This window comes from Mixophyes fleayi, chromosome 11 (genome assembly GCF_038048845.1).
Source record: "Mixophyes fleayi isolate aMixFle1 chromosome 11, aMixFle1.hap1, whole genome shotgun sequence".
In the NCBI taxonomy this organism is placed as follows: Eukaryota; Metazoa; Chordata; class Amphibia; order Anura; family Limnodynastidae; genus Mixophyes; species Mixophyes fleayi.
The window spans coordinates 53,168,501-53,312,679 of NC_134412.1; the positions used below are offsets into that span (position 1 = coordinate 53,168,501).

Genomic DNA, 144,179 nt, shown 5'->3' on the forward strand with positions numbered 1-144,179 from the left:
AACGGAGTACCCGGAGGAAACCCACTCAAACACGGGGAGAACATACAAACTCCACACAGATAAGATCATGGTCGGGAATTGAACTCATGACTCCAGCGATGTGAGGCAGAAGTGCTAACCAGTTAGCCACTGAGCTGCCCCTTATTTCAATGTAGTCTAGAAACCCCTTCAATAAATATATCTCTGTTGTAAACTCCCCACTTTTGGCCTCTGTGGATGCCAGGGAATAAATGAGCTGCACATGAGCATAACTCCCCCGTCCACTGGCCCAGTTAAACCTAATCCTGATTTGTTTGCACAGTACAATCTACCCCCTTACTAGATTAGGCTACCTAACCAAAACTCCACCAGGATTGGTGCACTATTTAAACTGCTTATTTGAATTTATAACAGGAGTGGAGACAGGCTTTAGGTCTATTTAAAGAGCACATGCTTCTGCACATCTCTTATCTGGACAGATCTTACTGCTCTTGTTGGGCTGATCAGTGGATGATGCTTGGTAATTAGCTCATGGAAGTCTGCGTGGACTTTGCCAATCACCAAAAGCAGGAGAATATTGATCTTGAATCCTACCTTGCGGGCAGAGGAATGAACAATGTGGACCGATAAATGAGACAGATCTCCACGAAAGACTGTGACTATAGCCCCTTTAGGGTAGGGCTGAGAAGAAGGTCTTGTGCTTTGAACTCCTTGGTTGTTGACATATATATTGTATTCCTGTGTAATTTGTATAAGCTTCTGATACGTGAAAGGTTCTGTGTGAAAATATTTTTAATTAGAGTCTTAGAAGTAATAGTTATTGAGGAGAAGCATTTGTTTCATAATAATATTATTATAGATAATACAGAGACGATTTAACCAAGATTTTTAATCAGTTTTATTTTTCAAAGAGTTAAATAAAGTTATTGAATTGAGAAAACAAACAAGTAATGTTATGTGTCAATGCAGCTGTGTAATATTCAAAATGATAAAAGAGATAGGACAGTAGATAGTTTCAATTTGCAAACAATGCCCCATTTGTATTTACTCTGCCAAGTTCATAAAAGTTACTCCATACATTATTTTAGAAAATACATAATTTTCCTTCTTAATCCATTTGTATCCAGAAGATATGCATTTGTAAACTAAATATTTCCAGTGGCATAAACTTGGCTTGTCATAGTAAACCTAAGATACATGGCAGCCATATACTTCCCTGATCTGTTTACTCTCTGTCACCATTGTAAAGAGAGGAAAAGGGTCATGCTGTAATGACCTGTGACCATCCACAATTGAATTACAGTGTCAAGACGGCTCAGTAATCCCTATTAAAATTGCCTGGTCTGAATACATGCGTAGTTATGAAAACAGAGCATGCAGCAAGAACAATTTAGTTGATAGAATTATCAGGTTAGGACAATAGGACCAAGTAGAATAGGAGGAATGACTACACACTAAGAAATACAGTAACACACAGATTGATTAAAAAAATAAAAGTACGCAAATATAATGAGGTTAACACTAGGTGGGCAAATTAGAGAAAACAGATGGATCAGTCAGAATGAAAGTTAACTGAGGGGAGACGTAAATAGATTTAGAGTTAATAAGGTAAATAGAATAGGGTTTATACCCATAAAGTAATAATTAATATGGGCAGTGTGAAAACAGTCCAAGTGAATGAGGTGCAGATGGCAGAGTTAGACAGCTGGGATCCATAGCGGTGCAACAACTGCATAATAACTCCATTACTCCATCCAAAGCCCAGCTGTGGAGAAAACACAGTATGGTGTAAGAGTTAGTACCAAAATCTTATTGGTGGATTATGGTATGAGAAGAGTCAATGCAGGTTACAGTAGACAATCAATGAAATAATGCTATATTCAGGGCTGTATTTATCATATAAGTCAACTAGGCACATGCATCGAACAGCAATGTTGAGTGGGTATCATATAACTGATTTTATTTTAGTTGTGATTAGTTTTCATTTGTTTCCACTTTGGTCTTCACCAAACATTTTGTTTTCAGTAGAATGAATGAAGGATGGATGAAATGACCACTTCCTATGATTCAGAGTGCCTTAAAATGAGATTATACATAAAAAATAATGAGATATTTTAACATTCACGAGTATGCGTATACAAATTCACATCTCCTAACAGATAATCAACAATGAATGTACCCTTACTGTTGACCTACATTACACCCATTGTTTTCTGTAATCTACCATCTACATACTTTTATTCCTTCTTTGTTCTTCATTTTGGCTAATCATACCCACACGCAATGTAATGTTTTTATAACCTAACCACTGAACAATGAATCAATGTGTAATTTAGCCAGAAATATAAAATGTGAAATTGCACAGATCCAGTTGTTCAGATGCTAAGTTTATCACACAGACTAGGACTGGTCAGATTGGTAACCAATTTGCCCCTCACACATAGCACATAGCTCTCTTTTGTGTTTGGGTGATGATCGTACACACATAGGAATAGTGTTCACCTGCCAACTGCATTTGTGGCAAGAAATGGTTGATAGCTGCTTGGATTTTAAATCATTGGTGTTTAATGGAGCCCCAACACGCTTAGGTCAAAATCAGCCAAATTGTGAAAAAGAAATCGGCAAGTGAGGTGCCAGCTTTGACAAAGGGGAACTTCTTCCAAGTCATACTGATGACTTCACAAACTCTCCAGTGGCCTTCTCTGATTTTTTGGTTTCCCTGTTCAAATCCAATTGGACCTTGATTGCATAGAAAGATTGCTGAGGTGAAAGCACAACCAACCTAATCAATTGCACACGTGTTATCAGCTATTCTGTAGTAACAAAGTAGTACAAATCTATCACCTCTGAAAGCTCTTACTTATATTTAAAATTACAGGGCCTGATTCATTAAGGAAATTAAAGCAAATACAAACAGTAAGTTTGCACTTTGGCAAAACCATGTTGCATTGGAGGGGGAGGTAAATTTAAAATGTGGGGACAGATTTACAGTTGGAGTAGGATATGTCCTAGATCAACTTTACATTTCAGTGTACAAATAAGTTAATACATATTTGTGTGCTAGATGAAAAAACATCCAATATTTAACTTATGTGCAAAATAATAAACTAATTTGCACTGCTTGGATTGTATCAGGTTTTGTCCATTAAAAAACTTGCTCCACTTTCCTTAATGACTCAAGCTCACTGAGTGCAATGTGCGTTTGTCTAAAAATGCACATGAACCAGGTGTATGTATGCCCGAATTCAACAAGAAGCAGATGTGAAGATATGTGTGATGATGAATACGGGTGCAGGTCTGCTCTGCTCTACTAGACAAGACACTGCAGGATACGTCCAATACATATGTGGAAAATAAAATCACAAAAGAACGATAAAAAACCCAAAACTATTCAATTAATGTCACCTGTTAATAATATAGGCATTAATGATAAAACATTAAAAAAAAATTAAAAAAGTTTTTTTTTTTTTTATTAAATACATTTATTAGTATGTTTTGAATGTCTGCTATACATAAAATAATTTTTTTTCAGTTGCTCCTGATTGTAAACACATGTAATAACATGAATACACAATCATTATCACTAGTAATCTAGACTAGACTTGTAGCTGGAGCAAGAGATATGGCTGAAAAACAAGTACCTGAGAGATGCTCAGAGCTTGAATTGGACGCTGCTGCATGTGCTTGAGATTGGTACGCCCTTACTGTACATTGACTATGGGCAAATGCTCCTTCCCTGCCCTGTTCCCTCCCTGAAATCATAGGCTGTAGTAAGTTTCCTTTGCGCTAGAAGATGAAATTACCGTGGCTGCATTCTGTGACGTATGGGCATGAGCAGAGTGATTTTGCGGCTTGTATTCACAAAATCACTGTTTAAGTTCTTAATGAATCAGACTCATTGATTGCCTAAATTGCAAGTTGCAGGAGGTTGTGAATGTGTTCATTCTGTGACGTTCATTAGACTAAAGGTGCCCAAACCTGTGCAACTCGCTGTTCACAAGAAGAATAATCCTATGTGTACTTGTCCCATTATGTAAATGTAATCGCTACTGCTGCCAATTATCGGACTAAAGAAAAATTACAACTGTTTAATGTGAACACATTAAATAACCAAAACCCAAGGAACAGAAAGTATTCTAATAATTTCTCTGAACTATTCAGTTTGTCTGAGGTGTTTATAGTAATGTGGTTATGCTCAAGTGTATGGGCAAGATAACTGATGTTACTGGATATACAGGAACAATTCTAAAGTTATGATCATTCTGTTTATTTATTAAAGTAACATAATGATATAAATATAAGGTAATGATACAAAATGCAGTAAATTACACTGAGTTCTGCTGGGTTAAACAATCTTGCTAACTGTTAAACATGGCTGACGAGCAGCAGATCTGTAAGAAATTTTGCCATACACTGGAAGGGCCAAATTGTAATGAACATTTATCCAAATACTACTATATTCAGTTCACATTGATCTGTTGGAAATTTGATTTCCTCTTATTTGGGATTGTAATGGTAAATTCATTGGATTTCCATTTAAATTTGCAAAATCTTATAATGTAATCTTACAGTTACTTTTTCAGTGTTGTGAGCAGTATTTGTAGTGTCAGGACAGGAATGAAAGGGCATGATTCCAGAACTCCACAGTTGTCATTGACAATAAGGGGGGGTCAAACGATGGCAGATCGCACAACTGTCAGCCTTACCATAATATTTATAAACATCATGTTGTGACATGACATGGAAATATAAAAATTCAAAAGCAACCACAATTTTGTTTCATTAGTTAGTAGTTGTTTTTACTGGAATATCTGGTACAAAAAAAGTTGAGTATGTTGGCTTAGCTCGTGCTAGCTATGTCCCTTTCAGGTTGTGTTCATTCCCTTATGTACACAGTTCACAGTTTAAATTATGTGGTTGGAACAGTATCTGTATACTAAACCAGAGCAATACCTATCTGAACGGAAGGAATAATAAGGAAGCCCAGAGTTTTTATAGAAAAACTGATACTAGATCTATGGCCTTATAAGTCAATGGTGCTCGTTCTTCTCAAAATCAATGGCAGTAGTATATTATCCCAGCCATTAAGAAAGAGTTATCCACCTGTCTACTTATTGTATTTTGTTTTCAAATTTTCATCCAATGTGAAAATAAGCTGTCATCAGGTTTACATTACTCATCCACTGACCCAACCATACTAAGTGTAACAGGTTGGGAATGTCACCAGCTTACAAATGTGAATTTTATTTTCTATTCATTAAAACTGTTCTGCAGCAGGTCTCATGGCCAAGACATAGGTTAGTAGCACTAAAACAGACTTCCGAGGTAATGGATTCAAACTAACTGGCTGACTTTGAAGGTTCAGTCTGCATGAAAAGAGAAAAACCAAACAATCCAGCAAGCATAGAGCTACTCCACCCAAGGGTCTTACCTGTACTTCATATTCCCCTCCTCCACCTGGTTTGCCTTCACCTTCAACATCATACTATAGAGAAACAAATATATCTACAGTTAGAAAAAACACAGAACACCGTGGAGGTCATTTATAATATGCACAAGATGCACATAGCAAACAATTTTGGTCTGAAAAGTTTTCATGCCTATCTAGACTGCTTAGTGCATTACTTTCCTTTCTTTGGAGACATCTCAGCAACTATATCAGTCCCCAGGTTTGTTGCAGGCGGACAAAAATAATTCTGTTTTACTCACATTGGAACATTGGCACCATTGGTGGAACTAGTGTCTGCAGCAACTACAAAACAAGATCTAATTTTCTACAAGGGTTTGCAAAGCAAGATGCAGTCCACATTTACAGAGAAGTACCCTCTGTCAACCCAACTGTTACTATTGGCCAGTGCATACTTTGCAAATCTGACAACTTGGCTCACAAACCAATATGCTTTTGCAGAAAACTACTTCAGGTGACTGCACAAATAGAGGCACTCAAAGCCACTAGTGTATTTTGCACAGAAACTAGAGATGCTCACTGACCCCCGTGTTTTGGTTTTGGATCTGGATTACCGTCGTGTTTTGGTTTTGGTTTTGGTCTTGCCAAACCGTCATTGCGTGTTTTGGTTTTGGTTTTGGTTTTGTTTTGCCATTTTGTTTAAAAATCAATGTTTTTGGGCCTAAAATAACCAAATTTAGTGCTCCACCTGTTTCTTGGATAAGTAATGTAATTGTAAAGCTAATAAATTATCCAAAAAAACTGTTTAATTCCTGGTAGGCCTTCATTAATTCGACACACAAACCAGATTGTCTTCCTCTCAATCTATGAATATTGGCAATGCAGCCATCGTCTTTGGATGTATATTACACCCTACACTTATACTTAAATATGTAAAGAAATGGACAAAGGCAGTTTGATTTCTGTCTCTCTAGGCCCCCCTCCACTTGTATAAAATACCAAAAAATTCAGCCATTATAGACTGTGCCATATTAATTGAAATGGAGAAAGCCAGTTTGGTTTCTGTCTCTCTAGGCCCCCCTCCACTTGTATAAAATACCCAAAAATTCAGCCGTTATAGACTGTACAATATTAAGAGAAATGGACAAAGACAGTTTGGGATAACTCTGTGTATGACACCCTACCCTTAAGGAGAAATTGCCCAAACAGCAGCCTTTCAAGACGGTACGTGGTATGGAAATGACCCAAGTCCTTTTCCTCTTTGGGGGTAGATTGCACTCTACACTTCAATAGAAAGTTTTAAAAAGATGTTATCGTTGTCATCTGGAGCTTCAGCCTCACCCTCATCAGTGTGTACGTCATCATCACAGACTATCAATTCATCGCCGCTTGAATCTGCCATTAGAGAACAGTCAGTGCTTGGATGTCTTGGATGGTGAAGGCCTTCCTCGTGGAAGATGTAGTTCATTTTTATAAACATCATTTTCTCCACATTTTTGGGAAGTAACCTTCTACGGCGATCACTGACTAAGTTCTCTGCTGTGCTGAACACTCGTTCAGAGTACACACTGGAGGGTGGGCAGCATAAGTATTGCAAAGCAAGTTTGTACATGGGTTTCCAAATTCCCTGCTTTTCTTCCTAGTAAGGAAAGGGACTGTCTGACATTCCCATATCAATTACCTCTTGAAAATAATCCTCCACCATCCTTTGCATGTTAATACTCATATTGGATGGAGTTATGGGCAAGGTCACACCTTTTTTAGACAAATCCTTAAAACCAGCCCAGATGTTAAACTGTTCTGGTCTGCCCTCTGTGTCTTCCCTGCTTCTTTTTTGAAAATTCAATTTTTTACGAGCAGCAGCTGCTTGAGAAACTGAAGGAGGACACGTCGGCAAGCCAACGCCCAGTTCAGTGGACAACTTGCTGAACAATAGCTCCTTGCAAAAGTTCACATCTCGTTTATTTTGAAGCAAAGACTCAATGTAGGTCTTAAACCTTGGATCAAGCACTATGGCCAAAACGTACTGATCCGAGTTCAAGATCTTAATAACTCAAGGATCATAGTGAAGCGAATTAAGTACTTGATCGACATGGCCAACATACTTTGCGGAATTGCTTGCTTTCATCTCCTCCTTCAGTTTCTCAAGCTGATTTTCCAATCGTCTAATTAAAGGAATAACTTGGCTCAAACTAGCACAATTTGCACTCACTTCACAGGTCACAACTTCAAATGGTTTCAGCACCTTGCACAGCACTGAAAGGATTCCCCACTGTGCAAGAGTGAAATACATGCCCCCTCCTTTTCTAATGTCATGGCTTGTGCAATACGCTTGGATGGCTTTGCGCTTTTCCTCCATCCTCTGCAGCATGTACAGGGTGGAATTCCACCTAGTTACCACCTCTTGCTTAAGTTGGTGGCAGGGCAAGTTAAACTGTTCTTGGAGCTGCTGAAATCTCCTACATGCTGTGGCAGAATGCCTGAAATGGCCTAAAATCTTACGGGCCACCGAAAGCATCTCCTGCACCTCACGTTTATTCTTAGGAAGCTCTGCGCCACCAAGTTGATGGTGTGAGCAAACCAGAGTATGTGCTGGAAATCACCCAGCTGTAATGCTCGCACTATATTGTTGGCGTTCTCAGAAATGACATATCCTGGGGAGAGTCCAAGTGGTATAAGCCATGTATCAGTCACATCTCTTTGCGTAACAAATTGTCAGCTGTATGCCTGTTAGTGAAGCCAGTAATACAAAGAGTGGCCTGCCTGTGAAAAAATGTTGCTTAGTGGTGTACATGCTGCTGCTGTTCCTGCTGGTGAAGGTGAATGACCAACCCAGTGGGCTGTCACAGTCATATAGTCTTTGGTTTGACCACTTATACTTGTCCACATATCTGTGGTTAAGTTGACAGTGGGCAGAATGGCATTTTTCAGCGCAATCTCTACATTTGTACACACTTTTTGGTAGAGTTGTGGAATAGCTTTACGGGAAAAATGTTGTCGCAATGGAATTCTGCAAAGCGGACACAAAACCTCAATTAACTGTGAAAAACCAGCTGCGTTTATTGTGGATATTGGATGCAGATCTAACACTAACATGCCAGCCATGGCGTCTGTGATTCGCTTGGCGACTGGGTGACTGCTGTCATATTTGCTTCCCCTAGCAAATGATTATTTCACAGTTAATTGTTGAAATGTAGGACTGCTCCTTTTCTTGGCCTTCCTCTGGGCTGACGATTCACCCCCAGCAGCAGCAACAGCAGCAGCAGTGGGACTAACGCTTTCTTCAGAGGAATCAATAATAGTGCAGGAGTCATCCAGCCTTAATAAGTGGGATGTAGGGCTAACTCCGAGCGCTACTGAGGATATTGATGAGGATGGTGTGGTGGGTGTATTTTGTAGCCGTCGGGATGTTGGTGAGCGGAGGGTCCTAGCTGATGATGGAGTGCTTGTAATTTTTTTGGAAGAACTTTCAGCTTTTCCCAACACTTTGCCATGAACTCTCGTCGAATGGCGTAACATAGACGAGCTTCCAAGATGGTTAAGGTCCCTCCCTCGACTGACTGTGGCTTGACATACACTGCAAATGGCTATACAGTTGTTGTCTGGATTAGGGTAGAAATAATTCCACACATAAGAAGTGGATTTTTTGTTTTTATGGCCTGGCATGACAATGGTTTTTTTCTTGTCACGTGCCAGAACTGCTGCCACTGGTGCAGGATTGACACAAACAACCTCATCCTCATCAACATCCTCATTAGCGCCCTCGTCGCCTACACAAATCTCCCCCTCATCCTCTTCTATTTCCAAAGTGGCATCCTCAATTTGTGTATCACCGGCTACACTCGGGCTGTTCAGGGCCAGGCACACATCAGCAGAACTGCTGAAAGGACCCCTCTTTATGGGTACACTAACAGAATGCTCACGATTAGACATCCCACTGTTGGATTGGCTCTCCACAAGGATTGGTGTCATTTGTGATTCAGAGCAAACATTATCCTCTACTGCCATACTGTTATCTTGCAGCTCGGCTTTGACGCGTAACAGTAGTTGTGCACCACTTGTAGGCTCGGTAACATTTTTTGATCTGCCACTAATAGACGAAGGTGAATGCCTCATTCTCTCTTTGCCACTGCGTGTGTAGAATGCCATGTTGGCAATTTTTTTTTAATCGGCACTTAACTTTTCCTCAATTACACTTCTTTTTCGCTTCAACACGGTAAACTTTTTTTTGGTGTGTGTTTTTTTGACTGATTTCAAAAGACTGTGTAGTTTGACATCGCCTTTCCCAGATGACGTACTGGGAACACTACCATCAGGACTGGTGACAGAACCCGGTTGCTGATTCTGCTCATATGTGGACTGCTTTGAATCCATTATGAGCCCAAAGCACTTGTAGTGCTACAAATTGTTTTAGATACTGCTGACAAACAGGACTTTTGACAGCCAGAAATATTAATGCAAAAGAATGGGGGACACCCCAAAAGCACTTGGGAGTGCTAAATATTATTTTTTGAGACTGCTGACAAACAGGACTTTTGACAGCCAGAAATATTAATGCAAAAGAATGGGGGACACCCCAAAAGCACTTGGAGTGCCAGAAACCCTCCTCTATCCTCATCTCACTGCTGTAACAACTGGTATTAAGATTACAATGGTATTGCATACAAACAATAATGTGTCCAAATACTGATCTGTCCCTGCACTGATCTAGCCAGTGTGACCTAACCCTGCTCTCTCCCTCTGTCAAATGGCGATGGATTGCTGTGGAGGCGGGTATTTATGCTTTTCAAATCTCACGAGAACCGAGCTCAGAAATACGAATACGTCACGATGACATTTTGCCTCGATTTAGAATCCGAATGGGCGGGAGAGTACCGAGCGTGCTCGGCTTGGTACTCGGATAGGCTAAATTCGGATGAATTCGGATCTCGGGGAACCGAGCCAGCCCATCTCTAACAGAAACCCAGTAGTTTTGCATGTCATAAATGACCTCTAGTGAATTTTGCACAATCAAAGGACACGTGGTCACCATCTAAGGTTAGAGGAGAGGAAATTTCACAACCAGCAAAGGAAGGGGTTCTTTACAGTAAGGGCAGTCAAGATATGGAATTCATTGCCAGGGAAGGTTGTGATGGCAGATTCAATAGATATGTTTAAGAAAGGGTTAAACAAATTTTTAGCGGAAAGGTGTATCCAGGGATACGACCATTAATTAAAATGTAGGATATTAGTGGAAATAGGGTAAAAATAGGACTGCAATATTGAGTCTGGGGGGATTTTCACAATTGAAACAGATTGGCGGTTGCTTACTCTGGATCGATTTCAAATATAAGTGCATGATCGCAGGAGATCCAAAATAGGTTGAACTTGATGGACTGGTGTCTTTTTTCAACCTCAACAACTATGTTACTATGTTAAATGCAGTAAAATAAATGAGTCAACATTATCACTGATCATTAAATCACTATTACTGCACATTTAATATATCAATTTTTTTATGTCATCATCATTGTTTATTTCTAAGACACCTCAAAACTATGCAGCGCCAGACAGAGTTACAAATCATCCAAAATACAATCCCATGAGAGCTTGCAGTCTAGAGTGGGCAATGTTGAGACTAGTGGGGCGTGAGACTAGCTGGTAGATCAAGGAGAGGAAGTAGTACCAGGTGGGGGTAGTATAGGCTATACTGAAGAGGTTGGTTTTGCGAGAGCGCATGAAAGATTGAATGTTGGGAGATGATCAGGTGGGGTAGAGGGTAGAGGTGTAGGTCAGAGGCAGATCAAAGAGTGCAAGAGGGAATTTATCTTATAATAAAGTCAGATATGTATGAAGGGGTAGGAGTTAGTGAGGGCTTTGAAGGTAAGGGTAACTAACTTGAATTGAATTTTGGAGGAAATGAGGATTCTCAGAGTGATGCAGAGGCGAGAGAGGAAAATCAGTCTTTCCACTACATTTAGGAGAATTGTAGAGGTAAAAGATGAGGAGAAGACCAGTTAGTAGGAGGTTGGAGTAGTCAAAGGTTGGCAAAGCCATGAGGGAAGCAGGAGTATGTGGTGAGAGAAGGCAGAGAATTGAGTTTATGGTGGCAATAGGTGACTGGTGTTGGCTAACTGGATGGATATAAGGGATCAAAAGCAGCTTTTCTTGGTGAGAGAGGTCGATATTATAAGAAGACTGGATGTTTGTAATGGAGGAAGTCTGTGTCAGAGAGAGGTTTACTTCATTTGCAATTGGTGATACGAATATCCACTCTGTTTTGTAGTTGGAGAAATGTATTTATAGCATAATAGTATAATTTACCATTATTATGCTTGTCTCTTTTACTGTTTTGTGCCTTAATGTGCACCATGTATAGGATCTGCACGGATTTGCATAGATTATGCATAGGTTGTAATATGAAATTGGATTGAAGGTAATTTTATCACGTAGTATAATGAATTTTTGAGTTTTTTGGTGCACAGGACACAGATAGGCAAAGCGACCTGTTTGAGGTTACAAGGTGTTGACACTGGGAGTGGCAAGTCTCCTAATTTAATATTTATAACCTTGGCACTCTTAGCAGCTGGGGTACTCATTCTTTCTCATAACTCTCATATTGTGATTAGCTCAGGTATTTGTGGTGACAAAGGTCTTATTGCTTTTCCGTGTGCACACTTGTGGACATTGGGCCCATTATCAGTATGTGGCGATAAGGCTGGCTTTTTATCTCCGCATACGTGGCAATGAAAAAAAACACTCAGACCCGCAATATTCAGTTGCCTCTGCGATACTGGCCCAGAGTAGTAAGGGTTAACTTAACTGCTTTGTTGAGACTGTTTGAGAGGACATGCATATACAGAACCTAGTAGAATTGAAAGCTCAGACTTGGCTTTCAGTTCCACTAACAAAAATAATGATAAAGAATAATTGTAAAATATATACATAAAAAATAAAAATATTCAAAAAGTATTTACTATAGAAAAATTGCTTTATTCAAAATATCATGTACCGCCCAATGCTTGCCATATCAGTTGCAGAATCCGGCAATTCTATAGTTTGTGGTGACCACTTGATGTATATGGTGAAACCTTATTGCCGGTGAAAAAGGTTTTTCATCCTTTTATAAATATGTCCCTGTTTGTGTGCACCTTGATGGATTCACATCGAAAATTCAACTATATGCCATGACTAGAACACAACTAGAAATTAAGCCTGTTTGCAACTTGCAAGCATTGTGGGAGAGAGTGGAGAAGTTGGGAGGGAATGAGATTGACGGGACCAGTTGAAGAGAAAGAGGAGTGTGAAGACCTTGTCTTCAGTAACAGAAGAGAAAGAATTGAGGTTAGGTAGGTGAGTAGGAGGGAAGAGGGGTCTATTAATACATTACAGTGCCATCTCCCAACAATATACTATATTTAATCACAGTTAAAGAACAGAACACCCTGCTACTCACACTCATGCACAACACCCAATTTTTTGCACGCTTAATAAAGATGTCACTGACTGCAGTTGACAAAATTTGCTTTGAGTGCAAAAGCAAAAACACTTTAGATTTTAGAAGAATGACATATATTGTTTTTTGTGGGTTGCTACTACACTGCTGCTCACGCTCAAACATAACACCTATATTTTTGCACGGTTAATAAAGAGGTCACTGAGACTGCCCCCACTAAATTTAAAATTACTTAGACTAGAGAAGAGAAAATATTTTAAAATAAATAATTGTTTTTGGAGGATGCTGTAAAGAGGTCATAAAAATTGACCCTCACAAGATTTCTTCTTTCATTAGATAAACTGTGAATTTTTAAATTAAATACATCTAATTGTTTTTTGGGGTGTGCTGCACATGGTCATACAGCAACAGCATCCTGTTTTTCCCCACTAAATAGAATTAGAAAGAAATAATAGTTCAGAATGATGTCCCACTAAATAGAAATACTAGTTCAGAATGATGTCTATATATAGTACTATGTAATATACTATACTATACATATACAGAGTAGTCAGTACTCTATCTAAACGCTCTGACAAATTGACATTCGATAGCTATAAGCAATGTCCCCCCAGTAATTCCAAAACAATATTAATTATAGTCAATTTAATAATATTATTAATGTCAATTATTATTATAAAGATTCATTCAATCAGTATTAAAAGACTAGAACTACCAAATATAACATATTTTAATTCAATAACCACAACCTCTGCTCCTACTCTATTGACTCTCCTCAGTCAGAAAACCCACCGTTCCTAAATTGATGACTTACCTTTTCAAACATGGCTTTGTATTTCTTGTAGGCATCATAATTGACTTTGACCCACTTTTGGGCTAATTTGAATGCAATTTCCTGTGCTTTGGTAGACTGTGTCTGGGCCAACCCTGCAAGTGGCAAAACAGGTGTTAAATATGTTATGTGGCCCTTACTGTAAATTTTAATATTAGAGTTCAGAGAGGAATTCCGTATCCATATAGAGCTCAGGCCTCTGAGATGACTTTTCAAATACTTATAACTTTAAGTAGGGCATATCTCCCAACAGTCGTTATTTAGAAGGGACAGTCAAGTTGATTTGACTGTTTGTCCTAACTCCCAGAAAGTTGGGAGTATGTCTGACTGGTGTGTATGGCATTTTACAGGTGACTTTAGGGGGGAGTTGGGAGCAACCTAGCAAATGCTAGACATACCACCAAGGGATGTGGAACACCTTTTTATGTTTACACTGCCTTTTACGGCTGTGCAAAGCTTGGAGGTATAGTAGAGGATACATTATTTTTAGAATATAAAGTAATTAAAGACACACACACACACAGACACACACACACACACACACACACACACACACACACACACACACATATACACACATAAATGCTTAACAAAATTGCAAGTACAGAAATGCCTTGAGAATTAAGTTGAGGGATACCATGTCATGACTACAGATGGGTTATGTTTAAGAATTGTTGTGTAGTATTATTATTATTATTATTATTAATTTTTATTTATAGGGCGCCACTAGGTGTTCGCGGCGCCGTACAGGGACAGACAAGATTACAATACGAGGTGAGACAGCACAGAATAGTAAACAATAATCACAGTAACTCAGTGAGCTCAAGGCACAGCTAGAGGGGAGGGAAGAGGGGAAGGTCAGCCAGCAACGGCACTTAGGAGGGAGGGCACAGATGAGAGGGAGACCCCCAGGGGGAAGAGAAGGGAAGAGGGTCCTCGAGGAGGAAGGCAGGGTAGCTGGCGAGCAGAGTTAAAAGTGGTGAAGACAGGAGGAGAGAAAGCCCTGCTCAAAGGAGCATACAATCTAAGGGGAGGGGTGGACTGACAGAGAACACAGGGGAGAGATGGAGGATAGGGATAGGGGAAGGGGAATGGAGGGGAAGAGTCAGAAGAAAAGGTAGGAAGTTAAGTGGGAGACTGGAAGGCTTTAAGAAAAAGGTGGGTTTTTAAACACCGTTTGAAACTGGACAGATTGGGGGAAGTTCTGATGGAGGGAGGGAGTTTGTTCCAGTGGAGGGGGGCTGCGCGGGCGAAGCCTTGGATATGCGCGTGGGAGGAGGTGATCAGGGGGGAAGAGAGGCGACGGTCATTGGCCGATCGGAGAGGGCGGGATGGAGCATGAATAGAGAGGAGGGAGGAGATGTAGGGTGCAGTGGAGTTGGCGAGGGCCTTGTATGTGAGAGTGAGGAGCTTGAACAGGATTCTGTAGGGTAGGGGGAGCCAGTGAAGGGATTGGTAGAGGGGGGAGACAGAAGAGGAGCGGCGAGAGAGGAAAATAAGCCTAGCGGCAGCATTAATTACATATCGAAGGGGAGCGAGGTAGGACCAAAGTATGGGAGTCCAAAGGTGGACCATGGGCCAGAACAGCGTCAGGAACGGAGTTGGAGCAGCAAATGGAAGCCAGAGGCGTGGAGGCCGGAGAGCACGTGGAGCCGGATCAGCACTTGGAAGAGACGTGGAGGCCAGAGGAACACGTGGAGCCAGATGGAAGAGACGTGGAGCCGGAGCATCACCTGGAAGCAGGAGCCGGAGGAACACGTGGGGCCGGATTGGTGCTTAGAAGATACGTGGAGGCCGGAGGTCAGAGAGCTGGAGCGTCACCTGGAAGCAGGAGCCAGAGGAACACGTGGAGCCAGGGCATCACCTGCAGCAGGAGCCGGAGGAACACGTGGAGCGGCACTTGGAAGTGTGTTGGCCGGAGGTAGATGACTTCAGACGGAACGAGGAGCAGCGGTCGGCGTCGGGGACAGAGGGGCTGGAACGGTTCCAGGCAAGTAGGAAACAGCAGACCCCATTAGAGTTAAGACCAGGAGTAGGGCACGGCCAGGTGTGGAAGGCAGAAGTTTCCTGGGTGGAGCGGAGAATACCCGGGTGGAAGTCGGGTAGGGCCCCAAGCCACAGCCTAGAGTGGGGGAGGCAGCTGGAGAGGGGTGGACAACTTCGCGGGTAGCATTTGCCATAGGCGCCAGAGTAGCAGCCGGCGTCAAAGAGGCATCACCGGGGGTGAAAAGCGGGGCCCAGAGGAGGATCCAGCAGGGCTCCAACGGAGAGCAGGTGAGACACGTCTGTATCTAAGTCAATGGGCTAGATTTACTAAGCTGCGGGTTTGAAAAAGTGGGGATGTTGCCTATAGCAACCAATCAGATTCTAGCTATCATTTTGTAGAAGGTACTAAATGAATGAAAGCTAGAATCTGATTGGTTGCTATAGGCAACATCCCCACTTTTTCAAACCCGCAGCTTAGTAAATCTAGCCCAATGTGTTTATTTTAATTGAAATAATGCTATCTCTTTTCCTCTACTTGCTCTTGGAGGTGATTCTTGTGAATCCTGGCCTCAGAAATTGAGACTGTGCTGTCCAGAGAAAGACAAGAGGCTGTACAGAGGTGAGAGAATTGGCACAGCTGACAGGCTCTTCTGTCACTCCAGCATCTGAGAATGAGTGGTGGGAGCTGTGCCCTTTAATCACCTTGAATCATGTGAGCCTGGCAAGTAAGCCAGAGAACCTCAGTGCAGGGGTGTGAATAGCAAACTTTTGGAAGGGTCCACAAGTACTACCAAGGGGGGATAAAAGGGTGGGGTGAGGCTGGAGACCTAAATGAGGTTGTGTGCAGAAATATGGAGAACCAGGGAAGGATGGGGAGATTAAGTGAGAAACAGTCGTTTTAAACTATTTTTCTTAGATCTGTTAAACTAGAACATGTGGCTATAAAATCACAAAACACAAATAAAATATTTTTACAAAAGAGAAGTATGTTATGAGCATATTGAGAATGATTTTAATGCTGCAGCAGTCAATATATTTAAAATACTGTACACACTATGAAAAATAATGACAGTCATATACTGGCAAACAAACACACTAGCAAAGAAGACAGAACCTGTCAGGCATATAGAGACATTAAGACATTAATGTGTCATTAGCACACACCACCCACTCTTTTTGTACAACTTCACCAGGACCCTCTACTACTGAAACTATATATAGAACTGCAGGAAAAGTTATATAATCATTAAAAAAATAACCAACTGACTGAGCTGAACTGCAGTGTCTAGCTGACTGAGTGGCCATTTATTAACCTATAATCAATGATCGAAGTGGAAATTTATTTATGGAAAATGAAATGGAAATTAGGGATGTGCACCGGCCACTTTTGGTGTCTCGTGTTTTGTGTTTTGGATTCGGATTTGCTTGAGGTTTTGGGTTTGGATTTGTTTTGCAAAACACCTGACGAAAGGTTTTGGTTCGGATTTAAGGTTTTGGATTCGGATTTATTTTGAAAAAAACATAAAAAGTGTTAAAATCAAGTTTTTTGGTTTATTTTCACTCCTACGCTATTATTAACCTCAATAACATTCAATAACAATCATTTCCACTAATTCCCAGTCTATTCTGAACACCTCACACTTCACAATATTGTTTTTAGTCCAAAACGTTTCACCGAGGTACCGGGGCCACAATACCTCCGCCTTCAAATGGTCTGAATTCCACTGCACAGCTGCCTGCTCCTGCAGCATATACAGGGTGTAGTTCGAGCGTGTCAATACCTCTTGTTTTTGACGATGACAGGTCATTTTCATTAATTTATGATTTGGCAGCAACAGTCAACGTTGTTTAATATCTGATATGCCTCTATCTGGACTGCATAGTGGAGTGGCCCGGGAACCCAATTTGGTACCGGGGCCACAATACCTCCTCCAACTTTCAAGTGTAGTGTTTATAATTTATAAAAACTACAGTAGTTATAGCACGTCAATAACTCTTGTTTTAGACGACCATGGTACAGAGCATTCATCATTGAGATCCCATCAAGTATGTGAAAGACAGACAGCGTCGAAGTGTTATTTGTTGACTTTGTTAACCAAAAAATTGTCCCTGTTGCAAATATTCGTGCAATGAAGAGTGACTTTTTCATTTCCAGGCATGACGATGGGCTTTTTCATCCCCTGGACATCAGCTGTTTGCCCCCCTGGTGCCTCATTTACAATAACCACATCACCATCCTCATCATCAAGTTCCTCCACAGCGCCAGCTACATCAATATCCTCCTCCCGGTGTACAACATTGACACCTTGATTATCCAAATCTGGATCTACACTGTGGGTGATCCTTCCAACATATGCAGAGGGTTTGCTGCAAATGCTGGATGGAGTCACCTCTTCCCGTACAGTGATGGGAAGGTCAGGCTTCACAACCACCAACACCCTTGGACTCGCCTTGGGGATTTGTGATGTCATCTGTTTAGAAGGCAGAGTTCTTTGCTGTTTTGTTGTTGTTGCTGACAGCATAACTCTCTTAAATTTTTTGTAGGGGGGGGAGGAGGAGGGCTTAGATCCTTGGGTGAAGCTGGACCACTAGTCATGAACACGGGCCAGGGCCTAAGCCGTTCCTTGCCACTACGTGTCGTAAATGGCATATTGCCAACTTTACGTTTCTCCTCAGATGATTTTAAGTTTCTCTTTTAGCTATTTTTTGAGAACTTGGGCTTTTTGGATTTTACATACCCTGTACTAGGAGATTGGGCATCGGGCTTGCCAGACGACGTTGATGGCATTTTCATCGTCTATGTCATGACTAGTGGCAGCAGCTTCAGCATTAGGAGGAAGTGGGTCTTGGTCTTTCCCTACTTTATCCTCCAAATTTTTGTTTTCCATTATATGTAGCACAAGAGAGCGTACCCCTAAGCCACACACACTCGGCAAAGCCTTTAAAAATTATATGCGGCACAGGAGAGTACCACTAGACTTATACTGCTGAATCAGTGAACTTTGTAATATAGCAGTACCACTGGACTTATACTGCTGAATCAGTGAACTTTGTAATATAGCAGTACCAATGGATTTATACTGCAGAATCAGTGAACTTTGTAATATAGCAGTACCACTGGACTTATACTGCTGAATCAGTGAACTTTGTAATATAGCAGTACCACTGGAATTATACTGCTGAATCAGTGAACTTTGTAATATAGCAGTACCAATGGACTTATACTGCAGAATCAGTGAACTTTGTAATATTGCAGTACCACTGGACTTATACTGCTGAATCAGTGATCTTTGTAATATTGCAGTACCACTGGACTTATACTGCTGAATCAGTGAACTTTGTAATATAGCAGTACCAATGGACTTATACTGCAGAATCAGTGAACTTTGTAATATTGCAGTACCACTGGACTTATACTGCTGAATCAGTGAACTTTGTAATATAGCAGTACCACTGGACTTATACTGCTGAATCAGTGAACTTTGTAATATTGCAGTACCAATGGACTTATACTGCAGAATCAGTGAACTTTGTAATATTGCAGTACCAATGGACTTATACTGCAGGATTGTTTTTGGATATTTTTTTTTAATTTCTTTTTTTTATAATTATTATTATTTATTTTTTTTTATAACTTTTTTTTAAATTTTTTATAATTTGGGAATAATGGGGAAATAACAATGCCCTTAGAAGGACAGAGCACAGGACACAGCACCACTGGACTGAACAGGACACAGCACAGGACCCAGCAGCACCACTGAACTCAGAAGGACAGAGCACAGGACACAGCACCACTGGACTGAGCAGATCACGGCACAGCACAGCACAGCACAGAACTGAACAGCACAGCACAGCACAGCACAGCACGAGATATAGCAGGACAGAGGACCACCTAACACAACCTCCCTCTACCCTGATCAATGCCCGGGTGAAGATGGTGGCGGCTAGCGGGGAATTTATAGAATACGAGTATCGCGAGATCCGACAGCGGGATTATGACTCAGAGCCTCGGTTTTAGTTTTGTAATTGGCGGGAATACCTGGATCTCTCTCGGATCCGGCTCGGATCGGCAATGTTCGGGTGGGCTCGAATTTCAGATATCCGAGCCCGCTCATCTCTAACGGAAATGTAAAGGAATTTAATAGTTTTCCAATTACAGCAGTGGGAGAAGTGGCGATATAGCATACCACCGTATACACCCATATTTCGACCACTGCCTATAATGCAGTTTCCAGGGCATTAAAGCACAGAAATAGTAACAAGGCTATATATTAATCGAGGACCACAGCAGATGATATCTCTGATATCTGCTGCATTTCCAGCCTCTTAAATCACAAATCTAGTCCTTATAGGTGACTATGGGAACTGTTATTTTTCCCTAATTATCAAGCTCCAAGCTTGATCCTGGCAGGGGCGGATTGGCCATAGGCCTTACTGGGAATTTTCCTAGTAGGCCATTGGACTAATGAGGCTGCCTGAACGCCGCCACATGTATTTTTTACTTTCTGTGCATTTTTTTATTTGACTCCCCGCACAGGGGGATGGTGGTGGGTGGCAGTGGGATCTGGAGGGGTCCGCTTCTGCTATCTTATTGATCCTGAAAGGGGCTGTCCCGGCAGTGACACTGTCCTGGCAACGAGCAGTGGCTGCAGAGGATCTTGTGTGACTCACTTCGGTTCCACCCAGACGGATGTCTCCTGCATCATGGATATGAGTGTCACAGACACGGGTACATTTTTAAACAAATTAAATTTATACAATACAAGAATGCAACACACCATACCTACCCCCACATATCTCTCGATGAATCAGTCCCCCTTACAACAGGAATCTCACCTATTATGCTACACAGTGAGAAACTGCTACATAATCACCCACACTTATAGTAATGTAATAACTCCTTTGAGCATCAGATTACCTTTATTTTGCCTACCAGTAAGTTCCCTGCAAATAATTGATAGTTAGATTCCATTATTTTTCAGCCAACCACCACCTGTCCAATCCATACAAATGTCAACACTGCATTTAGGTGATGTATTACAGGATCTTATCAACCCTGTAGAGGTGTGATATGCAATTCACACAAAAATTTGGTTAGCATGAATGGTATTGACTGTCGTTGATATATTTTATTTTGGTGTTTTATTTTGGTGTTTCCCAAATTAATTTTATTAGTTAATGTAAAGCACCCAAATTATTTTATCAAGCATTTTTGTCATCTGAAGTGAAAGTTCGCTGAATGACACATGATCACTGTATCTGGATTGCAAATCTCCTGGCTTCTCTTTCTGCAAATACCCTAAGCTCATACATTGCTGAGAAAACTGTGCTCCTTCTGGGGATAGTGCTATGCTAGTTGGGGTATAAGTAGACTGAGAATAGAATTTCTTTTAATTCAAATTAATGCGAGACTCATCTTTTTTTTTTCCCGCAGCTCCTCTTCTGCCTCCCCTCTCTGCGTTGCCCTACATTGGCTCTCCTTCCCCTACAGAATCCTTATTAAACTGCTTACCCTGACCTACAATGCCCTCTCCCACTGCCTCATACTCTCCAACCTCCTCTCCATTCACACTCCATCCTGTTCCCTGCGTTCGGTCAATGACCGTCGCCTTTCCTCCACTCTGATCACCTCATCCCATTCCAGAATCCAAGATTTCTCCCGGGCTATCCCCCTCCACTGGAAGGACCTCCCATACTCCATCCGATTGTCCTCTAATTCGTGCACCTTCAAACGAGCACTTAAAACTCATCTGTTCCTCAACACATACCACCCTTACTCCTGATCTCCTCCCCTCTCATCCCCTGTCCCGGGACTTGCTCCTCTTTTCTCTGACTCCTCAATGTGGCTCCTGTCTGTTTCCCTTCCCTTTAGGATTTAAGCTCTTACGAGCAGGGCCCTCTTCCCTCCTGTCTCTCTGCCTTTTCTTCTCCTCCAACTACAATATGCTAGCTATGTTTGGAGCTATTAAAGTACTGGTATTTTTGTTCACTGTTCTGTATAGTTTTACCCTGTATGGTCCACTGTCTGTTTTCTGTACGGTGCTGCGGAAATTTTGTGGCGCCCTATAAATAAAGATGAATAATAATAATAATAATAATAATAATATTAATAATAATAATAATAATGTCCAGCAGAAAGTTTGTCTCGTGGTATTAGAGCCAAGGGCATTATTTATAAAGGAACGTTGCTTTTTTTCTTTAAGTGGCAGATTTTCTGTGATTTTTCCAGTGGTATCTAAAATGGCAATTTTATTAAAGAAAAAACCTCTATATATGTAAATAGCTGTGAAATATGTTTATCCAGTTCTATCACTAAATGAGGGCTTGTCAAATGTTTCCAGCAAAACAAAAAGGTTGAACTATGCACATAAGCAGGTATGGTTATGCAAAATACACCCATTGGACTACATACTATCATAAATGACAATTCTAAATGTCTGTCTTTTAAAATCAGGTGATGATATATTAAACAGCCAAAATGTCCAATTTGATATACTAGCCCAGTACTCATTACACTATGGCCTGTGGCAGTAAGAGTGTTAATAAAGTAGTTTATAAATGTGAAACATTTTACTGCCTTTTAGTGTGTGTTTGTTTTATCAAATTAATGTGCAAGATTTAAAATAACCACTATTGCAATATATGATGAGAAGAATATTTCCATAACTCCCAATTATACCTTCTAGTTGTGTTTATTTTTTCTCATACTATCTATAGCAACTATTCAGATGTTTGGATGTAGTGCACTTTTTCCCCTTATATCAGTATAAATGGCCCAGATTGTCAAGGCTGTCCACCACTGAAAATATTTAATTTTATTAACAATTTTATAAAATATGCTTGATTTAAAAATAAATAAATAAATACATAAAGTTAATGACACATTATTATGCTGAATTTGGACTGAAAGTAGAAGGGGGCTCAGGGATTATCAGTAAGGGGTTGCTGTGATATTTCTGCAGTACTGTAGTTTGAAAAGATAGGTCTGATTTTTAATTACCTCTATTTTTTTCTTACTGATGTTGAAAATGTAATTGAGTATTTTACTGACTGCCAGTGCATAGTTTAATGGTTGGTATGTCTGTCCACTCTGCACAATATGTGTTGATGAGGGACAGGGCACCACTGTGTAGAGCACAGACACAGCTGTGATAGAAGAGGATGGTATATATTTATACTCAGCATTACTTTGTAATGCAGCATGATCATTAAGGTATATAAATAACTGGCATTTTGAGGCATTTTTAATGCAATTATGTCCATGTGCAAGCATAGCATCACTGATCCCAGCGAGGAGGATTGGTCGTAGGCCTTAGCGGGAAAATTCCCACCTACTTTTGTGTTGACCCCTTCCTCGCTGATTTGGACACGCTCACATGAGGCCTCTCAAAACATTTTTACAGGGCCACTTTAAGTTTCCAATCTGCCCCTGGATCCTGGTAGCTAATGCCATCTGAAGATAGTATTAGCCATTATAACCTATGTGGAGAGCTTCGTAGGAGAGGTATTTTCGCCTCCCTCCCCAGTAGGCTTTATGCGCTCCCCATCGCAAATTCTGCCTGACCATAGAAACCTGTATGTAAAGTGATCATAATTGTGATACTTTACTATAGAATTTTCGCTGGGACAGGCTATTATCGGAGCACCTGTCCCAGCTAATCAATTTGAAAAAATTGTCACGTTAATACATTTCTTATCATTGCGATAAGTAATGAAAAATAACGTAAACAATTTTAGTTTGGCCATAATTAGACCCCTGAGTATCATGGAAGACATGGCACCGAAGACATGATTTAAGTGTAAATACAGAGTAATCGATATTAATAGAAATATGTAAACGTAAAACACTGCATTGAATGTGAACATTATCTATGCTATTAATCTCAATTGTATATCCATTTATTTACTTCTCTACTTATTTCTCTGGTTGTCCTCACCTTCAATCACCATGTGTTGTAAAGGTGGCCAGCCATTTGGAAAATCCCACTGCTGCCCTGAGTGATTGAGAGAGGTTGGAATTCCATTCTTATAGGATAATGCTTTGCTTTCCTGCAACAGTCACAATGGTAATTAGATTTTAATTTGGACAGAAAAATAAAGGGTAATCATTCCATTACCACTTAGAAAGAGTTAAACATTGTACTGTAGACATGCTACTATGCAGTATACTGGTATCATACATAACAATATGTATCAAAACACTTCTAGTGATAAAGATCCGGCCATCTCAAAATATAAATATATATATATATATATATATATATATATATATATATATATATATATATATATATATACTGTATATGTCCAGACTACATGAGACGGCACCTCAGAAATTATAAATGACTAATCCAAGAACAAGTTGGTGTGAATTTTTTACAACAATTTATTATTGGATTAGCCATTTATAATTCCTGGAATGCCGCCTCACACAGAGTCTGGATTTTTTTAACTTTCTACAAGATAAGATAGCAAATAGGTTGTTTATTTGAACTACTTTTTAGCGAGTGCCAGGATTTTTCTGTATATATATATATATATATATATATACACAATCAGCATGATATGGAATCATAACCTAATGAAAACAGTCAACGTTACAATGACTGTTCATGTGCTGCTCACTTTTTGCAGCTCATTAATATTGTACATTTTTCTATGTTTATTACAGCAATTTTGCGTTTTTTTGGTTTTTTTTTTTTACTATAGTTGTTATAAGTGTAATCCAAAGAGTTGTATAATATGTATTATGATAGCTCTTAAAACAGGAAGATTTCAGTTTCAAAATTAAGGGTACACACTAAGATTAACAATAAATAACACAGTGATATTAATACAAGAGAAGTAATGGACCTCTAAATAGGAGACTGCTTTGTCTACAACCCCTGTGTCAGTGTAGCATGAAGCCCAAAGTGGAGCCAAGTTGCTGGGATAGAAGTTTGGATTCCGGCTGTTGTCACCCATATAAAAGTCCAACCAGACCCCTAGTTCCTTGTCCCAGAGAACAGCCTGCACAGCATCAAGTCGTTGCTTGAGAGCAGATGAAAATTTAGATGCCTCCTCTGGCATATCTATAGCAAGTGACAGAATAACAGAGAATGAAGGAAGAGGTTATATAACATAGAAAATATTAATATATAAAATATTTGAAGAAGTTCTTATATTTACTAGGTACAGCATACATGACTTTCATTTGCCTCCGTCTGCAGACAATTTGTATGTACAGACATGTAGAAATATACTGTTCTAAAATGCTTGAGCGTGCAATCCTTTATATCCAATAATGTCAACTTGCTTTTTAAATTTCAAATCATTCCTTTAGAGCAGGGGGGTCCAACCTTTTAGGTTCCCTGGGCCACATTGGAAGACGACGAGCTGGTTTGGGCCGCACATAAAATACACTAACACTAACGATAGCTGATCATCGAAAAAACCATAGAAAACATAGTTAACATATTAAACTTACTTGGAAATGAAGTTATTAAGAGTTAGGAAACCTGTTGCAGAATCATGATTAAAGCAGTAGTCCCATTACCAGCTACAATTTAACTTACCTGCATCTGTCCCTTAGTGGGGTTTGGGGAATTAAATGCCAAAAACTTTTTTTTCCTCTCTTTCTGCACCCATGAATCATTTTTTTTATTGACCAGTTTGAAATGGTCACCGATATAGGTAGCATCAGGAGGACTAATAGAAATCTACAGAGATTTAAAGATAGGGTGGTGGGAAAAATGGCTCATGGAGCAGCCTCCGATGAGGGTAACAGTGGGTGATATTTTCACCCTACTCAGCACTGCACATTTAAAATGGTTTAAAATATTAAAAATACAATCATCTGGGGTTGAGGTCAGGTCTCTGTGTGGGTCAGTCAAGTTCTTCAACACCGAACTCATGAAACCATGTCTTTGAAGTCCTTGCTTTGTGCACTGGGGCACAGTAATGTTGGAATAGAAAAGAGCCTTCCCCAAACTGTTGCCACAAAGTTTGAAGCATAGCATTGTCCAAAATGACTTGGTATGCTGAAGCAGTAAGATTGCCCTTCACTGGAGAGAAGGGGCCTATTCTAAACCCTGAAAAACAGCCTCATACCATTATCCCTCCTCCACCAAACTTCACAGTTGGCATAATGCAGTTAGACAGGTAACGTTCTCCCGGCATCTGCCAAACCCTGACTCACCCATTTGACTGACAAGCAGAGAAGCGTGATTCATCACTCCACAGAACACGTTTCCTCTGCTCCACAGGCTCTGTGATTTTATGTGGTCTTCCACTTTGTGGCAGAGTTGCTTTTGTTCCTAAATGCTTCCAATTTTTAATACCACTTATAGTTGACCATGGAATATCCAGCAGGGTGTAAATTTAATGAACCGTCTTATTGCAAAGGTGGCATCTTATCACAGCACCACGCTTGAAGTCACTGAGCTCTTCAGAATGACCCATTTTGTATCACAAATGTTTGCAAATGGAGAGGTGCTTGATTTTATACACCTCTGGCAACGGGTCTGATTGAAACACCTCAATTCAAAAATTATCAGTTGTGACCAAATACTTTTGCCCATATAGTGTATAGGTTGTGTTGTGTTATCTGAGAAGCCTTTGTGGATACATGGGGGTCTCCCAAGCCATCCCCTGGTAAGACAAGCTACCTACATTAGTATGCACAGTAAGCAGCACAGAAGACTAGGGTGGAAGCACTGCGCCATCAAGAGTGGAAGTGAGTAATGTGAACACAGCATATCTGCAATACCCCACTCAGGGAATTATTAACCTTTATATCATGCTAACAAATTATGTAGTGCTCTACAGAGAATGGTTTAATATTTACGTTAGTTTAATAACTAAACTGCCATAGTGGAACTTTTTGGACTGTTGGGTAAAACATCACTAGTTTAGAAGGTGTCTCACCTAGTTCAGTGTAGAATTTGGCCATTGTTCTCTCCACACGGCACAAAATAGAATTAAGGTCCACCGGAATCACAAAGTTGGTTTTGGTGTCCAGTAGAGTGCCCGTAGACCCATAGAACCAGCGTGAGGAAAAATCCCAACCAGACTCAGCAGCAGCTTTGATCTCTGAATAGAAAGACTGCTTTGCTTCTAAATAGAAAAATACTTATTATAGTACATTGGAATGAAAGCAAAGACAGTCTTAATAATGTGAAAAGACCAACCTAAATTAAATGGGTCATACCTGCTGTGAGGTTTTCAGCAAGCTCATAATCATCAGAATAAGACTCAGGCCTGTAATTGACACCAAACAATACATGTTATTTATTACAGCTAATTGCTAATCATGTTGTTGTTTTTTTTTTAAAATCTTAATTTCAAATGGATAGTAAAATATAATGATATAATGTAAATACAATGACCTAGCTTAAGAGTTTTTATTGGAATAATAAATATAGCTACATCAGAGTCCCACAGTCTGGAAACAACAATGTCTCAGGTTATAATATGAAAGCTGGCCTAGTAGCTATGTGGCTCCAAAGTGCTATACCCCCCAAAAAATCACATCAAAATGGGATGGACCTTTTTCAGATATTTCAATAAATCTACCCATATGTGGCCAAATTGGAAATTAAAAATGTCATTCAGCAATTAGTCAATATGTACCCAACTTGAGAGTATTGACCTTCAGTTAATAGAGATCAGGGAAGTGGTGAGTCTGAGGAGAGCGGGAAAGTGGGGGTGGGTGGATGAGAATCTGTGCAGAGTGGGGAAGTGATGGTGGGGAGGTTGGGGGTTGTCTTAATGGCAATGATTTATTTCTCAAGTCCCTAAACTGTTGTCCGCTCAAAACTGAGAAAAATTTTGGGGACCAACTCTGCTTGGGACTTTAGGCAATAAGAGAGGATGGCAATTTCTAACTCTAAAATCTCCCCCACCATTTTTTTAATGCAGTCTTGGGCCATTGAAGTTCATCTGTAAGAGATTTGTCGAATGGGCTTGGAGGCCCCAGACAAGACATGATGCTTGACTATGGGTAGCACGGTGGCTTAGTGGTTAGCACTTCTGCCTCACAGCATTAGGGTCATGAGTTCGATTCCCAACCTTGGCCTTATCTGTGTGGAGTTTGAATGTGCTCCCCATGTTTTTGTGGGTTTCTTCTGGGCACTCTGGTTTCCTCCCACACTCCAAAAACATACTTGTAGGTTAATAGGCAGCTAGAAAATTGACCTTAGTCTCACTCTGTGTATGTTAGGGAATGTAGACTGTAAGCTCCAATGGGGCAGGGACTAATGTGAGTAAGTTCTCTGTACAGCTTTGCAGAATTAGTATAAAGAGCTGGTGATGATGATGACTTGATGAGTTTTTCTCAGTTTACAGGTAAATAAAATTTGTTGGGCTTTAAGTACTGCCAATAGTTGGGCTTTTTGATGGGACTCCAGTTGCTCCCCTATTTGTGACTTGACTATCTCTTGCTCCTTTTAAACACTAGAGAGCATACTGTGGGGATAGCAACCCCACTCTTATGGAAAGCTATAAGCATATTAATGAAGTAGGTATGGGTCTTCTTATGAATCAAAATATTCTCCATGGTACTGGATTACCGTGTTCATGCAGTTTTGAGTTTGTTGCTGTAGCTGGAAACCAGCTGGGGACCAGAACAAATACATTTTGCCTTATATCTAGCTCCCTTCCTTTTGTACAGCAGTCATAACTTCATTTTGGCCTATGCTGCATCGCCTGGAGGTAGACCAATAGTATTAAGATCTACAGCTTGAAGAATCTCACTAGGAAACCACACCTTGCTAAAGATGTCCTTCAGGGCTTGGGCATGATGTACCACATCTGGGACAGACAGGGCTAAAGATTCTGAGTACTAAGTTGCAAAACCTACCAACAACAAAATATATTATTTCCTGTCTTGCTAGACTTCAGTAGAGACCCAACCATATCCATGACCACCCATTGAAATGGTTCCTTGAATATAGGCATGAGTTATAGTGGGACTCTAGTGTCCACACCCCCATTTTTTAACATGCCTTGCATGATTCCTAAACCTCATATGTTATGTCTGGGCACAATACGTTTTGCAAATGGTGAACACTTGCCTTCTAAATACCCATATGTCTTGCAAAATCAATCTTATTTTTCAGCACTAAGGGCTAGATTTACTAAGCTGCGGGTTTGAAAAAGTGGGGATGTTGCCTATAGCAACCAATCAGATTCTAGGTTTCATTTATTTAGAACCTTCTACCAAATGACAGCTAGAATCTGATTGGTTGCTATAGGCAACATCCCCACTTTTTCAAACCCGCAGCTTAGTAAATCTAGCCCTAAGAGTTGTTCCTGATGTGCCTGAAGTACTAACAAATGTCTTCTGGCCAGTTTGGGGTTTTGTTGGGTCAGGAAGAGTGCAATTTAACATAGATAAGTTATCCAGCATCCTGAGACCACATAATGGAGACATAGGTGTTATGAGTTCTGCTTCTCCATAGGGGATTAGAACATGGAAAACATCTGGGGGTAAATGTATGAACATGCGGGTTCTTCAACACCTGCATGTTCAGCGTGTTCGGCGATTAAATTTCAAGCGGCGCTGCATTGTAAAGGGAGACTTCCCTTTACAATGCAGCGCCGCTTGAAATTTAATCGCCGAACACGCTGAACACGCGGGTGTTGAAGAACCCGCATGTTCATACATTTACCCCCTGCTTTCTTAGGATAGTTACTCAGTGGCAATAGGTAAATGACCCTGATGTCAAATACAAACCAGTGAATAGATAGAGCAAATGAGTATGGAGTTGTTGGGACCAATGAGTTCACTCACCATACCTATTTACATGATTTTGCTAGCGTTAAAAAAAAACACTTAATAATACTGCAACTCCATGGCCTCAGTCCTGATGCCTGTATGCACCTTCTCTTCCTTTCCCATAAGTATGGTAACAATCAGGAATTCCCTGTATCCCACCTCATCTTTGCATTGGCTATTGAGCCCCTGGCCTCTAAGATTAGATTAAATCTAGACATTATCAGAATAAAGGTGGCCTCTAGCAACAATCCCCAGCAACAAACTCTTTGTGGACGATATCCTCCTCACTATAAAAAATCCCCCAATCTCTTTCCCAAATTTATTCAATGAAATCCAATACTTTTGGCCCTGTCAAACTTTTAGATAAACATGACAAGAAGAAAAAACAGCTCTTGGAACTTAATTTTCCCTTTAGTTGGCACTTTAATCAAATTATATACCTACAAGTTAGGCTTACTAAGAAAGTAGAAAATGTCTACCAAACTAATTACCCTCCCCTCTACAACTGGACTAAAAATGATCTGGCCTCACCTCAAAAAAGATGAAAATTCTTTTAAGACTATTCTATATTTTCCATACTTTGTCCATCAGAATCCCCCCATGTTGTGTACTGGATGATGGACCAGAGTGCAGGGCAGCCTGGGCTGTGAGCTGTTAGAATAGAGTGGTTTGAATCTTTGCAGGGAGGTGAGATGGGCCCTGTGGCACTGGTGGTATATAGCTATACCACTTTCTATGTCCCAGGATGGCAACAGGGAAAATATACCATGTTTGTATGCAATATTTATGTTTGCTTTAATTATCTGCATATGTACAGCAAAGCATGTTGGTTTCTTTGCAGTATATTAACCTATGGCCTCCAACATAGTCTCCAGCTAAGAGGTCAAATTATAATGAGACAGAATAATTAGAGTTAAGATAATTGCTGAACTTTGACAAACAGTATTACCAGTAAGGGAATGATGAGCATTCCCATGGATTTCTCAAATATGAAATCTGCTTTCAATATTGTCTCCATATACAGCTCCTATAGAACTATGCTCATATACAGCTCCTAGAGAACTAAGCTGCTCCAAAGTAGACATTTTACTAGAGAGTGAATTGATGAGTGCTAGACAATAAGGGAGAGTGGCACATTGTCACAACCACGAGGATGAAGATGGTGACACCTACCAGTAGTTGGCGCTACTGAGTACTGAGGCTCAGAGTCTAATACGCCTCTGGTTTTTACCAGGGACCCCTGGAAGGAAGTATGGACTCCGCTGCGAGAGGCTTGCAGGTCGCGGCCCTCAGTATCATTTAGCTGGAGAGGTGTCCAATGAGGTAGCGGTGATGGAGCACCAGAAAACTGGATGCAGCAATGCACAGACGGAGGGTAGTCAGCAGAACCAGGTCAAAACCAATTAGACAATCACAGCCAAAATCAGAAGCAGGAGAATGGTCAGGAAGCTGAGTCAGAACCAGAAAATCACTCTAAGACAGAATCAGGAGCCAAAGGAGAAGTCAGGTACAAGCCGGAGTCAGAATCCAAATGAGCAAGAGCTAAACAGGAACAAACACTGGAGCAAGGCTGACCATTTTCCTGCTTCTGATTTTGGCTGTGATTGTCTAATTGGATAAAATTGGATAAAATAATTGGATAAAATAGACAAACCAGACCTGGTTAAACTGATTGATTACTATTTTGGTAGCAATACCATTATTAACTGATGGTTAACTGCCTGGCTTATGTCAATTACTTATGTTTATGTCCAATAAAAACTAACTTGGCCTTCTCTAACACTCTCCAATTAAACCATTAGTTTCAGCAAACAATAACTTTTGAACAAATAAATCAGGAGAGCACACAATCTGTTTTTTGGGTCCTCTAATTGTTAGATATGAAATTCCTTCTAGTAGGAACCAAACCTTGATTTATTCAGCAGCAAGGGGTCTGGGAATTTAGTTTTAAAAATGTATAAATTATTTCATGCAGCAAATAGCCAATTTAATGAAACATCTTAAACCTGGGGACTAACTCTGTCCAGTCCAATTCATTAATGCGGAAAAGACCTTTCCTATGCTGCGCTATTGAGAAGGTCTAAACAGCTTCTGTCTTCCCTCAATGCGAGCTGAAAGGCAAACCCTACCCATTCACTAAATGGGGAAGAGATCAAAATACAGGGTGTCCAAAATGTGAACAACCAATTCAACTATTTTCTCACTAATTAAAAAGATCAGTATATTAACAAATAATGTGATTTACATTTGATTTATCAGGTTATTGTAGTGTGTTGTGGTGTGTATATATATATATATATATATATATATATATATATATATATATATAAACTTTTTATTGTTTCAAATATATTTATTAATGTTGTGATATTAAAGTAACAATTAACCTGTAACAAACCTATTATAGCATATTGAATAAGTCAGCTTTACAACAGTAGGCGCTAGTTTAGAAAGAAATGCCTCACCTTGGTCCTCCTACTGGTACATAATAGCGATTCAGTGTATAGCTCTTCCCATCCAGTGTCACTGATGCACTCCGATTTTGCATCCAGAAATCATACTCTTTCGCCAGGAGGTGGATGTTATCCCTATGCAAGGCGATACAAGAATGTAAGCTATTCATGCTTAACCTTGCAGAATCATATTTTATTATTTAATACCAGCAATTTGTTCTGTCGGAAGTAGTACCTGAGAAACGTTAAGTTCTTTTGATTGGTCATGTAGCTATCCATCATTAAAGTAAGGAATGGTGGCTGACTTCGGCGCAGGTAATATATTCTGCCCCCATTGGGGATTATTCCATACCTGTGTGATAAAAATTAACGTAAAGGAAAAAAAAAATCTCCCTTAAATGTATTTCTTCTATTCCTTCTCTAAATCCTCTTAACACAAAATTGCTATATTCTGTCCATTTATTACTTACCACATGCTTACCAACCTACTTTTATTTGACCCAAATACCCCTGTTCCTTTTTTTTTTAATACAAATATATTTATTACATTTTTAAACAGTACAAAAATAAAGAAAAGTAAACAAAACAAAACCTAGTTCCAATATACATTTGAAGCCACACTTGATAAATATGCATGTAAAAAGTAGAATATAACAAGCAATGCAACGTAGACTACTATCCACAGATCATTAATGTGATGCATAAATCACTTATATCCCTCTACTTCAATCAGGGCCGGATTAACCCGAGGTCTAACTGGGCTATAGCCCAGGGGCCTCGGGCATCCAGGGGGCCCTTCAAACTCCTCAGCAGCATTATTGATCGGTCGGGGGCGGGGGCGCCCCCGGCCCGATCGATGCTGCTGAGTACTGTCAGTGCAGTCCTCTGTCCCGGCGCGCTGTAGTCTACTTACTGAGGATATCTCGCGAGAGTTCATGAACTCTCGCGAGATCTCCTCAGTAAGGAGCTTACAGCGCGCCGGGACGGAGGACTGCACTGACAGGTAAGCGCTTGGGGGGGTCCTCGCGGGGGGTGGGTGGCGGCGGACGGCTCACATTGGGGGCCTCGCGGGGAATGGAGGGCCCCTTAGCCCAGGGGCCTCCATTCCCTTAATCCGGCCCTGACTTCAATTGTCCCCTTCGCCACAGGGGAAGGTAGGTAACCATAAGAAAGTTGCAGAGTAAGTGCCTCTAGTCGGCAACAACTAGGAGCTAGGCATTTAATTGGTGGAAGTGTGAGGAAGATAACGAGTAAATAGACTCTCAGCCAGGATCGAAATCAGCAGCCAGGGACTGCTCCGCATATCTTGACTTTGCCCTTTTGCCCCATATCTTATAGTATCTTGTCATAGCATTTTGGAATTGATACGTAAACCTTTCATGTCCCACAGCCTCGTTAACCAAGGCCACCCAGCTATCAAATTCAGGTCCCTCCTGAGCCATCCACGTTCTACCAATAATGACCTTGGCCAAGGCCAGTAGATTCCGAACATATCTGGTCTTGCTCCTCCTCCTCCAAAATCCTATCAACCCCCAGACCAAACAGACATGTCTTAGGATATTGCAGTGAAACCCCAACACCAGTATCTTGTATGTCCGACACCACCAGTGACCAAAAATTCCTGACTACAAGACAGCTCCATAACAAGTGCCAGAAGATAGCAGGGCCACCCCCACATTTCGGGCAATCGGCATCCAATCTGGCACCCATCTGGAGCAGCCTATGTGGAGAGTAGTATACCCTGTGCAGGAGATATAGCTGAATTTGTCTATAACGGATACAGGAGGTAGCTCCTCTGGCACTGTCCAACATAGAGCTCCAATTCTCATCAGTAACAGGGCCCAGATCCATCTCCCAGCTCAAGTGTGATCCCTCTGAATCGTCAGTAGTAAGAAGGGAGAGGACGTTAGCATATGGATATAGCTTTAGTGGAACCCACCTGCCGAAGAAGCAAGCAGAGGGGGCCTGATCTAAAGATAAGGGGGGTACTGCCAAACTGTGCCAGTAATGCATGCCGGAGCTGGAGGTAGGTATAAAAGAGGCAGTTCGGTATGGAGAAGTCCATCTGTAGCTGAGCAAAAGATTTAAGGGTACCATTAAGATATACCTGTTCTAAGGAGACAACCCCTGCGACTCGCCACTGGGGGAACTGCTGACATCCATCAGGGTGGAAACTTCCTGTAGATTGAGCAGGGAAGCTCTTTGCCTCACAAGATTACCAAATCTTGTGATACTTAGAGCTCCTCGGCTTGCTCTGCAGGCTGTGTCCTGTCCAAGAACCAGGAGCAGCTATCAGCTTCCTTCCCCTAACTAGAGCTGGATTAAGGCTTGGGGGCCCAGAGTATTTAAGACAGCAGGGCTCCTTTTATGTAACATGGTGATCATTTTAGGCAAATTTTAGACAAATACACAGGCATTACTGTGTGTACTACTGTTAGATGCACATAGATCTGCCTTTATGTTGTGAAGCGGAACATACCTCCCAACTGTCCTTGCAGTCGGATCAAATCCTGACTAAGTGAGACAGTCACCCAAATTCAGGACTGTCCCACCAGATTCAGGACAGTTGGAAGACTGTCCTGATCTCTCCTACCTGTCTTGTCACTTTCACCACATGTGGCAGATGGTTTCTTTAGCTCAGTCTTGATCCTGGAATGTTGGATGCCCTATTTTGAAAAAAAAAAATGGGTACATGAGATTTAGGAAACTCCAACCAGCCCCGGTGTTAAATCAATAGCACTCACATTTTATAATTAGGCCTCCCTCCATTCCCAACAATAATAATATTCACATTTAATAAGTAGACATTTTCCCTCCAATCAGCCCCAACATTAAATTAACAGTATACTCATTTAATCAAAACCTATTTTCCTCCCTCCAAACAGTTCCAGCAACAAATTAAATAGCATTTATGTTTAATAAATATAACCGTTTTCCACAACCATCCCTGGTCTTAAATAATTCATATTCACATTTAATAAATAGCCCTCCTCCCCAAAATCAGCACCATATTCAATTAATAGCCCCAAACCACCCTAGCATTAAATTAAAGGTTCCGTCACCTTACCTTAAATAATTAGCCCCACCTACACTCCACCATTAAATAGCCTACCTCCCACACTATATTAAGATCCTCCCTTCCCTCACATATTATATTAACATACTGCACCCAGACACACATACACACACTATATTAAAATACTGCGGCCACATACATACATACATACATACATACACACACACACACACACACACACACACACACACACACACACACACACACACACACACACATTCACTATAGCATCAGAACCATGGCACTCTTGTGTATAATAATCCAACCCCTCATCCCCATCTCAGAAGAATTTACAAATATAGAAAATGTAAATCTCTGAGTACCCTTCAATGGCAAAAGGATTTTAGGTGCAGTGTAGTATATTGTGTCACTGTATTGCCGATATACTGGATGAGTGACAGATTATAGCCAAGCATGTCTTGAGGCTGCACAATATTTATCACAAGGCACAGCCCACATTCAGCAGTAGTATATAGTATGTCAAGCCCTGGGACACCTGTGATAATGATATCAATAAGTCCCTCTACATGGGGTACAATCTGTACTGAGACCAAATTATATTCAAGATTTATTCATACAACATACAATACATCAGATATAAAAACCATAAAAATATCACTGAGTAGAGACATGAGACATCACTAGATGATACGTGAGGTAGTTGAACTGTCTAATACAGGAAAAAATGTATATCTCCCATCTCATAGAATATTATAGAGGGGAGCAAATTCCTGCAAAATCTATATAGTAACAACAAGAGGGATAAATCCCTGGACATGTGGAGATGTCTTCATAAGGAATAAATGATAAAGGTATATATAGAACCAGAGGATAATTTAAAATGGATGTAGTACTCAAAAAACGAATACATGCATGATTCAAAAAATAAAAAATGAAAAATAATATAATATAAATTAAAATACAAAAAATATAAAAAATTGTGCAGATAGTCACTGTTACGTTCTTATTCACACTATGCGATAATGCTTGAGAAAAATGATGATATGTCCAAATGTTTATATGCAGAGAAAAATTTCACCTATATATAGGCAACAACTGTCATCTAGAGCTCCTTAATATCAAATGTCCACTTATTGAACTGGTAGTCCATATGGTTAATAATTGAATGAGACCACATATATCAATCTTATCTCCTCCTGAACACTTCAGAGAGTGAGTAACAGTAGGGCATACCCGGCTTCAATCTACGATCTGCAGCGTAACTAGAGTGCTGATACGTGGTTCCGTCTCATCTTGTGAAATTTAGAAGGTGAAGCAAGATGGAGCTTACCCGAAATGGATCTATGATCTGGGGAGTGCGCTAAGTGCTGAGACGTTCTTCCGTCTATACGTGTAGAGGTATACGCCCCTTGGTTGCCCGGGAACCGATACTTGATGATATTTGGTCCACTCTATTGCGGCATGTGTTAAAGTGGGGGATAAAATGCTCTCCTTTGCCTTGAAAGTCTTATACTCTTCACACAGCACTGTGTTTCCAGGATACGGAGTAAATTCCTGCTGACGCGTTTCGTCCTATACAACTAGGACTTTCTCAAAGCTGGTGATCCCACACTTCTGGCTCCTATTTAAGGGATATATGGGCGTAGTTACCCTCACGGAAATTGATGTCTTAAAGTGAACTGTTCCATTATTTCTAAGACGGAGCAAGATGACATCAATTAGTGAATGTTCCAAATTGCAATTTTGTATATTTCTATAATAAGCACTATTCGATCAGACAACTCTGCCTACTTTTATGTATCAATCTATATCCTCTTTTGATGCATATAGTTGGTCCTTCTACTATGATAATTGACTATAATGCTACATACAACTACATATAGTCGCTCATAATAGATTTCGAGAAATAAGTTAGTGCATAATACAAAAAAGATGAAGCCCAGGTTAGATTTCCCCTACAGGGGCATAACCCATAGGTCTCCTACTCTTATGATTTGTATAACAGATAGGTCACTGTGCATTACCCTCATCATAATGCTATAGTGGTGCATTTGATGTATATTTCTCTAATAGACACTTTTCCATATGCACAACTCTAGTCGCTTCTGTATATCAGTCTGAGCCCTCTTTTTTTGTGTATAGAGTTGGTCGTTCTACTGTGATAGTTGGCCATATCACTACACCTAACTCCATACAATGGCCCCTAATGGATCGCAAAAATAAAATAATATAATAATACACAATATAAAACCTAGAAGATAAATACCATATTGAACACAACACGGCCCGTAGGTTTGTTACTACTGTACTACTATAGACCCATAGGTCTGTTGCTATTATAATTCTTGTAATATATCGGTCACTATGAATAAACTTCATCATGATGCTATAGTAGTACAATCATATATTGAGTAATTCCCTCTTAAAGAAAGTAACTGTTTCAATCACAGAAGTCCAATGCTTCATTTAAACCTCTCGGGGAAAGGGTCCCTAATTTAGAGATCCAAGAAGATTCGCATTGGCACAATCTCCGGAATCTGCCCCCTTTTCTTACAGTCAACAGTACATGTTCTAGACCCGTGATTTTAAGGCATTCTGGATTTTTTCTATGAACTTCCAAATAATGTCTCGACACACTATGTGTCAAGAGGCCATTGAGAATGTTACGCCTATGCTCACGGAATCTTACTTTGAGGGACCTAGTAGTCCGGCCCACGTACTGAAGGTGGCATCCACACTCCAGCATGTATACAATATATGAGGTGTCGCAGTTGACAAAATGTTCAATGGGAAATTTTTCTCCACAAGAGTTTGACCTCACCTTCATAGTTTTGTTCATAATGTGGCCACAAGTTAAACATCTTAATTTTGCACACCTGTAACACCCCTTTGGTCTGTCAGGAAGCCATGTAGCATCTTTTTCACACTTTTCTTGTTTTAACGTGCTTGGAGCTAGTATTCTCTTTAGATCTACATTTTTTCTAAAAATCACCTTGGGCATATCGTCCAAAACATTTTTTAATATATTATCTTCCTTTAGGATGTTAAAATTCCTCCTAACAGCATTGCCAATTTGTCTAGACTTGGCATTATATACAGAAATGAAGGCTGGGTTGTTTTTGTTACATTTATTTCTCTTTTTGCCTTCACCTGAGGATTCCAGTAAAAGGCTCCTATTTAGAGTGGAGGCATGAGAAACAGCTTCCTTGAGTAAGTTCTCAGGGTTCCCCCTCTTGTTAAAATTGTCTATACAATTGTCTGCCGCAATAGAGTGGACCAAATATCATCAAGTATCGGTTCCCGGGCAACCAAGGGGCGTATACCTCTACACGTATAGACGGAAGAACGTCTCAGCGCTTAGCGCACTCCCCGGATCATAGATTCATTTCGGGTAAGCTCCATCTTGCTTCACCTTCTGAATTTAACAGGATGAGACGGAACCACGTATCACCACTTTAGTTACGCTCCAGATCGTAGATTGAAGCCGGGTATGCCCTACTATTACTTACTCTCTGAAGTGTTCAGGAGGAGATAAGATCGATATATGTGGTCTCATTCAATTATTAACCATATGGACTACCAGTTCAATAAGTGGACATATGATATAAAGGAGCTCTAGATGACAGTTGTTGCCTATATATAGGTGAAATTTTTCTCTGCATATAAACATTTGGACATATCATCATTTTTCTCAAGCATTATCGCATAGTGTGAATAAGAACGTAACAGTGACTATCTGCACAATTTTTTATATTTTTTGTATTTTAATTTATATTATTTTTCATTTTTTATTTTTTGAATCATGCATGTATTCGTTTTTTGAGTACTACAACCATTTTAAATCATCCTCTGGTTCTATATATACCTTTATCATTTATTCCTTATGAAGACATCTCCACATGTCCAGGGATTTATCCCTCTTTTTGTTACTATATAGATTTTGCAGGAATTTGCTCCCCTCTATAATATTCCGTGAATTGGGAGATATACATTTTTTCCTGTATTAGACAGTTCAACTAACTCTCGTATCATCTAGTGATGTCTCATGTCTCTACTCAGTGATATTTTTATGGTTTTTATATCTGATGTATTGTATGTTGTATGAATAAATCTTGAATGTAATTTGGTCTCAGTACAGATTGTACACCGTGTAGAAGGACTTATTGTTATCATTATCACAGGTATCCCAGCGCTTGACATACTATATACATTTTTGATTCAACGGTCTGGTGAACCGTGTTTTAGCTGCAGGGTCACCTATACATTATGATCTTTTACTCTTGCAAATAGTTCTATCGACTGTTAGCGCCGGGGTGATCCCCCAGGGGATTGTTTGTTTTATTACTCAGCAGCAGTAGTTCACTTAAGGAAGCTCTTCCAACTATAAGTATGAAGAAGCCATAGACATTGAAAAGGGACAGTCAGGGAGGCATAAAAGTATGAGCAATGTTGTCCAACTCACAGCCCTCAGAGACAGACAGTCCCTGCAGCCACTGTATGCATCTTGAATAATTAGTCAATGAGACAGCAGGCAGTGGAACACAGCAGCAGGAGGCAGCGGTCCTCTCTCACGCAGCTTGTCACTCAGTGACAAGCTGTGTGAGAGAGGAGAATGCTGGGTCCCGGCGCCGGGCGGATTGGTAAGTTTTTGTGTTCTTTTTTTTATCTATGGCTGGCGCGGCAGAGGGGGCAGAGTGAGAGGGATCATGACAGCATGGCAGAGGAGGGGGACAGCGTGGCAGAGGAGGGGGACAGCGGGGCAGAGGGACTTGGGGCATCATGAGAGAGGGCAGAGGGACTGGGGGCAGCGTGAGAGAGGGCAGAGGGACTGGGGGCAGTGTGAGAGAGGGCAGAGGGACTGGAGGCAGCGTGAGAGAGGGCAGAGGGACTGGGGGCAGCATGAGAGAGGGCAGAGGGACTGGGGGCAGCCTGAGAGAAGGCAGAGGGACCGGGGGCAGCGTGAAAGAGGGCAGAGGGACTGGGGGCAGCATGAGAGAGGGCAGAGGGACTGGGGGCAGCGTGAGAGGGCAGAGGGACTGGGGGCAGGGTGAGAGGGCAGAGGGACTGGGGGCAGCGTGAGAGAGGGCAGAGGGACTGGGGCAGCATGAGAGAGGGCAGAGGGACTGGGGGCAGCGTGAGAGAGGACAGAGGGACTGGGGGCAGCGTGAGAGAAGGCAGAGGGACTGGGGGCAGCGAGAGAGAAGGCAGATGGACTGGGGGCAGCCTGAGAGAAGGCAGAGGGACTGGGGCAGCCTGAGAGAGGGCAGAGGGACTGGGGACAGCATGAGAGGGCAGAGGGACTGGGGGCAGCGTGAGAGGGCAGAGGGACTGGGGGCAGCGTAAGAGAGGGCAGAGAGACTGGGGGCAGTGTAAGAGAGGGCAGAGGGACTGGGGGCAGCGTGAGAGAGGGCAGAGGGACTTGGGCAGCGTAAGAGAGGCCAGAGGGACTGGGGGCAGTGTGAGAGAGGGCAGAGGGACTGGGGGCAGCGTGAGAGAGGGCAGAGGGACTGGGGGCAGCGTGAGAGAAGGCAGAGGGCCTGGGGGCAGCGTGAGAGAGGGGAGAGGGACTGGGGCAGCATGAGAGAGGGCAGAGGGACTGGGGGCAGCGTGAGAGGGCAGAGGGACTGGGGGCAGCAGGAGAGGGTGCAGAGGGACTGGATGCAGATGTGGGAGAGTGTCTGGATGCAGAGGGGGCAGAGTGTCTGGATGCAGAGGGGGCATTTTTGCATACCACTAAATAAGTATTTCTGTCCTGACCTAAATATTTATTACAAATTTTTGATCCAACTACTTCTAAAACAGGACTGCTCAGTAATTATTTCGGAGGGGTGCCTTGAAAAAATTATGGAGACTCTAAGGGTGCCGCGAACTGCAAAAGTTTGGAAATCACTGGTTTAAGCCATCAGAAATGACTGTTCTCATTAAAAATATCATCTTCGCTTCTTGTTGTAGTAATATCTGTTTCAAGTCTCCTCTGATTCCAAGGTTGATTTTTTAACATACCAAAAGCTGTTAAATATTTATGGTCATTGTTGTGTACTTTTAAAAAACGTCATGCTACTGTAGTTAAGGTTTTCATCTTCTTGGTATCTTGTACAGGATTCCGTATATATTGCCAAAGTGCTCCAATAGTCGATGTTTGAACGGTCTGGTTGTCATACCAATATAGCAAAATTCGCAAGGACAGGATAAGCAATAAATGACACCTGATTTGTCACAGTTGATAAAATTCTTGATACTGTGCCTTTTCCCATATTTGTCCACGAATTGATTTGTTTTGATTGTATTTTTGCATGTCTTGCATTTTCCGCAAGGATAAAAGCCAGTTAAATTTGTTCTAATTATTGACTCTTGAGTTTTCTTCTGAAAGGGACTATGCACAAATAGATCACGCAAATTTTGGGATCTTCTCCAGCTAGTTGATATTTTTTCTCCTATTATCTCCTGGAGATCTGGATCTAATTTTAGAATGTAGCTATGTTTTTGAAGAATGGACTGCCATTGGTTATTAAAAGTGCTAATAAACCTAACCGTCTCTTATTCTATTATTTGAGTGCTACAATCACCCAATAGTGTGTCAAGACACAGGACAGATTTAGTATCTGTACCTCCCATTACAAGAGTCCCGCTTGTAATCTTAAGCTTGTGTCCAATGTTGAGTATGATCTCTCTGTCATTTCTGCTATTCTAACATACTTACCTTATCGTAGAACTATATTGTAATCTTCCTACTCCTCACAAACATATTATCCGATTAGAAAGTTTGCCGTTATTTATTATTAAGTCGGACTAATATTGAGTGGTGTTTACCTCATATTGCCATAACTATTGGCATAGTTATATAGAACCAATAGAAAATTGAGAGTGTAACTTTATCCCTTCGCAATTGGCGAACAATGCCATCAATCATACTGGTGCCTAGTTAATTGGCGATAAATTCTTGATGTCACATATGGAAGCTCCACACTAATGGTATTTAATACCTTTCAAATCAGTCCCTCGTTTGCCACGACTAAGCACACATAGCGAAATGCGCGTCGGCGTTCCGCTGATTGAATGTGCTGCCTTGCTTTATCACAGGGAAAATTTTGAATTTGCCATTGCTCCATTAGACCCAAGATAGTAGGAGCACTAGTTAGGTAGTTAGCAAGACACGCTTTATTACTACTAGAGCAATACCTTGTGCTACTTCAGATTAGCCACAAGCACAGTTATACACTGTGCTATTAGCAGTAGCTATAACGCTAATAATTCCTTTTGTACAAAAACTGGTTACTCTTGATGTAGCATTACAATATTTTCATTAAATACTTGCCTTCTCCAAATCAAATGCTAATAATATTAGATACTAGGCTATTAATTCAATCAGCGGATTTTAAAACACACATTTGTTTTTATAGGTTCATGGTTTTGTTTTATTTTGCTTTCTGCATTAAATAAAAGTTACGTTTTAATATATCTCTACTCCCTCCTATATTAAGATGCAACAATAGAGTATTGTGCACCTTCAACATTCTTTTGTTTTTTCTTGCACCTGTATTTTATCCTTGTCAGTATTTACACTGTCAGGATTTTCGTGTCAGTATAATTTCCATCTGTATTTTCCCCATTGGAAATTAATACTCAACCATTCGAGATGAGGTTTGAAATATATGAAAGAGTAATATTGTCGAGGGCATTGTAGGTTAGGGTGAGTAATTTAATTTGGATTGTGGATACTCTGGGGAGCTAGTGTAAGGGTTTGGTGAAGTTGACATGGCACAGAATTTAGTATGGTTTGAAATGGGGATACATGTGTGAGGAATGCTAGATTACCGTAGTTGTACAGGAGATGATCACTGAATGCATAAGTGCATAATTAATATGTTTTGCTTGACACACAATAGATATCTCAGGGGATGTAACAGTAATGGGACCTGGTGGTAAGGAAGGGACAATGCAATACTTCTCCATGTTTCTCCAATCTCTGCACCAGCACCCACTCTGCCCTTCTGAGTATGCGCAGATGGCGACGCTTGTACTGTGAAATCCCACTTGGGCTGTCAGAAAGCAGAGCAGAGCCATTGGAGGTGGTGGAGATACATCACCAGGCCCCCCAAAAATGTTTGCAATAGGGCCCAGCGATGGTCGGTTATACTCCTGCCCACAATTTTACCTTTCCTTGCTCCCCATCTTGCCCATCCTCTGCTCTTGACACTATGGCGTTCTCTTTCCCTTTACCACTCTTTGTTTAATCTTTTTTTTTTTTCGATTGTCTCTCACCACTTCACCAAGTACAGAAAGTTTTCTATCATTCCTCTGGCTGTGTCGCTCATCCCTGAGAGAAGAAGTCCATTAATAACCCAGTATGAATCCCTAAGAGCAAAAAAGAAATTGAAATAATCAGATCTTATAACCAAGTGCTGGAACATATAGGTGAAAACATTTGAGGCAGTTCAGGACCCTAGAATTTTGACCCACAATTGCTCACATGCAATTGCTGGTCAAAGTCATGTGTGAACTGTTTGATTAAAATGTGACAGATGGTGCAATAAGGGACTGACTATACTTGCTCAGTTTCCCATGACTGTAGCAAGACATTGCTGCAATCACTTGCTTTTGGAGATAGCAACACATAAAGATGGTCCTACAGAGGAAGGATGTCACATTTCCAAAGTCATTGCATGCAATTTGGACTTACTGTTGTTCTTGGGTAGAAATCACCCATATAATCATGCAGAGTATGGCACAGTGATGAAGGAGGGGGGGCAGCATGGCACAGTGATGAAGGAGAGGGGGGAGCAGCATGGCGCAGTGATGAAGGAGAAGGGGGAGCAGCATGACACAGTGATGAAGGAGAGGGGGGAGCAGAATGGCACAGTGATGAAGGAGAGGGGGAGCAGCATGGCACAGTGATGAAGGAAAAGGGGCTGAGCAGCATGGCTCAGTGATGAAGGAGAGGGGAAGCATCGCACAGTGATGAAGGGGAAGGGGGAGCAGTATGGCACAGGGATGAAGGGTAGGGGGGAACAGCATGGCACAGTGATGAAGGAGAGGGGGAGCAGCATGGCACAGTGATGAAGGAGAGGGGGGAGCAGCATGGCACAGTGATGAAGGAGGGTGGGGAGCAGCATGGCACAGCGATGAAGGAGAGGGGGCAGCATGGCACAGTGATGAAGGAGAGGGGGCAGCATGGCACAGTGAAGAAGGGGGACAGCATGGCACAGTGATGAAGGGGAGGGAGGTGAGCAGCATGGCACAGTGATGAAGGAGAGAGGGGGCAGCATGGCACAGTGATAAAGGAGAGGGGGGCAGCATGTCACAGTGATGAAGGAGGGGGGGCATCATGACACAGCGATGAAGGAAAGGGAGGGCAGCATGGCACAGTGATAAAGGAGAGGGGGGTGAGCAGCATGGCACAGTGATAAAGAAGAGAGGGGGCAGCATGGCACAGTGATGAAGGAGAGGGGAGCAGCATGTCACAGTGATGAAGGATAGGGGGGAGCAGAATGGCACAGTGATGAAGGAGACAGGGGTGAGCAGCATGGCACAGTGATGAAGGAGAGAGGGGGCAGCATGGCACAGTGATGAAGGAGAGAGGGGGGAGCAGCATGGCACAGTGATGAAGGGGAGGGGGGAGCAGCATGGCACAGTGATGAAGGGGAGGGGCAAGCATGGCACAGTGATGAAGGAGAGGGGGGAGCAGTATGGCAAAGTGATGAAGGAGGGGGGGCAGCATGGCACAGTGATGAAGGAGAGGGGGTGCAGCATGGCACAGTGATGAAGGAGAGGGGGTGCAGCATGGCACAGTGATGAAGGAGAGGGGGTGCAGCATGGCACAGTGATGAAGGCAAGAGGGGGCAGCATGGCACAGTGATGAAGGAGAGGGGGGCAGCATGTCACAGTGATGAAGGAGAGGGGGGGCAGCATGTTACAGTGATGAAGGAGAGGGGGGTGAGCAGCATGGCACAGTGATGAAGGAGAGGGGGGGGTGAGCAGCATGGCATAGTGATGAAGGAGAGGGGAGGCAGAATGGCACAGTGAGGAAGGAGAGGGGGCAGCATGGCACAGTGATAAAGGAGAGGGGGGCAGCATGGCACAGTGATGAAGGAGAGAGGGGGGAGCAGAATGGCACAGTGATGAAGGAGAGGGGGGGTGAGCAGCATGGCATAGTGATGAAGGAGAGGGGGGCAGCATGGCACAGTGATAAAGGAGAGGGGGGCAGCAAGGCTCAGCGATGAAGGAGAGTCGGGAGCAGCAGTGCACAGTGATGAAGGAAAGTGGAGGGGGGGAGCAGCATGGCACAGTGATGAAAAAGATTTTATATATATATATATATATATATATATATATATATATATGTATACCTACATGCATGTGAGTGACAGTGTTATTTCTTTTGTTAATTACCATAAATCCTGATTATCCACTAGGCTGACTAGGCCTATGCTTCGGAGGGGGTGCAAGACATTTAGGTGTGCAAAATTCATTTATTTTAAAAAATACGAGAATAGTTGTACTCCAAGGTGAAAATAAAGTTTGAAAAATAGTAAGGTTTTAATATTGATGTATTCCAATTGTAAAGACTGAAGTCTATAAGTTATCCTTGGGCAAGCGCTTAAGGATAAGTGAGTAGGAGAGCAAGGATGGCGTCAGGAGTGACAGCCCTCTTCATCTTCACATCTTCACCCTCAGGACCACTCGTTCATGCCTCCATTCTGCTATACAGTTCTGATTTCAATGAAAACTAAATGAGTGACGATTGCCCATTTAAAAAGACAAATGGAGCTGAATTTAGACAACACAGGAGCATAAACATTGGTGGGATTTGGGGGGTGAAGGAAACTAGATGCTAAAATTAAGGATGAGTTCATATTTACAAACTGCTTACAAACCTGTCATGGACGGTGAAGGGGCCAGCTTGAACCCTTAAACAAGCCCTGCCAGTGCACAACATTATTCTACTCAGGTCCCAATCTTTATACTTCAGTGAGTATAAACAATGTCACATTAGCTCCTAGCAAGCAAAGTAATTTATCTTCCGAGTAATATATAATATATTCTGATAAAGAACACACTGTGGTTGATATTTTCAGACATTTACATGTCTTATCTTATAGAGTATTTATATGTCATTAGAATATTTTTACATAAACAATGCTGATTTTAACCCACCAGTAGTAAAACTCTCGGAATCGACCTCCTGGTACTATAATAGGATTTGGAACATAGATTTGTGAGTAACGATCTGGTTGCTCCCTTACGTCTTCATTGATCTGCAAGATAAATGCAGTAGATTAATTCATATAAGATAAACTAATAGCATTCTTATTTGTCACCATTCAACACATTATTAAAAATGTTACCTTCCTCCCCAAAGACTTCCACAGGTCATTAAGATCCATAGCCCATTTACGCAGGTCTGAATCAGCGATGTGAGACAATAATTCAGGACTGCGAGGGAGACAGACACAATTTTGATGGTTGATTTGATAGTGAAGTACAGTAATGCATTCAGGGACATGTTTGGACAGTTTTGTCCTCTATGTAATAAAGAATACCTTTTCAACAGCAGATAATTTATATTTTAAATATTTAAAACCACATTAACAGCACAACATTCAAATCAGAATCACATGGAAGTGAGATTCTCTGGTGTCCATCAGTTACCAATACTTGCTCTAGAGTGTAATATAACATAATTCATGTAGCACACATACCATACCATATCAAAATGTACTTGCTTAATGATTTTGTGATAAAGCAATCTACATGTTTCCTTGTAGCAAACATGCTTTTAGGGGCACACTTAGGTTTGTGACCACTAGAAGATCCTGTACTAACTTTAACATCTGCCTGAGCCTCGCCAGATTCTTTGTGAAACTTTAACTGGGATTGCCATAAGTAAATTGAATTTCTGTTGTGTAAAGATTAGAGATGGTCACTGACCCCCGTGTTTTGGTTTTGGATTCGGTTTTGGATCTGGATTACCGTTGTGTTTTGGTTTTGGTTTTGGTTTTGCAAAACCGCCATTGCGTGTTTTGGTTTTGGTTTTGGTTTTGTTTGGTTTTGTTTTGCTATTTTGTTGGAAAATACATGTTTTTGTGCCTAAAATAACCCAATTTAGTGCTCCAACTGTTTTAGAGATAAGTAATCTAATTGTTGAGGTAATAAATCATCCAAAAAAACTGTTTAATTCTTCGTTGGTAGGCCTTCGTTTATTCTACACACAAAACAGATTGTCTTCCTCTCCATCTATGCATATTGGCAATGCAGCCATCGTCTTTGAATCTATATTACACCCTACACTTATAGTTAAATATGTAAAGAAATGGAAAAAGACAGTTTGCTTTCTGTCTCTATAGGCCCCCTCCACTTTTTTAAAAAAACAAAAAATTCAGCCATTATAGACTGTACAATATTAATTGACATGGAGAAAGCCAGTTTGGTTTCTGTCTCTCTAGGCCCCCCTCCACTTGTATAAAATACCAAGAAATCCAGCCGTTATAGACTGTACAATATTAATTGACATGGAGAAAGCCAGTTTGGAAGTGGCATCCTCAATTTGGGTATCACCGGCTACACTCGGGCTATTAAGGCACACATCAGCAGAATGCTCACGATTAGACATCCCACTGTTGGATGGACTCTCCACAGGGATTGTTGTCATTTGTGAATCAGAGCAAATATTCTCCTGTAATGCCTCACTGTTATCTTGCAGCTCGGCTTTGACGCGTAACAGTAGTTGTGCACCAATTGTAGGCTGGGTAACTTTTTGGGATCTGCCACTAATAGCCAAAGGTGAAGGCCTCATTCTCTCTTTGCCACTGCGTGTGTAGAATGGCATGCTTGCAATTTTTTTTTTATCGTCACTTAACTTTTGCTCAGTTACACTTCTTTTTCGCTTCAATACAGTAAATTTTTTTTTGGTTTTTGTTTTTTGCACTAATTTGAAAACACTCTGTTGTTTGACATCGCCTTGGCCAGATGACGTACTGGGAACACTAACATCAGGACTGGTGACAGAACCTGGTTGCTCATTCAGATCATATGTGGACTGCTTTGAATGCATTCTGAGCGCAAACCACTGGGGAGTGCTAAAAATTATTTAGTAGATTCTGCTGACAGTTATGACTTTTGACAGCCAGAAATATTAATGCACAATTAGGGAGGACACCCCAAAAGCACTGAGGAGTGCTAAAAATTATTTAGTAGATACTGCTGACAGATATGACTTTTGACAGCCAGAAATATTAATGCACAATTAGGGAGGACACCCCAAAAGCACTGAGGAGTGCTACAAATTATTTAGTAGATACTGCTGACAGATATGACTTTTGACAGCCAGAAATATTAATGCACAATTAGGGAGGACACCCCAAAAGCACTGAGGAGTGCTACAAATTATTTAGTAGATACTGCTGACAGATATGACTTTTGACAGCCAGAAATATTAATGCACAATTAGGGAGGACACCCCAAAAGCACTGAAGAGTGCTAAAAATTATTTAGTAGATACTGCTGACAGATATGACTTTTGACAGCCAGAAATATTTATGCACAATTATGGGGGACACCCCAAAAGCGCTGGGGAGTGCCAAATATGAAGAAAAAATAATAAACCACTATCCTCCTCTCTGCACTAGCGATTTTGGTTAGAGCAATTGCAAGAACAATATTGTATTCTCTGTCCCTGCTCTAATTAGCCTATGACTACACCCTGCTCTCTCCCTCTGTCAAATGGCGATGGATTGCTGTGGAGGCGTGTATTTATAAAGTTGAAGTATCGCGAGAACCGAGCCCCGAGATCCGACGACGTCACAATGACGTTCGGCCTCGATTTGGATTCGGAATGGGCGGGAGAGTACCGAGCTGCTCAGCTCGGTACTCGGATACCCAAAGTTCGGGTGGGTTCGGTTCTCGGAGAACCGGACCCGCCCATCTCTAGTAAAGATTAACTTTTATCAAGTCTAGCCTGTCTATGGCAGATTAGTAAAAGCCCAGTTTTCGTTAGAAATATGGCACATCGAATGTATATTGGCAGTTAAAGTTATGAGTGGACACACTGGTTGCATGTTCATCACTAGAAAGGCATGGATAAGTTACTTTATTGACCTCCTTTATTATGTACTGTACGTTTAAGAATAAAATGATGCCTGATTATATATATATATATATATATATATATATATATATATATCTCAACTCCTATGTATATGCAACTAGATATATTGGTGGGACTCGCTTAGTCAATACTGGAATGAATTCTGCAGAATATTACAAAAACAAGTGAACTCAGGCATCATTTATCAGCTTGAGATTTAGGTTAAAGGTGAATTGAGAAACTTTGTTTTACTGTATACCTTTCATGCCAGTCTGGGGGATCCCACTGTGACAGTTCTATTCCAGGATGATGAAAAGAAGTGTTGACAAACTCAATTATTTTTTCCACAGCCACTATTCCCTTAGGAGGACTTAAAACCAAGCCTTTAAACTTCTTTATTATCCGGGCTGTAGAGAGAAAATGTATGAAGTTTATTATATAGATATTCCTACATTATGGCAAATGATTACATTTAAATACATCTATATAAGATATTCCACAATCTGACTGAACATTTAACATACATTATTCTATATAAATAGATGTTCTATTTAGCAAGCAAAATGAAATTGTTTTTTTTCATTAAAAAAAAAATTGCTCCTGTGTTCCTGAGTCGTCCTTTCTGTTCCTCTGCCTAATATTAATTTTGATAAAATGGAAAAGTCCCAGAGTACAAAAGACAAAACTGAACTGCTTTTACTGTGTGAAACAGCATTAAAATCTTCATATAATTTGTTATATAATGTAAATCACACACATAACAAGAGCATACTTGCTAACTGTCCCGGAATGTCCGGGAGACTCCCGCATTTTGCGAGTGTCTCCCGGGCGAGTGTGGCAATCTCCCGGAACTGCCCATTTCACTAGGAAGTGCCCCACTTCCTAGTGAAGTGGGCAGAATTAGCTCCCAAACGCCGCGATTTTGGACGTCATGACGCAACACGCGTCATTTGACAGCGGGGGGCGGGTCCAAAATGATGAGCATTTTGGAGCCCCGTAACGCCCACCTCCCATGACAGGCTCCCGGATACCAACTATTCAAAGTTGGTAAGTATGAACAAGAGCTGATGATCCTGTTTTTATACATGTTTTTATACATGCTCCATTAAAAAACAACCCGCGCAATTTGATTTTTATTATATTTACAATGAAGATTGTAACCAACCATGATGACATGCTGAGACTTGTTGTTCTTTAACAGCTGGAGGGCCAGAGTTTGCCTTCTTTCGTTAAATAACCAATGTTTATATTAAATAACCAATGTTTACATTTCATTAAAGTATTATTTTGAAGGCAGATTACGCCAACAATAAAGTCTTAGAAATGACTTGTCATCTTTGTACCATTTAAAACAAAAGAAGAAAAAAAAAGAGAAACTAGTATAAAAGTACACTTAAAATGAGTAATTAATCAGCAATAAATAAATTAGCAATGCACTACACAAAGAAGTCGCAAGTTATTAGTTTTGTGGAAGCCTGATAACAAAGAAAACTACTGCTGCTGATTGCATACTGTTCGCTGATATTCCCATAGGCTGATGGGACTCAAGCACAATCTGTTTGGGGAGTGACAGTATCATTCGACTTTACCTTGTCATCCAAATAAGATGTATGTAATTCCTTTGCATTGATAAATGGTATTTTCTTATTTATTAAAAGTATTTTATGAAAATAACTACACTTATCGAATTACTACATTACTCAGTTAGAGTTGTATACATTTGCACACCAAGGGCCTGATTCTTCAAGGCATGCATTCTGAGCGCAACCTGTGTTCAGTATTATACGCACGTATCTAGGGTTTGCTACTCCTGAATTCATCAAAGAACGGTTGTCAAGATATGTAGCTAGATGAATTTGGTAGCAAAGCCTTTATGTAATGTAGAAATTGGCGTGGCGTACCACTGCATTTGACTGCAGATGTGTGTCGTTACCGACTACACGGCTCATGTACAGTAGAGTACACTCGGCATTTGTATTGCCTGCTTGTTATAAATAGGATGCTTGAGCTTACGTTGCAGGGGAGCACTTAGGAGCTGACTTTGCATCGTCTGCCAGGGTATTGGTTTTATTTTAATCCTGCAAATGTATTATAGATGAAAGACCTTCATGTAGGTGACCAATAAACATGGTCAATGTTTGTGTGTATAATTTATGGCATTAAAAGTGATGTTTACACTTGTGTCTGTGTTTTATTTACATGTTTAGTTGGGACACTACAGGTCCCAGCTTGGGCTTGCAGCTATGGAGTATGCTTGTGCTTGTATTATAAAAAAGTAGTGAAAAAAAAAAAGGAGAATTAAATCCCTGCTATGGCTCCAGGAGAAAGTGGATTTAATCATACATTTGTCCCACCCACCTGGTGTCAGTGTAAGACGTGATTGACGGAGACATTTGCAGGGTGGTGTGTCAGTCATTTGAGGAGGATTTGGCATTAGCTCAAGAATATGGGGTTGCCGCTTTGCTGGCATAACTCAATGTGGAATCGGTTTTCCATCTCCTTCCCCTACTCCCGATTCATTTCAATATTGGGGTTTTAAGTTGAGTGACATTTTTTTCAGTGGATCACTGATCACCCATGGGGTGTGCAGTGTCATGTGGTTACAGGTTTCCCATGGCCAATGTGGCTGAATTGTGGGGCATGCTGGATTTTTTTGCTTACCTGGACGGTGAGTGGTGCGCTACACCTTGGCACCTTAAATGACTTAAGGAGTGGCTCACAAAGAAAACGGCTTATTTTAGTGTTGTTCCAATAAATGTGGCTGTTGATTTGTGGGGGATTGTTTGCGTGACAAGAGTCTTATTTTATGGTGCGATCATTTGGGGTTGTCCAGGCCATTAATACAGAGGGTCCCCTCCCCAACTTCGCTTCCATTGCTTAGACATGTGGTTCTTGTTACGAGCCGCGGCGGTGCCCAGCCGCCGCGACTCACTCACCTGCGTCCCGGCCGTCGCTATGGCGACCGGGACGTCACTTCCTCTCATGTCCCGGCTGTTGCCGGGGCAACGACTAGACGCTCCAGCGCTGCGTCCCGGCATTGAGAAGCCGGGCGCATGCGCTCTACAGAATTACTAGCCTGCGGGTTAATGAAGTTAGGGGGCTGGTTTCTATCTGAGCCAGGCCCTGATTGGCTGTCTCAAGTATTTAAGGCAATGAGGTCTGCCACCTCATTGCCGGTTATAGCTTCTGTGTTCCAGTCTGCTGACCTGCTAGTTCCTGTCCTGCATCCTGCTATCTCTATTTGACTCCCCGTGTATGACCCTTGGCTTTGATTTGGACCTTGCTCGTGTTTCCTGTGACCCTGATCTTTGGCCTGTTTACCCGTTCTGATATTTACCTGTGACCCCTGACCTCAGCTTGTTCATCGATACCGTTGTCTGCTGCCGGCCCTTGACCTCTGCGTGGACCTGACTCCTCTGGCCTGGGTTCTCCCCAGCTGGTACGCACTTCACGACCCTCTGTCAGTCTGCGGCCCAGTCTGTCCCCACCATCAGGGGCTCCAGTGAACACCTGACTGGCGGAGTAGATTCCGGGTTGTGTTGTGCCGGCTGGAGGGGATCCTAACAGTTCTCAAATGTTTGTATCTTAATATTGTTTTTAATGCTGGACATATCCCTGGAGCTTTTAATATGTTGTTGATGCTCTGTCGCGTTTTGATTGGGTCAAGTTCCGTGCTGTTGCGCCAGCAGCTAATATTGTGAGTGTATCCTGCCCCGCTTATGTTTTCGCAGATTATCAAGCTAGTATAGAAGATCTGGTTGGTCATACGGTGGCCCCGTCAATTATATAGAAGTATAGGTGGGCAACTCTTTCTTTTTACAGTTGCAGAGTGCTGAGGGTGTCACTAGTATATTTTGGTCTTTAAAGCTTTATAAGGCTGGGCCAGGCTTATTCCTGTGATAGCAGACAAGAGGCAGACTATTGTTGGGGATTTTTGGTTTGAATGATAGGGAATGTTGATGCTGTCGTGGTTGAGATGTTCGAGGTATGTTTCTTTAGTTTGGCTTTCTCTTTGGCCTTTTTCAGTGCTTTCCGGGTTAGCAAGTTGGTGATGTCTTCTAGGCTTTCTTGTTGTATGGGCCTGCTTTACAAACATGCTATTGTTCACCGTGAGACTCACAGGTCAAACACTAATAAGCTTGGCAAAGGGCGTTGGATCACTTTGCCCGGTTAGTTTGGAGGAGGTTTATTTGGTCAAGCGTCCGTCCCTTGTTTGTAATTGGTTGTGACATGGTGATGGATCTTTGTTGACTAAGTTTCAGTTCAGGGCAGTTTTTCAGACATGTTTGCTTAAACTGAGTTTGGACTTGGCTGGCTATGGCACTGAATCATTTAGGTTCGGTGCCACTATGGTTCCGGCCAAAGAAGATTTTTCTGTTCAATCCATCAAGGCATTGGGTAGCTAAAAGTCTGGGTGTTATCTGACATATGGGAGTTTACATGAAACGTGTTACTGTTAGCTTCCTTCCCTGGAGGGGCAGACCTATGATATGCCTTGTTTTCAAGGGGGCAGAGAGGGATTTGCCTAATTTTTCCTCTAATTTGGAGTCTTTCTTGGCTTTTGACTCGAAAAAGGTTTTTACTGTTTTACCTCCATATGGGCCATCCGGTGAGTCCTTGACTAAGCCTGCTATGTTTACATATTCATTTAATGCATTTGGTTGTTTCTTATGTTTTGCCTTTCCTCCATGTTTCTAGCGGAGGATATGGAGACACATAGTCACTCCGGTAAGGTCTGTTGTAAGGTGATCCTGGCCTTTGGTAAATTTCTGATGGGAATAGGGGGTTCAGTGGTGGCCAATGAAATAGGCCCATGAAGATCAGTGGTTCTCAGCGGGCCTCAGGGCTGTTTCAGGCATTTTTCTTAAATTTTCTGGGTTTTTTTCAAAAAGAAGGGACATGACTCACTTATTTGGGCAACTCGTGATCGTCTGGGAGGTTCTGACCAACCCCAACATTGTTTTGCTTTCAGGTGTCCCTCCCCTTCCTGCTCCTCGACTTTACTTGTAGTAGTAGTGATGTTATTTAACTGTGCTGTGTGGCTGCTAACAGAGCATGGAAGTGCAGCTCAAAGCATGCAGAGCAGATACAGTCAGCAGGAGAAGTCTGGCCTAGTGATGAGGTACGTTTGTGTGTAGTGTTAGTAGAGGGGGTTGGGTACATATTAACGATAATGACAATTCCGACAGCTTTTACTCCTACAAAAGAAAAACAAATTCTCCCAAAAACAAATACAATAAAAAGAGACTTACGTGAAAACCGAAGTTCCAGATTTCTGATGCAAGCGGGCATGCTGACAGGCAATGATTTCGAAGACACAGGTCTCCGGCACTTTAATTGACGTCAGCGCGACTTAATTTAAAGCGGCAATGTCTGGAGGCCGCAGATTAAGTGTTTAAGTGTTTAAGTGTTTAAGTCTTTGAACATTTAACCTGTGCAGTGTGGGGACAGTGTTGGCATTGGTGTAATGTGGATAGAGGAGGTGGCATAAGTGCAGTGTGGAGTCAAGACTGGAATTAATGCAGTGTGTGGTTAGGGCTGGCATTGGTGCAGTGTGGAGACAAGGCTGGCATTCATGTAGTATGGGGACAAGGCCGGCGTTGGTGCAGTGTGGGTAGAGGAAATGGCAATGGCACAAAGTGGGGACAGAGCTGGAATTGCTGTAGTGTTTGTAGTGGGCTGCCATTGGTTGAGTTTGGGGACAAAGCTGGCATTGTTGCAGTGTGGGGACCGGGCTGGGATTGGGGTAATATAGGTAGAGTCAGTGGCATTGGAGTAGCGTGTGGACAAGGCTGGCATTGGTGCAGGGTGAGGTTGGTACTGCCAACGGCTGTAATGTGAAAAATTTGTGAGGTTTTGCAGATTGCTGTACTGTGGAGGGGCTGGGTGGTAATACTGAAATATGAATGGACTAGGTGGTATTGCTGATTTCAGTAATGTGACTCAGTTCATTCGTATTGCTGATTGCTGTAATGAGGATTGGTTAAGTGGAATTGCTATAATGTGGGGTAGTATAGCATTAATGTGTGGACAATATAGCCAATTGCTGTAATGTGGACAATGTGGGGTATTACTGTAATGTGAGGAAAATGGATCTCTGTAATGTAGGGGTATTTCTGTAATGTGAGGGTTATGGCTGATTGCTGTAATGTGTGTGTGGGTTATTGATGTAGTATGTGTGTGTGTGTGTGTGTGTGTGTGTGGGACGGGGGGTTATGTAATGGGGGTGCTAATAATGTAATGTTGGAGGTTATTAAGGTTATTATTGATGTAATAATGTAATGTTTGGGGTCAACAAGAGAAATATTTGCTAAATATGAATGTTACTGATTTGATGATCCGGGCTCGCGACAGTGTGACGCAGCGACGTGATGACGTCATCGGGCATCGGTGTGCTGCCGTCTGTTTAAGACACCTGCGCCGGCGCCCACATGGTCAGTTGGCGGCAGTGATCAAGAGGAGAGGACAGCGTGGGACCGCAGCAGAAGACAGAAGAGAAGCCGGCAGCGGAGACAGAGAACCCTTGTCAGGGCTAAGAGCTACTCTCTGTCTCCTGAAGACTCGACGGTGACAAGAAGAGGAGAAAAGATCCGGTGGCAGCTCCTGGAGGACGGCGGCAGAAAGAAGAGGACCTACGCTGAGGAAACGAGAAGTCTCTCTGGACCAGGTAAGGCCCCCTGGGCACGACCTCTCCCGGGCCCGCTCCTGCACTCTTCCAAAATATCTTTCCTGCCCCTTGGCTTTCACAATGGGCACAAGGCCCTAGAGGCTCCCCAGGTACTAGGCTTGAGCACCAGTTAGGGTGGGCATGGTAGACTACTCTTGGGCATTAGGCTCGTAGCCAGGAAGAGGGTGTAGCCCCACAACCAGGGCAGAAGGCCCTTAACTAGTTAGTGTTGGGCACTAGCCACGTAGTCAGGGAGGGGGTGTAGCCCCACAACCAGGGCACAAGGCCCTTAGCTAGCTAGTGTTGGGCACAAGGCCCATAGATAGGAAGGGGGCACAGCCTTGTCACCCATGGTACAAGGCCCATAGATAGTTGTACCAGGCCCTAGGCCCCATAGTGAGGACATGGCGCAGCCCGGAATACAGGGCACAAGGCCCTTAGGTAGTTGGCGCTGGGCATTAGGCCCCATAATCAAGAAGGGACGTGGCCCCAGAGTACAGGTCACAAGGCCCTTAGGTAGGGTCAAGTGCACACTGAGATTCACGATGAGTTGGGACTAAGCTTTTGTCACCTAGGGTGCTAGCCCGAAATGCCTCCCAGTTAAGCAGCAGGCTCTGTGCAGGGTAGGAGGATTTACTATACATTGTTGTACTGTATTGTTGTGCGCATACGTGGGATGTGGCGTGTGGGAGGGGGTGTTTCCTCTCCAGGAGCAAGAAGTCAACGTCCCATTGGAGGTCGTCTCTGGTGCCCAGTCCATTCTCTGGCCACACTTGAAGTCTGGAAGGGGCAAAGGAGAACGAACAAAGCACCATGCCACAGGAAAAGCCACACGGTAGTCTTCCCACCCGGTAAGTCCCCGGCTACCAGTAAGGTTCCAGAGATAGTGATTGGACTCCTCGTTGGTATTGCAGCATAGCCCTTTTGACTTCCAGGGGTGCTACTGATGGTTTCAGGTGGGAATCGCCAGACCCGGCGATTCTTTGCTGGCAAGTGTAGCCCTGTCACCTAAACTGCTTGGTGGCCCTCACTACTGGTGAGTAGAGCATTTGGTCGAGAACATTCTCTGTCCCAAATACTTGCATCCCCCGTGCCCAGGCCAGAGTAAGACAGAGTGACGGCAGGTGGAATCGATTCAACCATTAGTTATTTCACGCTCTGACAACGTCCTCCACTTCATCCCTGCTTTCACACTGCAACAGCTGGCAGTGGCCAATCACATATCTCCTTTTAATGCAGGGTGGTGTTGGATTGAAGCCACATGACAAACATATCTGTTGCACGGTTTCCCTCCTGCACGTGAGTGGAGTCACAGTGTGGCCAGAAGCAATAGCAGCTTCTGTAAGACTATTATTTTGCTGTGTAAGTATTCACCAATACCAGTTGTTATTAGATAATGTCTTATACTGTATAAATAAGCAATACTCTGACACAACCAAATTAGTTATTTACAATAAAACATTCTCACTACAAGAAAGTGTCTGTTGTAGGCTTAATGTAGCAAAGTCACAATATAGTGTCTTGTAAGATTAATAGACAAGGAGGCCATTGATAACTAGTGCAAAGTCTCTGTACAGAACTTGATAGTGATTTATGGTATGCAATATATGCAAAGAAAAAACAACATACCTGGCCCAGATGCACAGGTAGTCATACAAGCAAAAATCAGGATTGCAGGTCAATGTCAGATACACAGGTAAACATCTGAGCAGTTGTGAAAGTTCAAAGCTACAGCTCCAACTAATTACCAAAGCATTCATTTATCTACCAATCTCAATACATAAATGCCAGGACAGTTGCTTAAAAGTTTCATTTAGTTTTCATTTTCTCACTTTCCTCTTTTTTTTTGTTCTTTTTTTTAGCTTCTGTATATATTTATATCAACTGTTATAGGCATAGTTGTCACTGACTGGTCTTCCAATCGGAAGACAATGTGAATCATGGTTGGGTGCTACGACTATAAGTCTTTGATACAGTATGTTGTGTGAAACATACCTTTTGTGTTTGGAGGTTCACCCTGCTCTGTCAGTTTCCACTAACATAAGGAGTGGTATTGGGGGATAATTATTGAGATTTAGGTGGTGAATGTGGTGTGTGTGTGTGAGTCATTGTTCACTGTTGCCCTCTTGAGGATTCCATCTTTACCAGATGGTATCTCATTGTATTACAATGAGATCCAGATTACCTTTTACTGCAAGATGCATTTTGCACTCTGAACATGCAAAAACGCATATATAAATGTGTATGTTGAGTCATACGTATTTCCAGATATGGCTAACTCCAAATCACAGTATTTCTGCACCAGGCTTCCATTAGACTTACAAATGTGTATACTTATTCCTAAGGATAGTGCAAGGATGCAGCTTGACAGGGTTATTAGTAAATGCAGAACTCAAATCTGGTGATAGTCAGCATATCGATGCTGACGACTCTGACAAGACTTACCCTGACATGAGGACTCTGAAGGGCTCCTTCCCGACCATCAGCGATGGCGACTCCTCTTCAAAGGAACTTCACCTAATCACGATCAAGTAAGAAGCCGGCTCCACTTGATGATGTCATATTGCTGTTGTTAAGGGGGTAATTTAAGTATGAACCCATGTACAATGTAGAAAGCTTTCTAAACTACATTGTACATGGGTGCATACTTACATTATTCCCTTAACAACAGCGATAAAACCGTTGCCATGATGAATGACGTCATCAATTGGATCCGGCTTCTTACTTGATCGTGATTGGGTGAAGTCACTTTGAAGAGGAGTCGTCATTGCTGATGGTCGGGAAGGAGCTCTTCGGAGTCCTCATGTCGGGGTAAGTCTTGTTGGGGTACTCGGCATCGATATGCTGTACCCCACCCCTCAAATCACCCTACATGTACACAGTATAAGAATGTAATTAAGTGTCATGTACACAAGAGAGAAAAGTGTCTTGACAGTGTTACTAATAAATGTGAAAGTCAAATTTTACATATAAAATATAATGAAATACAAATACCTCGACATCTTTTTTTTAACAATTTAAATTTAGATGGTAATCTTGTTGCCTAAATTGAAATGACAAATAAGTAAACTGAATAGAATGCACAATTTGATATATTATAGCTGCAATGCTACTATAACTTCCACTCCTAGAAAAAACAAACAAAATTTAAATTCCCATTAAAAGCACCTAACCGCACACTATGAAGCAATTATCAAAGTTAGACTATGAAGGATCAAGATTTTATTTTCCATATGGACTACTCAAGAAACAAGGAAATATTATATTTTATATATTTATATATAAAATGTGGTGAACAAGAGCTTTGGGGCATCCTTTTCTTAATTAAACTTTATTTGAAATTGTGTAAATGTGTTTTGTTTTGTTTTTTTACTCGTTTGGTATAATTACCTATTTGACTGGGACTACTTTAGTGGCATACTTGGCACTTCAGTGATCCCTATTGTGCTAATTAACCTGGCTCCCACAACAAAGTAGGGTCTTCAAAGAGCCCCTGCATCCTACAGAGCAAGGCTGTCAGCCTCTGGGTATGTGGCAAACTGTTTTTCGGACACCCCCACTAACCCAGCACTGACCAGCCCGAGGCTGGTTTTCACTAAGGGGATCCGATGCTCATGGTCTCTTGATAGTAAGAGTGAAATATTGGGGTAAATTGAGGATTTGAAGGGCTACCTATTTTTTTTATTACATGGCAATGAGCATGCAGAATGATGTAGCAAAAGTGAACTTTGAAGAAGCTATCGCTGGAACTTTGCACCTCTGTAAAATGACCTATTCCAACACAAAAATCAGAAAAGAAAACTATCGGCAAAAAAGATAATTATATGGAAGCTGTCACACGTTGGACCCGCGCACCGAACACCTGGGGTCCAGTGCACTCACCTACCCACGCTCCCTGAGCATCCTGCCGACTCCGTAGCACGGCCGCTCCCTCTGACACCGCTAGTTTGCTTTCCAGGATTGCGCATGTGCAGACCCAACTGTTATCACCTCCTCCTCCCATTTATTGGGAGACTAATTATCCCTCAGGATATTTAAGGCACCTGTTGCACAGGAAAGATGCATGTTCTTTGAGTCAGCTCTCCTCAGTGCTCAGACGTGGCTCCCACTGCCCTCCTGCTCCTTGGATCGCAGATTATCGCTCCTGTCTCTAGCAACTCTGACGCTAACGACAGTGGTCTCTGTACCTGCCGCAGATTATAACTCCTGCCTCCAGCACCTCTGCCGCTAAGCACAGAGGTCTCTATATCTGCCGCAGACGACCGCTATTGTTTCCAGCCATTCTGCAGCTGTTCTTAGTGGGATCCTTACCTTCCGCAGAATATCTCTTTTGCCTTCCAGTGCTCCTAATCTCCAGCAGCCACTTCATACCTTCGGGCCTTCTCCTGTCTCAGTTGGATCATCACCTACTCCCAGTCTCTGGTTTCTCTCAATTGGTCACGCCTTGCACTCACTCAGAGCACCGCAACCTGCTGGGCAGAGGCCACAAAGTCCATACCTCCTTGCAGGGGTCCCTGGAGAAGACCATCTGCCTCGTTAGATTGAGTAGCGCTCAAGGATCTGATCATTATAGTGAATCTGACAGAAGCATTGTAAATATGTGCGTCATGATTATAGCCTAATCAAGATAATTATGAAAACAATATGTAAATATTGTCTTGATCTCTCTAAAAATGTGAAGTTACTTTAGACAAAATAGTTTTAGCAAACCACTGTGTGTAAGCAAATAAGGGGTTAATGAATATTGCTAAATGAGACACACACATTTCAGGCGCATGCTTTCTATCACCCTACCTTTCTTATTTACTCAGATACCCATAACATTCACAGAAGAGCAATCAACCCCTTTTTATTGCCCAGTTAAGAGTTCAAAGGACTCAAAGTCATGTACCCAAAGGAGTCAAAAATCATAAGTAATCTATAGGTATGGTATAGCTAGGATTCAATATAATCAAATTTTTCCAATGTATATGAGCAGAAAATGATACTATGTTTAGTGTTAGTAATGCATATATCTTCTATGTTCCAGAAAGGTGTTTAGAATCCATTACTAGAACAGTATAGCGATAATTAAGTGGTAAAACAGATTAGCATACCAGCACACCTCTTTCAATGACGTCACATAGAGAATGTAATGGGATAATTTGAAAATTCTCAGTTTTCTATTGAGAAATTGTCCTCCTTACAGCATTTCTCTAGGTGAAAAATGACTTAAAAAAAGTGTATGGTTGTGTTTCTCCTGTTTCTGTGTTTTATTTCTGTTCTGCATTCATTTTCTGTTTGTCAAGTTGTTCTAACTAATTTTGTTTAATAAACACTCTTACTTTTTCTCATATTAAATCCCATTTAATATAATTCTGTCTTTCTGTTCTTAAGGAATTCATGTTCCAGATTGGCTTGGATTTTATAATGCTACTTTTATGCAGAAACTGTTTGGTTAACTGTAACTCTGGTTCACGTAGGGCTTGATTGTATTTGGGATAAGTCAGGGAGTAAGTTAAGATTACCTAAGAGTGCTGGCCACTGAACTAAATCTTAGTGGTGGCAGGACTTTGTGCTTAATAGTGATTGTGATTTGGGGGGATTTTAGACATTTGAAGACAGAAAAGGTACTTTTGAACTGATTAGCCCTTTCATACCCACATGTCTCACATGTCCTGCTGGGTCATGACAATGTGAAAAAGAGAGGCACACTGATTAAATGTAGTGACTTAATAACCATGACCATTGGGTATCCCAGTATAATTTCCTTGTGACCTGATAATAGTCAACTTGTCTCCCTATGTCCCAAGCACAACAATTTAATTTTAATTAGCTATATACAACTTTTTTTGTACAGTGAAGTGTAAATTTGAATGCACAATATATGAAACAATATTATCATAAGCTAGAATATTAAAGTGGAACTAACCTGGTGTATCCTTGAGACTCATGTCAACAAAATGTTTATCATCATCAAAAATCTTGGCCAACTGGACATGATGAAGGATATCTCCTGTGCAATAGATCTGACTGAGATTGAGGGCAATAGTATAAAAAATGTTGGCGAATGCAAGAATGCAAAGATGAACAAAGAGCAGTTGTAAGGAAAAAAGAGTAATCAAAGTATTGTGGTTATGGAAAATAACCATGAGTGAACAAAAATGAAAAGGTAATGGGGAGGTTCAGATTTATATCAAAATGAAGTTAGTGAAATAAATGAAGAGAAACCAACAAAGCAGCATTGTGATCATTGATTGAAGTTTAAAGGTTGTTAGAAACAGATTAAAAAAATTTGAGGGAAGATTGCCATAATTATCGCCCATTTTGTGGGTAGAGTGAGATAATAGCAAACACAGGCAGAGTGAAAGAGTAATGCATATCCATCAGCAGGTTGCAAAAGATGTGCATCATAAAAGAATTAGCAAAAGGGAATGAGAAAAAGAAACAAAATTAAAAATGTAATGCCATTTTTGTATATAATCAATGATTAAAACATTAATACATCATCATCACCATTTATTTATATAGCGCCACTGATTCCGCAGCGCTGTACAGAGAACTCATTCACATCAGTCCCTGCCCCATTGGAGCTTACAGTCTAAATTCCCTAATATACATGCACAGACAGAGAAAGATTAGGGTCAATTTTGATAGCAGACAATTAACCTACTAGTATGTTTTTGGATTCAATAGTATTACTCTGTTGTACAGGTAGCAGAGGCATTCATACAACTCATTCTGTGTCTATTTTGGAATCTTAGTGTTAAAAAGCCTTAAAATGCTTATTCAGTAAAATGACTGTAACTATAGCAGACTAAATACTTCAGCTATCAATGACTCAAGAGTACGACTTCACGCATTTCCCAGTTTTCCAAAAGAAGACTGGCCCAGGAAATCTTCAGAATATTTATACATTTAAATATAAATTTAAAAGTCATAATCATGGGCAGCTGGATTAACAGCTATAGTGGGAATATGTTTCTTTATTCTGTATTCTGTATATTTAGCACCAAAATGAAAGCAGTAAGTGGCTTTATGGCCTGAACAAACTTCATGTTAAAGGGGTGTTTTAATTTAACAAGAATAATAGTGGATACTAATGAAGACAAATATTAAAATAAATGGAAAACAGTAAAATATGTTAGACTGTCATCTCAATAAAATTACTAGTATAATGTTACAAACTGTCACACCCATACCTTAATTTAGGGTGTGTATGTACACATGGTGGATAAACCAGATTCTGAATCCTTATTATAATACTTAGTCAAACTATCCCCATGCCAAGAGAGGACATGTACAGTTACCTCCCAATCATTTGGAAATCTAAGCAGTGATGACATTTAAAATTAATCTTGTTTTTCACTGGCTAGATCTGCATATTCAATGACTTTTCATTTTAAGGGAGGATGTAGCATATAGCGGAATTTTGAGATCTTCACTATTTCACTGTCCTGAAGGAAGGATTACAAAAGAAAATTAAGCACCAAATAAAGGAAAATGTTTACATTGTCCTGCAACTTTTCAAAAGAAATAGAAAATAATAAGCTATAGTCCCTACAACAGGGTTCCTGTTAATATGATTAGTTCTAACCATTCCAATATACTTGGTACAATGGGACAACTAGCATATACTGTTCAAAACACATGTACAATTTGGCTCAAATTCTTGGAAAACGTTATTACATTTTATATGTTAAAGCACAGCACCTCACAATCAATTCCTGCCAAACCACAAGTCAGATGGTTAGTTGTATTGAATAATATATAAAAATAAAGTGTATATTAAAACAAAAAGGGGTAGGTATACTGTAGAGTCTACCCATTTGCTTCCCAGTTGCATGTCTTTCAAAATGTAAAACAGCTTCAACTTTAAAATATTATTTAGATTAGTTTGTCTCAATTAAACCAAAATATAAATCATTAAGTTGGACTAAGCAATTATCATATTGATATGATCTAGGGCATAGTTTCCTCAACAATTTAAATGACATCAATATGTCAGGTTTACACCATGAAAACATTTAAGGGTATATTTACAAAACTACAGGTTTGAAAAAGTGGAGATGTTGCCTATAGCAACCAATCAGATTCTAGCTTTCATTTATTTAGTGCATTCTATAAAGTGACAGCTAGAATCTGATTGGTTGCTATAGGCAACATCTCCACTTTTTCAAACTCGCAGTTTAGTACATATACCACTTAGTCCCTCCCTACCAGTGCACTGGGACAGACTGAATAATGGACTTCTATGAAACTAAAAATATTTTTAAGATGAGTGCCAAAGATATGTTACACTGTATTTTTAATCTGCTCCATTTGTTTGATTTGTGCTATATACCTTATAAAATTATGAAGTGTATATTAGCATTATTGTTGCTGCTTGTAAAGAGTTATATTTACCAGGCAACTTAAACAAGCTGATATTTGAGGATCACATTTCGTTCCATCCCTTCATCTATTGTTTCTAACCACAAAGCCAGCTTTTTGTAGTAGTATTTGAAAACTGGCTTAAAGAGTGTAAATGTTAAATAAAACTCAAAGTTTTAAATAAAACTGCAGTTAATATTTTGTTTTAAAGTGACAAAAACAACTGTTTTTGTGATCTCACATCTTACGCTATTTTCAAGGACATTTGATCATGTTGTATTATATATACCTGTAATTTTAGCCTATATATTGATGTATGTAACACATTTTAAAAGTTCTCTTCAGCATGCTCTCATAGCAAATGTCTTCAATGTGAATAACCAATATATTGAGAAGTTTTTGATAGCCAGTAATTTGAAATGTAACATCTTTAGTTAACAATCTTCAAATGTATATACTTCCTAGGTTTTTCATATATGTAATATACAAACTCCCTCTGGAATTTTGAAAAGAGCTTACCTATCACATGGAGGTGGTAAATCTTCAGCAAGACCACAATTCTGTAAGACACAGAATACCACAGAGAATGTCACCCACCAATCTTTCCACTCCATGGTATTTCTCAGAAAGTAAAATAAACCAAGTCCTTGCTCAAAGGTCCATAGAGGAAAAAAGCATGAGAGATAAAGGTGAATGAGTAATTAATAGTCTGCCTCCTGGCATTCTCCTGTCTCTCTTCTCCCTCCTACGCCCATGTGACTTGTCACTTTAACTCTTTACATCTGTATCAACATTGGACCTAAGTTGTTATCCTGATCTTAGTACAAAGTCTTGAACATTCTCTGTAAACAAATTGTAATGTTTATGGAATGGAAAAAATCCAAAGTACATAATACTGAATTAAAATATTTTTTTTGATCTCTTGATTTTTTTTATGCCTATTTTCATTATCAAAAATTGAATTTGGGTCATAGTATCTCAACTCTCTCCTCATGTACTCCCAACAGGTCATAGTTTGTGGATTTTCCTGATTAAGACCATGTAATATATTTACTTAAACCAGTCAATTAATTTAAATTGTACTATTCCCTCACCTGTGTCCCCTTTCTTTTGCACAAGACAGCCCTGATACAAACAGGCTTCTACAATGAAGGGCCCAATGTGCAAGAGTGACCAAGTTCCTTTGCATGACTGTTTCAGTCAGGTGATATAATAACATTTACAAATCCCTGGCCAGCTTGGTGACTATTATTATTGTGGACTGAAGTTGTTGCATGATGCAGTTGGGACAGACATGATGAAAATCTGATCATCAGGTCCCCTTTAAACTACAAACCACCTATGTGGGGGTCATCAGAAAACACCAAAGGGGCTAGATACAAATCACCATTGCAATGCATGTAATGCAGTTGATTAATCCCATCGTATTCATGTTTTTTAAATGCAGAGTGCAAGCTAGGGTGTAGAGAAAACATTAAAAAATAGGGGAATCCTACAGTCCTCGATTAGATCAAGAGTCCCTTCAGAAATGTAGTTTAGAGAAACCTACCTTTGTAAAACACTGATCAGAGGTCAGGTACCCCATGCAGCGAAGTCTAAAAAGAATAAGGCTCTATGTAGAAAATGTATTTAAATTATTTCACTTCTCAAATGGTAGATTCGTAAGAGTGCAAAATTTTCTCCCATTCATCAATGGAGGAAAGTTTGCATTCCTTATAGCATAAGCTTGCTACAGAGATGGATTATGCTGATAGAGTAGCATATTTGTTTTTTTACATCGGGGGGACATAAGAGGGACACTAAAGATGTCACAATACCCAGGGCACATGGCCCATCCCATAGTGCGTAGATGGCATGGCAGTTTGCTATAGATTCAAGTACCCGAAAAGCAAATAGTCAGGTAGTGCCTTTCTTTTGCTAAATATTTTAAATCACATGAAACCCACTGTTATGGGTCTTGCATTGATAGACATTCAAGGGTATATTTACTAACCTGCGGGTTTGAAAAAGTGGAGATGTTGCCTATAGCAACCTATCAGATTCTAGTTATAATTTTTATAATTTTGTAGAATTTGCTACATAAATGATAGCTAGAATCTGATTAGTTGCTACAGGCAACATCTCCACGTTTTCAAACCCGCAGTTTAGTAAATCTAGCCCTCAGAAAGGGTTACATTGAACCATAATGGTATATTAGGAAGAATCAATCCCACATCAAATGTGCTGAGTTTACAAGTAGTATCCAAGATCTATTTACAGCCTGTGCATTATGCAATACTCAAGAGGAAATACAAATTCTAAAAAGAGTTTAATGTTGCTCACTGATTTGTTTTCAATCAGCAACAAAACACATACACAAGTTGTTATGTCAAGGAATACAAGTGCAAATCAGGGAAAGCCAGACAACTTTTAGTTGGAGTTAGGGAGGCTGTAGAGTTAATCTATTAATTTCAGTCAACTAGAACCCCACATGATGGAATTAAGCTAGTGATTTAAGGAGAGGAGGTAGATATGTGATAAGCAAACAGTGATGTTGCCAAATAAACATTACTCACTCATATTCATCTTTAGTCAAACAACAAAAATATGTTTAATCACTTGATGACTGGAGGGGGTTCACTTTTTGGGATGAATCAGTTTACCCTCCTTGCCATCACTGAAACCTGGCTCTCCTCCTCTGACACCGCTTCACCTGTTACTCTTTCCTATGGGGGAGTTTCCTTCACTCGCACCATCAGGCCTGGCGATCATCCTAGTGGCGGCATGGATATTGTCCTTTTCCCCGCTTGCAACTTTCGTGTCACCCCTCCTGAGCGTTCCATTATGTTTTGTTCCTTTGAGTTCCACTCCATCCTTCTCTTTTACACTATCCCTCTTTGTGGTGCTGTCATTTACCATCTTCCTGGTCCCACCTTCCAATTCCTTGATTAATTTGCAGGCTGGATTCCCCACTACCTCTCATGTAACCTCCCATCCATCAACCTGGGCGACTTTAACATCCCCATAGATAACCTCTCTGGGCTCCATCAAAGTTCTTGGTCTCGCTTACTATTTTTGTCTTTCACAGTACATCTCTTTCCCCAACCATTGTTTTAGCCACTCCCTTGACCTTGTCTACTCCCACCTTTGATCTCCTTCTGACCTCTCAGTATCTCCTTTCTTTCTGACCATCATCTCCTCTCCTTCATCCTCTCCTCATCGCCCAATCCTCTCCCCTCACCTAAACAAACCCAGCGCAACCTTGACTCCGGTAATGCCACCATCTTTTCCTTATCCCTTGATACACTCCTTTCCCCCTTAACCAAAATGAGCTGTACCGACCTGGAGTTTTGATTACTAGATTGATTACTAAATTACTAGTATGTGGAGATAAATCTAACTGATTTATGTCCATACAGTACATGTTGAATTGTAGCTCAAAATCCCAAATTTTGATCACTGTAAACCTTTTCACCACATAGAAGGATCAGTAAACCTTCAAACAAACCTTTATTTGTCAAAGGCCCCATTACAAAATCTATGCCCCTAACCCTATCCCACCATTGTGCAAGACGTGAAAGAGAAGCCCTGCTCAGGGAACATTGCAGTGCCACAGTATCATAGGTCCTATCTTTGGCTGCACAGCCAAATTTAAAAATGCCCACTTGCCTGACCAGGTTTTGAGTTCTCTCTCCTTTTCCAATCTTTAAATCAAAAGGGGGGACAGCAGGGTTCATTACCATTGCATTTCAGTACCCCAGTTGTGGAGTCCTCTAGTATTTAATATCAGCCACACTCTATTATTATCATTTATTTATATATTACACAAGTTAAACTGTGCATAATACTCATGCATTTTTTTGTCAAATAATGTCAGTATACCAAATTTCAGGTCATTCGGATGAGCCCTTTCTGAGAAAATAGTTTTTTCCACAGACACACACACACTAACACACGCCGCTACAGATTCAAGGGCGGATCTAGAAAATGTTTGTTCCCCGGGAGGATGTTAGGGTGGGGCGATTTAGGCCCCGCCCCCTTTCTGACTTCTGAGGCTGCCGGGGGCTGCACAGTATGTGCAGGTCCGCTTGGCAGTGACAGGCAGGGACAGTGTGCTGCCCGGCTGCTCTGATTGTGTTTAAAACACAATCAGAGCAGCCGGGCAGCACAATGTCACTGCCAAACGGACCTGCACATACTGTGCAGCCCCCCGCAGCAAACCCCTGCTAGGGGGGGCCGATTGCCCCGATCACACCCCCCTGGATCCGCCACTGTACACAAATGTGTTCATGAGGTAAACTTACCTCACGAAAATGAGTTTGACCCCTCAACTCGTCAATAATGTCAGTATACCAAATTTCAGCCCTTTTTGAGGTTTTTTTTCCACACACACTAAGAATTTAGTAGGTCAGTTAACCCGTGCATGATACTCATGCATTCTAGTCAAATCAAGCTACTTAAGGTGTTAAAAACTCCCCACTGTCACCCCCGGCAACCACCAACCACTCCCAACTGTCACTTCTCCTTCAAGAAATATATAGGTCAATGTATAACTCTGCCCAGCAGGTGGCGCTGCAGCTTGGCTTTTTTTTTTTCACACACACACACAGATAGACTAACACACGCCACTAGACATTTATATTATAGATTGTGCTGTACAGAGAATACTCGTCATTCACATTAGACCCTGTCTCATTGGAGCTTACATTTAAGTTGACTAACACACAAGCAAACACACACTAGAGTCCATTTTTTGGAGTGTGGGAGGAAACCAGAGCACCTGGAAGAAACCTACGTAAACACAGGGTGAATATATAAACTCCACAGTGCTTTGAGGCAGCAATGGTAACCACTGTTCCTCCTTACTGCCTATAATGCTAAACAAGGTTTATTCAGCATGATGCTATCATTATATACTCTTTACGCTATCTCTGATGAGAGGAGGGGCATGTTTACTTGTGGCATTCCATATGTTGACTTGTGGATTTACATATAAGGAATACTTCCATACTTTGGAATACCATACCTAAGATGTACTACATTTACACAATAACTCTGTCTTTCCACACACCTCCCCTGGCATGCCCCTCCTCACTAAATTGTTTGCTGTGTTCCTAAAGATATATGTAGGAATATACTTGATCATATCAGTATTTATTACTAAATTACAAAACCACAGTAGTAATTTATATTTTCCATTCCGGTTTTTGGAACTTTCTGGATATAGGGTTTTCAGTTCCAGACAAAGGATCATACACCTGTATCTATTCATTATATTTTTTGACTCTTAATATATTTATTATTTTATATTATATATTAATCTAGTTTATATCTATTTGTGTAGCACTTATTGACCTAACATAAACACTGTCATTTTATGGTGTTTTAAGTACATATATGTCAGCATAGTGCCTGCATAAAATTAGGCACTCTTGATACTGGGATGCAGGCTTAAGTGGTTTGATCAAATTGTGAACTAATACCATACTAGTACCATACTCACAGTAGAGTGTGTGGAATGGGGACTTCGCTGATGCGATTCGTCGTGAATCACATCATTTTGGGCATTGTCCAACATGACGAAATGACATGATCACATCATTTCATCGTATGAAGGGGCCAAAGTGACGCGATTCTGGGTGCAACGCCCCCTCTGCACCTGCAATTCACCTCTCCTATAGGGTCTCCGGGTGGGGAAAAATACAAAGTAGACAAGTATGACTAATACCTCATGTTATCACTGTTAACACAGTTATACAGTGTTAAGGACAAGCGCTGACAACAACTGTATTTTTGTTTTGTACACATATAGGGAATTTATATTACCATGCAGCAGGTACCATGTATAATATGGGTTAACCTAATGCGTACTTATTTCTTCTCTGTTTTTATAACATATTTATCCTGTAACTTATCTAGAATTTCAAATTGGGTCGGGTAAGTCTTTTACCCCTAATCAGGTTGATGGTTATTGTGCCTTGGATCACTGTCAGTTTGACAGCTGTTTTCTTGCGCATAGTCCTCCTTTTTCAAATATTTTATCATGCTACAGATGGAGTAGATTTCAGTGCACTAAACCACAGTGTAGATCAGGCATGTCAAACTCAAAACCCCAATTGGGCCAAATAATCAAAGTCTATGATTGTATGAGCCTCAAGAAAAAGAAAATCTCTCATATGCAATTTTGCAAGGTTTATTATTAAGAAAAAGCAAAAAAAAAGTTTAATGTTTTCTTATTCGACACTGCGCCCTCCATGCTGCTTTTACTCCCCTTCAACTGTCTCCCCTGTTTCACACGGTACCCTTCATGTTGCTTTTTCTCCCCTTCACCTGTCTCCCGTTTCACGCTGTGGTCTTCATGCTGCTTTTGCTTCCCTTCACCTGTCTCCTGTTTCACACTGTGCACTGCCCTCCATGCTGCTTTTGCTTACCTTCACTTACCTATCTATTGCCTTCTTTCTTCTCTTCCGTTTGCTTTTCTGCTGCTTTCTTCTCTTCTTCTCCTCTCTGTGAGCTCCTCAATGCAAATGTCGGGCATGTCACACCCAACATTCACTATGAAGGGAGGAGAGGAGGAGGGCGTCGGATACCGCCGCTGCAGATCTTTCTTTTTTTTCTGGGCCCAGGCAGGGCTGTAAAAAATATGCGTTTGGGCCGTTTGGAGGTGAGTGCATCTGATTTTAACTGCATTTTAATAGTGTTTAAAGCATATAGGTCAGTGTAGGACCTGCATATAATGAGGTACCCTTGACGTGGGATGCAGGCTTAAGTCTTTTGATCAAAATATGACCTAATACCTCATGTTTTCATTTTGCTAGACACACACAGATATGCAGTTTAAAGGATAAGCGCTGACAACTTTCTTTCTGTTTTGTATACATATATGGGCATTTATATTGCCACGCGATTTCCGAAGCCCCGCCCCATACACGCCCATCTCCACCATGCAGCTCCCGGATGAAACTTATTGAATGTCGGCAAGTATGATATACAGGTGTAAGACATGTGTGACAAAGTAAAAGTGTAAACTAAGATTTAACTTACATGCTTTGAAAGTGTCTTTTCCACAGCAACAGCAGAGCTGACAGGGTATGTATGTCAAATCCCATGATTAGGCGAAACGTACGTCGGGCTGTACGTCACGCTAAGTGATGTCAGACCCGGAAGTGGGGGGGACTGCTCGTGGTGTATCGCCGCTACCAAGTAAGAGGATATAGCAGGTGTAGCTAAAGATAATATGGGACATTAACAAAATAAATGGTTGTCTATATGTTAGAGTGAATGCGTGCCCCAACTTGCAAGATTGCTACCCAGATTATGCTACAAATATAAGTATATCATCAAGGAATAATAGTCATCAGAGCTACTGCTCTCAAGTGACAAATTAGGGATAATAAGCGCTTATACTTACTGCTAATTTGGGACTATTCCTGTGTGATAATTAAAACAACATTAAGTTTATCAGTATCAACCTGTTTAAATACAGGAAGACAGACTTTTATTATTTATCCTGATACCAACAGAGAGGGAGCAGAATAACCACTATCCCTGTCATAATCATATGAACAGTGGGAAGACTGAGCATCTTGTGAGCACGCACATCTATGTTAACAATAAAAATATAAAGCAATAAATAAAAATGAATAGTTTTGAGACATGCTATATACAGGCCCAGCGCTTCAATTAGGCAACCATATGCAGTTTCCTAGGACCTGCAGGATGCCACTGACTAGATTTTCTAATCTAGTCAGCGGTTTGGGTCAGATATGTAGCGGCGGCGTGGCGCCAGCTGTTTTGTAGCGTCCGGCAATGCATCTTCATCTGCCGCCACACTTGCACATGATCACTGACTGACTGTCAGTAAACATGTGATCTCTTTGTGGGGCCTCCGCCCAGTGTGCCGGTCAATGTTCTCACACAGTCTGTCAGTGACAGACAGTGTATAAAGATATTTCCCGATGCCCTCTCCCCTTCCAGCATGCACCGCTCCACCCCCCTCATCTCTGTGAAGAATCCGAGGAGCATTTGGGCAGCCATTTGAGAGGAGACAGGAAGTTTGAAGACCCCCTGGATCTGCTGACCAGTCTTCAGGAGAAAAAATAGTGAGTCAATACAATAGAATTAGTACATTGTTTTTATTTTTTTAAAAATGAGGGTGCCCAAAGCCCAATCCAGGAAGTGGGGAGGTAAAAAATAAATACGTGGGGAGGGGGGGGGGTGATTATTATTTGGCACCTCATGCTCTATATTTGACTTGCAAAGTATGATTGAGAAAAATTACTATTTTTTGGCACCTCACGCTCTATATTTGACTGGCAAACTATTGGGGAGAAAAATTAAAAAAAATTTTGTCACCTCATGCTCTATATTTTACTGACAAACTATGCGCCCAGGCCCAGATCAAATCAAGGTGTCGGCAATAGGAGTAGAGTGCTGGGTCTCTACTTAAGCCCGTCACCTTGGACACACCCCTTCCTTCCCCTACAGATTATTGCACTCCAGCAATTGTTGCGCTTTCTCCACTAGACTCAAGCAGTGTGGACAGATCGTTGCTGAAGAAGGGGTGTGACTGACAGGTGATCTGAACAAAAGCAGGTAAGGCCGTTACACTAATAATAAATGCAGAATTCCTATTCATTAATTTTCAAAAAGGAATTAAGTGTGTAAGAACCTCGCAGGAGGGTATGGGGGTATCTCCAGATTGTGTTTTATATATACAGTGTATTTAATGATTCCTTACATACACATATAACATCCTTTTAGGTAATTGAACCTGCGAGATACAGTATTACATGTTAATGTAGGAAGCCCACTATTACAGAAAGATTCCAATTAAAAGGGTGGTTTTGTCACAATGATAATAATAATATAGATAACTTTTTGTATTGTTATTTAATTCCATAATATTGGTTAAAAATTACCTACTACGGGCCAGACTGCTACTCCATATTATATTAGCTATTGGTTAAATAGAATCAGTACCTCCCCAGGGTCTATATTTAATTCACATATACTTTTCCTACTTTTCACATATACCAATGTATTAATGAGTGCTTTTTAAGATTACCAATAAAGACAAGTTTTAATCAACACTTTTTGGATAAGGGACAGGGGTGCTTCACTGTTTAACTCCTGTTCTTCTCCTCCAAAGGAGTGGAACAAGCACACACATATATATATATATATATATATATATATATATATATATATATATATATATATATACAACAAAACAAATGGGAGGGGGCGCCACATAGTATAATACTGTATTTAAAGGCTAATACAGAATGGTGTACCACAAGCCAGAATATCAATCAATCATGTGGATATAGATAGAGGGCAGGGCCATCTTAACAACATTATGGGCCCCCAGGCAAAGCAGTGCACCGGGGCCCCTAGATATAGATATAGATATATAGATGTATACAGATACAGATATAAATATAGATATATAGAGATAGATATAGATAGATGTACTTCCTCAGTGACCCTTGTAGGTTTTTTTGCAGGTTTTTTTCTTTTGCAGGATTATTTATTCTCATTAAGAGCCATGCCTATGGGGCCCCCTTGCCCGTGGGGCCCCCGGGCAGCTGCCCATCGTGCCCAATGGAAAAGATGGCCCTGATAGAGGGTAATCATATGATACACAGTATATACAGGTGAATCAGTTAGAAAGTAATAGATAGCACTCTGGAACACCAACACCTCTCAAGTATATAGTGTGCGTATCAGATAGTAAAACTTTAAAAGTTTGGAGCAATGGAGCTCTTCTCTTTGTGTGCAACCTGTATAACACAGTACAATATGACTGCAGATTTAGAAGACCAAGCCTGCCAGCCCTATTATTTTTATTTTAGCAATGGAGCAATGGAGCTCTCCTCTTTGTGTGTTACCTATATAACACAGTACAACGTAACTGCAGATTTAGGAGACTAAGCCTGCCAGCCTTATTATTTCTACATCAGCAATGACATATAGCAATGGAGCAATGGAGCTTTCCTCATTGTGCGTTACCTATATAACACAGTACAATGTGACTGCAGATTTAGAAGACCAAGCCTGCCAGACCTATTATTTCTATTTCAGTAATTATAATTAGTAATGGAGCAGTGGAGCTCTCCCCTTTGTGTGTTACCTATATAACACAGTACAATGTGACTGTAGACGTAATATCAAATATTCAAGTAAGGGAGCACTTGGGAAACAGTGATCCTAATATGGTCTCATTTGAAATTAGTTTCCAGAAGCAACAGTATAAGGGATCAACTAGGACTTTAAACTTTAGAAAGGCAAATTTTAATATGCTAAAGGAGTCTATAAAGAGCATAGATTGGGACAAAGCCTTTGAAGGAAAAAATACGGAAGAAAAGTGGGCAGTCTTTAAAATGTTGTTGGAAACATACACGTATAAGTTCATTCCTATGGAAATAAATGTAAAAGAATTAAGTCTAAACCAATGTGGCTAAATAAAAAGGTAAGGGAAGAAATGCAAAGGAAGAAGTGTGCATTTAAATTGTTTAAGTCTGAAGGGTCAGAGGAGTCCTTCTGTAGGTACAAGGAATGTAATAAAACATGCAAAAAGGAAATTAGATTGGCTAAATTAGAAAATGAAAGGCACGTTGCAAAAGAAAGTAAGACAAACCCCAAAAAGTTTTTTAAGTATATAAATGGCAAAAGGATTAAAAAAGATAATATAGGACCCCTAAGAAGTGAGATGGGTGAATTGATAAATGATACTAAGGAAAAAGCAGAGGTATTAAACACTTTCTTTTCTTCACTATTTACCAGAGAGGAACAAATGGTAGAAGTAATACATAAAAATGGAAATGAAACCATGCCATTAATTAATACTTGGTTGTCAAAGGAAGAAGTCCAAAGGCGACTGAAGAAAATTAAGATAAATAAAGCTCCAGGTCCAGATGGCATACATCGAAGGGTCCTTATGAAGTTAAATTCGGAAATAGCTAGACCACTATTCTTAATTTTCGTAGATTCAATCTCAGGCTCAGTACCAAGGGATTGGTGAATAGCAGATGTGGTGCCGTTGTTTAAAAAGGGGACAAGATCACAACCAGGGAATTATAGACCTGTAAGCCTGACATCAATAGTGGGGAAACTACTGGAAGGTATTTTAAGGGATAGTATTCAGGATTACTTGGTACGCCATAAAATTATTAGTGGGAATCAACATGGATTTGTGAGGGATAGGTCATGTCAAACTAATCTAATTAGTTTCTATGATGAAGTTAGTGGAAACTTAGACCAAGGCAGCACAGTAGATGTGGTCTACTTAGATTTTGCAAAGGCCTTTGATACAGTGCCACACAAGAGGTTGGTTTACAAAATTAGGGAACTGGGTCTAGGAATCAACATTTGTACTTGGATCGAAAACTGGTTAGAGAATAGGGAACAGAGAGTTGTGATAAATGGAACATTTTCTAATTGGTCAAAAGTCTTAAGTGGAGTACCTCAAGGTTCCGTGCTGGGGCCACTCCTTTTTAATATATTCATTAATGACCTTGGTGATGGTTTAGAGAGTAAAGTTTCTATTTTTGCAGAGGATACTAAACTCTGTAAGGTAATAAAATCAGAGCAAGATGTAGCTTCTCTACAGAGGGACTTAAATAAACTGGAGGATTGGGCGGCCAAATGGAATATGAGGTTTAACACAGCTAAATGTAAGGTTATGCATTCAGGGATCAAAAACAAGAACGCAATCTATAAATTAAATGGAATTAATTTAGGAGAATCTATAATGGGAAAGGATTTGGGAGTGCTCGTAGACAGTAGACTTAGCAATAGTGCTCAATGTCAAGCAGCAGTTGCAAGGGCAAACAAAGTATTGGCATGCATAAAAAGGGGCATAGATGCAAGGGAAGACAGTGTAATTTTGCCACTGTATAAATCGTTGGTAAGAACTCATCTTGAATATGCAGTACAGTTCTGGGCACCATTCTATAAAAAAGATAATTTGGAACTAGAAGGGCGACAAAATTGATAAAGGGTATGGAGTCATTATGTTATGAGGAAAGGTTAGCCAGTTTAGGCATCTTTACTTTAGAAAAGAGACGTCTAAGGGGAGATATGATTACTATGTACAAATACATTAGGGGTCAATACAGAGAACGTTCATGGGAACTTTTTACCCCAAGGACTATACACAGGACACGTGTTCACCCCCTAAGGTTAGAGGTTAGAGGAGAGGAAATTTCACAACCAGCAAAGGAAGGGGTTCTTTACAGTAAGGGCAGTCAAGATATGGAATTCATTGACAGGAAAGGTTGTGATGGCAGATTCAATAGATATGTTTAAGAAAGGGTTAGACAAATTTTTAGTGGAAAGGTGTATCCAGGGATACGACCGTTAATTAAAATGTAGGATAGTAGTGGATATAGGGTAAAAATAGGACTGCAATATTGAGTCTGGCGGGATTTTCACAATTGAAACAAATTGGCGGTTGCTTACTCTGGATGAACTTCAAATATAAGTGCAGGATCGCAGGAGATCCAAAATAGGTTGAACTTGATGACTGGTGTCTTTTTCAACTTCATCAACTATGTTACTATGTTACTATGTATTAAGAAGACCAAGCCTGCCAGCCCTATATTTTCTATTTCAGAAATGACAATTGCCAATGAAGCAATGGAGCTCTCCTCTTTGTCTTTTACTATATAACAAGGTAAAGGCCAAACATGAACAGGTAAATTTGGAAGTTCTTCTCTTTGTGTGTTTCCTATATAACACAATACAGTGGACTGCAGCTTTAGAAGACCAAGCCTGCCAGCCCTATTATTTCTTTTTCAGCAATGACAATTAGCAATGGACCAATAGAGCTCTCCACTTTGTGTGTTACCTATATAACATGGTACAATGTAACTGCATATTAAGAAGACCAAGCCTGCCAGCCCTATTATTTCTATTTCAGCAATGACAATTGGCAATGGAGCAATGGAGCTCTTATCTATGTGTGTTACCTAGATAACACAGTACAATGTGATTGCAGATTTAGAAGACAAAGCCTGCCAGCCCTATTATTTCTATTTAAGCAATGACAATTAGCAATGGCGCAATGAAGATCTTCTCTTTGTTTGTTAGCTATACAACACAGTACAATGTGACTGCAGATTTAGAATACCAAGCCTGCCAGCCCTATTATTTCTATTTCCTCAGTTACAATTAGCAATGGAGCAGTGAAGCTCTCCTCTTTGTGTGTTACCTATATAACACAGTACAACGTAACTGCAGATTTAGAAGACCAAGCCTGCCAGCCCTTTTATTTCTATTTCAGCAATGACAATTAGCAATGGAGCAATGAAGCTCTCCTCTATGTGTGTTACCTATTAACACAGTACAATGTGACTGCAGATATAGAAGACCAAGCCTGCCAATCCTATTATTTTTATTTCAGCAATGACTTTTAGCAATCGAGCAATGGAGCTCCCCTCTTTGTGTGTTACCTATTAACACAGTACAATGTGACTGCAGATATAGAAGACCAAGCCTGCCAGCCCAATCATTTCTATTTCAGCAATGACAATTAGCAATGGAGCAATGGAGCGCTTCTCTTTGTTTGTTACCTATTTAACACAGTACAATGTGACTGCAGATTTAGAAGACCAAGCCTTCCAGCCCAATTATTTCTATTTCCTCAATGACAATTAGCAATTAGGCAATGGAGCCCTCCTGAATGTTACTGGAGACTTTGAAGAACACTGCTACCCGTCCTCTTTCTTTTTTGCCTATGACGCCACCCAACTGCACTAGAGAATGCCAAGAACTGTGCTACCTTTTCTGTGTCCCATTGTGAAATGGCGCTGGATCGCCATTGGGGGCGGTACTTATAGATTCGGCTCGGTACTTGGATCTGCTAAGTTCAGGTATGTTTGGTTCTCGGGGAACCGAGCATCAGCATCTCTAATTTATATGTTGCTTTACATGCTCGCTCAAATGCTATTTCTGTTCCTTATACTTTATATTCTAAGCTCCTTTGCACAGGATTCTCATTCCTATTATCTGTAAAAGTTATATAATTGTTATAGTTCCCTGTATGTTGTAGATTTTGGCACTTTGTAATTCATTTAAAGTAAGTTAGAACAATTATATTACTTATTAGTGAGCACAATATCTAATAATGTGTATATTAGGTATCCTTATAAACGTAACAACTCATAGGGGGGTATTCAATTGTTTCTTTTAACGCGCTAAAACAAAAAAAAACGAGCACTCGAAAAAAACTTCATATTATACGGTAATTTTGCGCGCGTAAACAGTTAACACGGTACTTACTCGCTGCCAGCGGGCTGAATTTCAGCTCGCTGCTCAGGGAGCTGCGAGATGAAATTTAGCGAGTAATTACCGTATTAACGGTAATATTTTTAGAGCGCTCGTTTTTTTTTGTTTTAGCGCGTTAAAAGAAACAATTGAATACCCCCCATAGAACAAATTTAGCACTATATGTTGGAGGTTATGTGAACTGCATAAAGGTAACAATGAGCCAAAGGCATATGTGTCAGTGGAGCAGTTCAAAATCTGAGATTTTACAATTATTTTATTGGCAATGGGCCTGATTCTGAGTTGGGCTCAAATTGGGTGTAATTTACACACAAAAAAGACGCAAACAAAAATTAGTATGTATGCCCTACACATCTTAAGCTCTGTAGGAATCAGAATATACATAACATTTTTGATACATATATTAAGGTGTGGTTTCCTTAACAGGACTGTGATGCCCCTTGTGTGGTGTAAGGGGAAGAGGTGCAAAGTCATGATTGCTCTAGTTCATGTTCAGTGTTGAAAGGAAGAAAAGAGGATTCATGTTAAGAGCAATGTGCTTAGAGGGTAAATGACATTTGTGAGAATCGGAATCTTAAAACGCTAAGAAAGATTTATGTGTGATTTATCAGAGAGAACCCAGGCACTCCAGTACCCGGGATCACCCCGCATTGTGAAGAGACTGTTATATAAGTAGATGCAAGATGGGTGTTGAAGAATAACTCTGTTACCCAAAAAACACAGAAAGAGAGAAGTAAAAGAGCAACAACATTATAAAGCTAGTAAGTGTTAGCTCCTGTTGCAAGCATAATTAATAGCTCCTGATGAGGATGGGTGGGAATTGATTATGCATCAATAATTAATAATCAATAAGTGCTCAAGTGATTCATGTTCAAATGCCTTATGTAATATGAAATTAAGAGAATATGTATAGAGACTGAGGGGCTTATGCAGAGTTGTATGTATGCTTTTTTTTCTTGTGTAAAATATGTATTTTGGTCCTGCGCATGCGGACAACAAATGCGTAAGCAGAATGTATAGTCAATACATCTTACAGTGTAGCACATTTACAGTGGCTATAAAATACTAATTTTGTAGCCACTGTACAACTAGTGATGTTTAAAGAGATAGACTAGGGGAGTGAAGGGGCATGCAAGCACAGCCCAAGTACAATAAGAGCATGTTCACCTAAGTGCAACAGAGTTGGACTGAACACAGACACTTATGTGCCTGTCAAGCGGTGTATCATTTGCACCTGCTAGAAGGCAGGTGCAAATGATATGCACTGATTTTAATGATGGTCAGCAGAATTACTTAGACACTTCTAATTGGCTGCATTATGATTGCTGATTACTCTCTACAGCTGATTGCGCTTAATTAATTTGTGGCTATAGCAGGTGTGTCTGTTTGCATTTTTGACTTTTCAACTTCTCAGACATCGTGGAACAAGCTGTCGAAGTCAGCAAATTGGATAAAGTCATTTCAATTAAAGTCTAGCAAACTTGGTTGTCTTTGTCTGAAAAGATGCGTACGGTATGCTACGACGTACAAGGGCACGCTACGGCGTGAAAGGGCGTACGCATCCACTACACGTGGCAGCAACAGTAATCGGTCTTTTACCATACATTCGCACAAACACGCATACTTATAAAATAGTACACATTAATGGTAGTTGCAACACATAGGGCTAGATTTACTATCAGGCGTGATGCATGGCGGCTTCAAACCGCCATGCATCGCGGCGGTTTTCCGGCGTGTTTGCATTGCAAACAGCCGGATTTACTAATGGGCGCATTTCAGCTTCAATTTGAAGCCGCCGGCGATGTAACGGCGGGATGTAATGCTCAAAGCCGCCGGCGGCTTTGAATAGAACATGGCGCTTTTGCTTTAAATGACGGCGCTTTTGTGTAAAGGCGGTTTTTTTGAAAATTACACCTGTCTCCTGGCCTGTTACTATTGGCTATTTTCAAACTCAGGAGATTTGACATCACAAGCCCTATATAAACCACTGGCCTGACACTTTTTTCTCTGATAGGGTTTAGAGGAGTTTTGTGAGAGGAGTTTGGAGGATAGTGGTTTGCTGAGAGTTGGTGTTTGGTGGATTGGTGGAGCGATATCTGATTGAAGTGTGAGTAGTCCTGTGGTTTTTTCCTGTTTTGTACATTTATTTTCTCATTTATTTTCTGTCTTGTATTTTTTGTATTTGACTTGTCCTCTGTCTGTGTTACTTGTGTGTGACTGTGTGGAGAGTGTGTCTGTAGGTAGTGTAGTTTGTTCTTTGTGTTTGTAAGTCCTTCAGTGTTTTGTGTTTTTCTGTCTTCTGGGTAAAAATGTCCAGAGATAGGAGGGGAGAACAGGCTGAGGAGAGGGAGATGGAGGTTGAGGGATCAGAGGAGGGAGAGGGAGAGGTTGAGGAGACAGGACAGGGCAGGAAGACCAAGACAGGGAGGAATGTGCGCTTCTCACATGATGAGAATTGTGTGTTGGTGCACAACATCATTCCCTGCTACGAGGTCATCCTAGGGAACCTGGCAGCCCGGACTCCTCTAAGGCGGCGTCACCAACTGTGGGGGAGAGTCTGTGAGGCCGTGAACGCGGTGGGCCCACTGAAGCGGACAGTGGCACACTGCCGCAAGCGCTTCTCTGATATTAAGAGGAGGCTTAAAGAGAAGATGGCCCAGGAAAGGAGGTCGACAAGGCGCACGGGTGGTGGCCCCCCACTTCGTATGGAGTACACCACGTACGAGGAGGAGCTGCGCCAGATAATGCCGGCTGAAATTGTAGAGGGCATAAATGTGCAGGACACCGATTCGCCCTCTTTTGGCCAAGTAGTTGGTGAGTTATTTGGTTTTTTTACCCTAACAGTATTTTAAATGTTTTTTTCTTTTTAAAACTGCTTTTTTCTTTTTAAAACTGCTTTTTTCTTTTTAAAACTGCTTTTTTCTTTTTAAAACTCCTTTTTTCTTTTTAAAACTGCTTTTCTCTTTTTAAAACTGCTTTTTTCTTTTTAAAACTCCTTTTTTCTTTTTAAAACTGCTTTTTTCTTTTTAAAACTCCTTTTTTCTTTTTAAAACTGCTTTTTTCTTTTTAAAACTCCTTTTTTCTTTTTAAAACTCCTTTTTTCTTTTTAAAACTGCTTTTTTCTTTTTAAAACTCCTTTTTTCTTTTTAAAACTGCTTTTTTCTTTTTAAAACTCCTTTTTTCTTTTTAAAACTGCTTTTTTCTTTTTAAAACTCCTTTTTTCTTTTTAAAACTGCTTTTTTCTTTTTAAAACTGCTTTTTTCTTTTTAAAACTCCTTTTTTCTTTTTAAAACTGCTTTTTTCTTTTTAAAACTCCTTTTTTCTTTTTAAAACTGCTTTTCTCTTTTTAAAACCTCTTATCTCTGTGCAAACGTTTTTTCTTATTTGTTTTTTTTTTTTTGATTGTTTTTCAAAGTGTATTTTTGACTCTAATAGTTTGTAAAGGTTTTTTTTTTCTCATAGCAAAAAAAAAAAATTGCAAACACATTTGTGCAATAAACAGTATATTTGGAAATTGTTTTTTATGGAAATACATTGTATGCTTTTTCTAATACATCCAGATTCGCCAGGACCGCAGTTCAGTCCCAGTGCCAGACCTACACCTCCACCTTCAGCGAGAGATTCGGGCACAGACGAGCAAGCAGGTGCGTGATTTCTGTTTAGGATAGAAATAATGGAGTTAATTGATTTTCTGTGCAAATGTTGCTGTCAATTTTTTTTAATTTTTTTTTTAATTGTTTGCAATGAGAAGTTTGGGCTACATTTTACTAAACTGATATGTTGCCTATAGTAACCCATCAGAATATACCTTTACTTTATTTATTGCATTCAACAAAATGACAGCTAAAATCTGATTGGTTGCTATAGGCAACATCTCCACTTTTTATAGCATGTAGTTTAGTCAAAATAACCCAGCATGTACTACACAGTCCAAATGATAATGGGTATTAAAAGGATAATAAGTGCATCCGTAAGCAGGTAGCATAGGACTAGAAATCAGGAATGCAAACATTGTGAAAGAATCTGTAGTTGCTAAAGAATATTCTTTCCTATCCAGTGTTCAGAATGCAATATACAAACTTATTATATACTATATACTTACCGTCATTTTTCATACACAGGGCCCTCTTCATACCAGCCACCTCAGGCGGAGTCATTGGAAATGTCCCCTGAGCCAGAGGATCAAACGACCATCACCCTGGTAACAGTGGATGCCCCTGTGTCTGGCCTCCAGGAAGTTTCACCTGGCCCTGCTGAACCATCACACCACCAACCTGCACCTGAAACTATGGACCCAGCCAGAGAAATGGCGCTGTCTATTGGCGCATTCCAGCAGCAACAGACATTGTTCATGGACAGGCAAACTGGGCACATGTCACAAATTGCGGCCCAGTTGAGGCGAATACACCGCTCCACGAGCCAAATCCCTGCTGCAATAAACCGGCTGGCAAGCGCTTTGGAGCAGACAAATGTGCAGCTGGCCCAAATGTCTGGGTCTGTGGACGCCATGCATTCCTCCATTCGCGAGGGGAATGCCAATGTTATCCGGCTGGCAGGCCAACTCCAGCAGGAACTGATTGCCCGCTTGCCGGCCCCTTTTTCATCGGCCTCCACCAGTGCCGCTAGTACTCCTACCACATCTCTACAGAGTACTCCTCCAAGGAGAGGTGCTCGCACCAGGGGTGGGCGAGGGAGGGGAGAGAGTGCCACCAAGCATAGTGATATGCCTGCAAAAAGGCAACGCTAGCACAATGTTTCTTATTGATTAATGTTTTGTCAAGTTTCTATAACCATTATACGTAATTATTTATTGTGTTCTGCAATAAATGCAGTTAAATTTCTATTGTGTCAGTCTTTCTTTTCTGCACATTAAACAAGAGTATACTGATTTTTTAACAACTATGCACTAATTTCACTTAAACATTGACCTCTGACTGTCACATTCCAGGGATGTTCATATTTACCACATGAGGAGTACACACTATCCTGTTTTTAAAGGTTCCAATTTACAAAACATTTAAAATAAAATACTAAAATTGCACTCACATAAAACACATTTTGTAGCAAAAAATGTTTTTCATACTATGTACTTACACGTAAAGTAGTTTGTAATTAGACGGTCTCTAATCTCCCTTCCGCCCTCTGTGCTCTGCACATCACCAGATGTGACACGTACCCCTTCTTCTTCACTGTCTACTGCAATAATCGGTGGGGTAAGTTGATGTAAAGCCAGGTTATGCAGCAGACAGCAAGCCAGGACAATCTCAGATACCTTTTCAGGTGCATACATAAGCACCCCACCAGATTTATCAAGGCACCTGAACCTGGTTTTCAAGAGTCCAAACGTACGTTCTATGATACCTCTAGTGGTTATGTGTGCCTCATTGTATTGGTGCTGTGCAGGAGTCTGAGGATGCAGCAGAGGAGTCATGAGCCAGGAGCGACACCCATATCCTGAATCTCCTGCAATAAAAGTAAAATGTTAGCTCCCATTTACTTTGAGCATGTTGTACAGCAGTTAGCATATGTGAGTCCATTTGAGCAAGGATAAGGGATATATAAAACATGCAAAGTACATACCCAAAAGCCATCCCTCCGGCATTTCACCACTTTCAAATTTGGCATAAAGGGTAGACTGTCTCAGGATAAAGGCATCATGACATGACCCAGGATAGCCTGCAACAACACTCAATATACGCTGGTTAGCATCGCAGACAACCTGCACATTCAGGGAGTGGTAATGATGGCGATTAACAAAAACCTCTGCCCTGTGGTGAGGTGGTCTCAGAGCAATATGAGTGCAATCTATTGCACCCATTACATTAGGGATACCTGCGACCCTATAGAAAGCTCCCTTGAGCTCATGCCACTGTGACTCCTGGCTGGGGAAGCTGATATAGCTAGGGCACACTCTTTTAAGGGCACCTAAAACCTGTCCAAAATGCCTTGAAAATGTCGGCTGCGTTATGCCAATCACTCTGGAGGACACAGATTGAAAGGAACCTGTTGCCAAAAAGTGAACTGCACACAGTAGTTTGTGTAGTCCTGACACTGCATTAGAGCGGCTGGTTGTAGGCTCCAAATCATCCTTCACTTGCTCATACAGTGCCATGAGGTTAGTACGATTGAGGCGAAACATTTGTACTACCTCCACATCAGCCAAAGACTCCAGATTCAAACGCACTGAAAATGCACGTGGAGTGCGGGGTCTTTGCAGGCTCCGCGGAACAGATGCCAACTGCTGTTCATCCTCCTCCTCCTGGCGCCTTTCTGCCTCCATCAGGTAAAAAGCTGCAAACATACACTGGCAAGAATGCACCACATTACCTGCAAAAGCCATTCTCCAACAAACCCACACCTGCCAAATAATGAGGGGCCCTTTTTGTAAGCATCATGATTAACTGCTGGGCAATAGACGGTGATTGTCTGTGATTGCTTCAGGCAGAAAAAACATTTTTCACATGTGGATTGCATTAGCATTAAAATAAGGGTTAACTGTCTGCGGCCTCTAGGAAAAAGGCTGCAGAAGAGATAGCTTGCTTGGAGCGCAGGTTAGCCTCTCTTCTTCCCCAACATCAGTCTCTTCATGACCCTGCTCTACTCACTCAGATTACTTCACTGAAGGGCCAACTTAACACTCTTCTCTCCCGTAGGGCTGCTATTACTATGCAGAAACTACAGCAAAGGTACTATGACAAATCAGACAAAGCAGATTCTGTGTTAGCCAGAAAGCTTCGTAAGAAGATGGCTCTTGGCCACATTGATAAAATTTACGACCCACAAAGGAGCAGAACTACATATGACCCTAAGGAGATAGTCCAGACGTTTCAAGATTTTTATTTCTCCCTCTATAATTTAACCCCCCCACCCACCCCTCTAAGAGCCCATACGGTGCCGTCTCTGGACGAATACCTAGCCGCCACTCCCCTCCCTAAGCTCACTCCACCTCACATAGAATCCCTGAATGAAGATATCACCCTGACCGAGGTTTTGGCCGCTATTAAATCCCTGAAACCCTCTTCAGCTCCAGGTCCTGACGGTTTTACCCCGCAATACTATAAAAATTTCGCTGCAGTACTAGGCCCCCACCTGACATCTTTTTTTAACGAGATCCTGGATGGTGCCACGTTTGATGCAGCCACAACCAGAGCGAATATTATTGTCATCCCAAAGCCTGGGAAGGACCCAACTCTCTGCTCTAGCTATAGACCAATTTCCCTCCTTAATGTGGACCTTAAAATTTACGCAAAAATTCTGGCCTCTAGATTGAATCCCCTCCTCCCTTCCCTCATCCACCCCGACCAGGTGGGATTTATCCCGGGACGTCAAGCCCCGGACAATACTAGGAGAACAATTGACCTGATACACACAATTCACAGGGGTAAGCTCCCCTCCCTCCTTATGTCATTAGATGCTGAGAAAGCGTTCGACCGCATCTCCTGGTCGTTTATGGTTGGGGTACTGGGAGCGATGGGTTTCTCTGGCAAATTTATGACGGCCATCTCAGCCTTGTACCGTTCTCCGTCGGCCACAGTCGCTGCAAATGGTCTATCCTCGGTCCCCTTCACTATTTCCAATGGCACTCGGCAGGGCTGTCCCCTTTCTCCGCTCATTTTTGCCCTTATCATAGAACCCTTAGCAGCTAGGATCCGGGCTAACCAGCAAATCCTAGGCATCCCGGTGGGTAGCTCTTCCCATAAAATAGCATTATACGCGGATGACGTCCTGTTAACAATTGCTAATCCAATTTCCTCTGTCCCTCCTCTTGTAGACGAATTAATGCTTTACGGCCACTTTTTAGGATATAAAGTTAACGCGGACAAGACAGAAGTCCTAGACTTTTATGTCTCCTCAGCTGACAAGGTGTCTTTAGAAAGCTCCTTCCCGTTCAACTGGCGCCCTCAAAAACTCAAGTATCTTGGAGTTTATCTAACTAAACAACCTCATCAGCTTTTTCAGGCCAACTTCCCCCACACTCTTGCTCAAGTTAAGCTAGACCTAGTTTCATGGTCGCAACTATACATCTCCTGGATAGGTCGTATTAATGCGGTCAAGATGAACATACTCCCTAGACTCCTCTACCTTTTTCAAACCCTCCCCATCCGAGTCCCCCCCTACGTTTTTAAATTTCTCCATTTCCATGTATCTAAATTCATTTGGGCGGGTAAGCGTCCCCGAGTCCGTTTCAAGCTTCTACAGAGAGCCCCGCGGGGAGGGGGACTGGGAATTCCTGATTTTCGACGCTATTATCTCTCCGCTCAGCTTGCTCAATGCGTTCTGTGGTGTAGCTTGTCTCCCTCCAGGGTCTGGGTCGAGATTGAGGCTGAAAGTCTGGGTATGCTATCCCCATCCACTCTCCTATGGCTTCCACGGGCTCGTCGACCAAAACGTGTCTCACTTTATCCGGTCATTACACATTCCCTAGCGGTCTGGGATTCATGCTCCCAAAAATTTGGCCTTTCCCCCCATCCTTCTCCCCTAGTTCCTTTGTTTAACTCCTCAGACTTCGCTCCAGGCCTTACCCCTAAAGCATTCTCCTCGTGGACCTCACAAGGGGTCCGTTTCTTAAACGATCTCACCTCCACAGCTGTGTTCCCCTCGTTTTCTGACATCCAATCGCAAATAAATATTCCCACTAAATTATTTTACCAATTCCTTCAGCTCCGCCACTTTCACCATACTGTCAAATCTCGCCTCTCCTCCCGCCCCCTCACCCCATTCGAACGTCTATGTCTCCGTCAGTCTTCCACGAAAGGCCTTATTTCAACATTATATTATGAACTTGCCCCACCTTCCTCAAATACTAGAGTATCGCACGAACTGGCCTGGGAACATGATCTGGGTGAAGTTCTTTTGAGTGAAGAATGGTCGGAGATATATGAGAATGCTGCCTCCAGCTCAATCTGCGTTAAAATAAAAGAGAATGCCTATAAGGTATTGTACCGCTGGTACTACGTTCCCTCCCGGATACATAAATTCCTCCCAGACTCTTCTGATCGCTGTTGGCGTGGGTGCTCCCATGAGGGTAACTTTATCCATATATGGTGGACTTGTCCCAAACTCTCAAACTTCTGGGCCGAGATCAATCACCTGATCCAATCGATTATTCAGGTAACGATTCCATTTGAGCCTAAATTTTTCCTCTTGCCCCTGGGAGCGCCAGCGGCAACTCGGCATGAGAATAAGTTAGCTAGGCATATCTTATCGGCAGCTACCTGCCAAATAGCAGCAGACTGGAGGCAGCAAACTCCCCCTTCGCTTCAAGCTGCTATCAATAGAGTCTGGCAGGTCCACCGCCTAGAATATATGACCAGCATTATCAATAGGACATCAAGATCGTTCACTAAGGTATGGAGTCCATGGCTCTCATTTTTTCAGATCTATCCCCCTTTCACTTGACTCTTCCTTTACACATGTCCGTCCTCCTCCTATAAACCCCTCTCTTTCTCTTTTCCTCTCTCTTTCCATTCCTGTTCTCTACTGTACTAGTCTCTCCTTTTCTCCTTCTGCGTCATGCCACTCTCTGTTGAGGCATTTCGCCCCCTCCCTTATTTTCTTAAAAATCCTTGGTCAACTGTCACACACGCATATTGTGGCACTGATTATTTATATCTTAATACTGATTTTATGCTTTGTTACCTGTGATGTGCTTCTATTGCTTGTTTTTTTTTGTTTTTTCTTACTGACAGTGCATGTCGGTTCTGTTTGTTACTTGACCATTCAAAAATAAAAATTATAAAAAAAAAAAAAAAAATAAGGGTTAACTATGTAATGCAACAATTCCCATCCTAGTTTCTTTGAGGCAACAGTATTCTAGTGGTTTTTTGGAAAGTACAAAACAACTAGAAAAGGAAAGGTGAAATGAGATTTTACTATGCAATCATACTGGGTGAAAAAATAATGGAAAAAAAACAAAACAGTAGCCTGAAATTTCATGACACTTTGCCCATTTTCTATACACAGTCCTAATGGAGCAATCATTGGACATGAAATAGGCCTTTCTCTTATGGTCTGATTGGCAAAATACCTGAAACAGCACACTGTTTGAACCATCACGCCGCTCACAAGCAGCGCTTTCATTTTGGTCTTTTGAATGGCGGTTTTCCGGCGGCTTTATAAACCCCCTAATAGTAAATCCGGCTGTTTGTATGTTGAACATTGTTGAAACCGTCATGGCGATGTATACAGAGGCGGGTTTGGAAACATCATTTTTGCCCGTTTGGACGGCGGGTTTAGCCTTAGTAAATCCGGCGATGGCTAAACCGCCGCCAAATCCGCCGAAAGTCGGCGGATTTACAAACACGCCTGATAGTAAATCTAGCCCATAGTCAGTTATGTCAAAATATAGTAGTATTTATATGTTATATCAGAGTTACATGCATATTAGTGAAATACACGGAATGGGTTAAAGGAATAACATCATGAGTGGTATCATAATGAACCTTATTACATATTCTACTGTTTGGTTCACTCTGCAAGGGAATCGCAGAGTGCATACGCAAGTTATGAATGATAGGGAATTATGAACTACTTAAGACTAAGGAATCCTGGCGGGAAGAGCAGAGCATACCCCCTGCAGAGATAACCCCCCCTTTGGATTCCTTAGGATGAACCAGCCAATGATTGACGACCCCTTGGACATTCCTGAGACCTGGACCAATAGATGATCCAGAGGGCAGACATCTTGTCCCCAGACTTCAGGATTGAATGACTGCACTGGATCCAGAGCGCCTGCGATAAGTAACGGCTGTATTTACTATTACTTCGCTTGAGCATATATATTCTATTATTTGCGAATAAATCTCTGTGCTTTGGAAACACAACTCGAGGTTCGACAATCGTTATTGGTTAGCGACAATACGCACATAACAATTTGGGTGCTCGTGAGCTTTGGAGGTTTCGTTGCCGATGATACGCAAGACCAACGGATTTCGGTTCCTCAACAAAGGGTGGAGACGCGTCATAAACGGGTAAGAACTCATGGTGTTCAAAACCTGAATTTTACTCTGTGTTGCGAAACCGAATGTCCGTTTTGCATTATCTAGGGCACGCTAACTAGAACCTAGGGACAAAAGAGAAAATTGTTTCTTTTTTCTGTCATTGTGCGTTTTAACTGTATTGCATTGCTTAGCGTATGTGTATTTCCTGCTGTGCGTACGCGAACTTCCGGTAGACTTGCCACGTGGTTAAACAATCGTTTTGATAGTTATTGTACATGTATAGTATAATTACTTGTGAAAGCCTCTGAGATATTATTACTGTTGTTGGGAACTTTTGATTTTCTGCGCAGAAAAGGTGTATAGTGTGTGATGTTGTAACGTAGATACACTGTTTTATTGTGGATTGTGCTCAGTTGGTGTCTGACGAGGCGGATTGCCCAACTGAAGGACGGTATACAGGGCAGGTATACCGAATGCGAAAACCGGGTTTTCGCAAAGCGCTACCAATAGATCGCAAGGTTTGCTAATAATTAGTATTGGTAGGCAGTGCGATCCGATCGCACCGTTAGTGCGAATTGGTGAAGCAGCTAGGAGGAATTATACTGGAAAGGCAGGTTGATTGTATTAACTTGCGCTCCCAGCGATAATAAACTCAGCAGATTTTTGTGGTTGAGCCAGGGCATCGAGGAGCTGATAGCCCTTGGGGCCCACAGTGATATTTCTGTATTAGGGATCCTCGCCAGGGGCGAGAAAAGCGAGTGAACGCGGCTAAAGGAAATACGTTCACCGAGCATTATAGATCTCTAGCGGTGAGTATAGCAACAGAGTTGAAATTATTAGGTGGAAAGAACAGAGCATTGCGGTGTGTCTGTATTTCACATTTGGCCGGAAGGAACAGAGCATTGCGGTGTGTCTGTATTCCGGGTAGAAGGTATATTGTTCAACATGGGTGCTAAGCATACGCTAGAGATGGTCAGTGTACTGCCTAAGGAAGGCCCTATTGGTTCAGCGAAGTTTCTTATGTGTAAGAAATATGGTGCATACGCAACTGTGTATTGTGACACGTGGGTCAAGATGACCAAAACTTGTGATAGGCCTTTCCCAACAATAGGAAGTTTTAATGCAGAGGTACTAAATACCGTAAAAGATAAAGTATGGTTGATTGCCTCAACGAAAGTGAGGAATAAACATAATGATTGTTTAAAATTGTGGCAAATGGAAAGTAACACGTGGCAGAGCAGCGAATGCAAACCGGAAGTAGGCGTGACGAAAAGCGCGCGCAAGGCGGATGTAACCGTTGCAAAGCGTGGCGAACTCAGCGCAAGCGCGCCCCCGCCACCTTATGTGGCGGGAGGGGTAAGTACAGCCGTAGTTAAAACTGAAAATAGAAAAATTGCTAAATTGTATCCTGTTTTAAATCAGTTTAAATCAAGTGTATCTGAAAGTGAAGATGAACCCACTGTGATTTCGGCCATTGCCCATGCCGTTAGTGTACTAGAGGCTCAGCGCAAGTATGAGAAAATGGCTGAGATAGGTGAGAGTAGCGTGATCACTAGGAGTGAAAGCATTCTAAATCTAGGACCAGTAAATCCTGTAGTGTCTCCTGAAGTCAGTGTACCAGAGGGTGTGTTCCCGGTCCGCACAATATCAGTTCCCAATGGGAAACCGGATAAGGATGGTGTAGTTCCTTTAAGAAATGTTACAATGCATTGTCCCTGGACTAGATCAGAATTACGTTCCATTATGACTGCATTCCCAGATCCTAGAAAAGAGTTAGCTAAATGTCAGAAATTTGTTAAAGACTTAGGAAATGCTCATGAACCAACCAGTAAGGATTGGCGGGTAGTGTTGAGGGCGTGTCTTCCTCCCAATACTAACATACAAAAATTTATTGAAGATTGTTTGTTGGAGGAAGATGACACCTTGACTGATGAGATTAACCAACGGAATATAGAACAAATTGTCAAACACTTAGCCATCTATTTTCCAGTAGTAGTAAATTGGAGTAAGATTTTCACCATTAAACAAAAGGATAGTGAAACTGCCTCAGATTACTTTGCTAGAGCTATAACAGCGATCACACGATTCACTGGGATATCCAACATAAGTGAGGATCCACATCACAGAGAGGTAGCTGCAGGAGTAATGATGGACGGCCTTAGAGAAAATTTAAAGACGAGGGTACAAACCACATTACCTAATTGGAGAGGCGTCACGGTAGACTCTCTCAGGGAGTCTGCTGTGGAGCATGACAAGAACCTTTTTAGAAAAAGGGAAGAGAAAAGTGATAGGTTAATGACGGTAAGTATACAGGCTCTAGAAGGGGTGCATACACGACCACCAGCATACAACCCATATAACAGGAAACCTAAAGTGATCAGGTGTTTCAACTGTAACGAGGAAGGACATTACGCTAGAGAGTGTAAAAAGGAAAGACTCAATACACAGAAAGGTGGGTCACATAGATATCCTCCAAGGAGGGATTCACATAGACTAGAAGACTCACATCTACCCGCGCATATTACGGCTGCAAATGCTGCACGGGAAATCAATAGTCAGCGGTAGGGGTCAAGTCATACCTGTAGTCTACAGCCAGTGAGGTTAACTGAGAGTCAGAGTGAAGAACCAACAATGATAGTTGACATAGCTGGTAGGAAACAAACTTTTCTTGTAGATACAGGGGCGGCCCGATCTGTGATAACCTCTCCTTTCAACCTACAGGTGACCAGTAAAACCATTCCAGCTATGGGTGTAACGGGAAAAGTGTTACATTATCCTCTAACTAAACCCGCTGAAGTTACTATCGGGCCTCTGCATACTAAGCATTCGTTTCTCTTGGCTGCAGCAGCTCCTACTAACTTGCTAGGGAGAGACTTGTTATGTAAAATGGGATGTGTCATATACTGTACTTCTGATGGTGTGTTCTTAGATATGCCGGAGAAGGTCGCACATGAGGTACAGGATATATTGGACACCCCTCAAAGGTTAATGTTACACTCTCCTGTTATAGAACAAAGTCCATCTCAAGTAAAGGGGATGTTGCTGGGAATACCAGGTTCCCTATGGACCAGAGATGGACAGGACACTGGACTGATAGCAAACGTAGCCCCTGTCATGGTCAATCTAAAAAGTGGTAGGATAGCTCCAAAAATCCCACAGTATCCATTAAAACCGGAGGTGGAACTAGGGGTATATCCTGTTATTGAGAGGCTGTTACAACAAAGGATTTTAATTCGTACAGCCAGTACAGCAAATAGTCCCATTTTCCCTGTGAAGAAGAGTGGGGGGAGGGGCTATAGATTAGTCCAGGACTTAAGGGGAATTAACAAAGTTGTTGAGAGCCAATTCCCCGTAGTGCCGAATCCAGCTGTCATCCTCATGCAGATTCCACCGTCTGCCAGTCATTTTACTGTCATTGATCTATGTTCTACTTTCTTTTCAGTCTCTCTTCACCCTGACTGCCAATACCTTTTTGCATTCTCCTACAGGGCAGTGCAATACACATGGACCAGACTACCCCAGGGGTTCATTGACAGCCCCAGTATTTTCTCCCAAGCCTTACATGACTGTATGCAATCCTTTCAACCCCACAATGGGTCTGTTCTAATTCAATATGTGGACGATTTGTTGTTGTGCTCTGATTCTTTTATGTCATGTTTGCATGATACTAAATTGTTGCTTCATCTTTCACAAACAGGGCACAAGGTGGCAAAGGATAAATTACATCCATGTCAGACTAAGGTCAAATACTTAGGACACTGCCTAACTAAGGGGCTAAGACACCTGACAACCGACAGAATTGAGGCCATACAACACATGACCCTGCCGCAGAGCCAGAAGCAGATTCGTACTTTCTTGGGTATGTGTGGATACTGTAGGTCCTGGATCCCAGGTTTTTCTATTCTGCCATTACCATTGCAGGAGCTAGTCTCTTCCTCAAAACCAGAGCGTGTTGTACACACAGAAGAGTCAGAGCAAGCGTTCTTTAACCTTAAAGATAGTCTGACAAGAGCACCTGCATTGGGAATACCTGATTATGAAAAGCCTTTTGAGCTTTTTTGTACAGAAGCTGATGGCTGTGCAGCAGATGTCCTCGCACAGAAACATGGTGACGCTAGCAGACCGGTAGCATACTACAGTGCACAATTAGACAATGTGGCAAGGTCACTCCCAACATGTTTTAGAAGTGTAGCAGCAACGGCCCTTTTAGTAAGTAAGAGCGAAGATGTAGTAAGAGGTCATAATTCAACCATCTATACACCCCATGCTGTATCAGCTCTGTTAAATTCAGCCCAAACCAGACATGTTTCTTCAGCTAGATTCACAAAATGGGAACTAGCCCTGATGGCACCCTCAAACATCACCATCAAACGATGTAACACCTTAAATCCAGCTACATACCTTCCGTATGTGTCTCAAGAGACACAAAGGGTGGGAGGTGAGGAGACCCTGGTTGATGATGAGTTAGGCAAGAATACTGACACGCATGACTGTATGGAACACCTGAATCAGACCTTTACTGCAAGGCCCGACATACGTGACACCCCCTTAGAAAATGTAGATTTTACATTTTATACAGACGGAAGTTGCCATAGACAGACAGAGACATGAGAGCTATGTACTGGTTACGCTGTTGTAGATGACCAGGATGTGGTAGAAGCTGAACCCCTTGGCCCACCTCACTCAGCCCAGGTGGCGGAACTAGTAGCACTAAGGAGAGCGTGTGAATTGCCAGAGGGTAAATCAACCAATATATATATACTGACTCTAGGTACGCCTTCGGGGTAGTGCACGATTTTGGGGCCCTTTGGCGTCTTAGAAACTTTACGACAGCAGCAGGTACACCAGTAGCACACTCACAACACATAAAAGGACTTCTGACAGCGATACAGTTACCCAGAACAGTAGCCGTCATAAAGTGCAAAGCCCATACCTTTGAAGAAGACCCAGTGTCATTGGGCAACAACAGGGCAGACGAAGCTGCTAAATGGGCAGCAGGGCAACCTATGACTGTATCGACCGAGACTATGATGGTTTTTCAGACATTAGACACGCAGAAATTAATTGAAATGCAAGATTTGTGTTCCCTGCAGGAGAAGGCGGTCTGGAAGGCGAAGGGATGTGGTCAAGAGTCCTCAGGACTCTGGAGGGATGGACAAGGTAAGCCTGTAGCTCCCCGAACATACTATCCAAGCCTGGCTGAAGCAGCACACGGCCTGACTCACCTGGGTAAAGAAGGTATGTGCAAACTGGTGAGAGCATACTGGTGTGCTCCCGGATTTTCCTCTCAAGCTGGTAAGAAAGCAATGTCATGTCTTACTTGTTTGAGGAAAAATGTTGGGAAAACTATTCCAACTGAGCCATCCCACATCCCTCCTACAGACGGACCTTTTCAGGTAATACAAATTAACTATATCCAATTACCACCGTGCAGGAATCTAAAGTATGTGTTAGTGTGTATTGATGTGTTTTCCGGTTGGGTAGAAGCATATCCGGCAGCCACTAATACTGATGTGTTCACTGCAAAGAAAATTGTACAAGACTTTGTGTGTAGGTTCGGTATCCCTAGAATCATTGAAAGTGATAGGGGTACCCATTTTACTGGTGATATCTTCCAAAATATGTGTAAACTCATGGGAATCAGTAGTAGACTTCACACCCCTTACCGACCACAAGCCAGTGGTAAGGTGGAGAGAGTAAACGGTACTATAAGAACAAGCTAGGTAAGATAATGGCTGAAACTGGGTTGGCATGGCCTGAGGCTTTGCCGTTGGTCCTCCACAGCATTCGAACCACTCCTAGACCTCCTCTTAATCTGTCCCCCTTTGAGATACTGTTCGGACGACAACCTCATTTGATCGTGAGTCCACAAGACGACTTGAAGTGTAATAATGAAGTGACTGTACAATATCTTATAAGAATGAGTAGACAGCTAAAACAACAACAACAAAAACTAAAAATGCTGTCACCTGGTATGCCAGAAACGAACTGTCATGATGTTGAACCTGGAGACTATGTTATGATCCGCAATTTCTTACGTTAAGGTTGTTTAACAGACCGTTGGGAAGGCCCGTACCAAGTGCTGCTGACCAGTACTACATCACTGAAGGTTGCAGAAAGAGACATTTGGGTCCATTCCACCCACTGCAGGAGAGTCCATAATCCGGAGAACGTGCAAGACAAGAGCCTGTTCCCGGAGACCTAAAGCCTGCAGTTGAGACACCTGAACCAGAGACGTTGCCTCAGAACTATCTTTCCAGCGATGGAGTGGCGGTTTTTGTTTTTCTTTTGTTCCAGGATTTTCCTTGTTTTTACTTTTTCTAGGACATTCTATTTTTGTGAAGGAGGATGGAGGACGGAGGAGAGTTCTGGGAGTGATACGGATGAAATGGAGGCCGAAGAAAAGTTAATAGGATATCCTGAGCAGCCCATTATCAAACTTGGTCCAGGGGTTATGAAAAGGTCTGCTAGCTCAGGAACTCGGAGGCAGTGTGAGGGGCTATTGTCTGATGAGTATTGTATCTGCAAGTTCTGCAACTCCCTAGTTGAAGAGAGATGCATCCAACGATGCCAGTCCCCCAGTACTCTGAATATAGGCGGGCATCCTTTGGAGGATTATCACTCCCTGGTGGGTAAGGTGCTAAACCAAACCGAGTGTTGGGTGTGCTCTCACGTGCCTCAAGGGCAGCATAACATAGGACTAGTGCCATTCCCTCTAAACATATCCGAAGTACTCGAATTAAGGGGTGGGAGGCCCATAGAAGTGAGGTACAATAACACTAGGTCCCCTAGTCTGACGCTTCGACAATACTCCATAGGCAGATCTTTGCTGTGCCTAAACATATCTCATGCAAAGCGCCTGGAGAATTGGGAGGCTGACCTATCAGATCAGACAATGGCTCGCCACACTCATTTTAGAGAGAGACTCACAAGGTCACTACTAGGCAGGAATGTTGATGGAAGTCACAAGTTAGGGCGTATAACCAAACATAAGAAGGTATCCATTGGAAAAGTCTCTACAGATAAATGTGAAAATGTCATTAATGCCGACACGTGTCTAGAGCAGATGGAGACACTAGGCATGGGTAGTTTTATCAAAACTCTGTGTGATATAATTAATGGGCATACTGTTCCTTATGTTCTCCCTGATGATGTGTATTTTGTTTGTGGAAGGAAAGCTTATTCCTGGGTGACTCCGAGTTCCAAGGGCTTGTGTTTCCTAGCTAAACTGGTTCCTGAAATCATGACTATTACTCATGAAGAAATGGTAGATATTCACAAGACTACATCACCACCATACATACACACACAGTATGAACACCGTGGCAAGAGAAATATGATTCCCCATAGCTACAAAATTGATTAGTGAAACTGCTGGTTTCCAAGTTATGGTTGCTCTAGATCTCACCAGGACCGCTCGGGGAACATTAAACTTTAAATATATCCAAGACCTAGCTAAATTAATAGATAATATCACCGAGATGTATGATGACACTTTCAGGTATACTGGAAGGGAGCTACAAGCGTACAAAAAGGAGTTGGTGCAACATAGACTGGTACTAAATTATCTCACCTCTATTACTGGTGGGTACTGTGTGACACTGGCCACCCAGTTCGGTGTCAAATGTTGCACGTACATTACTAATAATACTGATGACCCTAAAGAGGTTATAGACCGGAAGATGGATGAAATTTTGCAGCTGAAATGGGAATTTCGAAAGAGCCATAATTCTTCGTTATATGAGGTCGGGGAAAAGGTGGCGGGTTGGTTCTCATGGTTGAACCCAGCAAAATGGTTCTCCGGTCTGGGGGAGTGGGTACAGGAAATGATTGCGAGTGTAGGTAAGCTCCTTCTCCTTATACTGGGTGTCATCTTAGCAATTGGTTTAGTTGTCAAATGTGTTCCTACTGTGTTGAAGTGTGGAAAACGGTCTCATGGGAGTAACACTGAGAAAGAGACTGAAAGGGTGGTACCAGATACTGAGATCATGGTCTGTGAAGAAGTATTGTATAATCCTGAACTTGAAACGGTGATTGGGTGATAGTTTATTACACTATCAAAGGGTGGAACTGTCGAAGTCAGCAAATTGGATAAAGTCATTTCAATTAAAGTCTAGCAAACTTGGTTGTCTTTGTCTGAAAAGATGCGTACGGTACGCTACGACGTACAAGGGCACGCTACGGCGTGAAAGGGCGTACGCATCCACTACACGTGGCAGCAACAGTAATCGGTCTTTTACCATACATTCGCACAAACACGCATACTTATAAAATAGTACACATTAATGGTAGTTGCAACACATAGTCAGTTATGTCGAAATATAGTAGTATTTATATGTTATATCAGAGTTACATGCATATTAGTGAAATACACGGAATGGGTTAAAGGAATAACATCATGAGTGGTATCATAATGAACCTTATTACATATCCTACTGTTTGGTTCACTCTGCGAGGGAATCGCAGAGTGCATACGCAAGTTATGAATGATAGGGAATTATGAACTACTTAAGACTAAGGAATCCTGGCGGGAAGAGCAGAGCATACCCCCTGCAGAGATGACCCCCTCCTTTGGATTCCTTAGGATGAACCAGCCAATGATTGACGACCCCTTGGACATTCCTGAGACCTGGACCAATAGATGCAAGCTATACCATCTTCATTGTATTACTGTATTTGATTGTGTATATAAGCAGCAGCTTGTGATCCAGAGGGCAGACATCTTGTCCCCAGACTTCAGGATTGAATGACTGCACTGGATCCAGAGCGCCTGCGATAAGTAACGGCTGTATTTACTATTACTTCGCTTGAGCATATATATTCTATTATTTGCGAATAAATCTCTGTGCTTTGGAAACACAACTCGAGGTTCGACAATCGTTATTGGTTAGCGACAATACGCACATAACAAAGCAGAAAATGCTGAAAGCAAGCAAACACAATAGGAATTAGAGAATTTCTTAAAGCCAAACTGCCAAACACCCACAAAGGGAACACCATTGTGGATTATTAGGGTACTGCAATGGATGCAATTTCTTACTCCCACTGCAAACACAGTTAACAATGAGATCATTTCTTAAAGATATAGGCACAAAATGAACATCATAGGGGTTTATTTGGGTACTGCAATCAATGCATTTTCTTACATTGCAAACACAATAAGCATGAGATAATATCTTAAAGGTAAAGGAACAATGGGTACACTATGGCAGGTTGTGTGGGTACTGCAACCGACACTCATTATCAAACATCTATGTAATACACTTTTTTGTCAAACTTTGTGTGAGGTAATGAGGTGAATGCGGACTATCAAACATATACTTTTTCTAGCCCTCTTGTTCGCCTATATTTGTCAGTCATATTTAAGCTTGTGTATATTCTGTTTTGAAGTAACTGCCAGTTGGCATCATTAACATGCAGACTAGTCCATTGTTTCAGTCTAGGCAAAAAAGGTTTATTGTCCACCAGTCCTGTATGAATGGACATCACACCAGGTGGTCTCCAAGATGGGTGTTGAAGAATAACTCTGTTACCCAAAAAACACAGAAAGAGAGAAGTAGCTTTGATATATGTGTGCTAGCATAGGAAATGGGTCCACAGACAGAGATCTATGTTTAATTACAGAGGAAGGCATTGTGTATTTAAATGGAAGTGTGTCTGGAGGGTGATCTTTCCACATAACAATACTGTTCCTAATTAAATCAGAAATTATTCATCTGCTATCTCCTGGTCTGTATGTTTACCTGTGAAAAGGTAAAGAAAGGAAAGGACCAATCAGGCTGGTCCTGGAATTGCTGATGAGGACATTTCTGGGTTTAAAAGAGAGCTCCAGAGGACAGCAAATTGGCATTCACTTAAGAGTGATAGCTGAGGTCAGGCTGGCATTGAGATATACTAATCTCTGCCCCTGACAGGAAAGGGAGAATCGGTCCCTGGAGTACTGCTGTGCCCTGATCTACCTCTCCAGGTCTTGGGGAGCTGTGTGTCCGCAAGCAGAGTGACAGTTACTTTGGGTCACTACGTTTGCTGGTAGTCTTAAAGGAGTCTTAAAGGAGAGAGGCAGCAGTCCCTGAAAGTAACAAGGATATTGGTGAGGTGTTTTTATTATACCCTGTATGTTGTCTATGCCAGACTGTAGTGATATTTGTTGCGAGTTATTATTATTTACTGTTGTTGCTGTTTTGTGCTACCATTTTGTTAAATAAACTTATTTGTGTTTTTTTCAGATATTTGCCTGGGTGATGTTGAACCTTGGATAGGTACCAGGTAGGCCAGCTGTGCGGTCCAGAAGGTTACGTTAAACCCGGTATCCTCACACTTTGTTGCAGATTATTTTTGGGAAAAATGGAGATCGGTTTTCCTTGACTTTGACAGGTATGATAGTTATTAGCAGTGTCTACTAAAATGTTCATTGTACCCGACCTATTCTTTGACAATTTTTTTGACAATTAATTGTTTAGCATTTCTGGATCCTTTTACTTGCAATAGAATCTTAAAGGGTTTCTTACAGAAATAACTTGGTCAGAAATATGTTTTGGAAATTCATGTCTTGTAAATGTCAAAAACTACACAGCTCCAAAGAGTTATACATATATCATACATGCTGCATAAATGCCATACATATACATAGAGCCTGTTTCAAATTGGAACGCAAGTTGTGGTTTAAAACGGAGCAGGGAACTTGATTGTAGGTCCAGCCATATTCATATCCAATCGACTCTGAAGATGCATGTCAATTTGAATCTTGCTGTAAGTACACTTTGCCTACACAGTACTTGTCAATTGTTAACAGACAAAACAGAGTACAGTATACGCACAAGCATATGTGCAATAAAAGGTCACATCAGAATGCATACACAAAATGTATATTATAAAACAAATATACAATTATAAACACTATAATCATTAATAAAAATGGTTGGTTTTAAAATAAATACATAAGATGGTTTTAATACATACTGTGCATGCAATGCACCGTATGATGCATCTATTCTCATCCGTAACCGAATTACTGATTGTCCAGGAAGTACCCATGACTTCTTCTCAGTGAGGTGATATGCAAAGATTATCTGAGAGGCAAGATGAAGTCACGTGACTAGTAGAAATGTGTGTAATGTGCTCATTCACACAGCTCAGTATATTATGTTTTTGGCTACAATTAAGCCTTGAATGTATTAAACTACATTCAGACTCATTGTTTCAATATATGGAAATTGTTTACCCTTCTGACAATTGTTCTGCATTATGAGTGTTGTTAATCTTCGCAAAGCAAACTCAAACAAAACTTAGATCCTCTGTAGTCCCAGCACACAAAATCACAGTCACCAAATATCTGTAATATGTCATTTCTAATCCTTTATACGAGCTGTGCCAAATGTCAGTGACCCATGCAAAGACTTGTATGCTTTCGCATGTAGCATATAAATACATTGCTGCAATCATTTGGGAAAAAAATGTTCATTTATATTGCAAAGCAATTAAACAATTATTTGATCATGTAATATGGCTAAGCAAGTAAGTGTAATAATTTTTTCCTCTTGATCCCAATAAAAATATCGCACCAGATGCTCCATTTGCTTGGGATTTGAGAAAAAAACACATTTTGTGATAGTTTCTAAACATGCATGTTAAACAGCAACAAAACCAACCAAAATCACAGTGCTGGATGTTGGAATACAGCTAACCATAAAGAATGAATTTCAACTTAAAATGGGATGTCAGGAGTAACAGCATTGAGAGATAGGAGCACAGGAAATCAAGTGTGCAGGCAGACAGAAAGGCGAGATCATGGAGATACGCTACGAGCTGAAAGACTGCAGAGTCCATATATGTGCAGGGCTGGTGCAAGGTCTCTAGGTGCCCTAGGCAAAGTTTCAGCCTACCCCCACCATACCCTCCTGCGAGGCTCTCACACACTTAATTCCTTTTTGAAAATTAATGAATAGGAATTCTGAATTTATTATTAGTGTAATGGCCTTACCTGGTTTCGTTCGGATCACCTGCCAGTCACGCCGCTTCTTCAGCAACGGTCTGTCCACACCGCTTGAGTCTAGTGGAGAAAGCACAACAATTACTGGAGTGCAATAATCTTTAGGGGAAGGAAGGGGGGTGCCAGAGATGACAGGCAGAAGTAGAGACCCAGCACTCTACTCGTATTGCCCACACCTTGTTTTGCTCTGGGCCTGGGTGCAGGGCTACAGATATTCGAGGCGGGGAAGTATCCTATAATATCTTACTCACCGATGTCCCGGTGAGGGTCCCACCAATAGAATGGCGAAACCACATAATGACACTCACATAGTTTGCAAGTCAAATATAAAGCATGAGGTGCCAAATAATAGTTATTTTTCTCCCATATAGTTTGAAAGTCAAAATTGGAGCATGAGGTGGCAAATAATAGTTATTTTTCTCCCCCATAGTTTGCCAGTCATATATAGATCATGAGGTGCCAAAAAATGGTAAATTTTTTCTCAACCATACTTTCCAAGTGAAATAGAGAGCGTAAGGTACCAAATAATAATTCCCCCCAAACACACACACACACATCTTTTTTTTTTTTTTTTTACCTCCCCACTTCCTGGTTGGGCTTTGGGCACCCTCATTTTTGTTTAAAAAAACCCCGAACAATTTAATAATTATATTGTATTGACTCACTATTTTTTCTCCTGAAGACTTGTCAGCAGTTGCAGGGGGCTCTTCAAACTTCCTGTCTCCGCTCAAATGGCTGCCCATCGCTCCTCGGATTCTTCACAGAGAGAAGGGGGGGTGGAGCGGAGCGGTGCATGCTGGAAGGGGAGGGGGCATCTGGAAAACACTTGACTGACAGACAGTGTGAGAATATTGGCCGGCACACTGGTAGGCGGAGGCGCCGCCGAAGAGATCACATGATCACTGATAGTCATGTGCAAGTGTGATCATGTGCAAGTGTGGCGGCCAGGGCGCATCTGAAGAGGCATTGCCGGACACTACAAAACAGCCAGCGCCACGCCGCCACTGCTCGTCTGCCGCAAACCACTGACTAGATTAAAAAATTTAGTCAGCAGCGCCCTGCAGGTCCTGCACCCTAGGCAATTGCCTAAGGTTGCCTAATGGAAGCGCCGGGCTTGTATATGCGGTATTTTTGTGCATTTATGATTTGTTTGCTACAGTTCGGAGTCACCACACGGTAATAATCAGCCTTTATGCTAACTTTTATATGATGCATCTGTGATTCATTTGCTAAATTTGTACGTACGGACATGCTGACAGCCTGCCTGTGTGTTTACTTCTTACTCATTATTGACTGATCAGTCCTGTTGTGATTACATCGAACTGATTATATTTGCTCAGGAGAGCTAATGTCCGTGAGGATTAAGTTTTGCACATCTTATATAAGAAACTATCGGATTCTGTTGAACACAGCACTTTGAAATACTGTCTAAATCACTACATTGAATGTTCAGATATACTAATACTATATAATCCTCAATGAGGATATAATAAGGGGAATGGATGATGGGAAAGGAGAGTTTTACAATAACAATTTGCCGATCAAAGAAAAATGTAACAATTTGGAATATGGTAATGATTTAGATGAGTTTATAGATCAGTGCACTGATCAGAATTTATTTATGTGTAAGAATGATTAGATATTGGTTGAGATGTTTTTATGCAGTTGAAAATAAATAATTGTTATTTGTTTTACATATTTCCACAAATTCATTCTTTACGGGTAGTGGTATTCCAACATCCAACGCTGTGATTTTTTTATTTTTTTTACTGAAAGTATTTATTAGGTGTCTAAATTTTTAAAGAGGGGTATAAAGAAAAAGAAGGGTTAGGGAAGAGTGTTATTGTATGGTGAAGGGAAGGAGGGGGTACATAGTGGGGAAGATCATAAAAATTGCATACATTCCTGAAAACATTGCGGTACTGCTATAGATAAATAGTTACCTTTGCTTACTTCACTATCGTCTTGGTTGGTTATGTATATTTAGTGCTTTATGGAAACACTACAATATTGATTACAGAGAGTCAGCAGTAGAAACGTATTTAGATGTACTAGGTGGAGCCCCCATCCCCTCTGTTTTATATATACGTGCCAACTATGCCATTTTACAAACGGAGAGGGAGCAGCTGTGGAATAGGGTACTAGGGTACTCCCAGGACCTCCATTTCAAAGCAATATTGTACTTTTGAAATAATTTTGCTAGTGGGGGAGGTATTGGTTATTTTCATGCCTGTGCAATGGCTGGCTGGTAGCTATAAGAACGTGTCCTAGCACATATCTTTCCCATTGCGGGATGGATGTTGAGTAGTAGTGCAAGAGGGCTAGTTCTGGGCAAGAAGGAATAGGGTGTCCAAAGATGTCCTTCAATAAGTCAAATACTTTGATCCATAAGGGTTGTACAACCGGGCAAGAACAGAGCATGTGGAAAATATCTCCACGTTCTGAACAATTACACCAGCAGAATGGGGATGTTGAAGGCCACATCTAATGTAGTTTCTTGGGAGTAATATATATCCAATTGATGAGCTTAACTAAGATTTCTGTGTGGTTTAAACATTTAGACATTTTGAAAGTGTTCTGAAAAATACGTTCTCTCTCCTTGGCAGAGAAGTCTAAGTGGAGGTCTGTCTCCCATTGGAGCTGAACCCTGGATTTCGGCGGGTCATGTTGAGTGTTCAATTAGTTGTACCAGAATATGATACTAGCTTTATTGCAACCCTTGGTCAGTTTAGTTAAGTATAGTGGTGGAGGGGGACGTATAGGGAGTGTCCAATGTCTCAACTGAAGGAATTTATAGAACTCCCCTCTAGATAGATGGTAGTGGTCACTAAGGTTGGTAAAGGAGGTGAACGTTCCTTAGTCGAACAGATGCCCAGGGTTAGAATCCCTCTAGATGCCCATAGGGTGAGGTTTAGGTCAGGTATCTGCATAGGAACTGCTTGTATTGACACATTGGAGGTGGGGCGGGGGAGCTGCCAGCGCTGTGACTTTGATTAGTTTTGTTGCAATTTTTAAGAACACACAGGTTCTTCACAGCTGCAGGATTTGAACTACCAACTCTCCTGTGATCAATATTTAACACAGTCTTCTCAGCGCCAGGAATGTTGGAGACCATGGTATAATATGTAGAAATACTCAAGCTCAAATGAATGGTTAATGGCCATGTAATGAATACAGGGTTCAATTCCTGTTTACCTGTTATTTGATACATTGTTTGCTGTATAAGATGCTACCCTCCAAATTTCACATCTCACGCCCTAACCTTTTTTGTAAAATCACAAATATTTCATGTTATAAATGTACATCAGACCTTATGGTTACCATCGTTTTTGTATCCAATATGGGTGTAATTACCAGTTTATCACACAGCAACGTTCCTGATGAGCCCATGGTGGAATATCTAGTAATGCAACAATTACACATGTTAATAACTAATATATAGAGTCCATGTAATGAATACAGGCTTAAAATCCTGATCATCTGTTATTTAATTTAAAAAAGACCTGTATCTGGGAATGAGTATTTACTTTCCAGAGCTTTTGATTGTCTCTCTTGTAGTTCTAGTTGTTGTTGCTGAATCTCCACAAGACGTTCATTGTATTTTAGTCCTGTAACACTGTCTGAGTGGAGCTCCTGGAGAATGTTGGGTCCTGGAGATTGCAGGTGTTGGAGGCTGGTGGGTCTAGTGGTAGTGGTGTATGTGGTGAAGGACATTGAAGATCCAGCCTTTGGGAGGTGGGGAATTTTCTTGTTCCACTACATATTTTGGAAATGAAACATTGGCATTAGTTTATTTTTACAAATGTAACATTTACTACATAGTGATAAATGTGTGGCTTTCAAAAGGCAAAAATATATTTGTTGTTCTTAATTAAAAACAACCTGAAACCACAGCTTTGTCCTTTGTCCAAATAGAGCTTAGCACACACAATAAACAGATGACAACTAGAACAGAGCCAGCTAAAAGACAAGTGTTGAAACTTCCTGATGGCTAAATGCTACAATCTGAACAGCTATAATCCATAAAATATTATTAGTAACACATGCATCTGATATTAACGCCATTCCAGCTAGATTCATTTTTACTAATCATGATTATCTAATTAATTAAGAAACTCATCATAGTTGCTAATAGTTATCTAATTAATAAATGTGGACAATATTTATTAATAAATGCTTAGCTGCAAGTGGGCTAATTGCCCACTTTTGTAACATTTGTCAAATATATTATGGGACCAATGTTATTTTGAAACAGAAAGTCCTTAACATGTTGGAATGGAGAAAAAGACAGTAACATAGAGCGCCCGGTTGCAAAGAGGTTGCTGGGCAGAGGGTGACCTATCAGATTCCACTTCACCCAGTCCCATGCCAATGATCTAGGCTCCAATATCCCTGTGGAATGTCTGTGATGTTCTCTGAGTTTGTCAGTTTGAGGCCCTAGCATATTTTTTTACTTCCTATATAGATCGTGTTACTGTAGCCACTGTGTCAACTTTGTGTGATTGCTTGCTAAATTGCCAGCTTGGCAACTGATATCATGTTTCTGGTGGTCCTGATCAGCATAGCCACCACATTTGTAACTAGAATGTCCAACTCCTCATAAGCAGAAAATGTATATCTTTGTTTTCCTAATGGTTGGCTTGAATGGCCTGTTTGGCTGTCAGTTGGTGGTTGGGAGGCAGGAGTTGCTTGACTTTCCTGTTGTCTTTGCATTTTCTGCCTTCTGATCCACTATTTCTTCACTCCCAGAAAATAATCAAAATGGCTTTACCTATTGGATTAGTATGTTTATATATATTTAATTGTTAATAAAAATGTTTGATATTGGCACACAAATTTTGTAAAAATTGTGCAAGTGATGGGGCTAAGCAGTCAACTAGTTAGAGCAGATTTTTTGATACCATAGTGACAGTCAGGATTAAACAAAGGTGTGGCCTGTGTTTGCAATCCCTTTTTAGTTGTGCTATTGTACATAGGTGGGGTTAAACAAAGGTCAGCCTTCTTGCTGATAATAATGTCCTTTTTTCCTTTTACCCATCATAAGCATTGTAGTCTCAGCAACCATGTCTTAGTAGTAGAAGCCATGTCAACTTCACTAAAATGTAAATGCAGAGATTCTGTATCTGAGTTGCATAATGACTTTATCCTCTGAACAGCTTAATGTGATAGAAAAAGCACCAAAAATAAAAAAGCAGAGAAGAGTGGCAGCAGTGTGGACCAACAGTTTTCAGTTTTCAGGACTAAAAATCTAAGTTAAATACAAGGACAGGTACCTTTCTGGCAGGATCATCTGCAACAAAATTAGGAGGCAAGTGGATGTGGATCTGCCTAATTAAGATTATCTTAACCACAACCACAGCCAGATACACTACACAGACTGAGGAGTATTATTAGACAAGGTAGGTAAGCATTAGTGGAATTTTAGTTTTTGGATTTTCAAGAACAAATAGAAATTTTACTAATAACGATTGTCGAACCTCGATTTGTGTTTCCAACGCACAAAGATTTATTCGCAAATATTAGAATAATATGCTCAAGCGAAGTGATAATAAATACAGCCGTTACTTATCGCAGGCGCTCTGGATCCAGTGTGCAGCATTCAATCCTGAAGTCTGGGGACAAGATGTCTGAACACTAGATGTGAAGCTGCTGCTTATATACACACAAAAATACAGTAACACAAAGAAGATGGTATAGCTTGCATCTATTGGTCCAGGTCTCAGGAAGGTCCAAGGGGTTGTCAATCATTGGCTAGTTCATCCTAAGGAATCCAAAGGAGGGGATCACCTCTCCAGGGGGTATGCTCAGCTCTTCCCGCCAAGATTCCTTAGTCTTAAGTAGTTCATAATTCCCTATCATTCATAACTTGTGTATGCACCCTGCAATTCCCTCGCAGGGTGAACCAAACAGTAGGATATGTAAAAAGGTTTATTATGATACCACTCATGATATGATTCCTTCAACCTGTTCCGTGTATTTCACTAATATGCATGTAACTCTAATAATAACATATAAATACTACTATATTTCGACATAACTGACTATGTGTTGCAACTACCATTAATGTGTACTATTTTATAAGTATGCGTGTTTGTGCAAATGTATGGTAAAAGACCTATTACTGTTGCTGCCACGTGTAGTGGATGCGTACTTCCTTTCACGCCGTAGCGCGCCCTTGTACGTCGATGCGTACCGTACGCATCTTTTCAGACAAAGACAACCAAGGTTTGCTCGACTTTAATTGAAAATGACTTTATCCAATTTGCTGACTTCGACACACAATAAGCAGGGAATTCAATTCCCCCTGAGGTAGCGCTGCGATAGCTCTATTACCGTTATTTAACCCGGCTTTCTGCTCGCAGCTCAGGAAACGGTATTTAAGTGCACTATTACCTTAATAACGGTAATAGTGCGCAGGCCGCGTTACTTTTTACAGTAAAGCGGACAATTGAATTCCCCCCTAATAATCCAATTTTGCATTTGGCAGTACATTTGGCTCAAAATGGTGATTACGGTGATTATGAATTTAATAGGTTAACTTTAGCATGGTAGATGGTTAACAATGTCATCTTCATTCTAAAATATGTCTTCAGCACATTTAGAGAAAAATGCCTTTACAGTTATAACCAGCCACCCCCCCCCCCCCCCCTCAAGTAAAAATTTCATTGTCATTTCAATGTAATATAAAGATTCTGTAGATCTGCTGTGATAATGTGACCCTGTGATGGCTTTCAGATGGTACAGTACATTAGTTATTTTATTTGTACGTGTAGGTATCCATCTAAATGTGGTTACTGTGGTTACCTTGGTGCAGTAGATGACCATACCGTTTTTCCTAAATGGCTACTGACAACCACATTTGTTGATTCTTAAATGTATTTTAAAAAAATGCAGAGTATAATATAAAAATGATTATTATTTTGAGTAGCATATTTGTAACAGAAGAAACTCAGAAGAATAGGAGGCTCCGTCAAGTGATTGAAAGAGAGAATAGCAACAGTCCAGCAATGTACAAAATAGGTACTTGATAACTGCATATCAAATGTAGGGGAGTCCTCCTCATATCCTGTACAGTAGGAACCCACAGCTCCACTTCTATAATACTCTTATTATAATCCAATAAAAATGCATACATCAACATGCATACATCAACATTAAATACAAGGGCTTAAAGCTAATCAGTGAGTGTGGGCTTGTTGTCCAGAAGATAACCATTGCAAAAGACCTCCCAAATGCAGGGCAAAAGGACTGTCAACAATGGTATTCACATACATTTTCAACATTGTTTTTAAGTGTGTATTTACAGTCTGCAATGTAGAGTAAAATGAAGAGCAAGTAATGTTATATGACCTATATTGTGACATTATTGATCCTATCATACACAGACTACCAATGGAGCAACTAGCAGCATGCCACCACAATATCCCTGACAGAAGCGGAACTAAGGAACTGTGGGCCATGGGGCAGTGAGGTGGGGAGAAGGGAAGCAGGGTCCCCGACCTATTGCATCTGCCATGCAGCAGGCCCCAATATCTTCAAACATAAATATTCATAAGTGTATGTATGTATATATATATATATATATATATATATATATATATATATATATATATATGTATGTACATACATTCTTTGTTTTTGTCTGTTTGACTAGCTCTGGACAAGTTTTTGGTTTCATAATTATAAGCTGTGGAAAAACACACCAGAAACACGAGAAGGGTATTTTTCTGCCATATATGGCATAATCTTTTAGTGATTTCGTAACTATTTCAAATTAAAAAACAGGTTTAAATGTAAGTTTAGTAAATTGGAACTATAGTAGACCAGATTCCTCATACATATAGTTTGTTTGCTTATAGTGTGTTAAGTGATAAAGCAATTGTATTCTGGAAAGTACAGAAATACTGAGCAGAAACATGCAAAGGGTTAATTACTTACATTAAATAGTGATGAAACAATTGCTGCTTAGAAAGTATACAATCCTTGGCCTATGAAAAGCAGTAGCGTAAGAAACAGCCATCAAATCCTTAGAGATGGGCGGGCTCAGTTCCCCGAGATCCGAACCAGCCCAAACTTCACCTATCCGAGTACCGAGCTGAGCAGGCTCGGTACTCTTGCGCCCATTCAGATTCAAAATCAAGGCATCGTCGGATCTTGCGATATTTGAAATCCATAAATACCCATCTCCACAGCAATCCATTGCCATTTGAAAGAGGGAGAGAGCAGGGTTAGGTCGCAGGCAACATTAGAGGAGGGAACATTAGAGCAGGGACAGAGCAATTATTCTTGCAATTCTTCTAGCAATTCTTCTAGCAATTGTTATAGCAGTAAGAGAGGAGCATAGAGGCATTTTTGCAAACATTACCAACTGTTTGGGGTATCATATTCCCTCCTACAGAAACTATTTTCTGGCTACAGAAAGTCTTATCTAGCAGCACTATCTATTGAATATTTTGCACTACAAGTGCTTTGGGGTGTCCCATATTCCCCAGTGTGAAACAACAATTTTTCTGGTGTTGCAAGTCTTATCGAGCAGCACTATCTATTTAATATTTTGCACTACAACTGCTTTGGGGTGTCCCATATTCCCAGTGTCATACTACAATTGTTCTGGTGTTGAAAGTCTTATCTAGCAGCACTATCTATTTAATATTTTGCACTACAAGTGTTTTGGGATGTCCCATATTCCCCAATGTGAAACTACAAATTTTCTGGTGTTGAAAGTCTTATCTAGCAGCACCATCTATTGAATATTTTGCACTACAAGTGCTTTGGGCTCATTAAAATGGATTCAAAGCAGTCCACATGTGAGCAGGATCAGCAAGCAGGTGCTGGCACCAGTCCTGATGGTAGTGTTCCCAGTACGTCATCTGGGAAAGCCTATGTAAAAGTACATAGTCTTTTTAAATCAGGCAAAAAAACACACCCAAAATTTTTTTTTACTGTGTTGAAGCGAAAAAGAAGTGTAACTGAGGAAAAGTTAACTGAAAATAAAAAAATAATTGCCAACATGCCATTCTACACACGCAGTGGCAAAGAAAGAATGAGGCCTTCCCCTTTCTCTATTAGTGCCAGATCAAAAAATGTTACAGAGACTTCTTCTTGTACGGTCACTCGTGACCAAGCAAGACCAAGTAATTTGCAGTCCAAAAGTGGTGCACAACTACTGTTACGCGTGAAAGCAATAGAGGAAAATATATGCTCAGAATCAGAAATGACACCAATACCTGTGGAGAGTTCATCCAACAATGGTATGTGTAATTGTGAGCATTCTGATAGTGTACACATAAAGAAGGGTCCTTTCAGCAGTTCTGCTGATGTGTGCCTTAACAGTCCGAGTGTAGTCGGTGATACACCAATTGAGGATGCCACTTTTGAATTAGAAGAGGATGAGGGGGAGATTTGTGTAGGCGACGAGGGTGCTAATGAGGATGTTGATGAGGATGAGGTTGTTTGTGTAAGTCCTGCACCAGTGGCAGCAGTTCTGGCATGTGACAAGAAAAAGCCATTGTCATGCCTGGGCATAAAACAAAAAAATCCACTTCTTATGTGTGGAATTATTTCTACCCAAATCCTGACAACAGTTGTATAGCCATTTGTAGTGTATGTGTTACGATCTTGATGCCTTAGTCAGTATTAGCACAGGCTTACCTAGGGCGCGGAGTCTAACGGCCTTCCGGTCTTCACCAAGAACCACCGCAAGGTAGTGTGGGCTTAGCTGCCGAAGAACCGCAGGTCGCGGCCCCCAGATTAGCCTACTGACGTAAGGGAGAAAGTTCTAAGTGATGGCAGGCAGACAAGAAAATAGACAATGCGGTGCAAGTACAGGCACTAACCGTGAATTCCAGGCGTAGTAGGTCTGGAACAGTAACCGGTAGATGCACGGAGGCAATGGGTGCGTGGCAGGATCCAGAGAATAGTCGGTAACACAGCCGGGTCGGTACACAGAAGGTATCAGGTATACGGTGCCAGAGGGAGATCCAGAGAATAGTCGGTAACACAGCCGGGTCGGTACACAGAAGGTATCAGGTATACGGTGCCAGAGGGAGATCCAGAGAATAGTCGATAACACAGCCGGGTCGGTACACAGAAGGTATCAGGTATACGGTGCCAGAGGGAGATCCAGAGAATAGTCGGTCACAGCCAGGTAGGTACACAGGAGTAGGAGGAATAGAGGGGTAAACAGGGAGCAGGATCACAGGAGTCAGGACACAGGAACTGTAGCCAGGAACAGGAAACACATTGCTCTGACACAGGCAGCGTGTCAGAGCAGGGAAGATATAGTAGTTTGAATTCCCCGCCCAGGAGTCACATGATCAGCAGCAGAGAGAAGCAGAAAGTGCGGCAGCGCTAACAGAAGCAGCGCTGAAGATATGGACACCGCTGTCAGCTCCCGCTGACAGCGCAGCGGAACGGGGACAAGGTAAGTTCCTAACAGTACCCCCCCCTTCAGGGGTGGCCTCCGGACAACCTATAAGGCTTTAGAGGGAACTTGGTATGGAATTTCTTCAACAAACTCGGAGCATGAAGGTCTCGTGCAGGAATCCAAGAACGCTCTTCAGGACCGTAACCTTTCCAGTCAACCAGGAACTGCAAGGAACCTCTGGAAATCCGAGAATCTAGAATCTCCTTCACCTCAAATTCCTGATCTGGTGCAGAAATAGCAGCAGGAGGTCTTCTTGAAGAGAAGAATTTGTTAACAACAAGTGGTTTGAGAAGGGAAATGTGGAAGACATTGGGAACCCTCAAGGTAGGGGGTAATTTTAATCTAAAGGCCACCGGATTAATGACCTCAATGATCTTGAAGGGACCGATAAATCGGGGAGCGAATTTCCTAGAAGGAACCAACAGGCGAAGATTCTTTGTAGACAACCACACTTTGTCACCAGGAGTGAGTAGTGGAGACGGTCTTCTTCTTTTGTCAAATGCTTTTTTACTGATGGCAGAGGTGTGAAGTAGTTTGCGTTTGATAAGATCCCACCTAGACGAGAAGTCCGATAGAAGGGAATCCACTGCAGGAACCCCAGAAGCGGTTAACTCTTTGAAGGGTGGAACTTTAGGATGAAATCCCTGAAGAGCAAAAAAGGGAGAAATGGAGGTAGAGTCATGTGAATTATTATTGTGGGCGAATTCTGCCCAAGGTAATAAATCAACCCAATCATCATGTTTAGCTGAAATGAAACATCTGAGGAATTTCTCCAATTCTTTATTCGTCCTTTCCGTGAGACCATTACTTTGCGGATGATATGCAGAAGAGAAATTTAACTTAATTCCACAAAGACAAGAAAAGGCCCTCCAAAATCTTGCCACAAACTGAGTTCCTCGATCAGAAACGATAATATCTGGACAGCCGTGTAGGCGGAAAATTTCTTTAATGAAGAGTTGAGCCAGAACAGGAGCAGAAGGGAGACCTTTTAATGCCACAAAATGAGCGGCTCGGGAAAGGCGATCGGTGACCACCCACACTACTGAGAACCCTCTGGAGGAGGGTAAATCTGTGATAAAATCCATGGAGAGATGACTCCAAGGTCGATCCGGAATTGGCAGAGGCTGCAGCAGACCGTACGGAGCTTGACGAGGAACTTTATTCTGAGCGCAAGTGGAACACGCCGTCACAAACTGTCGAACGTCCGAACGGATAGCCGGCCACCAATAACTACGGGAGATAAATTCCAAGGTCTTCTTTATACCGGCATGACCAGAAAAACGGGAGGCATGAGCCCATTTAAGGAGTTTAGTTTGGAGATGTGGAGGAACCAAAGTCTTCCCGTGAGGAATGATCACCTGAGTAGGAGTAGTAGCCAAAATACATTCTGGATCTAAAATAGACCTAACACTCTCTTCTTCGGTATCCATAGAATCAAAGGAACGAGAGAGGGCATCAGCCTTCTTGTTCTTGGACCCTGGTCTGAAGGTAATGATCATATTGAATCGTGAAAAAAATAACGACCATCTGGCCTGACGGGGATTGAGGCAGGATGCAGTTTGTAGATAAAGCAGGTTCTTGTGATCCGTAAAAATAGTAACAGGAAATCTGGCTCCCTCCAAATGATGTCTCCAGGCCTCCAAGGCCAATTTGATAGCAAGTAGTTCTCTGTCTCCAATGCCGTAGTTTTTTTCGGTGGATGAGAATTTACGAGAAAAGAAGCCACAGGGAGAAAACTTTCCAGTAGAATTCTTCTGAGACAAAATAGCTCCTACTCCAGTGGAGGATGCGTCAACTTCGAGAAAAAAGGGGAAGGAAGAATCTGGCTGTTGAAGAATAGGTGCCGATATGAAGGCTTCTTTAAGATACTTGAAGGCCTCTACCGCCTCTGGTGGCCAGGTCTTAGCGTTGGCAGATTTCTTGGTCAGGGAAGTGATGGGTGCAATAACAGACGAAAACCCTTTGATAAAGTGGCGGTAATAATTAGAGAACCCAATAAAACGCTGGATGGCCTTAAGTCCAACCGGTTGGGGCCAATCAGAAATCGCCTTTAATATCTCAGGGTCCATACGTAATCCGGAGCCAGAAACCACGTGACCAAGAAAAGGAAGATGCGTTTTTTCAAAGACACACTTGTCCACATTACAGTACAGATGATGCGACCGAAGGCGTTGAAGAATCAAGGAGACATGATGGCGATGAGTAATAATATCAGGTGAAAAAATAAGAATATCGTCAAGGTAGATGACAACAAATTGATACAGGAAATCCTGAAAGACTTCGTTAATAAAATTTTGAAAAACCGCAGGAGCGTTACAAAGTCCAAATGGCATGACAAGATACTCAAAATGCCCATCGTGCGTATTGAACGCCGTCTTCCATTCATCCCCTTGTTTAATACGGATAAGGTTGTAGGCCCCTTTCAAATCCAGTTTAGAAAAAATTGAAGCTCCCTTGATCCTATCAAAGAGTTCAGAGATTAATGGTAAGGGGTACCTATTCTTTTTCGTTATGGCGTTGAGGCCACGGTAGTCTATGCAAGGACACAATCCGCCGTCCTTCTTTTTTACGAAAAAGAAACCTGCTCCTGCTGGTGACGAGGATTTCCGGATAAAACCCCTGTTTAAATTCTCCTTAATATATAGGGACATGGCCTCTGATTCGGGTAGAGATAATGGAAATACCCGTCCTCTAGGTGGTATCTTATCCGGCAACAATTCAATGGAGCAATCCCAAGGTCTATGAGGGGGTAACTTGGAAGCCTCCTTTTCAGAAAAGACATCAGAAAACGAATGATATTGAGGAGGAATACCGGAGGGTGTTGGGAGACAGCCCATAGCGGGTCTATGAATCCTGGGAAGACATCGGGAATGACACTCTGAACCCCATGCAAGAACTTCCGGTTTCTGCCAATCTAAAATGGGGGAGTGAAGTCTGAGCCAAGGTAGGCCTAAGATCAACGGGTTGATAGCCTTTGGAATGACTAGAAGGAGATTTCCTCAGTGTGCAAGGCTCCAATGCGTAGAGACATGTTAACAGTTCTGTTCTTAATGGATCCTCCAATGATACGACTGCCATCTATAGCTGTAATGGCAATAGGTGGATCTAAGGGTTGCCTAGGCAATGATAACCGCTCTACAATGTCAGCTCGTAAAAAGTTCCCCGCTGCACCGGAGTCAATAAGCGCTGGAAGAGACAATTGTTTATCAGTATATTGCAGAATAACTTGGATAGAAAAACTAGAATCCATAGGAGAGAGAATGTTCATACCTAACTTAGTCTCTCCGTCATCAGTTAGGTCCGATCGTTTCCCGGGCGCTTCCCACATTGACTCAGGACATGACCGGGTTCCCCGCAATAAAGGCATAAACGATTCTTGAACCGCCTCTCTCTTTCCTCCTGGGATAAACGTGCTCTTCCCAACTGCATAGGCTCTTCCTCCGGTGTAATAGGACTTTGGAAGCGAGGAGCCAAACGGAAAGTAGATCGACGGGAACTCTCTCTCTCCTGAGTGCGTTCACGGAAACGTATATCAATCTGGTTACAGAGAGAGATCAAAGCATCCAGGGTAGTGGGTAACTCTCGGGCTGCTAGCTCGTCCTTAATACGATCGGACAAGCCTTGCCAAAATGTGGCCACTAAAGCTTCATTGTTCCAACGAAGTTCGGCCGCCATAGTGCGAAATTGAAGGGCATACTGGCCCAGAGTAAGGGTACCCTGGCGCAGACGGAGGAGTCCAGAAGCTGCACTGGAGACTCGTCCGGGTTCATCAAAGATGCGTCTGAAGGTTTCCAAGAAAGTGGCACAATTATGGAGAATGGGGTCATCATGTTCCCAGAGAGGAGAAGCCCAGGCAAGCGCTTGACCAGACAATAAGGAAATAATATAGGCGACTTTAGTTTTCTGTGTGGTAAAGTTCCCGGGCAAAAGTTCGAATTGAATAGCACACTGGTTCAAGAAGCCTCGGCATTCCTTAGGATCCCCATTGAACTTGGGTGGGTTAGGTATGCGGAGTTGAGAGGTGGTGGGAGCAGATACAGCTGAACCGCTTGGAGCGGGGGCAGGCTGTGGGGCCGGAGCAGGTGGAGGATTAGGAGCTGCCACCTGAGCTGCTTGGAGCGTATCCAACCTGTTAGACAGAGTCTGCAAAATCTGTAATAACTGTTCTTGATTTTTCCCCTGTTCCTCAACCTGAGCCGCTAAGTTATCCAGTAGTACTCTCGCAGTGGGATTCCCTGTCGCTTCCATCAATTAGATAAGGGGTCAGAGCAAACTGTTACGATCTTGATGCCTTAGTCAGTATTAGCACAGGCTTACCTAGGGCGCGGAGTCTAACGGCCTTCCGGTCTTCACCAAGAACCACCGCAAGGTAGTGTGGGCTTAGCTGCCGAAGAACCGCAGGTCGCGGCCCCCAGATTAGCCTACTGACGTAAGGGAGAAAGTTCTAAGTGATGGCAGGCAGACAAGAAAATAGACAATGCGGTGCAAGTACAAGCACTAACCGTGAATTCCAGGCGTAGTAGGTCTGGAACAGTAACCGGTAGATGCACGGAGGCAATGGGTGCGTGGCAGGATCCAGAGAATAGTTGGTAACACAGCCGGGTCGGTACACAGAAGGTATCAGGTATACGGTGCCAGAGGGAGATCCAGAGAATAGTCGGTAACACAGCCGGGTCGGTACACAGAAGGTATCAGGTATACGGTGCCAGAGGGAGATCCAGAGAATAGTCGATAACACAGCCGGATTGGTACACAGGAGTAGGAGGAATAGAGGGGTAAACAGGGAGCAGGATCACAGGAGTCAGGACACAGGAACTGTAGCCAGGAACAGGAAACACATTGCTCTGACACAGGCAGCGTGTCAGAGCAGGGAAGATATAGTAGTTTGAATTCCCCGCCCAGGAGTCACATGATCAGCAGCAGAGAGAAGCAGGAAGTGCGGCAGCGCTAACAGAAGCAGCGGAACGGGGACAAGGTAAGTTCCTAACAGTATGTCAAGCCACAGTCAGTCGAGGGAGAGACCTTAACCATCTTGGAAACTCATCTATGTTACACCATTTGATGAGAGTTCATGGCAAAGTGTTGGGAAAAGCTGAAAGTTCTTCCAAAAAAATTACAAACACTCCATCATCAGCTAGGACCCTTCGGTCACCGACATCCCGACGGCTACAAAATACACCCACAACACCATCCTCATCAATATCCTCAGTAGCGCTCGGAGTTAGCCCTGCATCCCACTTAGTAAGGCTGGATGACTCCTGCACTATAATTGATTCCTCTGAAGAAAGTTGCTGTTGCTGCTGCTGGGGGTGAATCTTCATCCCAGAAGAAGGCCAAGAAAAATAGCAGTCCTACATTACAACAATGAACTGTGAAATAATCATTTGCTAGGGGAAGCAAATATGACAGCAGTCACCCAGTCGCCAAGCGAATCACAGACGCCATGGCTACCATGTTAGTGTTAGATCTGCGTCCAATCTCCACAATAAACGCAGCTGGTTTTTCACAGTTAATTGAGGTTTTGTGTCCGTATGACAGAATTCCATCGCGACACCATTTTTCCCGTAAAGCTATTCCACAACATAACCAAAAAGTGTGTACAAATGTAGAGATTGCGCTGAAAAATGCCATTCTGCCCACTTTCCATTTAACCACAGATATGTGGACAAGTGGAAGTGGTCAAACCAAAGACTATATGACTGTGACAGCCCACTGGGTTGGTCATTCGCCTTCACCAGCAGGAGCAGCATGTACACCACTACGTAACATTTGTCACAGGCAGGCCACTCTTTGTATCACCAGCTTCACTAACAGGCATACAGCTGACAATTTATTACGAAAACTAAGAGATTTGATTGATACATGGCTTATACCACTTGGACTCTCCCCAGGATATGTCATTTCTGATAATGTCAACAATATTATTATTATCATTTATTTATAAGGCGCCACAAGGTTTCCGCAGCGCCGTACACAATACAATTAATGGACAGTACAGGGAATAACAGTACAATACAATAAACGAGTAGTACCAAGACTTCAGAGGCTCCAGGCAAGGCAAGTGTATGGAGGTTGGAGCAGAAGAGAAGGTAGCGAGACAGGAGGGAGGAGGTCCCTGCTCATACGAGCTTACATCCTATAGGGAGGGTAGACAGACAACAGGCACAGAGGATGTCGGAGGAGGGGAGCAAGCGCTCCCCTCTACTGAGGAGTGGAGTGAGGAGAGTGAGCATGGAGAGAGGGTTAGGTGGAAGGCTGGTAGGCAATGCGGAAGAGATGAGTTTTGAGTGCCTGTTTGAAGGAGCACAGGTTAGGGGACAAACGTATGGACCGTGGGAGGTCATTCCAGTGCAGGGGGGCAGCTCGGGAAAAGTCTTGAATTCTGGAGTGGGATGAGGTGATCAGAGAGGAGGAGAGGCGACGGTCATTGGCTGAACGCAGGGGCCGGGCGGGAGTGTGGATGAAGAGGAGATTGGAGATGTAAGGGGCAGTGGAGTGGGATAGAGCCTTGTATGTGAGGGTAAGAATTTTAAAAAGGATTCTGTAAGGGAAGGGGAGCCAGTGTAGGGCAAGGCAGAGAGAGAAGGCAGAAGAGGAGCGGCGAGAAAGGAAGATAAGCCTCGCAGCCGCATTGAGTATATAACGAAGGGGGGCGAGGCGAGAGCGGGGGAGGCCGGTGAGGAGAAGGTTACAGTAGTCCAGCCGGGAAATGATAAGCGCATGGATAATAGTTTTGGATGCTTCATGAGATAGGAAGGGCCGGATGCGGGCAATGTTGCGAAGTTGGAAGCGACAGGATTGGGCAAGGGATTGAATGTGGGGGGCAAAAGAGAGAGAGAAGTCGAGGGTGACTCTCAGGCAGCGGAGTTGGGGGACAGATGAGATAGTGGAGTTTTTGACAGTGATGGAGAGATCCATGTGGGATGGGGACTGAGACGGAGGGAAAACAATGAGTTCGGTTTTAGCAATGTTAATTTTGAGAAAGCGTGAGGACATCCAAGAGGAGATGGCAGAGAGGCAGTCAGATACACGAGAGAGGAGGGCGTGGGAAAGATCGGGAGAGGAGATGTAAAGTTGAATATCATCGGCGTATAGGTGATACTGAAGACCGAATGAGGTGATGAGAGCACCGAGGGAGGTAGTGTAGAGTGAGAAGAGTAGAGGGCCAAGAACAGAGCCCTGAGGGACTCCTACAGGGAGGGTGGAGGGGGGGGAGGAAGATCCAGAGATGGAAACAGAGAAGGAGCGTTTGGCAAGGTAAGAGGTGAACCAAGTGAGGACAGAGCTGTAAAGCTCGCACAATATATTGCGAGCTTTACAGCTGGGTGAATTCCATCACATTCCCTGTTTTGCTCACAGCATCAACTTTGTGGTGCAGAGCTTCCGAAGAAATAACCGTGAGGTTCAGGAGATGCTTTCGGTGGCCCGCAAAATTTCAGGGCATTTCAGGCATTCTGCCACAGCATGTAGGAGATTGCAGCAGCTCCAAGAACAGTTTAACTTGCCCTGCCACCAACTTAAGCAAGAGGTGGAAACTAGGTGGAATTCCACCCTGTACATGCTTCAGAGGATAGAGAAACAGCGCAAAGCCATTCAAGCGTACTGCACAAGCCATAACATTGGGAAAGAAGGGGGATGTATTTCACTCTTGCACAGTGGGGAATCCTTTCAGTGCTGTGCAAGTTGCTGAAACCATTTGAAGTTGTGACGTGTGAAGAGAGTGCAGACTCTGCTAGCTTGAGTCAAGTCATTCCTTTAATTAGACTATTGGAAAAGCAGCTTGAGAAACTGAAAGAGGAGATGAAAGAAAGCAATTCCACAAAGTATGTTGGCCTTGTAGATCAAGTACTTAATTGGCTTCACAATGATCCTCAAGTTATTAAAATCTTGAACTTGGATCACTATGTTTTGGCCACTGTGCTTGATCCAAGGTTTAAGACCTACATTGAGTCTTTGCTTCAAAATGAGCGAGATGTGAACTTTTGCAAGGAGCTATTACTCAGCAAGTTGTCCGCTGAACTTGGCCTTGGCTTGACGACATGTCCTCCTTCAGTTTCTCAAGCAGCTGCTGCTCGGAAAAAATTAAGTTTTCAAAAGCTAAGCAGGGAAGATGCAGGGAGCAGACCAGAACAGTTTAACATCTGGGGGTAAATGTATGAACATGCGGGTTCTTCAACACCCGCGTGTTCAGCGTGTTCGGCGATTAAATTTTAAGCGGCGCTGCATTGTAAAGGGAAACTTCCCTTTACAATGCAGCGCCGCTTGAAATTTAATCGCCGAACACGCTGAACACGCGGGTGTTGAAGAACCCGCATGTTCATACATTTACCCCCTGGTCTGGTTCGAAAGATTTTTCAATAAAATGTGTCACCTTGCCCATAACTCCATCCAATCCGAGTATTAACATGCAAAGGATGGTGGAGGATCATTTTCAAGAGATAAATGATATGGAAATGTCAGATAGTCCCTTTCCTTACTGGGAAGAAAAGCAGGCCATTTGAAAACCCATGTACAAACTTGCTTTGCAATACCTAAGCTGCCCACCCTCCAGTGTGTACTCTGAAAGAGTGTTCAACACAGCCGGGAACCTAGTCAGTGATCGACGTAGGAGGTTACTTCCAAAAAATGTGGAGAAAATGGTGTTCATAAAAATGAACTACATCTTCCACGAGGAAGGCCTTTACCATCAAAGACATCCAAGTTCTCTAATGGCAGATTTAAGATGAAGCTGAAGATGATGACAATAACATCTTTTTAAAACTTTCTGTATAAGTGTAGGGTGCAATCTACCCCTAAATAGGAAAGGGACTTGGGGCATTTCTATATCACGTAGAGTCTTGAAAGGCTGCTGTTTTGTCAATTTTACACTAAGGGTAGGGTGTCATACACAGACACCAAACTGCCTTTGTCCATTTCTATTTCTATTGTATAGTCTATACCGGCTGAATTTTTTCTATTTAACTACAAGTGGAGGGGGATTCTGATACAAACAGAAACCAAACTGTCTTTGTCCATTTCTATTTATATTCTACAGTCTAGACCGGCTGAATTGTTTTCTATTTTACTACTAGTGGAAAGGGGGTCTGATGCAGACAGAAACCAAACTACCTTTGTCCATTTCGTTTTATATAGAGGGGGTCTGATACAGATTGAAACCAAACTGCCTTTGTCCATTTCTTTCTATATTCTACAGTCTATACCGGCTGAATTGTTTTCTATTTTATTACTAGTGGAAAGGGGTTCTGATGCAGACAGAAACCAAACTGCCTTTGTCCATTTCTATTTATATTGTATAGTCTATACCGGCTGAATTTTTTCTATTTAACTACAAGTGGAGGGGGGGGGGGCTATACAGACAGAAACCAAACTGCCTTTGTCCATTTCTTTATATATTTAACTATAAGTGTAGGGTGTAATATACACCCAAAGACGATGGCTGCATTGCCAATAGGCTAAGATGGAGAAGAAGACAATCAGGTTTGTGTGCAGAATTAAGGACGGCCTACCAGGGATTAAACTGTTTTTTACTAATTTATTAGCTTTAGAATTACCTTACTTATCCAAGAAACAGGTGAAGCACTAAATTAGGTTAATTTAGGTAAAAAAAAATGATTTTTAAACAAAATTGTAAAACAAAACCAAACAGAACCAAAACACGCAAGGGCGGTTTTGCCAAAACCCGAAGGTAATCCAGATCCAAAACCAAGACACGGGTGGCAGTGACCATCTCTACAAATTATACACATTAATGACGTAGCAGTACCCTACTCAATCATGCTTGTAAAAGTAAAATACATAAAAGAAAAGATTGTGTGAACAGTGCGTTTGTCTGAGCTATTGTCATTCTAAACCACCGAGTGAATGCCATATTTCTGTTTCAGATGCGTCTTCATATATCGTAAAATGCGTATTATTTCAGACGTAATTTACATCTGCATTTTTTACATAAATTGTGTCCAACTCTACTTCAGGTCCGGTGTGAATAAATATTTGTCATATTTGTCAATAAGTATTTGTCATTTAGTTACCAAAGAAGATGGCTTGGTGCCCATCATTCCTATCATCTGTGCTTGTGAACCACCTGTCTCATCTAATAGAATTAGTTCTGTATATTATTTGTTTGCAAGTTGTGATTATGCTCAGCTGTTATTTATAATTAACAGTATATTTTTACACACCCATATGGGAGTGCTCTTTTTATTTTATGAGTAAGGATGGTTCATATCCAGACATGTCAGTGGTGTTCTAGAAAATGTAATATGTTGTTGATTTCTATTTCCCACTGTGCTTATTTGTTGTATATTTGTGGTGTCCCAGCAGGCGACTGTGTTTTTACTAGAGATGCTCGGACTTGGTTTTCTGAAAACTGAGCCCACCTGAACTTAGGGGATCCGAGTAGGCTCGCGAGCAGCCTTGGTACTTTCGCGCTTTCTCGGATCTGAATCAAAGCAAAATGTCATTGTTGCATTGTTGGATCTCGCGTGTTTTGGATTCCATAAGTACCTCCCTGCCCAAGAGATCCAGCGCCATTGTTCATACAGAAACAGGGATAGCAGAGTTCTTATCACTCTCCATTCTCCAGGGACATTTCTCAGTGCCATTGCTCACACAGAAACATGGGTAGCCGTGTTCTTGTCACTCTCCAATCTCCAGTGCCATTGCTCAGTGCCATTGTTCATACAGAAACAGGAGGGGTAGCAGTGCTCTTGTCACTTGTCAAAAAGTGACTTGAAATGACTGGAAATTAATATTATTGAGGTTAAAAATAATGTAGGAACAAAAAAAGAGCCTAATTATGTGACTGTAGAAAAAAATAGGGATTTTAGAAAAAAATAGTGATCCAAAACCAAAATCAAAACCAAAACGCACGAGGGCAGTTTTGCCAAAACTAAAACCAAAACACAAAGTTAATTCAGATCCAAAACCAAAACACGGGGTAAGTGAACATCTCTAGTTTTTATTACAGATGTGTGCAGACTTTTTTGGTTTTGGGTACAAAACCACCTTCGTGTTTTGAGTTTGGTTTTGACCAAAATTTCTCATGTGTTTTGGTTTTGGATCTGGAGTTAAAAAAATTGTGAAAAACTGGTAAAATCATGTAATTTTGAGCTGGTTTTGTTCTTACTTTAGTACTTATATTATTAACATTCTCTTACAGTTGCTGTCTATTTTCTGCTGTCTATTTTCTAATGACCTCTTCACAAATTTTCACCAATATTGGCCAAAGACTGCAGCAAGCTGGCTGGCTAAATTTAGTGACAGAGCAACGACACAAATACATGGCAGTTTAATAAAACATACAAACACTATGAAACATAGTGGCACAGCAGTGGCAGACAAGATCGCCGTTTAATAACGTAAAGGACACCTTTAAAACATACAGGCAAAGCACTAGCTGATAGGATGCTCCTTTTAGAAAAGAAGATATGCCAAGATAGGCCCACTACACAACAAAATGGTTTGAGAAAATTTTCCTATTTTATTATTAATGGTATGTAGCATGTGCGACTTGGAGAGGAATAACAGCTGCAGTAAAACAGGCAATTTTAGAAAAGAAGATAGGTGGCACTCAGAAGTGAAATGGTTTGAGAAATACAAAGGACATATTTATTATTCTCAGCATTCGACAGCATGTGTGACACATTGAAGAAGGAGAAGTAGTAGTAATAAAAGCTCATTAGATGGATAGCAGCATACATGGTCATTTTAGAAAATAAGAAAGACCAAGGTGGGCCTAACTCAAAAGTGAAATGGTTTGAGAAATACAAAGGATGTATTTGTTACTCTCAACATTAAACAGCATCTGTGACACATTGAAGAGGGACAGCAGTGGCAGCCCCCCCCCCCCCGTACTTCTTAGCTTGATGTGTAGGCCTTGATGGCTTTTTGCTGTTCCTCTAGTTGCTGAAACATATAAAGTGTGGAAATCAGGTTAGTTCTTGAAGCTGCTGCAAAGTTCTACATGCAGACACTGAGTGCTAAACATGCCCAGAAGTTTTACTATAGACAGCATCTCCTGCACTGAGCTCTCATTTTTTTAAAACATTATGAACAACCAAGGCTATTGTGTATCAAAGCATGGTACATGTTGAAATTCTCCCATTCGTAATCCACACACAATGTCCAGTCTACTAATGCAGGTTGAGCCATTTTCTATGAAATTCCTGACTTTTCCCAACAGATTGACACTGGTATGCTTCTTAGTCAAGCCAGCAAAACAGAGTATTGTATTAATTTGAATGATATTGCGAAGCAGTGTCTACATTGCAAGGTAACAGTCCCTTTTCAACATCATCTAGTAAAAAATGGTCATGTGGGAAGAAAGTGTAAGAAAGGACACTCCAAATTCAAATGTTTGTCAATCTCAAAGCAAACATCAGCTCTTGACGTAAGTATTATGGGAAAAATTACCCCTGACAAATGTGGTGATTTGTCTAAAAAGTGAAAATAGCTAACATTCCATACACTGCCCGCAGTGGCAAGACAAGGCTTAGGCCAGGCCCACTTTTTGCTAGTAGTTGTCCTGCTAGTGCTGTTTCACGTACTAGAATGCCCATTGCAAGTGCCCAACATGGTCATGCATCTTCTGTAACTTCCCATGCACCAACTACTCACTCTGAGTGTAGGTCTGTCACCTCTGAAATAGCCACATCAGTGCATAAAAAGAACACTGAGGCTAGAGAACAAATGGGGTGTTCACAGAATTCTGAGCAGAGTCTAAGGGTGTCCATCTAGTCACCTCCTCACTGCTACGTCACTTGCAGAAGTTCATTCAAGTAGTTTATCAAAAGCTGAAAAATCATGTTCAACAAGCAATCCAGCATCAGCTGGCAGCAGAATGGATGGACACCTCATGCAATATTTACCGTCAACGCTACTTGTGTCACACTGATGAGTCAAAACAGCGCACCAATGTGAAAGATTATTATGACATCTGGTCAGGCTTAAAAAAATGCCCAAATATATTGACACCTCTACCATGTCTCAATCTGATATAGTTTGTATTAGAAGAATGGTGAATGATTACTTTAATGACAATGCACAAATTAGCATTTCATACAATCCCTTGAATTCCGGGCAGACATAAAGGCAATTTGGAGCCCTTTGTACAAACTAGCTATGTTGTACTTAAACTGCCCATCCTTCAGTTAGCACAGCCGAAAACATTGTGAGCAAATGTTGTATCAGGCAACTTCCAAAAATGTTTCAAAACTGATGCTCATCAAAATTAACTACAACTTGGTCTATCATCTTGCCTGAAATGTTTATGGATGCTGCTATTCTCCATCTAATCAACTTGTATTACTGCTGCTGTTGTCACTCTCCAATGTGTCTCAAATGCTCTCTAACGTTCACTGACTTGGTGTATCTTCTTTTCTAAAACGTCAATTACATTGATCGTAATATCATTGATAAGCATGATGGTGAGGAAGATGACCCCTGCTAGCCTAATGCCCATTAGTAAATTGATAAAAATCCCTATCTATTCTACAGTTTAACAAGCAACAACAAAATGTTCTCTTTTGTGGGGGCCCAAACAAACACTTCAGCCACAAAAGTGGATTTCCCAACTGCTTGGTTTGTTAAAAAAAAGGACCTATTATTTTACATTATGGTCATTGCCCACCTTGGTTTATTGTCATGTCTAAAATGTCTATTGATGCTGCTATCTGCCTAAAGAGCTTTTATTACTGCCTCTCTACAATATGTCAAACATGCTGTCTAACATTGAAAATATTGTGCCTGTGGTCTTTTTCCTACCACTTCACTTCTGAGTGCAGGCCACCTGGATCTATTTTCCTTTCTAAAATGTCTATTGATGCCGCTGTTATCTACCTAATATAATAATATTATTGTCGCTTTATAATGTGTCACACATGCTAACGCTGAAAATATTATGTCCATCATCCTTCTCGCAATACATCACTTTAGTAAAATGTCTGTAGGTGTGCTATCCATCTAATAAGCTATTACTGATGCTGATCGACCTCTTTACATTGTGCCATACAAGCTGTTTAACATTGAGAATTACAAATAAGTCAGTGGTTTTTCTACCACCATGTCACTTCTGGGTGCAGACCACCTTTAACCATTTACATGCCTAAAATGTCTTTTGATGCTGCTATCCGTTTAATGAGCTTTTATTACTGCCTATCTACAATGTGTCACTACGTCAAAAATATTGTGTCTGTGATCTTTATCCCACCATTTCACTTCTGGGTGCAGTCCATCTTTGTCTATCTACTTTTCTAAAACAACCGTCCTACCAACCAGTGCTCTGCCTGGATGTTTTAAGGGTGTCCTTTACTATATTAAACTGCCATCCTATCTGCCATTCAGCTCTATTTCCTAAGCATCGTTTCTTTTATTAAACTGCCATATATTAGGCTGCTGCTCTGTCACTAATTATTAGCCAGTAAGCTCACTGCAAACTTTCACCAGAATTGTGAAAATATTGACAGTTGTGAGAAGGTCATTAGAAAATAGACTGTAAATGACTCTTAATGATATAAATACTAATGTAAGAACAAAAACATCTCAAAATTACATGACTTTACCTGTTATTCACATTTTGAATGAAATCCAGATCCAAAACACATGAGGTTTATTGGCCAAAATCAATACATGAAGATGGTTTTAAAATCAAAACCATAACAAGGGTGTCTGTGCACATCTCTAATAAATAGCCATTTAGCTGTCACAAGGGCCGGCCCGATCAATGCTGCTGAGCACTTTCACTGTGGTCCTTCCCCGGCGCGCTGTAGTCTCCTTACTGAGGAGATCTCGTGAGTCTCACTCTCAGGAGATCTCCTCAGTAAAGAGCATACAGTGCGCCGGAGAAGGACTGCAATGCCAGGAGAAGGAGGTAAGTGCCTTGGGGGCGGCTCGGCTCACCGGGAAGGGGGAAGGGGCAGCTCAGATCACGGGGGGCCTCCATTCCCTTAATCCGGCCCTGGCTGTCACTCATCTTGGGTACAGAATAAGTCAGTGAAGAAGTGTGTGCTGAACAGATTCACTCTTCTAGATCTGATATCATATAGTGTAAGGTAATATTTCATATATGGCAAGATGTCATTTACAGAAAAAAGAAGGCCAAGAGTTTTCAGATATTCCAACATAATACTAATTCAATATTAACATTCCCTATTTTATAATTATTTGTTAAATTATTAATATTCTATATCTCACAAATCTGCAATAAATTTTCTTCTGTGAACCATCAAAGTTTTAATTATTTAAAATATAGCATTGTGTATAAAGAAAGAAAAGATTTACAAAGTAAGATTATAAAATAGATTTAAAGGGGAGTGAGGAGTCCCTTCTTTTAGACTCAAACTGTTAAAGAAAATTCTCCTTTATTTTATGTGAATCCAAATGTTTATTTCTATGTTTCTGGAACAAAATTTATGGCTTCAAACTGTGTCCTTCTTGTACCAGAAAATGACCCAAATTGATGTATGATTTATAGCTTCAGGGATTATTTGTTACAGGCAGATGTAATTGATAGATTACACAGTGTGAGTTACAATTATTACATGATCACACTTCTGATTACAGTATTTCCCAATCTTATTTCATTTATAAAGGTTTTAATCAGTGTGTTTTTTTTATCATTGCGTGATGTCATGAATTATCAGTCATTGCAATAACCATACAATTAGCACTTTATTCAATCCTTCTTATATCATATACATTTGTGAACTCTCTCACAGTGGACAAATCTATCTTATTAATCCTGCAATATCAGGTGTGTCACATCAATTTCTAAATATTTTACAATTTACATTCATATTAATTGTGGAAGTCAAGTAATTGGATGAAGTAAACCAAATTGATTAATATTGTTTTTCCGTGCAATTGCGATTAATACGCCACGTGTTATGACGCAATCGTACGGGTTAATAACACACCTTTTTACATTCGCACTTACACTGGTAAATAGCACACATTTATTAAGGTTCCAATCCACATTTTATTAGTAAAATGTATTAGAGACTGTTTATACATAAATGATAATATATTAAAGGTATCTAAGGCTCAGGATATAGGAAATGTATCATGCTTAGAGTCATTTTGTTCTACACATTACCATCTGGAATCCGCTACTTTCGGCTTTGCGATCGCTTCTTGCAATCACTAATTATGGAAGATAAAAATTAAATGTGCAAAATGACATTGTATGAAAACTGGTTTGGGTCAGTTTCCTTAAGCAGTACATGTTTTCAGCTGTTGGGGGGGAAGGTGATCACACCTTCCCAGAGGAATCCTTTGAATTAGCATATGACCAGCAGACAACTAGAACATCATTAAAAGAAAAATGTTGTCCGGCGCTCAGAAACAAACAGAATTTAAAAATCACTGTGTCAGCATAAACATAAAGGAGAATTTTGTGCACAATATAGCTATATTGGGGTTAAGCTCACCTGCCGGACGTCAAGGCATCTCCTGTAGGTGAGTCCCTAAGCTAGTGATACAAATTTACATTCAGGGTGTTCCATTTAAAACCTTCCCCTGAACCTCCATCTTATAAAGCCTGCAGCACCTTTGTAGGGAGTGGTCAACTCCCAAAAAACTAGAAAATAGTGAAAGAAAAAAAGGGCGCTTCTTTAAATGAATGAAATGTGTACAAGTGTATAAAATCATTTGAAACGGCAGCCAAGGACAAATAGGACCAATGTGCAAGTGCAAATAAAAGAAAAATGTTGTCCGGCGCTCAGAAACAAACAGAATTTAAAAATCACTGTGTCAGCATAAACATAAAGGAGAATTTTGAGCACAATATAGCTATATTGGGGTTAAGCTCACCTGCCGGACGTCAAGGCATACACTTGTACACATTTCATTAATTTAAAGAAGCGCCCTTTTTTCCTTTCACTATTTTCTAGTTTTTTGGGAGTTGACCACTCCCTACAAAGGTGCTGCAGGCTTTATAAGATGGAGGTTCAGGGGAAGGTTTTAAATGGAACACCCTGAATGTAAATTTGTATCACTAGCTCAGAGACTCACCTACAGGAGATGCCTTGACGTCCGGCAGGTGAGCTTAACCCCAATATAGCTATATTGTGCTCAAAATTCTCCTTTATGTTTATGCTGACACAGTGATTTTTAAATTCTGTTTGTTTCTGAGCGCCGGACAACATTTTTTTTTTATTTGCACTTGCACATTGGTCCTATTTGTCCTTGGCTGCCGTTTCAAATGATTTTATACACTTGTACACATTTCATTAATTTAAAGAAGCGCCCTTTTTTCCTTTCACTATTTTCTAGTTTTTTGGGAGTTGACCACTCCCTACAAAGGTGCTGCAGGCTTTATAAGATGGAGGTTCAGGGGAAGGTTTTAAATGGAACACCCTGAATGTAAATTTGTATCACTAGCTCAGAGACTCACCTACAGGAGATGCCTTGACGTCCGGCAGGTGAGCTTAACCCCAATATAGCTATATTGTGCTCAAAATTCTCCTTTATGTTTATGCTGACACAGTGATTTTTAAATTCTGTTTGTTTCTGAGCGCCGGACAACATTTTTTTTTTATTTGCACTTGCACATTGGTCCTATTTGTCCTTGGCTGCCGTTTCAAATGATTTTATACACTTGTACACATTTCATTAATTTAAAGAAGCGCCCTTTTTTCCTTTCACTATTTTCTAGTTTTTTGGGAGTTGACCACTCCCTACAAAGGTGCTGCAGGCTTTATAAGATGGAGGTTCAGGGGAAGGTTTTAAATGGAACACCCTGAATGTAAATTTGTATCACTAGCTCAGAGACTCACCTACAGGAGATGCCTTGACGTCCGGCAGGTGAGCTTAACCCCAATATAGCTATATTGTGCTCAAAATTCTCCTTTATGTTTATGCTGACACAGTGATTTTTAAATTCTGTTTGTTTCTGAGCGCCGGACAACATTTTTTTTTTATTTGCACTTGCACATTGGTCCTATTTGTCCTTGGCTGCCGTTTCAAATGATTTTATACACTTGTACACATTTCATTAATTTAAAGAAGCGCCCTTTTTTCCTTTCACTATTTTCTAGTTTTTTGGGAGTTGACCACTCCCTACAAAGGTGCTGCAGGCTTTATAAGATGGAGGTTCAGGGGAAGGTTTTAAATGGAACACCCTGAATGTAAATTTGTATCACTAGCTCAGAGACTCACCTACAGGAGATGCCTTGACGTCCGGCAGGTGAGCTTAACCCCAATATAGCTATATTGTGCTCAAAATTCTCCTTTATGTTTATGCTGACACAGTGATTTTTAAATTCTGTTTGTTTCTGAGCGCCGGACAACATTTTTTTTTTATTTGCACTTGCACATTGGTCCTATTTGTCCTTGGCTGCCGTTTCAAATGATTTTATACACTTGTACACATTTCATTAATTTAAAGAAGCGCCCTTTTTTCCTTTCACTATTTTCTAGTTTTTTGGGAGTTGACCACTCCCTACAAAGGTGCTGCAGGCTTTATAAGATGGAGGTTCAGGGGAAGGTTTTAAATGGAACACCCTGAATGTAAATTTGTATCACTAGCTTAGGGACTCACCTACAGGAGATGCCTTGACATCCGGCAGGTGAGCTTAACCCCAATATAGCTATATTGTGCACAAAATTCTCCTTTATGTTTATGCTGACACAGTGATTTTTAAATTCTGTTTGTTTCTGAGCGCCGGACAACATTTTTCTTTTATTTGCACTTGCACATTGGTCCTATTTGTCCTTGGCTGCCGTTTCAAATGATTTTATACATTAGAACATCATTAACCCTGAGCCAATGAAGACCCCTAGATGTGATGCTTGTGTATTCATGACTTCATTGCTGTTCATGCTAATTCAAGCTGCATATAAGCACCCTGGCCCATTGTTCTCACTCTCTCTGATCCTGACTACAAACAACAGAAATTTATCTTGTCCTGGATGAAGCATTAGAGGAGATGTTATGTATTCAGTGTTTTCATACTTTCCTGCTTTAGTGTAATGTCTTTTATGCGTAATGATGGATTGTTGTAAATTCTGCTATATTTTGCAGTTAAATATCTTTGTGTTTTGGAACCACAATAATCGCATTGGACAATGTTTTATTGGTAAGCAATAAAATGACTTTAATATAATTTATCAGTATGTCACATATTATAAGCTCCACACTTTATTAAAAGTCTGCACTTTATTGCATAGTGGGCCTGATTCATCAAGGGATGCATACTGTGTGTTTTTTTCAGGACGCATGGAATTCGGCTCTAAGCATGCCTGAATTCAACATGGAGCCGATCTCAAGGTACGTTACTTGATGAATTTGGTAGTAAAGTCATTTACATGACCTAAAAACTGACATGTGTACCACTGAATCTTTCTCTGTATTTCTTTGCAACGCTAGCTACTTCACGGGCACACATACATTTAAGCATTGTATTGTCAGCCATTGGAAAGCCCCATGTTATAAATAAGGACCATTGACGCCTAAGAGCTCACATTGCAGCTAAACTCTTGGGAGCTACTTTAGCATGGTCTGCCAGGGTTTTTTTTATTTTGTAAAGAATCCAAGGATATAGTACGGATTAAAAATCCTTGATGTAGCAGAGCAATAAAGATGTTAAATGAGGGTAATGTAGGGGTGTTATTATTTCAATAAAACAGCTACTGCTCAAGGTTTTGGCTTCCTAACAGCTAGTTACTGTTGGAGTTTTATGTGCTTTAATCTCTAAAGGAACTGGTTTGACAACTGAACTGAAGAATATGTTAAATATATGGATTGGATAACCATGGGCTCAGTTTTGAGCATGCTATCGCTAAACCTCTTCCTAGTCCTGAGAAAAAAAAACCAAAAGATTGTATGAATCTCTTAAAAGTATTAGTTGCGCCTACATATCTACTGCACTGTTATGTCCTCTCCTGGTTAGCATTGGACTTATTATAAACTGCTGGTAAGAGGATTTTTTTGTTCAAATGAAATACAAAAGACACCTTTGAGTCAACTTCTTTTCTGAATACCAGTCTTCTATCTTGATAAAAAATTTTAATAGGATGGCTTGTGGAAAAGATATTGGAGCTTATTAACTCGTTAAGGCTTACAAGATGAGACAAATCCATTACAGGCTCAACTTGTGTATTGTAGGATTAATTTTAAAAGCTGCAACCAGAAAGAGGATTCATTTTAAATGTTGCAGCTAGGAATCTTCTAATAATGAGATTTTTGGCCTATTGAATGTCTGAGATGGCTGAAATGATCTGAAAGGTAAACCCTTCACCAAGATACTTTCTGCAAATTTTAATTCTTTAAAAGTGGGAGCTTTTGTTCAGATCAAACACCTTTTCCAAATGTTGTGGTAGGTTATAGATTTAGAAGGTTTTATTTGCTCTCAGTAATGCTTTGGACTACTAGAAGCAAAATATCTTTTCACAGTATTGAGTGTCTCTCAACCGTTGGGCTGTCAAATTCAGGAATAGCAAATTTGGATGAAGCACTTGACTGTGTCAGAAAGGATCTGGATAATACAGAAGATGCGAAGGATTTTTAATCTGTAGTTCGGTTAATTAAATAAATAAGAAATGAGTACTCTTACTATTAGCGTAGAACACCAAAAATCTGTTTGCAGGAACCTCTGTTACTTCTCGGTCCGGGATGATTCGAATCAGTTACTCCCTAGGGGGCACATTTAACAAATGACGGTATTGCACTATCGTGCACTTACCGTGTACTTAGGTAAAGGAAGTCTGCAATTGATATTTATGATAGCTCCGTTCGACTGTTCAATCTCCAAAACCATTAATTTTCGCTGCAGTTCGTTTTTTCTAGCAGTCACCATACAACAGTATGGTGACTGCTCTGGGGCCGGCATTTAACAAGTTCCGAAAAAACAAATTTTTCGGAAACTTGTAAGCTGAAGCTGGTGTACATCATCAAAACTGTAACATATTCTTTTCTTCCTCATTATGTCCAGCTCTGCTACGGAGAGAAGAGCTGGACAGCGCATGTGCAGGGAGTGATCTTGTGATCCCTCCCTGTCATCAGAGCTCAGTTCAGACTACACTGTACTTTTATTTGCAGCATCCTTGTCAACTGCCCTAAACTCCGTGTTTGTCCTTCATACTATAGGTAATGTTTATCCTGTTGTTATAAAAAAATGTATTCTTATTATAAAATGTCACTAAAAGCATTAACTTTTTTATTAGTGCTTAATTAAAGTGGCTTCTGAAACCTGTACACATTGTTTGAGAATTTTTAAAAAAGTGACAAAGTGTTTCATTTACTGTATATATTGATAATAGTGCTCTTTAATTAATTTATTATTGATATTATAATAGTGTAATAAAAGTGCAGCATCCAAATTTTATAGTACATAATAGTGGGAGAAGGTTATTTGCAGCCATGATTTAATGTTAAATTCAGTAATGGCTAATTTTAGTGTGTATTCGAATAAAACTTTGCATGATGGAGTTGTTAATATTTATGTAGGTAATCAAGCAGTTATATTGTTGATTTTAGCCAACATATGTGTTGCGTAAACTCAATTTAGTGAAATAATTGGCAAATACGTGCATTTTATGGATACGCATTGATGGTAAAAAAAAAAATATTCGTTAGTATGTGTTAACATGAACTTGCTCCATAAATATCTTTAATAATAAATTGGTTTTTTTGCAAGGATTTAGAATAGTATTAATGTGGTCTGTCTTAGTAGTGATGACATTATTATTGGGCACCAGAAAAAAACCATTTAGTTTGTGGACCTACGTTGATATATGGTCTGATATGTGAATTTAATTGTGTCTGCAATTGACTTTGTATTGTAAAACATAATCGTGTTCACGTAAGTTGTTATATATGTATTGACACAATCACACACATACTGTGTGAAATAGTTATGCGGTATTCCTTTTTTTTTTTTTTAAATATAAATTAATGTCTCAATATTACTATATCAAAAACCTTTATCTTCAAAAAAACCAAATAAAATTTTAAATAATCACAAAAACTTTTATTTTTTCCTTTATTTGTACTAGTTAAATTTCTTTTATTTTGGAAATTAACATTAAAAAATGATTCCACTTTTACTCGCACTTGGGATAATAATTGTACGTAGAAACATGCTCAGATGTAACATTGTTCCTGAACATGGAATCACACCACCTGTAAGACGAAGAAGACAAGTTAGAAGAGCACGCTTGTTCAGGACCAGACAAACGCTTCGTGGTCTTCGTGAGGAAGACATTGTTCGACTCTATAGGTTGCCTTCTGTTGCAATTTTATCTTTATATGAACTTATAAAGGAAGATATCGCACCAAGGACCAGAAGAACAAATGCTGTTCCAGGCATGACCAAACTATTGAGTACTCTTCATTTTTTGGCTTCCGGATCGTTTCAACCTACTGTTGCATCGTGTGGTGGATTTTCCCAACCCTCTTTTTCTATTTTTTTTAACCAAGTTATAAAGGCATTAGTGAAACATATGAGGGACTACATCTACCTCCCTCGTAATGGAGAAGAATGGCAAACAGTCAAAAAAGCTTTTTATGCAATTGGACGAATTCCTAATGTAATGGGAGCCATTGACAGCACCCACATAGCATTCACTCCTCCCAAAAATATGGAGGAGATGTGTCGCAACAGAAATCACTTTCACTCAATGAACATGCAAGTGGTATGTGATGCGAAAGGACGAATTATGCATGTGAATGCATCCTTTCCAGGATCTGCTCACGATTCCTACATTCTTCGTAATACTACTATTTATCGAGATTTTGAACAATCCAGACTTGAAGGTGGATGGTTAGTTGGTGAGTATAAATTTCAGGTATAAGTTTGTATATATTTATAGCGTTAATGCATTATATACAAATTAATTTTTTTTTTGTCAATGTTAATTTAAATATATGTAAGCCACTCCGCTATTTAAATTCCATACAGAAACAATGTATAGAACATAGGCTCCAATTCATTTTTGTTACCTTGTTAATTTTCAAATACCTCTAACTAAAATATAGCTTTACTTTTTTATTTTTAATTATTTATTTTTTTTTAATTTTTACATTTTTAAAATTCAATTATGCTTCTAGGATTCCTGCCAATCATATTGTGGTAGACTTCTAGTTAAATAAAAGTCAAGAACCATGTACTGAGTGGGTGACGTTTTCATAATTGTTATCAATTTACCTACACTTAATGGTACTATCCAATTTGCGTTGTTACTAACGGTCTGGTATTTCTATACAAATTAACAATTAGATTAACTAAATATGAATACTTTTTTAAATAACATGTTTTTCCTTTCTTCATAGGATGACCCTAAAGCAAGACACTGTGAATTGCTTATGCTATATTTCGACAATAATGTTGATCCAAGTATTTTTACCTTATAAGAACTTAGTCCTTTGTGTGGACTTTAGTAATGTCATTGAATACATGTTCATAATCCATGTAATATGTATATCAATATGTGAATAATAAAAACATTCAGCCTCGTTTAAAAAATTTTTTGCAAACTCATTTATTCATTGTAAATTTTAACATTTTCTACGATTGCTAAGAATGTAAGTCTGACATTGCATGATGCCTTCCAATATTATATATAATCTATTAGTGTTTAATGCATGTATGTAATTTTAAAATTTTCAACTACAGAACTAATTATGCTTTGAAAATGTAGTACAACTGTCATGTAATACCTTCACAACAAACCTGTGTTATTTACATTTTTCTTTTTGAAAAGCTTTCCATCAAACAATTTAATTTTTTTTTTTTTAAAAGCGACTGAATGATAATATTTTTAGAAAAATTGTGGAGGAGGGGGGGGGGGCTGAAATTAGGTTACACAGTTAGGTATGATATTACATGTTAGGGACAGTTCATTATAACAAATAATTGGCACTATACTTACATGACAATAATCCAAACACACAAAACTGCAGTTTAATTCTTTATTTTTCCTTTGCAGATATGAATATTTGTTCAAAATTATGCAAACTTACAACATAATAAATTTTCAAAATATAACTGAAGGTATATATATAACCCTAAATAAATATAAAAAAAATTATAAAAATTAATAAATAATATACAAAACAACTATTTCTTAATTTAATAATTTCTAAATTATTAATCCTGTGACCTGAATGGACAAAAAGGTGTTTTGCAACAACAAAGCAGGAAACAAAATCTCATATATTATTAGATAAATTATCCAGTGAAAATCCCTGAGACTCAATGTTTAATGAGGTAGTGTCAGACAATGTGGTAGTGCTTCCATCACTACTTGCTATAGACAAAGCCATCAGCATGTCTCGACCTAATTTGTTAATTTCCAACATTATACTATTGTGAATAGTTGTCTGCAATTCTGTAATAGTAGCAATATTAACAGTAGCTTTTTTTAGATTAACAGACATGTCTGTAATTTTTTGGGACATTTCAAGCTGTTTTTTTTATGTCACTAATGATATCAATCAGTTCAGTTTGTTGTCTATTTTTATATAGTTTCTTGATTAATTTCTTTCTTCGACTTTTAATGTTTTTGCTTTGCCTCGTAGCAGGATCATGTGTAGTCGTAGAAGTTGATGTCTGCGCTGGTGCAAGGTCTGCCTCTCGACTTTCAACGGGCACTAAGTACAGTGTGACAGAGTCCTGTTCCATCATTATTTTATTAGTTATGTCTGCATCACTTTTATCAGTGTTCACCACCTGTCCGGGCTGTATGATTTGCTCATGCTGACTAGCAATCGTTGGAATTATCTGCACTCCTTCCTCTATTTTGGGCATAATAAGCGAAGATAACAACTGGTGTTTATCTGTAAAATCAAAAAAATAATTAAACATAAAATTAACAATGAGGTTAACATGTTCTTCAATTTGGGTTACATTAATTATACCAAAAATTGACAGTAACAATCACAGACCAAATTTTTAAATGTTTAGAAAAATGCACAGGTAATTTAAATTTAAATTTGAACTAATTTGCTAATAAAAATAGAAACATGTACACTATTTTGTTAAAAAAAACACACTTGTGTATTGAATGGCGTAATGAACTAATAAAATTGTTGTAATTGTTATGCCTTTACTTTTTCCAAAAATTTAAACAATTAATCAATTAGTATAATGTATGAAAACAAAGAAATTCCCCAAAAATATAAATTAACTAAATTAAAGAATATGTACCCTTTCACTCACAAATCCAAAAAGCGTTGTGGTCTTTTAATTGTTCTTTTCTCTCTCAAAGATGTACTTTCAGGGCTAAGACTATTGGTGCTTAGAGTGTCTAATGACCCTGTGGTAATACTTGTATTAGCATATTTTTTTAGCAAGAGTGGGGTAGAGATAAAAGTGTCCGAGTCATTATCACTTACTGATGCTTGATTAGCATCTGTTGTGTTATCTAGGTCACTGTTCACTACTGAAGTATTAAAGTCACTATTACTTAAAAAAGTAGAGCTCTTTTCAGAAATATTAGACTCAGCATCACTTAAAATAGTAGATATATTAGACAACTTAAGTGAGTCTGTTTGGCTTAATGTTCTATGTGATAAATGTGTATCCACAACATCAATTACACCACTACTTGGCTTAGACAATGTTAGATATCCAGATCTCAGTAATGACAACATTTCTGCTTGTTGATTTATTATTTTACTTTGGTTCGCTGTAATATTAACAAATTTATCAACCATTGTTTCAATAGACGAAGCTATTTGTTTTAGGCTATTTTCTTGAGTAGTTTTATGTCCTATTATTGATTTATTGATTTTATGAAGATCTTTGCGAACTCCAAAGACAGTATTCTGGACAAAATTCTCATATTTTTTTAAAGTGTTGTTAAATATATGTTCAATTTGTGCAACTGTGCCAAAAGGTTGATTTTCTGAAGTATGACTTGAATTATAAATGTCACTTGTCCTTTCTATGTTTTGCGGTGGGTTTGGAAGATGAAGTGCTTGTTTCTTCAGTAAGTGGCATTGGATTAATGTCTTCTGCTATACAATCGTCAGAACTGTCAATAATCTGAGTGTGGTGATGGGTGTCATCCGGAAAGGCCAACACATTTGTAGTGTAGTCTTCATCCTGATTAACTATTTCCTCAGACACTAACAACAAATAAAAGGCAAGTATTTGAAAAAGTACAACGAATTTAAAAGACAAATAACACATACTAAAACGTGGTGTATATTTTTAATTTTAAAAAATAAAAATAAAAAAACTTACTTGGAATGACTTTTGTAGCTTTGTTTGTTGATGTATGTAAGTTTTTTTTTTTGGGTATCTGTTGTATGTGAAGGTCTACCTGTTAATTACCCAAAAAAAAAGGAAATGATAGCTATAAACAATAAAATTGATGTATGGAAAATTAATAAAATCTACTTATAAAGAAGGCTCATATACCAATTTTTTTTTTTTTTTTTATTTACCCATAGGATTAGCATCTGTGGATTTTCCATAAAGGTTTTTTTTGGCTTTACTTTCAATAGACTTATGAACTTTCTTTGCAGGGACTGCAGCAGATGATTCTGTAGCCCCTTAAAATAAAAAAATAAATAATACGCAAAATTTAAAAACTTTTAAATATTAAAAAATTATTTCCCTTTTTGAGTATAACTTGATTACAAAATAGTTAATTATCAAATCGTAAATACACCAAAAAAAAAAAAAAAAGGATATGTTAAAATACAACTAAAAGTACTTATATCGATTTTCAAAAATAAACAATTATCAGGAGAAGATGTTCGCTCGGTTCTCATACTTTTCTATCTGTGTTTCAAAACTGGTTTAATAAAAAAATTAGTTATAAACAATATTTATCAAGACAATTCTCAATCCATTACTTTTTTTAGTCCACAAATAGTGTGTTTTTCTCCTCTTTACCAGGTGCAAAAACATCTAAGCTAATGTGCTAATCCTGGTTAAATAGAATTAAGTTAATTATTGTAACGTTACATGTCAAATAATGAGTTAGTTCTAAAGTGTATACTTTACCTGTTTTTTGGGGAGAGTGTCTTTTTTGGGGTGAAGTTGCAGAAAGATGAATAGCTGAAAACATGCTATGTCCTGTCATTTTTAAAAAAACAAAAAACAAAAAAAAAAGGTGGTTTACTCACACTTAGTTGCAAATTGTACAATAAGGACAACTTATTTAGGGGTTAACAAAATAGGTTTTTAAACAGTTTTGCTTACCAATGAGCCCAGTCTTGGAATGTTGCTTGCTTTTTTTACGGGCTGGTTCTGCAACACTCTCTAATAAAAATAATAATTAATTTGATCAAATGTACTCTCCAAAATATACACAGTAATAGGAAAAAATAATCTTTTAATAAAGGGTATGTTACCTAACGCACGTGAGGAAGCAGAGACATTCACTGACACAGTATCTGTTTTTTTAAATAAAAAAAAAATTAAATTGAATTAAAATGATATATGTTACATTAATTTAAATATTTCAATACAGTTTACCTTCAATCGATGTACTTGGCACACACTGTTCACCAGTGTCCAAACCGGATGATATTCCAGTGACTAATGTGGGAGATATATGATCACTGAGTTTCTTCTCCCATCCCACCATTTCCACTTGCAACGCTGGACCACCGCCAGATCCCTTTGCGTGCTGGTGTATTAATGATAGTTTATGCTTTACCGTAACTTTACAGTCACCGAAGCGTTTCTTGCAGACGTTTGCACTGCGTCTACAGCGTCCAACCGATGTCACAGACTCAGCGATTTTCCTCCAAACTACTTCTTTGGCCTCAGTGCCATAAGAATAGGCAGTTGGTCTCCCAAATAAAATGGAATATTTTTCAAGTACACCTTGAACTAATGTGTCATTCTCGTCAGCAGAAAAATGGGGGGCCCTTTTAATTTTATTTTTAGGGCTACATTTGGTTGCTGTACTATGTGTTGCACTGTGCTCTACTTCTGTACTGGCCATCTCTTCCTCACTGCTTGAGTTGAAAGACATCTAACAAGTACATGAGTAAATGGAAAAAAATTAAAAAAACAATAAATATTTATAAACCAAAAAATTCAATTATAGGGTGAGTAAGTTAAAAATGTAGTTATTAAAAAGTGGAAAATACATCTAGGTTTGTATACAACGGATGATGTCAACTATAGTGGGGCATAATTTATTATCCCAAAAAAAAATCCTATATTGCATTGCAATTTAAATATAAAAAAAAAAAAAAAATTAAGTTTTCTAACATGCTATTACATTTTCTTTTCATATTTGTTGGTATGTTTTAGGTAACAGAGATTGTAGGCTACAGTGGAACAGGATCTGAATTTAGTGACTTAACTGTACATTGCTCTGCAATTAGTGTTCAAATGTTAATTAGAAACATTTGGCCAAATTTAAAAAAAATTGTAAATTGTCATACATGTAACAACACAATTACTTACCTTTATGATTTAACAATTTTTCTAAGGAATTACAACTTTTCTGGAAAACACCAACAAAGAATAAATAGATCCTGAGGAATATATAAATACAAAGGTAAAAAGGTACAATATATCCTAGCCAACATTCATACAAAAGTGAAAAATTTAGAGGTCAATGGATAAGGAAAGAGACAGCTAATTTTAGTAGTCTAGGTCTGACTACATTATCCCCCACAACTCTTATCTTAAGTAAATATCTCTAAAGACTCTGCAGCAAGGGCATCAAGGCCATAAAATTGAAATACTGAGTTCACATAGAGTTGGGATGCCATATGTCTATTTAATAATTAATTAGGCTCTATACACTGAATAATGTTATAGGTATAACATATACATATACCTCTAAATTAAAAAAAAAAAAAACATAATTACATTGATTGAATTTTATAAAAAAATCCATCTACAGACTTTGAAAGACATTACATTTTTAACACCAACATCATTCTAAAAATTCTTATGAATTGGAACATAACATTGCAATTTTAAAAAAAATAAATAACATTAGATCTGAAAATTTAACTAGAGAGACCAGTGAAGACACTTACATGGACATAACATTTTTGGTAAAAAGAAATATTAAATGACTTACACTAAGACGATACAGAATGTTTACTATGCAAAACATTTTGCATCCTTTGTTACTTTAATTAAAAAGTAATATCAAATTAATAATGCTTGTTGGCTTGTTGCATTGAATACAGTTATTTGTTAAAATTTGCCAGTCTTCCTTTCAAAAAAAACAATCTAAATTAAAGGGTAATTGATTATTTTAAAAAAAAAAAAAAAAAAATTATTAAAATTCACTCAAATGCTTTGCCTTCAAACAAGTAATTTACATTAACTTTGTATTCCATAACAGCCATAACACATGGACTATCACAATATCATTTATACTGACATTTTTACACAAATGAAAAGCAGTTTAGCCACAATTAAGACAATATTATTTATTAGGTCTGCTATATATTTTCATACTCATGCATATATATAACCTTAATACATTTCAATCCTTTTTCACTTAAATATTAACATAACAGTTTACTTATATGCTATATATCTTTTCACATATATACTTATATATATAACCTTTACTAACTATTACCATTTTAGACATACTTAGTGAAATATTATTGCTATTCTATACTACAGATTTTAAAACATATACATATATATTGCCATAGCAAACTAAGAGCAGTTTGTGAAAAATTCAAATATTATTATCTATTTTCAATGGTTCTAAAATATATACCTATATTTATATATATATATATATATATATATATTACCTTTCCAAAATGTATATATCCACAACAATAATGAGTCCAAAGGGGTCCACACACAGATGCAGAAATGCTAGTCTCGTGTCTGTGCACAGCCTGGAGGTCTCTAGACTGCACATGCGCAGTTGCATCTACAAATGAAAAAAAAAAAAAAGGAGGAGGAGATCGGAATACAGCGCGTCCGAAGAGGCAGGGGTAAGTATGATTTTTCTTTTCACAGAAACAGCAGGTTATCGGGACTGCTGTTTCTGTGCTCCGGTTTTGATAAATTTGAGAAATGAATCAATACTTATCCATCCGATAAGAATTGATAACCATTTCTCTATTTCTACGCTAAATGATAAATGTGCCCCTAACTACTGTATAAGAAGCGACATCTTACCAGCTTCTACACCGAGACCGAGAAGCACCTAGGGAGTAACTGATTCGTATCCTCCCAGACCAAGAAGTAACAGAGGTTTCTCCAAACAGATTTTTTGTGTTCTACGCAAATAGCAAGAGTACTCATGTCTTATTTATTTCATTAACGGAACTGCAGATTAACTTTTCAACTTGGATTTATACAATTGACACATTATTCCTGCATACAAACTAATTGACTCTCGCAATTCAAAGGAGACATTACTTCTGGAGAGAACCCTTTTTCAGGATTATTAACTGTGTCTGAACGGTGTTCAGCTAAGTTAGTTAACTCATTTCCACTATCTATTATTTCTTACCTAAAAAGATAACAAACAACAAGAAAAAAACAAGTGCGCTCAAACCAGAAACAATACGAAATTAATGTAAATATAAATAAGGAAAAATCCATCCACTGTCGCATCCCTATTCGAGGATGCCAACCTCATATAGATAAAGTGAAAATAACATGATAGGGTGCGCCAAGAGGTGGATCCTAAATGAAAAAATGTGTGCAGGATGGTGGACCTTGTTTAGACAATGTGAAATGAACAATGAAAAACAATACATAAACATATAAACAATCAGCCACAAAAGTATACACACTGGTGTGTCTACAGGTGTTAATGAAATGTATTAATGAAATGTAGTGGAATTAGAATAATAATAAAAAAACATTGGAAATACACTAGACTAGATTCCTCTAGTAAAGATTCAGAGCCAAGGTAAGTTCTAGGTGGTATATCAAATTAAGATAGTAACATATAATTCAGAGATCGAATACACACAGCAGAACTCAGACGCGTGTTTCGCTGTGATTACTTTTTCCAGGCAAGCCAGTTGCTTTCTAGAGCAGGATTTTTAAACTCACAGAGACCAACCACGAAATCGCACATTGACGGGGGTCTTTCCATTCTTTTGGAATAACCACTATGCTCGCTCTGGTGGTGGTCCCATCAATCTCCTTACCTAGGCGTACAGAATTATAGAGATCCAGAAGCATGGGAGATAGAGCAGGGTGCATTTTTTAAAATATATCACAGTAAAGCCATCCGGACCCAGGGCAGACATATTTTTAAGAGACTTAATAGTGCATTTTAATTCCTCGGAAGTTATTTCTGTATTTAGAAAAGTTAGTTGCTAGTCAGATAAAGAAGGTAACCGGCATGATTCTAGAAAACTTAAAATTTTATCGTGTAGATCTTTATGGGGGGAGGGTTTGTTGGCTTGAAGGTGATACAATTTAGAGTAAAATTCACGTCTGCAGTAAGCAAGTTTCTGAGGGTCATATATCCTGTTAGAGGCTACTTCATGTATTGAGACTATTCTGTTCTGCGTTCTTATAGAGTGCAAATGGTGGGCTAGCTTTATGTCCCTTTTCATAGTACTTCTGATAGAGCCATTGTAGATTATTAGCAGCTTTAGAGGACTGAATTTGTTGTAGCTGACATTTTAAGGACTAAGATTTTCAGGTAGGTCTTACGTTTTGGAAAATGATGATGTTTATATGTGAGGATAGTTTATGAGGATTCCAGGTTGCAAGTAAGGTTTTATTGGGCATTTTTTTTATAGCCGAGGACATACTAAACAGGAGCTCAAGGATGGTGACCTTATGGGCCTCCCAAACAATAGAATGCAAAACATCTTTTGCTGTTGTTATTTTCACTTTGCAAAATAAAACTTGAAAAAAGAAAAAAAAAGAATGCAAAACATCCGGGGAGGATTTTAGTTCCTCGAGCAGCACGATCACCTGCATGATTTTTTGTTTGTCCCCTTTTTTACATAATAGACTATCATTGAGATGCCAAGAGGGGTGAGAGGGGTGTGCTTATGCAACACTATAGTGTGCTTATGCAACACTATTGTGAATAAGCACAGTGGTTAAGTGGCTAGCACTTCTGCCACACAGCGCTGGGGTCATGAGTTAGATTATCGACCAAGACCTTATCTGTATGGAGTTTGCATGTTCTCCCTGTGTGATGTACACACTGATGAGTTGAGGATGAGGCTGAAGATGATGAAAACAACATCTTACCATTGTAGAGTTCATTGACAGCACTGTTACCTTAGCTGCCTTAAGCTCATTGTTAACTTGTTTTGTGGGGGGCCCAAACAAACCAAACTCTTTAGCCACAAAAGTGGCACTCCTTGTCGCTGAAGTGCTTGGTTTGTTAAAGTGTGCATGTCCTTTTAAAGATCCATTATATGGGTGGGTGGGATGTTCACAAGGACAGTTCTTGCTTCCCTTTTCCTTTCAGCTACCGTTGTGTGCCAATGTTACCTACATGTGCTATAAGTGCTGAAGTTTTCAATCATCCTTTCAATTGCTTCTCTCTCCTACGTGCAAGCACATACTTTGTTTTTCACTGGGTTCACATGTCCAACTGTGTTATAGGAGTGCTCTGGGTGACGGCTATCTCCTCGTCTTCATCTTCCAAATCTTTGTCTGCAGGGGCCGGTGACACACCCATTTGTTTT

At 40.5% G+C, this 144,179-nt stretch overlaps 2 protein-coding genes across 2 annotated transcripts; one reads left to right on the plus strand and one right to left on the minus strand.

Annotated features, from left to right (window-relative positions):
• Positions 1 to 940: 940 nt before the first annotated feature.
• TREH (trehalase) lies at positions 941 to 64,643 on the minus strand. Its single transcript, XM_075190735.1, has 15 exons — positions 64,507 to 64,643; positions 61,547 to 61,647; positions 49,228 to 49,375; positions 46,231 to 46,318; positions 46,040 to 46,140; positions 43,148 to 43,240; positions 32,084 to 32,200; positions 31,861 to 31,983; positions 26,828 to 26,877; positions 26,545 to 26,733; positions 24,493 to 24,710; positions 23,577 to 23,688; positions 13,636 to 13,748; positions 5,411 to 5,464; positions 941 to 1,744 (listed from the first exon to the last, which is right to left on the minus strand). The coding sequence occupies exons 1-15, from the start codon at positions 64,599 to 64,601 to the stop codon at positions 1,604 to 1,606; spliced, it is 1,743 nt and encodes a 580-aa protein (XP_075046836.1). The 5' UTR covers positions 64,602 to 64,643; the 3' UTR covers positions 941 to 1,603.
• A 15,966-nt stretch (positions 64,644 to 80,609) lies between these two features.
• LOC142106615 (uncharacterized) lies at positions 80,610 to 85,528 on the plus strand. Its single transcript, XM_075189615.1, has 5 exons — positions 80,610 to 81,072; positions 81,819 to 81,902; positions 82,380 to 82,995; positions 84,771 to 85,288; positions 85,524 to 85,528. The coding sequence occupies exons 1-5, from the start codon at positions 80,610 to 80,612 to the stop codon at positions 85,526 to 85,528; spliced, it is 1,686 nt and encodes a 561-aa protein (XP_075045716.1).
• The last annotated feature ends 58,651 nt before the right edge of the window (positions 85,529 to 144,179 follow it).

What these genes read in the sequence shown, in the direction of transcription:
- LOC142106615 (XM_075189615.1), top strand. Translation starts at nt 80,610, where the DNA reads ATGGAGGTTGAGGGATCAGAGGAGGGAGAGGGAGAGGTTGAGGAGACA. An exon ending in CTCTTTTGGCCAAGTAGTTG is followed by an intron (nt 81,073 to 81,818) that starts GTGAGTTATTTG and finishes TAATACATCCAG; the next exon opens with ATTCGCCAGGACCGCAGTTC. An exon ending in AGTGATATGCCTGCAAAAAG is followed by an intron (nt 82,996 to 84,770) that starts GCAACGCTAGCA and finishes TGCGGCCTCTAG; the next exon opens with GAAAAAGGCTGCAGAAGAGA.
- TREH (XM_075190735.1), bottom strand. Translation starts at nt 64,601, where the DNA reads ATGGAGTGGAAAGATTGGTGGGTGACATTCTCTGTGGTATTCTGTGTC. An exon ending in TTTCTGTACTTGGTGAAGTG is followed by an intron (nt 32,201 to 43,147) that starts GTGAGAGACAAT and finishes TTTATCACACAG; the next exon opens with GTATGGAATAATCCCCAATG. An exon ending in CAAATTCTACACTGAACTAG is followed by an intron (nt 24,711 to 26,544) that starts GTGAGACACCTT and finishes CACTTGCTATAG; the next exon opens with ATATGCCAGAGGAGGCATCT.